We start from the raw sequence: 144,179 nt of genomic DNA on the forward strand, positions 1-144,179 counted from the left end.
CTGGCTGGGAGTTCACCTGCGCTTTACCTGGGGGACAGGTGAACTGCAGTTCCCGGGAGCTGCCACTGGGAGTGCGAGCGGTGAGCCCGCGATGACCGCTGGGTGTTGTAGTCCGGAGGTGCGGAGCGTCCCCGAGCGGAGCGAAGGTCGTCCCGCGGGATAAACTACAACTCCCGGCATGCTCCGGGGGGGCAGGCGCACCTGCGCAGTGGCAGCGGCACCCTGCGCTTAAAAGCGGCGGGAGGCGGGGACGGGGAAGCGAGTGTCTGGGGTGAAGTTTGTGTCGGTTCGGAGCAGCTCCCGCTCTCCCATGGAGACCGATCCGCTCCTCGGGAGCCGTCGCTCCGACTCCTCCGGGCTCCCCAGCACCACCACCAGCACCAGCAGCGGCGGCGGCGGCGGCAGGAACTACAGCAGCAGCAGCAGCGGCAGCAGCAGCCAGATCGGTACCGGGGGGAGGAATACTGGTTATGGGGGGAGGGGGAGACAGACAGGGGGGTGGTGGGGGTGCTGGTTATGGGGGGAGGGGGAGACAGACAGGGGGGTGGTGGGGGTGCTGGTTATGGGGGGAGGGGGAGACAGACAGGGGGGTGGTGGGGGTGCTGGTTATGGGGGAGGGAGACAGTCAGGAGGAAGGGGGTGGGGGGTGCTGGGCTCTGAGGTGGGTGGGGTAGGAAGGGGGTGGGGGTGTGTTGGGCTCTGAGGTGGGTGGGGAGGGGGGTGGTTGGGGGGTGGGGGAGGGGGGTGTGTTGGGCTCTGGGCTGGGTGGGGGAGGGGGTGAGAATGGGTTCTAGGGTGGGGTGGGGGAGCTATACTGTGGGGAGGGGGGGGGGTGGAGGTGGTGATGGAGGAACCATGGTACTGTGTTTGGGACTGACTGGGTGTGAAGAGGGGTGTGTGGAATGGAAGAGGGGCGGAGGGTGGGAATGGGTGGGGTGGTGGTACAGGAGGGGGCAGTGTGGGGCTGGGAATGGTTGGGGAGGGGATATGGGTGGGGTGTGGTACCGGAGAGTGTGGGTGTTGGTGCGAGTGAGTGGAGGAGGAACTTGGAGAAGGTGGTGTTGGGGGATGCTGGGTAGTGGGAAGGGGGTGATGAACCGCTACTTTACCTCTCACCTGAAACACTCCCCAGTGTCTGAGGGGTTGTGGACCCATTGTGTTTGTGTATGAGGGCAAAACAGTGGTTGAATGGGAATAGTTTTGTGCACTTGCAATATGTTCTGATTGTTTGAGATAACAGCAGGAAGTGTTGGATAAACTTAACACCTGTGGGGGGGCTCTGAAGAAGAGTTGTATTAGTCTTGAAATGTTAATTGTTTTTCTCTCTCCATCGGTGATCTGGGTGTGTTGAGGTTCTCCAGCACTCCTGTATTACGCTTCAGACTTTTAGCACCTGGTGTATTTTGATAATCGTAATATCAAAACAAAGCAATCAGAATAAGATGTAGACTTTGTGGCTGTTTTGTAATCCTGTACAGTTTAGATGGCTTAGTATTTTTTGGGTTAGGGTAGTTACTTTTCTTGGTGATGTGATGTAATTCATCTGACATGTTCTCCTGAGAAAAATTAATGTTCATGCAATGAAAATTTTAATTGCAGAAGTGGTAAAATAGTTTTGGTGCACACACCCTTTGTGTCAGAGTCTGGAAACCAAACTAAATTAGTCCCATTTGCACGTGTTTGGCTGACTTCCATAAGACAGGACCTGTGTTACACTGTAATGTTCTTCGCAGGTTGGTGCAACATGGAGGGCCGAAGTCAATCTGAAGCCATCTGCCCTACACTATTCCATTTTCATCGATGTGTTTATCTAATGACCACTTAAATACCCTAAAAGTTGGTGTCAACTAGGAGAAAGTGAAGACTGCAGATGCTGGAGGTCAGAGCTGAAAAATGTGTTGCTGGAAAAGCGCAGCAGGTCAGGCAGCATCCAAGGAGCAGGAGAATCGACATTACAGGCATAAGTTGGTGTGTCTACTACTGTTGCAGGCAGGGGGTGTTCTATGCCTCTCTTTAGTAAAGAAACTACCTCTGACATCTGTACTATATTTATCACCCCTGAATTTAAAGCTATGTCCCCTCGTGCTAGCCATCTCTATCTGAGGAAAAAGACTTTCACTGTCCACCCTATCTAATCCTCTGATTACCTTATGTATCAATTAAGTCTTCCCTCAACCACCTTGAATGACGAAAATAACCTCCAGTCCCTCCGCCTTTCCTCATGTGACCTTATCTCAATACCAGGCAACATCCCAGTAAATCTTTGGAAAGGGTTCAAAGCTTCCACATATTTCCTATAATGTGGTGACCAGAACTGTATGTAATACTCCAAGTGCGGTTGCACCAGAGATTTTTACAGCTGCAACATAGCCTCCTGCCTCTAAAACTCAATCCCTCTGCAATAAAAGCTAACTCATTGATAGGTTGTTAAGAAGCCATACAATCTAGGTGGCAATTTTCAGGGATCTGTGTACATGGACACACATCTCTCTGCTCATCTACACTACCAAGAACCTTGCCATTAGCCCAGAACTCTGCATTCCTGTTGCTCCTTCTAAAGTGAATCACCTTCCACTTTTCCACATGAAACTCTATTACCACCTCTCAGCCCAGCTATGCAGCTTATCTATGTCCCCCTAACCTGCAACATCCTTCCACACTATTCACAACTCTACCGACCTTGGTGTCATCTGCAAACTTACTAACCCATCCTCCTACACCCTCATCTGGGTCGTTTATAAAAATAACAAACGGCAGTGGCCCCAAAACAGATCCTTGTGGCACACCACTAGTAACTGAACTCGGGATGAACATTTCCCATCAACCATAGTCATAGAGATGTACTGCATGGAAACAGATCCTTTGGTCCAACCCATCCATGCCAACCGGATATCCCAACCCAATCTAGTCCCACTTGCCAGCACCCGGCCCATATCCCTGTAAACCCTTCCTATTCATATACCCATCCAGATGCCTCTTAAATGTTGCAATTGTACCAGCCTCCACCACTTCCTCTTGCAGTTCATTTCATACACGTACCTCTGTGAGAAAAAGTTGCCCCTTAGGCTTCTCTTATTATCCTTCTCCCCCCCCCCCCCCCCCCCCCCAACCACCACCTTAAACCTATACCTTCTAGTTCTGGACTCCCCAATCCCAGGGAAAAGACTTTGTCTATTTATCCTATCCATGCCCTCAAAGCCTGAACCACCCTCTGTCTTCTACCTTTGAGCTAGTTCTGTATCTAAATGGCTAGTTTTTCCTGTATTCTGAGATCTAACCTTGCTAATCAGTCTCCTGTGGGGATCCTTGTCGAACACCTTACTGAAGTCCATATAGATCACATCTACTGCTCTGTCCTCATCAGTCCTCTGTTACTTCCTCAAAAAACTCAATCAAGGTTGTGAGACATGATTTCCCAAGCACAAAGCCATGTTGACTATCCCTAATCAGTCCTTGCCTTTCCAAATACATGTATGTTCTGTCCCCCAGGATTCCATCCAACAACTTGCCTGCCGTCAATGTCCAGCTCACTGGTCTATAGTTCCCTGGCTCGTCCTTACCACCTTTCTTAAACAGTGGTTCCACATTAGCCAACCTCCAGTCTTCCGGCACATCACTTGTGACTATCAATGATACAAATATCTCAGCAAGAGGCTCAGCAATCGCTTCCCTAGCTTCCCACAGAGTTCTCAGGTACACCTGATCAGGTCCTGAGGATTTATCCACCTTTATGCGTTTCAAGACATCCAGCACTTCCTCCTCTGTAACATGGACATTTTGCAACCACCACCCCCTTCACTGTTGTCTTTCAGACTTTCAGACATGAGTAGAAATTAGGCCAGTAAAAAGTGAGGTCTGCAGATGCTGGAGATCAGAGCTGAAAATGTGTTGCTGGTTAAAGCACAGCAGGTTAGGCAGCATCCAAGGAACAGGAAATTCGACGTTTTGGGCCAGAAGGGCTCTGGCCCGAAGTGTCGAATTTCCTGTTCCTTAGAACTTAGGCCATTCAGCCCATTGAGTCTGCTCTGCTCTTCAATCATGGCTAAGTTTCTCAACCTCATTCTCCTGTTTTTTCCCAGTAACCCTTGATCACCTTTATAAACCAGAACCTATCTCTCAGTCTTAAATATACTCGATGACCTGGCCGACATATAGCCTTTTGTGGTAACAAATTCCATAGACTAACCACTCTCTTAGCTGAAGTCATTTCTCTTTTATCACTATTCAAGAAGGTCTTTCCTTTACTCTAATACTGTGCCCACGGATTCTAGTCTGTCCTACCAGTGGAAACGTCTTCCCAATGTCTGCTCTGTCCAGGCTGTTCAGTATACTGTGTTTCAATTAGATCCCCCTCATCCTTCTAAACTGTGTGCATATATCCAGAGTCCTTAAACGTTCCTTATATGTTAAGCTTTTAATTCCTGGGGCCATTCTTGTGAACCTCCTCTGTTCATCCTGCAAGGACAGTACATCCTCCTTGAGATCTGGAGCCCAAAACTCTGCACAATACTCCAAATCCGTCTATTTTTCCTATTCATGTATCTGTCTTTTAAATGTTGTAACTGTACCTGCCTCTGGCAGTTCATTCCATATGCAAAATTTTCTATGAAGAAAATTGTTTCTCTGGTTCCTCTTTTTAAATCTTTCCCCTCACCTTAAAATTGTGCCCTCTAGGTTTGGACTAGCTATCCTAGGAAAAAGACTTTGGCTATTCACCTTATCTCATCACCACATGAATTTCTAAACCTCCAAGGTGACCCCTCAACCTCTGACATTCCAGGTGTTAAAAAGGTTTTTTGACTAGATTAGATTCTCTACAGTACAGAAACAGGCCCTTTTGGCCCAACAAGTCCCCACAGACCTTCTGAAAAACAGCCCACCCAGACCCATTTCCCCTTTGACAAATGCACCTCACATTATGGGCAATTTAGCATGACCTGCACATCTTTGGACTGTGGGAGGAAACCGGAGCACCTGGAGAAAACCCACATAGACACAGGGAGAATGTGCAAACTCTAAACAGACAGTTGCCTGAGGCTGGAATTGAATCTGGGACCTTGGTGCTGTGAGGCAGCTGTGCTAACCAGTGAGCCACCGTGCCGCCCTATCTAGTTACAACCTATTTAGCCTCTCCTTTAAAACTGAAACCCTCCAATCCCAGTAGCATCTCTTTTCTGCACCCTTTCCAGTTTAATAACATACTTCCTCTAGCAGGGTGACCCAAAAATGTAAGCAGTACTGCAAAAATGGTCTCAATGTCCTGTAGAGTCACAGCATGACTTGGAAACTCCTGTACTCTGCTCTGATCAAAGAAAGTGATTAGATGTGAGAAAATCTTAGCTCCCAGATGCAACTGTCAGGCTTTGGAAGTCTATGGGAGCAGTTCCTGGCTACTGGGTTATGGAATAGGCTGGATGAGGGTCTGAAGCAGCAGCTTTGAGTTCTAGGGAGCTTTCCTTGCGGAATGCTTTGATGCATTGGCCTATCCTTTCTGTAGCTGAAAATGTGTTGCTGGAAAAGCGCAGCAGGTCAGGCAGCATCCAAGGAACAGGAAGTTCAACGTTTCGGGCATAAGCCCTTCATCAGGAATCTGTACCATTTCTTTGACATTTTCAAAGTTAGTTTCACAACTTTTTTTACAGAGCCCTGGAATTTAGGTTTTTTGTAACAATAGTAACTGCTTTTTTTGTTTGACTTGTTAAATTGCTTAGGTAGTAGTAAGTACTTTGGGGAAAGAACTACTTTGAAGTAATATTGATTTAACATTTTTTCCTAAATTTGTTAACATATATTTTTGCAGCTGAATGCAGATTATCTTTCATTTTTTAAACAAAGTCTAGTGTTTATTGTAGCACATGTATTTGAGGACTATTTGTTGGATTATAGCCTAGTGTTGTGATTTTTAACTTTGTACACCCAGGTTCAACACCGGCAGCTCCATTTGAGGACTAACATCCATTAGTAAAATGAAGTACTTGTTAGGTTCTGATCTGGTAACTGAGTTGATTTGCTTTTCATAGGCTGAAAGACAGCACTTTTTTTTTAAATCGACAGATGACCTGTACATACAGCAAGCTGCTGTGTTTATTGAAGATGCAATACAGGTCTGTTCTTACCATTACTTTAAAAATAGTTTTTCATTTTTCACTAATGTTCTGTTGATTTATGAAAATTTTAGTACCTGTTTATATTTAGGATATGATAGATTTGTTTATATCAGGCAAGCACGTGACTGACTTGAATGTCTTCAGTTAACTGAAGACGGTTATCTTTCTGCAATGTTTTGGAGGTGTTTGGGTGGAACCTAAGTGATTATTCAGTTTAAATAAATACCACATTTCACTCATTAATCACACCAGTGTTCACTGGAGAGATTATCATTATTATTGCCTTAATTTTAAAACTTAATCTTTTTACTGCACCATGAGAGAATTGTCATGTTGATTGGTGTTGGTTATTAATTCAGAAGCAGTGAACTTTTAAAAGAAGTAAGTTTTAAAACTTAATGTTGACACCTTTTGCCAAAACCAGTAATCACTGTCTTGCAGTAGGGATAACAATTTAATTTAGTGGTTTTGCTGATAACAAATGTTTGCTCAAATATTACTTGTTGATTCAAAGATTATCTTTATCTTTAAACTATGGTGGCAGTAAATTTTCAGATCTGCACATTACACTGTAACTGGTTTTGCAGGAACTGATGCATGAAATTTGTAACGCAGCATAATACAAGATAACAGGAGTGGGAGGAAGTAGTACAAATGATGATTTATTGAAGCATGAGAAAGCACGCGCACTCTCCTTTGTACAGTGCCTGCCATTTTCCTGTGTCCCATGAGCTATCCTACCAATGGATTAATATTCAAATTGTCCTGATGCCATTAATTTTGAGACTAATTATTTACCCACCTTAACTTTCCCTAACCTTTTTCTTTTTTACTTTGATCACAAACTGCTGAAATATTTTGAACTAACCTTAAATATGCAGCTAGGTGTGAATTTGTTTTCTAATCTGGCTGTTTTAACTTTGCTTGCAGTATCGTACCATCAATCATAGAGTAGATTCCCAGTCCCTACGGCTTTATCGGTGGTACTACTCTGAGGCTTGTCAGTGGTAAGACCTGGGGTGTTTTAAAAACACTCTCTCTTTCCATTAATCATAGAAGTATTGTGGTACAGAAGGAGACCATTTGACCCATTCATATCTGCGCTGGACCAATCTCAATAAATGGATGCCTCTTATGCCTGTTTAATGTCCTTACTGTGCATTTACAATTGCAACAGCCTATTGAAGGTTGAAGTAGTTAGTGTTTATAAACACAACTGTTATTTTTGTCTATCTAAGGCAGCATATATAGATATTCAGAAGGTACTTTCTAAGTTCTCTGCATCATGAAAAACTTGTTAGAAAATTGTAGGAATATGGGTATAAAATTAAATAGAACAATGTGGATAAAGAAAATATTTGGACATGAAATACAGTTGGTGGGGGGGAGGGGGAAATGTTTGTGAGTAACGTGCAATGTAGATGTGTTTGGGGGGAAATAGAGTCTATTTCTATCCTGTGCATTTGGGTAATTTTGTTCTTCCTGTGTCCGTTTCAAGCTTCATAGGCCTGTAAGTTAAACATAGTTTAGCAAGTCTCTAAGACTTTAAAGACACAGGGTTCATTTAAACAGCCTGACATCACAGAGAATGTCAGTTTTTACCCTTGCATTTCGCTCGCATATTAGCAGGAGGCTAGTTGCAGCTCTGTCTCTCCAGTTTCTTTTTACACCATTCTTGTCTTTCATTCTCAGGGTTTTGAGCACTGCTATCTTTGTGGTTTTGGTCTTGGCCTTTTTTGAGAAACCTTCATCTTTGAGTGTAACATCTGATCTCCGACTCCGCCATGTACTTTGGGAGCCTCCTTGTGGACTTACGGAAGGCATTGAAGTATTTTGTCTTGTCTTGTTCATTATTGATGTAGTGATAAAAGTAAGTGATTTTTTTTTCTTACCCCTCCAATCTCCATTTCCTTTTTGAAAGGCCAGGAGTCATTTTTGATCAGTCTTAGATTTGAGTGTGCTTGCAAGATTTTTAAATTGAGTATTTAGCTAAAATATAGTTAGACTGGAGCTTAAGCTAGGATTTATCTTGTTCATAGAATGGTGCCATTGGATCCAACAAAATCTTGGTGCTTCTGACAAAAATCCAAAAATTTTCTGCCAAACTAGTGAAAGCTGAACAGTGGATTAGTGCTTGAAGTTTAAATTTGTCTCATTTTTATTGTCAAGGGCAGGCATGGGGTTAGATGTTCTGGAGAGACCTGAAACCAATCGTCCCCTTGACAAAAAATCGCCAATTGGGACTCTTGTTGATAGGCCCATAGAGAACCTGGTGTGTGTGCACATTACTGTTGTCCAGTACATCGTGACTTTCACCCTGATTTCATTTGGAGTTATTTCTAGCAGGTATATACCCTTTTCACTGTCAAAGCACTCCATTACCCCACATCCCAGTTCAGCACTTATGTAGACCTGAAATTGGGGCTGGAAAGAGAGATGGGTAGGGTTAACTGGGTGAGCAGTCTTTTGTTGAGAATAGGGAAACCTAAAACTAAAAATGGTAATAACTTTTCAGCTTGATCACTGAACTGATTGCATCACTCAAAGGTCATGTCTTTAGTTTGTTTGAAGCTGCTTTTGTAAATTTGTAAAGCTGCTGTTTAGATTTGGAGAACACTGTGCTTCTACTGTGCTACTGGCTGAAAGATTTGAGCTGTAACCTCAATGTGCCCCCACAATTGGCAAAAGATGCCTCCTAGTTGGGTTTTCTGAAGCTATTGGAGCGCAAGTTGTCTACTATTGGATCTGATACTCTTCCTTTTAGCACCAATTAGTGGTTTTCTGCTTCACCTAAAGCACTCCAATAGCAAATGTGGTGTGAAAATTCTTAACTTGATTCACAGGATTACAAAAAACTGTTTCTTCCTATCCAGTGTCCATGTGTTTGCAGGGCACGTCTGTGTCCGCTTATTTACTAGCACTCTTCGCCTCCCGGAGCTGATCTCTCTATTGATTCTTTCAAAATGACATTTTTTATACAGAGCTATTTAATTGGATGGAAAGAATTCCAGAAGTCAAAATGGCTGATTGCCTATGCTCTTGTACTTGCTGCTTCCATTGTGGACTGGACTGTGACTCTTTGTTTATTTTGTGAGGAGGTAAGATAAGTTCTTGATAGTTCCTGATGTATTATTTTCTTCATACCTTAATAGGCTTTGTAAAACCAGTGCATGAAAGTGAAAATAAACAAAAACAAATGTAAGAGTCTCAGAAGGTTCCCTGGACCTGAAATATTAACTGATTTCTCTCCTCAGATGCTGCCAGACCTGCTGAGATTTTCTGGCAATTTGTTTTGTTTCACACTTCCAGCATCTGCAGTTGTCTCCACGTTTTTTTAAAAATGGGAATATGACTTCAGCTATATAATCTTAAGCCTTGTGTTATACATCAGTATATTTCGATAGTTTAGTGAAGTCATGTTACATGGTACAGAATTTTGTCTGAATGACATGGCCATTGGAGGAAAGGTTAGGAAAATGTAACAAGACGGACTTTCAGCATTGAGGGAAAAAAGGTTTGAATAGCTAAATGGGAATCATGCTCGTAAGTGGTGAGGGCCCTATCTGCATATTATGGACCAGACCAAATTCCCTTCAAATAGATGGAGATACACTGTTCTTTTAAACAAGAAGAGTTATAAGATGCTGTGTTCCAGATGTAATTTGTTACAGTGCTTGGCTTTAAGAGAAGGATGTTTTATTTTTAGTCTACTGTTTAAATTATAAGCCAAAGAAAGGAGAATCTATCAACTTTAACTCGATTGGGAAAATGTAACAGGATAATAGATTTAACTACTAAACAGCAATTATTCCAAAACAGTAACATCCCATAATCACACTCTTGGCAAAGGCAAATTCAGTGTATTGATTGTTGGACACATGATTCTGGCAGCAAGAGAGAATCCAAGCATTTTAGCTGTAGCAGAGGGATGAATAACCGCTTTTGGAGCTAACATCAAAACCCCAACAACTACTGAAAACTAAATTCTGCCTCTCCCTCTGGTTCTGTGGGACCCTGACTCCACCCATTCGTGCAGCTTGCATTGTTCAATTGTGAAAAAGCAAGCCCTAAGGCCACACAAACCGCTTGCCTTACTGGCTTGGAATGGACCACTCGACAACTATGGCTCAAATCTTGGGGTTGGGAGGGGGGGAAGAAACCAGGACCAAATACACCTCTTAAAGCAATTGTATTGTCACAATTTACTAAGATTTTTATAAAAATGTGGCAAGAATAGCTAATGAACCCCACTAAAGGGGTGCAACAGATGTGCAGAGAGATTTGAGGAAGTATAAAGCTGCTAATTTCTGAACAGCCTTCATGTAGCATCCCTGCAGAAAGTCCTTTCAGGATGGAGAGGTTATTCCAGAGGCCAAAAATTTACAGACCTCAACTGTTTGCTCCAGATAAGTGAAATTGTCGCTTGGTGACAGCATTACAATGCTCTGGGACACTGTTGCAGACTTGTGATCTGAACGAATGGGTGTCCATCCCATTGCAGTGGCCACCAAGCTGACTAACACTTCGAGCCACTGGGGACCTCTGAATTCTCTCAATTGCCCATCCAAAATGCTTCCAAACTGTTACTGATGTCATGTGTGCCAGCTGATGCTGTCTTACTCCTTTATTTGTGAGGAGGTCAGTGTTGCATCCCAGTCAGTCAGCTTTGCCAACTTAACTGGCTTCCTCCAAGTGCAGAGCACGAGGGATTTCTGCTCCAGATGAGATTTCGATGCTTCGTTTGTTCTGGTGTTGGGGAGAGGGGGCTAGGAAGAGGCCTTGCATTGCACTCCAGTGTGCGTGTACTCCTAATATACCGTGCTGTACACCATTGGAACAGAACCTGTTGGGCCAGATTTTGACTTTTGTTCTTGTCTATTTATTTGAGTATTTGTGATGGTAAGAAGGTTAGTACACTCAATGCAGTTATCATTGTTAAGAAAATCACTGATATCACTCTTATCCAGTTACAAACTCTCACTTGCTGTTTTCACAAGGGCAGCTTTCCTGTACTGCCTCACTATCTAAAACATGTAGTCAGCATTCTTTTCTGCCATGTTTTAAATAAATGAGTAGCTAAACTCTTTTTGACAGTACTTTCAGCTGGATTTGTCAGCTTAAGATTTTACTTTTGTAGCTTTTGATGCCATCTTTGCAGAGCAGGCGACAGTGAGGACTGCAGATGCTGGGGATCCGAGTTAAATGTGGTATAGGAAAAGTATAACTAGTCAGGCAGCATCAGGAGCAGGAGAATTGATGTTTCAGGCGTTACCCCTTTGTCGGAAGCTCCTGAAACATCATATCTCCTGCTCCTCGGATGCTGCCTGACTGGCTGTGCTTTTCCTGCACCACATTCTTTGACTCTTTGCAGAACAAGTTGGAAAGCTGCATTTACTACGTTGTCTATGATCAAAGTATTTGAATTGCACTAAGCTTTGGATGATTTCTGTATTTTACTTTTTTTATTGAAGAGAGTAAGGATTAGAAGACTTTTGCGGCCATTTTTCCTTCTCCAAAACTCCTCACTCATGAAAAAGGCTTTTAAATGCCTACAACAAACAATACCACAAATCACAAGGTAAAAACATGAGGTACTTAAAAGCTGCTTTTACTCTTTCTTTATTTTTAATGTAAGAAGGATGTTCTAAGCAATGCTCCTAAGAGGGACTAGGTTATCATGAGAGGTGTGGGTAGGATAAATAGACCAGATCCTTTGCTGTGGTTGGCAGGGGGATGTGGATGGGGAAGAGGGAAAGAAGAATCCAGAACTAGAGGGTGTAGGTTTAATGTGAGGTGGGAAAGATATAAAAGGGATACAGAGGGTGGTGGATGTATGGAACGAGCTGCCAGAGGAAATGTTAGAGGCTGGTACAACTACAAAAGATGTTTGGATGGGTATATGAATAGGAAGTGTGTGGAGGGATATGGGCCAAATGCTGCCAAATGGGATGAGATTAATTTATGATATCTGGTTGGCATGGATGACTGATGGGTCTGCTTCCATGCTGTACATATCAATGACTTTATCTTGGGGTAAGAAGTTTTGCTGTATTAATCATCTTGTGCTTAATAAAAAGTTTCATTGTTAAAACCACATCTGCAACATTGTGTGCTTCTATTTCAGTGAGAGTCCAACCATCAAATCTGGTTTTTGGTTTTACCAAACCATAATTCAGTCTGGGATCTGACCTGACCAGTACTGATGTCAGCTGGAATCAAAATGCTGTCAGTTCCTTAACTTGCAAAAATAATTCACCACTGGACTCTTGGGGTTTTGCAGGATAAAGCCCTGGATGTGCATTTTTGGGCAACAACTTGACAAATGTTTTTACTTTAATATGAGGATTTTTGCAAGATGCAAAATAGCAGTTAGTACAAACTACAGGGTTTTTAGAAAAGAGATTCTTTGGAATATAAATGACCCACTTTCATACTATTTTAGCTCAATCCAAGTTTTTTTGATTCGCAATGAACCAACTTTTAATTCCTCAATAGGATCCAGTGAGCATCCCAAGTTTTTATTACAACAAAGTTGCAAGATTCCACTGTTCTGAACAAGAAGTAATGAACATTGCGTTACTGTTGTAACTTTAATGTAATATACAATAGTATCATGAGACTTTAATAGGCAGGATTAGCCTGAGGTAACTAAAAAGGATGCTAGGGGACACCCTATAAAGCACATTAAATCTTAACTTTTCATCAAGACAGGTCCCACAAATTTATTGTTAGTGATCCTGGGATATCAAAGCGTGCCAACTTTACAAGGGTTTCCAATTGTTCTCTTATCAAAAGACCTAATGTAAAAAGCCCCTCAAATAACACTCAATTACAGGCTGCCTCAATACAGAGGAACTAGGTAAAAACGAGGACTGCAGATGCTGGAAACCAGAGTCTAGATCAGAGTGGTGCTGGAAAAGCACCGCAGGTCAGGCAGCACCTGAGGAGCAGGAAAATCAACGTTTCAAGAATGGAGGCAGGGTGCCTGCAGAGTGGAGAGAGAAATGAGGGGGGTGTGGAGAAAGTAGCATAGAGTACAATAGGTGAATGGGGGTGGGGATGGAGGTGATAGTTGGAAAGGAAGATAGGCAGGTGAGACAGGTCATGGATGGTGCTGAGCTGGAAGGTTGGAGATGGGAAAGGGAAATGAGGAAACTGTTGAAGTCCACATTGATGCCCTGGAGTTGAACTGTTCCGAGGTGGAAGATGAGGCGTTCTTCCTCCAGGCGTCAGGTGGTGAGGGAGTGGCGGTGGAGGCGGCCCAGGACCTGCACGCCCTCGGCAGAGTGGGTGAGTGAGTTGTAATGTTGGGCCACAGGGTGGTGGGGTGTCCCGGAGATGTTCCCTAAAGCGCTCTGGTAGGAGGCGTCTAGTCTCCAGTGTAGAGGAGACCGCATTGGGAGCAACGGATACAAAAGTGATATTGGTGGATGTGCAGGTAAACTTTGGCTGTGGAAGCCTCCTTTTGGGCCTTGGATGGAGGCAAGGGAGGAGGTGTGGGTGCAGGTTTTGCAATTCCTGCGGAGGAAAGGAGGGTGGGTTGTTGGGGGGTGTGCACCTGACCAGGTAGTCGCAGAGGGAACCGTCTTTGTGGAAAGTGGAAATGGCTGGGGAGGGAATCCCTGGTGGTGGGGTCTGTTTGGAGGTGGCGGAAATGTCATTGGATGATGTGGTTTATGCGAAGTTTGGTAGGATGGAAGGTGAACCTCAATTATCCCAATGACATGGGTGGGGAATATCTTGTTTTGGATAATTGAATGCAGGATAACAGTTTAGCCAAGCATCGGGCCCTTGCGATCTTGTCTGGGTAATCAAAGTTCCTCTGTAAATGATTGCTGAAGTTCTAAATTGTCGCCTTTTCGTAGACCCCGAGATAACCACCAAACTGGTACTGAGCCTGTTAACATCTCTCAACTACAAATATAGGCTTGTAGCATGTTTCACCTTATTTTCTGTAGTATTGATGTGTTAATTGCATACTAGCTGCTTTATTACCCTTTGTGGCTCCCAGGATTTTTTTCCCCTGAGGCTTAACTGTACAGAACTATCAAACACATCCTGAGATTTCTTCCTGAGCCCCAGAACTATGTTCTCCTAGCACGACCAAGACAACTTCCTGTTCAGAGGCTGTTGAACTGTTTCGCAAGACCTATTAAAACATTTTTTAGAACAAATCCTGCCCTGAGTAAGCTGAATCAAGTGTAGTAACCAGAGCTCAAAGGTGGCTAATATTGAAATAGTAAGTGCCCTGAATGTTGCATTATTGAAAAAAAATAATGGTGGGGTGGGGGTGGATTGAAGCTGTTAAAACCATATTGTTTCTGCATTGATTTTTTTTTTACTATTACTTTTAAACAGTGTTATGTTGCTGTTAGCCTTGCACCTGTTACTGTTTACTATGATCGCCATGCTGTTGTTCACTCGAGTCCAGGTAAAGCAACTTTCATAATCAAGTTACATGTCATTAAAATATGTACACAGGATGATTAAGGGAAAAGACCAAATATGTTTGCAAATTGTTTATTCAGTTCTTATTTCAAGAACAAAGCTTAATAGATTGGGGTTACTGAGTTTTGAGAAGACTTATGGCTCCGGTTGAGGTTCTGGATGTAGGTTTGTTTGCTGAGTTAGAAGGTTTTCAGACGTTTCATCACCATACTAGTAACATCTCCAGTGAGCCTCTGGATGAAGTGCAGGTGGCATAGCCTGCTTTCTAATTATGTTTAGGTTTTCTTGGGTTGGTGTCACTTCCTGTTCTTTTTCTCAGAGGTTGTAATGGGATCCAAGTCAATGTGTTTGTTGATAGCATTCTGGTTGGAATGCCATGCTTTTAGGAATTCTTGTGCATGTCTCTGTTTGGCTTGTCCTAGGATGGATGTGTTGTCCCAGTCAGTGGTGTCCTTCATTTGTATGTAAGGATACTAGTGAGAGAGGGTCACATCGTTTCGTGGCTAGTTGGTGTTCATGTATCCTGGTGGCTAGTTTTCTGCCTGTTTGTCCAACAGTGTTTGTGACAGTCCTTGTATGGTTTTTTTGTAAATGACATTAGTTTTGCTCGTCTGTATAGAGTCTTTCAAGGTTGGGGTTTTCTAGCTTTTTAAAAACTAAACCAGTGCACATGACTGATTTTAGTTATTGTTGTAATGTTACTGAATGTTCCCTGCTGAACTATTTAAAAATCTGTAGAGGAAATTTATCAGGCACCTACTGTACTTGTTTTCTACCTTTTTTTCTGTATGTTTTCACTCTTGAATTTTTTTGAGCTCTGTCAGCTGGTTAATTTAAAACCTAGTATGATGCATGTTTAAACCTCTGCTGCACTCACAATTGGAGTGGGGACCAGCCTGAATAATGGTAAGGTGCCTTCAGGAAGGAGAGTTTTGTATATTTAGATTGGAGTCTTGTTGTGTCACTTGCCTCTATTTAATTCTTAATGCCAGGCAATCACTTGTGTGACTCTCCATTGGATTTAATAATTTCTGTTCTCCTGAAAGACTAGAACACTTTTGGTTGAGGGAATGGGGGGAGAAGAAGTTAAAGAGGAAGATCTTTTAAACAAAAATGGGATGTTTGTGACAATTGTGTTGGAAAATTCTTACAGACAGTGATATTTCAGTCAGAAGTTGACTCCCAAACCACCTGATTGTAAGAGAATTACTGAGGCAAAAACAGAACTAGACTTTTTACCTTTGAATATGACCACCTCTTGTGTATTTTGCACAAATTCCCCTACAATTGGCAACATGGTGGCACAGTGGTTAGCACTGCCTCAGTGCCAGAGACCTGGGTTCAAATCCTGCCTCAGGCAACTGTGTGGAGTTTGCACATTCTCTCCCCATGTCTGCATGGGTTTACTTCACTTTCCTCCCACAGTCAAAAGATGTGCAGGTCAGGTGACTTGGCCATGCTAACTTCACCGTAGTAAGGTGAAGGGGTAAATGTAGGGGAATGGGTCTGGGTGGGCTGCTCTTCGGAGAGTTGGTGTGGACTTGTTGGGCCGAAGGGCCTGTTTCCACACTAAGTAATCTAATCTTAGTGTATTCAGTGCAAATCGCTTTGACAATATTTCCTTTCCTCTTGAAATATCCTGCAGACAGCTGAAGATGATCAAGAGTGGAAGACTTATTTCCGAAATTTGCCAGAATCTTTGACCTCATTATTAGTACTGCTGACGACTGCTAATAACCCTGATGGTAAGGGTTTTTGTTTTCAATGTTAATCTTCCTGCTCACTAACTTTTGGAATTGCCACCTGGCATGTAGATAGTTCATAAACTGGTTTCCCTTCAATTGCTTTCTAATATCTAATCTGAATGAAATGCAGGTAATGAAATAACAGATTAATCTTTCAAATGTAGCATTTTGTCCTATAAAATGCTACACAACTTATTTTACAAATAAATCACTTCCTATTTTTATCAGTTCTAACTCATTCTTTCCTCCTCCTAAACTTATTGAGGAAGCACTAGGCTATTCAGCCCCTGAACCTGTTCTACAGTTGAATTAAATAGTCAGCAGGTGTTCAGATACTTTAATATCTTGATACCTTTTTTTTAGTTTCATAACTTTAAATGAACAGAGAGGTAAACTTGACCTAGCATCAATGTTTGTATGTGGAAGTGTTCAAAACTACTTTGCCTACCAAGGTTATCTTGTTTGTTGCATGTACGTTCTCTTTTACCCCATGCCTTGCAAACGCCATTACTATGAATCCCTCCGTTGTCAACATTTACTGGGTTTCGGTTTCAGTAACCGCTAAGGTCAGTGACTGTTCTTCGAACCTTGGTCACCGAGTATGAGTGAAGTGAGAGCAGGAGGGCACTATATTTTTCCTTGGTGTTGCACTGAATGGCTAATCACTGGGATGTGATGACAGAATCTACTACCTGAAATGACCTTTCGAAAGGTACCCTCATCCCAGACTTTAGTTGACAACAACTGAGCTGACATGATTCACAACTCCTCAAAAACCTGGCCTCACTCCCTGAAAATGGGTGGAGTCGTACATATTACCGCTGCAATGGAGCCTGACAGTTTGGAAGTGCTGGGTGCAATGCTGTGCCCTCTGTCAGTAATGTCTTTAGACACTCCTGAAAATCAAATGGTCCAGGAATAGTGTTGGGCATGTTGCAGTTGTGACTCACCCACTACCCTTTAAAGGGCTCCTATGTCATTCCTGACTTGGCAAAAGTCCAGGCCTTTATCTTTAAGGTTCTTGTACCTGGACTAAAGGGGCAAGGTTGTGTGCACTTTCAAACTGAGAAAGAAATGCTTTCCTGCAGTTGGTGTGAGAATGTAACAATAATGGTGGTTTTTTTTCCCCTTTAGATGTATCTTCATTCTAAAGACTAAGTAGCATGAGAGTTTTGTAATGTTTGACCAAAAATAGCTTTGAATCTGCAACACTTGGTCTGGATGGTGTTTAATAATGTGACCTGGTTGCAGTCATTCTTGGATAATTGAATTATTCTGGTTATCTGACACTTGAAATGAAAAGGTACAGCATTGCTTTCTGGCTTGCCTGCTCGCTCGCTCACATTTTCTCTCTTTCTCCTGATAGTGATGATCCCAGCCTATTCACTCAATCGAGCCTATTCATTGTTCTTCATTACCTTCAGTCTTATTGGTAAGGCTTTGTTTTTAATTTATGTACAGACATGGCTTGCACATTTTTGTTCAGGCTAAAAGCCTTAAAACAACATTGAACAGGTAATGCACAGACTGTGTATCCTCCAGTTTTGATTGTGGACTGAATTGGAAAAAGGACTATGTTATGACAAAAAGATTGAGGAAGGAATTTGCTGTACTTCCTAAAAAGCAAGTTGCTGAAACTTATTGTGGGTAGCATTTGCACTATTACTTTGTTCAAACAACAGGGGAAGATTTTTTGGTTAGATTACTTAGGCTGAAGGGCCTGTTTCCACACTAACAAGTCCACACCGACCCGCCGAAGCGCAACCCACCCATTCCCCTACATTTACCCCTTACCTAACACTACAGGCAATTTAGCATGGCCAATTCACCTGACCCGCACATCTTTGGACTGTGGGAGGAAACCGGAGCACCCAGAGGAAACCCACGCAGACACAGGGAGAATGTGCAAACTCCACACAGTCAGTCGCCGGAGTCAGGAATTGAACCTGGGTGTCTGGCACTGAGGCAGCAGTGCTAACCACTGTGCCACCGTGCCACCCTAATTTGTACACTGCCCTGATGGTTTGGGGGTGATGGTGACAGGCTGCACAAAGTGAGATGTGCTGGCAGTAGGTGGATGTTAAGTTGGAGTTTTGGACACTGCCTTACAAATTATCTTGCTCCTGGGTAGCTGAACAGTGCTGATGGTGTACCTCCAGTGAAATACCAAAAATCTGGTGAAAGCCAGTTGCTGTAGGTTGTTGCTTTTTACCGAATAAATCCGACATCATTTGTGAGCCGATTGCTCTGTGCCTTCCATCAGGAGCAAATCATTGTGAGCAAACCTGAAGGACCAGATCACAGCAGAAAGATGTGGAAAAACAAAAAAAATCGTAAGATGTGACATTAGAAACTTGTATCAGTTAACCTAAAGACCTAACAGAATGAGAGAGCACACCTTTTTTTTGTTTTGGCCCTCAAGTACTTGCCTTTGTTTCCCTTCCCCCTTATTCCATTGTTGGCTCATCACCCGAGCCTTGAGTGCCTCTTGGCTGCTGTTCTTTTTTTTTTTTCAAGCATTGCATATTTCTCACCAGTCCTTAGAAAACCAAGCATTTTTAGCAAAGATTATTTTCTTCCCCTCTTCCCCCCCCCCCCCCCTCTTTCTCCCCCCCCCCCCCCCCCCCCCCCCCCCCCCCCCAGACACTGTAGGTTATGTAAAAAGATGCTGCATAAAACAGGTTGTTTAATTTGAGTATGTGCATCCACCTTTTTCCAAATGGTAAGTGAATATAATAGAATATTCTGTATCTGAGTGAGTTTTAGCCATTTTAACTTCAGTATTTTATCTTTGGTTACCACTGCATGTTGTTTAGGGCTTGGAACTGCTTGCCTAATGATGACCTTGTAAGCATTAATGATTCGTTGTAATTTGTTGGGGCGGCATGGTGGTTCAGTGGTTAGCACTGCTGCCTCAGAGTGCCAGGGACCCAGGTTTGATTTCAACCTTGGGTGACTGTGTCTCTGTGTGGAGTTTGCACATTCTCTGTCTGCATGTGTTTCCTCCGGATGCTCCGGTTTCCCCTCTCAATCCAAAAGATGTGCAGGTGAGGTGAATTGGCCATGCTACATTATCCATAGTGTTAGATGCATTAGTCAGAGGGAAATGGGTCTGGGTGTGTTACTGTTCAGAGGGTCAGTGTAGACTTGTTGGGCTGAAGGGCCTATTTCCACACTGTAGGGAATTTAATCTAACTCTAATCTAAACTGATCTGGGTCCATTCATGTCCCTTTTATCTTTGGACCAATGTTTCTTCCCTTACCTGGTCAAGTCGACATGCGGCTCTAGACCCATAGCAGTGCGTTGACTCTAACTGCTATTGGGCATTTGGGTTTGGGCGATAAATGCTGGCCTAGCCAAAATTCTAAATGTGGAATGATCCTTTCACACAAAAAAGAAAAAAGCTATTTGCTCTTTTTTTAAAAAAAAACACAGCCAGAATATTGGAACAGGAGTAGGCCATTTGATCCTGAGTCTGATATCCAGTGTGGTCATGGCTGATTGTCCAACTTTGGTCCCCTGTGCCTGCCCTCTGCCCACATCTTTTGAATGCTTTAGCCCAAAGAACTATATTTAACTATGACTTGATAAGTCAATGTTCTGACCTTAACCATTTTCTGAAGCAGCAAATTCTGCCGTGCTCCGCGTGAAGAAATGTCTTGGTCCTAAATGGCCTACCTTGTATCCTTTTATGCTGACCCCTGGTACTGGAGTCAATAGTCACCTATCCTGCCTAGTCCTGTTTTGAGTCTTCATAGGCTTCTGTAAGATCCTCTCATTCTTTTAAACCCCAAGTGAATATACACCTAAATAATCCAGACTCTCTCTCTGCTCTTGTTAATCCTGTCGTCATCCCAAGAATCAGTCTGGTAATGTAACTGGTAATGGCAGATTCTACATTTAAAAGTTAGCAGCTTCTAAAAGCCTTTTAAAATTTATTCTTTCATGTAACTGAACATGCTTAATTTCTGTATCTTTCAGGGACATACTTGTTAATGAATTTATTGACTGCGATAATATACAACCAATTTCGTGGCTATTTACTGGTAAGTAATCTGTTCTAGGCATTTTTAAAATGGCAGTTGTCTTCAGATGAATTTTCACAGCAATGTCAACATGCTTAATTTATTGCATGTCTGTAATGAGGCAGCCAATTGTGTAGTTTGGCTATTTTCACTTTCAGAATTCTGAATCCAGAAATGAGGAAACACACTGGGTATATAGTAAGTGATTCCTCTTCTTTTTGAAGGTTGGAGAAAATTTGATTTCAATGTGGTTTTTTTTGTTAAATTTTCATCCTCAACTTTTTGGATGACTGTTCTGAACTGTTATTTAAGGCAGTAAATTGGCTTCATCTTCTTGTTTATAGTTCCTTTGACTCTTCCAGTGTATAGTCCATGTATTCCCCTGATTAGTTCTTCACACAATGTGCACCAGTAGAGTCTGCCCTTTTTATAATTGAGAGTGACTCGTCTCTCTGCTTGTAAGTGTTCATATTACTGGATTGTAAACCAAACATGAATGCATGTCTTGGTCTACCCATTTGTAATTGGGATTGGTGAAATTTGTGATGCATATGTTTGTATCTGGTTGAAGAGAAATTTAGTGTCTGCTTACAAGACTTAGTTCACTTCAAACTTAAGGTGAAGGATGGCATTTTTACATAGATGCTTAGCATTTTGAGATTTTTGTAACTTTACAGTAAAAGATGTAATATTGAAATAGTGTGAGGTAACTATTTGAAGGCATTGTATCTTTCGTAGCTTTTAAAGGCACTAACAAAAGAATGCATGTCCGTCTGGTAACTGATTTTGAATACTGGATTATTTTAGTTATGTTGCCATCTTTAAGTGTTAGGAGCATCTTGTTTTCAGCAAAATTTGAGGACATCTTTTCTTTTAAAGAGAAACTTATTTCTTATCATTCAACTTGTTGCCAACATTTCAAATTGCAAACCAAATTCTGCTCTGAACTTTTAGAAGTTTTACCACAGCCTCCATTTAAATGCTCTCCTGGTTATATTGAACTGTACAGCTTGAGGTGGTAGTGCCTGAGATTCTCTAGCTGAGGACCAACCTTTTCAGTCTCAACAGGTTTCCTGGTACTTGAGAATTTTGCGTAACTGCTTTGAGTATGATAAGAAACTCTAACTTTTATATTCAATTGAATCTCTATGAAATGTTTTTCTTAAATCTAACAATAACTCCAACAGTAATTGTGGAAAAGTTGGCTAAGGCAGAATTTTTATTTCAGGTTGTTGAATTTCAAAATCCAAGACCTTTTTAAATTAAAGAGTAAGTTTAGTTCCAAGTCAATCAAGGATCATTTTGGATTTTTGAAATTTTTTGGCAATACATGTATCTCTTCGGTTTTGCTTTCAGAAGATCTCTAATTTTGGCTGTTTATAAACATCACAAATATTAGTGGTACACCTTCTTTTTCTTTGCTTTTAGTTCAAACCTTAAGTTGAAGGGCACTTTCTCACCCCCTTTTTTCCCCCCCCCCCCTCCCAAATAAAATGGATTAGTCATTATGTGCTATTCCTACTTTTTTAAGATAAGGGCTTGCATGAAATTGGGATTGCCAGCTCATGCTAAAAATTAGCAGCATGAAAACTTTTGATCATTCAGCTGAACTGTAATTTTACAGGTCCAGGATCACATCTGTTTTCTATTTCACTGCACAGCACTCTCTCTATTCATCCTGAAGTGTGGTTAAGCATGATGACTTCACATAGAACATTACAGTGCATATATGCCCTCTAGTTCGACAGGTTGGCACAACAATCTGAAGCCCATCTGTCCTACACTATAAATTACAATTTTTCATCCATATGTTTATCAAATGACCATTTAAATATCCTTGAAGTTGGCAAGTCTATACTGTTGCAGGCAGTGCATTTCCACCCCCCCCCCCCCCCCCCCCCCCCCCCCACCCCCCTTACTACTGGGTAAAAGAACTACCTCTGACGTCTGTCCCCACTCAATTTGAAGCTACTTCCCCTCATGCTAGTCATTACCATCTGAGGAAAAAGGCTCTCTGTCCACCCTATCTCATCCTCTGATCAGCTTGTATGTCTCAATTAAGTCACATCTCCACCTTCTCTCCAATGACAACATTCTCAAGTCCCTCAGCCTTTCCTCCATAAGACCTTCCTTCCATACCAGGCAACATCCCAGTAAATCTCCTTTGAACCCTTTCCAAAGCTTCCACATCCTTCCTATAACGTGTTGACCAGAACTGTATGCAATAGCCCAGGTGTGGCCGCACCAGAGTTTTGTACAGATCCAGCATGACCTCCTGGTTCCGAAACACTCTTCCTCTACCAATAAAGCTAACATACTGTATGCCTTAACAGCCCTATCAACCTCGGTGACAACTTTCAGGGATTTATGTACATGGACACCTGAGATCTTCCTGCTTATCTACATTACCAAGAACCTGACCATTAGCCCAGGACTCTGCATTTCCCTTTGCTCCTTCTAAAGTGAATCACCTCCCACTCTTCCACATGAAACTCCATTTACCACCTCAGTCCAGCTGTTCAGCTTATCTATGTCCTTCTGTAACCTGACACTATTCACAACTCCACCAATCTTGTGCAAATTTACTAATCCTGCTATGCCATCAACCAGGTCATTTATAAAAATGACAAGCAGCAGTGGCCCCAAAACAAATCCTTGTGGTACATCACTAGTAATTGAACAGGATGAACATTACCCATCAACCACCATTCTGTCTTTCTGACTTTTGATCCAAACTGCTAAATCATCCTCAATCCCATGCCTCTGTATTTTGCACAATAGCCTACTGTGGGAAACCTTTATCAAATGCTATTTTCACCACATCAGCCACTTTACCCTCATCCACCTGTTTGGTTGCCATCTCTAAGAACTCAAAGTTTGTGAGGCATGACCTACCCTTCACAAAACCATGTTGACTATCCCTAATCAACTTCATCCTCAAGATGATAACCTTTTCCAACACTTTACCCACAACTGAAGTAAGGCTCACTGGTCTATAATTACCAGGTTGTCTCTACTCCCCTCCTTGAACAAGGGGACAGCATTTGCCACCTTCCAGTCTTCTGGCACTCATCTTATAGACAATGATGACATAAAAATCAATACCAAAGTTTGTGCAGTCTCCTTCCTGGCTTCCCAGAGAACCCTAGGAGAAATTCGGCCCAAGGAATTAATCTATTTTCACACTTGAGCCATTCTGCAATGTCACCTCCTTGAACCTCAATCCCACCTAGTCTAATAGTCTGTATCTCCGTATTCTCCTCAACAAATATTAGTCTTTTTCCAGTGTAAATAATGACAAAATTCATTTAGTGCCTCCCCATCTTCTGACTCCACACACAGCTCTCACTGCTATCCTTGATTGGCCTTGATCTTTGTCTATTTATCCTTTTATTCCTGATCTACACATAGGATCAAGGAAAACCCTCAAGCTTTATCTGGCAATGACTTCTCATGACCCCCCCTGGTTTTCAGTGCACTCAAGTCTTTCCTGGTTAACTTAACTCGTGTCCTAACTGCACCTTCACATAAGCAGTCTTCTTGACAGAAGATTTAACTTTAACCACAGTTCTTGCGCTCGACCACATGCTCCCTGCCTGATAGGTACATGCTTATCAAGGACATGCAGTAGGTGTTCCTTGAATAAGCTGCACGCTTCAGTTGTGCCCATCCCCTGCAGTTTCCTTTCCCATTCTATGCATCCTAAATCTTGCCTAATTACATCATAACCTTGCCCACAACAATAACATTTGCTCTGCAGCATATATACCGATCTCTTTCCATTGCTAAAGTAAACACCAATGAGTTGTAATCACTATCACCAGTGTTTATTTACCTCCAAATCTAACACCTGGCCAGGCTTATTAGCCAGTACAAAATCCAGTGAGGCCTCTCCCCTTGATGGTGTGCCTACACATAGTGTAAGGAAACCATCCTGCACACATTGGACAAAAACTGACCCATCTAAATACTCAAACAACAGTATTCAGTCAATATTTAGAAAGTTAGAGTCACCCATAACAACTATCCTGTTACACTCACTTATATCCAGAATGATTTTTGCTGTCTTTTCTACATCTCTGGGACTATTCAGAGGCCTATAGAAGACACTCAACAGGGTGACCTTTTTTCTTTCCTGTTTCTAATCTCGGCCCACACTACCATAAGCCATGAGCATATTTTCTATGTTTTGTTGTTGCAAAAAGTTTCCACCCTAGCTGCCTGAATTTCTGCCTTAAATCCTCATCCCTTTTCCTACCTATATTGTTGGTGTCTGTGGACCATAAATTGGAGTTGAGCAACTAGAGAGTAAAGCTAAGAAATCGTGTACAGGACAGCCCTTGGTCCCTCTGTTGTGCAAACCTTTTATCCTAATCTTGAGATCAAACTAACCTATGCATCCTTTATTTTATTACCTTCATGTGCCTTTTAAGTGTCACTTAAATGTCCATAATGTATTTGACTTCATTCTATGCACCCATCACTCTGAAGAATCAACCTCTGACAACTCCCCTATATCTTCCTCCAATCACTTTTTCTAATTGTGCCCTGTTGTGATGACCATTTCTGCCCGAGGAAAACATCTCTATCCATTTTATCTATGCCTCTCATCAACTTGTACACCTCTATCCAGTCACCTTCATCCTTTTTCTCCAATGAGAAAAGTGCTAGCTCTTTCAGCCTTAAGATGTGCCTTCGAGTCCAGGCAGCATCCTGGTAAATCTCTTTAGCCTCTCTAAAGCCTCCACATCCTTCCTACAATGAGGTGACCAGAACTGAACACAAATATTCCAAGTGTGGTCTAACCATGGCTCTGTAGAGCTACAGCATAACCTTGTGGCTCTTTAACAGGGGGATTGAGTTTATGAAAGCCAGCACACCATATGCCTTTAACAACCCTGTCAACTTGGGTGGCAATTTTGAGGGATCTAGGGACATAGACCCCATGATCCCTTTGTTCTGCTACACTGGCAAGAATCCTGCCTTTAACCCTGTTTTGAGACAAAAACTGTAGATGCTGGAATCCAAAAGTAGATGAGCAGGAGGCTGAAAGAATGTAGCAAATCAGGCAGCATCAGGTGGGGAAATCAACATATTGGGTGTAACATTACTTCAGATCTGGGGTTAGGTGTAAGGGAAGTTGCAGATAAAAGGGTTAGGTTGGCAGGGCGATGAAGTAGGGATAGAGGAACACAGGGTGTGACCTGGTTGGTTGATGGGAGAAATGATCCCTGTTGGTCGCTGGAGGGGAGGGGCTGGGAAGGGAGACGAGTGGTGGAAAGGCAATTTGGAGGAACAACATCTCCTCTTCTGTCTGGGCAGCCTACGACAGGACTCCATTTGAGTCCTCATTTTCAAATAACCTCCCTTCCCATCATCAAACTCCCTTCTAGCCCCTACTCCCTCTTTCCATTCCTCTCATTGACCTGACTTGTCCTGACCAACCAGGTTGTACCCTCTACCCATGTTCACCTATCCATACTTCACCATCCTGTTTTTGTGTGCCCCCCCCTTCATCTGCAGCTCCCCTTACATCAACCCTGAAACCTTGAAACTCAACACTTTCTCTGCATGGATGCTGCCTGACTTGGAGAACTGCAGTATATACTGTTTTCAGTACAGATTCCAGCATTTGTAGTAGTTTGCTCCTATCTAGAATGAAGGTTAATTTGGCTGGATATCACTTAGTGCACCTTAAATTGAGTGAAGGAACCAAATGGGGAAAATAAATTACTGTATCACAGGATTTTCTACTCTTGAAATTTTGAATTACTACGAAGTAGTTATTGCTGTTTTTTTTTCTTCAGAGTTCAATTCAGACATCGTTAATTCGGAGATGTTTGGGAATTCGAGGAGCATTCGAGGTGCTTTGCTGTGAGAGTCCAAGCAAAACTGGAAGAAGAGGTTCTATGTAAGATTAGTGAATACTTTTTAAGAGACTTGTGCATTTGTTTCAAGAGCTCAAAGGCAACATGCTTAATGTATCCCATTGTTGAATCATTTAAATTTGCACCATATTTTTATGACTTGATCGTTGATTGAAGGTAGCTACAATATTGCAATCTTTGACAGGTTGAAAGGAAAAATCATCTGACTTTATACTGATTTGAAATGAGATGTTTTGGAGAGTGAAAAATGGGCTAGATGTCAAAAGTGCATTGCTCTGACTGAATCTGGAGTTAATGCAAGATGTGAATGAGTGGTGATTTGGCACTAAAGTTTGAGACATTGCAAAAATGTTCACTTTGCTGATTGAATGGGGATGGAAACTCCACTTTTGTGCCAAGATCGAAAGTAGAATGCTTGATGCCTACAATTAAATGGTTTTAAAATGGCCCTTTTTTTTCAAATCAGTAGAATGACTGTGAGCACCAACACAGTGCTGCAAATCCTGCAGAAAGTGAAAATGTCTTCAGCGCACAAGCAAGAAATGATCAAGGTAAATGTTTTTTGTCGAGCTGAGATATAAGGGATGATCTGGTGGTTCTTTGCCACAAATATGATGGCAATGCTGACTGCCTCCCCTTTTTTGTTATTGTAGTCATATGAGCCAAAATTCTCCTTAAAGAAATACTCATGAAGCCCTTATCATCTTTGGTCCCTACCTAAAGCTATACCCTAGCCATTGACCTCATCCCTCTTGCTGTTGGTCTAGGGCTGAACTAATTGTTTGCCAGAACTGACAGCCAGACTACTGTGACCCCTAGGACTCATAACGGCACACAAACCAACAGCCACGCTCAGACAACAACTTACTAGAACAAAGGAGCCAATACCCAACATGAGCAAAACTAATGTAGTTTATAAAATACCATGCAAGGACTGCACAAAACACTATATAGGACAAACAGGAAGACAGCTAACAATCCGCATACATGAACACCAACTAGCCACGAAACAACACGACCAGCTATCCCTAGTAGCCACACACTCAGACAACAAGCAACATGAATTCGACTGGGAAAACACTACTATCATTGGGCAAGCCAGACAGAGAACAGCCAGGGAATTCCTAGAGGCATGACATTCATCCACAAATTCCATCAACCGACACATCGACCTGGACCCAATATACCAATCACTACAGCGGACAGCTGAAACTGACAACCGGAAGCGGCAAGGACAGACCACTATAAATGCCGGAAGAAACATCAAAGAAGCGCTTCGCAGGAGGCTGCACAGCACTGATGATGTTTCCTAGCCAGGGGACGAAACGTTTGCAACAAAAACTTCCAGCTTGGCGAACAGAACCACTACAACAAGCACCCGAGCTACAAATCTTCGCACAAACTTTGAACATGTAGGAAAATTAAGTGAACTCAGTTGGCAACCCTGGTATTTCTGTTTTGACTGGATCTGACTCCATGTTCTGTTCTGTCAACTGATTTAGGGAAAGCTTTAAGGTGCAAGACTTAACCTTTTGACTTTTATTTTGGAGATGATTATCTCTTGCTCAGTCGAGTAATGGAAATATAATTCTTGGATGGCAAGTTTCTTCATGGTCTGGAGGGAGGTGCTTTCAACCACAACCTGAGTGACTCTGAAAAAGTTTGAAATAATTCTCCTTTTAAAAATTTTCTGCAACATATCTACAATTAATTAATTGAAAACAAATCCTCACCACAGCTTAGTATTACAAGATCTCTCTGGTGGATGTACTACCACAGTCCTTGCATCGAAGGGTCTGCTTGTTCAGCATGATGGTCTAGTTAGAAGAGGCTCTTGCCTTTAAACAATAAATTAATCTTGAGAGTAACTTGTACCAAGTTACATTGGCATGAGGGACAACTTTAGAGACTGAAGGAGGTCTCCATGTTAGGTTTTATTCCATCGAGGTTCAGGCTTGTGCCAAATGAAATTAAAACGGTCACTGCTTAGTGCACTTCCTTGTGTTAACCCTTTCAGTTGCTTATGCCCTTGTGCTATGTTTGTTCATTTAAAAACTTTTTTTTTTTGCTTTTTGCAGCAAGTAAACGCATTCACTCATAACTGTGTTACAGCAGAACAGTTTCGTGCTCTCTTTGATGAATTGCACAAAGAGACGATGAGAGAGGTATGACAATAAATGCAATTTAGTTTGATTTTGAATGTATATTTAATTTTTAAAACTAGTATCAGTCCCTGGGCTTGAAGTGCCAACCTAATTCTGTGGAGGATACCTGGCATTTAATGTCATTGGTCTTTCATCAGAAATACCTGGGGATTGAGTACACTGCAGTTGCTTTTTCCATTAAAGTGCTTAAATTTTATTACATTAAGATTTTTAATAATTCAGGCTATAAATTTAAAAGCAAACTTGTTGCACATTTCTACCGGTTCAAAAAATGTTTTTTTTTCCTTCAGTATCCGCCAAAACCAGTGTATCGATCTGTTTTCTTGCAAAAACTCCAGACTCTGTTCAGCCACCGGTTTGTGGATTACTTTGGAAACCTAATGGTTGCGGTGCATCTGATTTGCATTTTTGTGAGTTAACTTTACTTGCCATGATACCCAATATAGCTTTTAGATTTGTATCTGAAAGGGTAGTTGTGGTGCAAAGATAGTATCCTGATCACTGGTCTCTAGCTCACCCTGCTCCAGAGGTGTCATAATGTGTCTGAATGGATTGATTTTTGAGGGGGAGGAAAAAGTAAGGTTAACAGTGGTGCAACAAAATTTTGCTGGTAACCTGAACTCCACTTGGTACCGTACCTTGTGAAAGTGAATTGCATAAGCAGAAGTTGTTCAAGTTATTTCATAATTTGGCGATGCTGGTGTTGGACTGCGGTGTACAAAGTTTAAAAATCACACAACACCAGGTTACAGTCCAACAGGTTTAATTGGAAGCACTAGATTTCGGAGTGCTGCTCCTTCAGGTGGTTGTGGAGGACACAATTGTAAGACATGGCATTTAAAGTAAAAGTTTACAGTGTGATGTAACTGAAGTTATACATTGCAAAATACCTTGATTGTCTGTCCGTGTTTCACTTCTTTCATGTGTAAACCACAAAACCCTTTTTAAAAAGTTGCATTCTCTCAGGTTAGCTGTAACTGAGTCTTAGCAAGACAATATGTCACACAATAAGTTAATCATGCTTGAGTGACCCCCCCCCCCACCCCAATTCTAAATAAACCAAACATTGCAAAGACGGGATCAAGCTGGCAGCTCTTGTTCCCAACTCAAACTTCTTGTTTGATCTTGAATGTTTTGTGAGAAATAAAGGCTGAAATGTCACTATGCCACTGAAGATCAGTGGGTCAGAGAGTGTCTGTTGCAAAGGCAAACCAATGTTTTTGAGTCTGACCCTTCAGCTCAGGACAGTTAAGGACTGTATAAAGAGAAGTATGACATAGCAAAGATGAGTGGGAAGCCAGAGGACTGGGAAACTTTGAAAGAGCAGCAGAGGATAACTAAAAAGGCAACATGTGGAGAAAAAATAGGAGGATAGTAAAAGCTTTTTAGTTAAGACTAAAATTGGGCTCTTGAAGACAAATAGTTGATTTTTTTAATGGGGAAATGGTAGAAGATTTGAATAGGTACTTTGAGTGTGTTCCCAGTGAACACCGATACTATCTCCCAGATGTAATAGTGGCTGAAGGACCAAGGGTAATATATGAACTGAAGGTGTTGGGTAGACTGTTAGGTCTGGAGGCTGATAAGTCCCCAGACCTAATGGTCTGCATCTCAGGGTACTTGAGGAGAAGGCTCTAGAAATCATGGACGCATTTGTAATCATTTTACAATGTTGATTCAGGATCAGTTCCTGCGGATTGGAGGGTGGCTAATGTTGCCTCACCTTTCAAAAAGGGAGGGAGAAGGAAAGCCGGGACTTTATAGACTGGTTAGCCTGATGTCAGTGGTGGGAAAGATGCTGGAGTCTATTATAAAAGATGATGTAATAGGTCAGAGTCCGCATTGATTTATGAAGGGGAAATCGTGCTTGACTAATCTTCTGGAATTTGAGGTTGTAACTCTGAAGATAGACAAAGGAGAGCCAGTGGATGTAGTGCACCTGAACTTTCAGAAAGCTTTTGATAAGGTCGCACATAGATTAGTGAGCAACATTAAGGTGCACGGTATTGGGGGCAAAGTACTGACTTGGATTGAAAAATTGGCTGGCTGACGGGAAACAAAGAGTAGTGATAAACGGGTCCCATTTGGAATGTCAGTGACCAGTGAGGCACCACGTGGTTTGGTACTGGGACCACATCAATGATATAGATGAAGGCATTAAAAGTAATAGCAAATTTGCTGATGACAAAGCTGGGTGGCAGGGTGACGTGAGGAGGATATGAGCATGTAGGGTGACTTGGACAGGCTAGGTGAGTGGACGGATACATGGCAGATGCAGTTTAATGTGGATAAATGTTGGTTATCCACTTTGGTGGCAAGAACAGGACAGCGGGTTACTCTAAATGGAGTCAAGTTAGGTAAAGGGGCAGTACAATGTGATCTAGGCGTTCTTGTACACCAATGAAAGCAAGCATGCAGGTACAGCAGGCATGAAAAAAGCTAATGGCATGCTGTCCTAACAAGAGGAATTGAGTCTAGGAGCAAAGAGGTTCTTCTGCAGCTGTACAGGGCCCTGGTGAGACCGCACCTGGAGTATTGTGTGCAGTTTTGGTCTCCAAATTTTGAGGAAGGACATTTCAGATTATTGAGGGAATGTAGCGTAGGTTTGCAAGGTCAATTCCCAGAATGGTGGGACTATCATATGTTTAAAGATTGGAGCGACTGGGCTTGTACACACTGGAGTTTAGAAAGATGAGAGGTTATCTGATTAGACGTATAAAATTATTAAAGGATTGGACAGTCTGGAGGCAGGAAGCATTTTTCTGCTGATGAGTGACTCCAGAACCAGAGAACACCTTTTTAAAAATAAGGGGTAGGCCATTTAGAACAGATGAGAAACTACTTCACCCAGAGTGTTGGGTGTGTGAAATGGTCTGCCCCAGAGGGCAGTGGAGGCCAAGTCTCTGGATGCTTTCAAGAAAGATGGATAGAGCTCTTAATGATCGTGGAATCAAGGGTTATGGGGATAAGCAGGAACTGGATACTGATTGTTGATCATCATAATGAATGGTGATGCAGGCTCAAAGGGCCGAATGGTCTACTCCTGCACCTATTGTCTCTTATTTAGGCAAGAAACATTAGCTTGCTGTCTCCATGGATGCTCTGATCTGCTGTGGTTTTCAGCAGTTTTTATTTTTGTTTTTCGAGTACATATTCGAGCACCTGCAGTAACTTGCTCCTATCATTTGAGCCATTGACCTTTTGTTTAGAACTAAACAGAAGGTTTGGAAGCCTCTGCTCACACATGGGTTTAGGAGGATTGTAGAATGGAATGTGGTGTTATAAAGGTGTAATGAGTACTGTACCTTTTAAGAATGAAAAGCTAGTAGAACTACATTAACCAGCACCAAATGTTCTGAACAAGGTAACAATATAACATTTGGTTGAACAGCTAGAGTAGCTAGGTTGCCTGGAGATAAAAACAAATTCAAATTCGGCCAATTAATTTAAACTATGCACAAAATATCAAACTCAAGTCTGAATTTTAGTATTTTGGCAATATTAACACCAATGACATATCAGATACTTCGGGGGTATAAGACTGGTGGAAAAAAACTGAACAATTGGAGAGAACTGATACTCAGACCCTTCTGGTCTGTTTCCATGCTGTACATCTGACTCTGACTCTATATTAGTGAGCACTGAGAGGTAACTGTCTTGAGGAGTTTGCGTGTCGTATCAATGGTGATGGGAAGAATGAGAGTATTTCAAGATTTTCATGCGAGTGTTTTTAACAGGTTACTTTGGTGCATGATGCAGAAACACCGATCTCTGAACGCGATGGATTCTTTTCTGGAGTAAGTAGCTTTTGCTGCAAACGTATTTTTTTATCAAGTAATTTTCATTTCTATTTGGCAACGTTGTTGAGTACGTAATTGTTGTCTTGCTGGGTTTTGTAGGTTGTGAATGGATCCTTTTTCCTGTACTATCTTTTGGAAATGGCAGTGAAAATCTTTGCTTTGGGCATTAAAGGTTATTGCTCATACAAAAGCAACCTATTTGATGGGCTTCTGACTATAATACTACTGGTAGGTGTAATGATTTTTTTAATACAACTGTGTCTATAGTAGTCACAATTTATGCCTTAGTCAGTTTGACTTTCACACGTAGTTCCTTTCTTGTGTAATCCCATGTTACAAGCAAATTGCATAATAACAGCACCATTTGAATGAATGGAGCCAGAATTGTTTTAAAACCAATAAACAGCTTTAAAAGTTGGTGCTATAGAAAGTGGTCCCCAATTTGTCAATAGTGCTATAGTGAATTTACATTAATAAAAGACTCATTATAGCAGAATGATCTGTATTTCTCCAACCAAAAGAGGGAATGCTGGAAAATCTCAGCAGGTCTGGCAGCATCTGTAAGGAGAGAAGAGCTTGATCTGTTTCTTTTGGCTGTCAATGGATATTGAATCTGAGTTTTTTTTTAACAAATTAAGTTGAAGGAAGGCAACTAAAGTTTGAGCAGAGGTTTGTAGAAAAGTCAGAATTCATCTTGACTATCCTTGGTGAATAAGTGAAGTAAATGAAGTTTTAATACACACAAATCTCTTTGCTAATGTCAATGACACATTCCTACATGTTCGATATGCTGCTTTGCATTACTAAATGTAATTTTGTTGATGGCCGCTGATCTCTTCAAAAGACATTAACAGAAGTCAGTTATTCAACCCATTGAAGCTGCCCAAACGTTCGGTGAGATCCTAGCTAGTTTGGTCTAAAACTACATTTTTCCTACCACTATCTCAAGCCTTGGTGTTCTTTTGTCTTTAGTCTTCCCATTCTCTCTTTTATGCTGCCTTCAATAGAGAGGATGGATTGCACTACAAAATTGAAGTTTGCTATTCAGAACTGAGATTATAATAACGCTCGTTGCCAGTTGCATCATGGGTCAGATGTCAGTCTCTTCCTCAAGTGAGGAGAGAGGGATAGTTGGCTATCAAATACAGCTGAGGTTTTGCCTATGTACAGATGTGTACTGTAAAATGCCTAAATATTTAGGAGATGGAGCAGTCCTTTGAAATAAGGAATCAGAAGCCGTAGCAACCGTCTGTCTTTCTGTTCTCAGCCAGAAAAACACTAGACCAGATCTCCATGTGCAAGTGGCAGCTTTGATTTCATCCAAATGTGCCAGATGGGACTTCACAAATTGGGGCTTTTGGTCCTCCTTAGAAGAAAATGTTACTTTGGATGGCTATCATTTGAGTTTTGTAAAAGGAAACTTTATGGTTTTGATTTGGTTTTTTTAGATTCTGCAGCTGTCCTCTCTCGTGCAGTATGGTTGGCCTCGTCCAGGGTGGTATGTTGTTTCTTTAACTTTCACCTTGTCACAAATTTATGACCTCCTTTCTTGAATTTGAAGAAAAATTTAAGTGATTTTTTTGTATTCCTGAAAGCGCACAGCCTGCAATTTCCCCTTTTGAATAATTTCCTGGCTACAAAGTGACCTTGTAAAAGGATGGATTCTGCAGGAGATGAAGAATAAAAATTAGCCCAGTATGAAAAATCTTTTCATGACATTTGTGCATTAAATTTGTCTCATTCTTGCTTTTAAGTAGCAGAATATTTTGAAGTTTGATTTAAAATTCTTTTGCTTTCTAAAAGCATTTAAAAAGTCTTGGAGTTGTATCACTCCTGAAGTTTTCTTATCAAATTACTACTCAACTTTTGCCAGTAACTAAAATTTTTTTCTGGAGTGTTAGAATGAGCTCCAAAAAAAAACCAAATTGAAACTTGGGTGACGTTTTCAGTTTGGGCATCATCGATGCAAGAGGTTTTCTGCTATGATTGAAATGAGATGCTTTCAGTCACTTCAACTGGTCTTTAAACTTGTCCAGTCAAGTGAACATTGAGTTGGGGAGATAAACCCAATTTTTGGACTCTGTGTTGGAGGCTTAGTTTTGAAATGTATTTTTTGATACAATATTTCCACTTTAAGGGAAATTTGCCAAAGTTAAGGTACTGTTTTTATTTTTTTTATTACCTATTGACATTGATTTACAGCAGCAATGTAGTTTCCTTTTTTAAATCTCAGACTGGAGAGTAGGGTGGCTGCAAATCTTCTAATTGTTTTGCCTTATAGGTGGATTTTTGGGTTTTCAATGAAAAAGGCCTCTTGAATGAGGTGGCATTTTGGGTAGCTAGTACTTCTCTTGATTCCCAAGAATCCTTTATGCAAATATGCTAATAGCATGTCTTATCAAAGTTTCCTTGTTTTGTCAGAAGTAACTTCAATCCACTTCTGGAATTCTTTCCTCATATACCTGACCTTTTTCTTTTCTACAGGAATCCAGCGCTACACGGATTGCTGTCTCTTTGGGAAACAGTTCGGCTGGCAAATATGCTCGTTGTTTTCAGATTTCTCCGGTTAATTTCCAGTATCAAGGTGATTTGGATCAAAATATCTTGTGAGAAATTTCTGGCTAGTGCAAATATGGTGAAGCCAATAACTTTTTAAGTTGCTTTAGATTAAATAAATGCACATTTGATTCTTAGTGCATGCTTCAATGAAACATTTGCTTTTAGTACTCTTAACTGATGTTTCTCATGGTGGGAAGGTAATTTGCAACCACAGTTTTCTGAAATAAAAGTTTGAAAAGATGTATACACTACTGTTAGACTTTGAAGTCAAAGCTCAACTTGAGCTTCCAGTTTTGGAGCACCCCAGTTTGTCAGCTGTGTAATCTAGTTTTACTTCCAGCAAGCTGTTTTTTTAATCTGATTCAGCAATGCTCCTGTTAGCTAAGGTGACACTAGAAATTGGGTATGGCTATCATGGTTTTGTAGAATCCAGCCAATGTTATTGCATCTAACTCTTGAACATACATTGGGCGGCATGATGGCTCAGTGGTTAGTGCTGCGGCCTCACAGTGCCAGAGACCTGGGTTCGAATCCATTCTTGGTGATTTTATAAGCACCATGCAGACAGTCTCCGTGTTTACTCTGGGTAGTTCTGACTCCTCCAATCGTCATTCCTGATGAAGGGCTTATGCTCGAAACGTCGAATTCCCTATTCCTGAGATGCTGCCTGGCCTGCTGTGCTTTGACCAGCAACACGTTTTCAGCTGTGATCTCCAGCATCTGCAGACCTCATTTTTTCCTCCAATCGTCCAGAAATGTGAATGTTAAGTGGGTTGGCCATGTTAAACAGTCCATAATGTCCAGGGATATGCAAGCTCAGTGGACTATCATGGGAATTGCAGAGGGTGTCTGGGTGGGATGCTGTTTGGAGAGTTGCTGTGAGCTCGATGGGCTGAATAGCCAGCTTCCACACTAGAGATTCTATGACAAACATTCAGTTAGAATTGGGCGGCACAATTCCAGGAGCATCTCGTGCTTCAGGTGATTACCCAGTGAGTAGGGAGTATGAAACCCTGAAGGACTAATGAGCATATCATTTAAAAGTAAAATGACTGACGCAATGCAACACAAACTAAGACCTTGCAGCAAGCAGTTTGCACATGACCTGCAGGGTTTCTTGATTCCAAAGAAAAGCCTTGCATTCTCCAAGGTGTAAGTGATTTCCTTTTTTTTCGCAGTGGAATAACTCCTGTCCTCCTTACTGATACTGTCTGTTTCAGTAAGGACAAATTCTAGTGACTTGGATTTCCTCCAATGATCATGTGCCAGGATGAGCATTGCTGTCTGCTGTAACTAGTGGCAAAGTTCACAATTAGAATTAACTTGCAATGCCTACAAGTATTTAAGTTCAGAATGTTTTGTTGTTTTGCAATATGAAACCTTTATGGCAAATGCCACTGTCTAGAGTTGTAGCCCGTGTTCAACTAGGTGTTGTAGTTGTCATGCTGCAGTTTGCATGTACTGAAAAATGATCAGTTCTACTGTCAGAATTCGCAGGAACGAATTGCTGAGGTTGGTTCCTGATGACTGTTTTTGTTTTTCAGGATGTGAAATCGGAGGAGCTTGTTTAAAGCTGACTATAGCCTTTTGTATCTGTACTGCAACTAATACTTCCTGTTTGCATTTTTCAGTTAATGGCCTTGGTTGCTAATAGTCTGTTTGATCTGATCAAGAATTTACGAGCTTTTGCTGGAATTCTTGTGGTAAGTAGAACAATTCTGTTTGTGGGGGGGTGGTGGGGAACACATTAAATGTTGCCATTAATTGTTGAGCCTAATGTCTGAGAAAATCCAATGTGAACAAATAATCAGATTGAGGAACTTTATTTCAACCTGTGCCTCTTTCACTTGAGCTCTTTTTGTGGCATAAATTAAGTTTGCTGTCAAGATGCAGGATAACTTCTGGCACCAGATAGGAGTTAGTCCTTACAGGTTCAAAATAAAGGAGTTTTCTTTGAACATCTTCCAAGACGTTTAAAGTCCCCCTTTCCTTATTTTAAAAAAACTTGGTTCATTCATATGTCTTGTTTTAATTTAAGTAACTCTGGGCCTGTCTTTGACCTCTACTCCTGATTTAGTCTCTGGGTTGGTCATTATTCCGACACCTCGAATTGACTGGTTGATGCACTTTTCCCCAAACCCTGGAGTTTAAATGATGTTGTTCTGTTATTTGACCTGATGCAAAGGTAAAGCTGTAGCAACAGGAGTCTGCTCCTGCAATTCAGTGATAGAGATCATGCCTGACTCTTTGATTCCACTTTCCTGACTGTCCGCATAAATACTGATGGTTTTTAAATCTGGGGAAAAAAAATTGTCTATCTTCATCTTGAATGTACTTAATGACCAGCCTCACTAGTCCTCATCACTAAAGAATTCCACTGATTCATGATCATCATGAAATTCCTCCTCTGTCTTAAATAATTGCCCCTTACTTTAAGATTATGCTCTTTTATCTTCCCTTGTGGCAGACTAAAACTTTCCCTACATCTATCCTGTCATGTTTCCTAAATATCTTTGTGTTACAATAAAATTGCCTTTTTATTTTTCTAAATTCCCATGGGCCCAACTAACTGTATATTTGGGATTAACCTAATGAATCATCTCTGGACTGACTGCAATGTCAGTATGCCTTTCCCTAGATAAGAGACTGAAAACTGTTCAGTATTCCAGGTGTGGCCTAACTGGTACTTTGTATAATTTTCACTAGACCTCCATGTTTTTACTTTTCATTCCCTTCTGAAGTAAGGGCTAGCATGCCACTTACCTTCCCTATTGCCTACTAAATTTAGGTGCTCACCTCTTTAGTTTCTACGTGAGGAATTCAAATCTTCCTCTGTTGGAGGATTCCTGCAGTCATTTTCTCCAGTAATATTCAGCTCCAATGTTCTTCTTGCCAAAGTACATAACCCCATGTTTTTCCCTTTAGCATCCATCTGCTAAATGTTTGACCACTTGACATGTTTACATCCCTCAGACTGTCATCTTTGCAGTTTGCCTTCTCATCTGTTTGTTTGTCATCCATAGACTTGGTGATTTTAATGAATTTCCTTATCCAGTGTATTTTGTAAAGAAGTGTGGTGCTAGCAGAGATCCCTGCAAAACACTACTAGTTACAGGTTGACATCTTGAAAATGTCCTGCCTATCACAACTCTTGTTCAATTCTCTCTTCTTGCTAGTGTACTACTTCCAAAGGCATGGACTCGTGGCTTTAGGAGCTTTACCTTGCACTTGCAGTACCTTTTTTATTTTGTTTTGTTCTTGCATGCTCTTTGTAAATCCAGACTATATCCACAGGTTCATCTTTATTCTATTGTTACTCCTGCAGTGAATTAGTATTGCCACTGCACTTGATTTTAAAGGTTATGTCATGTTTTCAGACTCCAAAGAAAATTCTGAAATTCTCCTATTTTGCATTTTGGAGTATGTCATGTCTTGGACAGGAGTGGACTTTTATACAGATTGACCATGAATGCCTTGTATAACTCATTGTCACAAGTTGTGCTGTCTTAACAAAACACCTCTAATAAATATTTGATAATGGAAAATCATTTAGCAAAATGACCAGTGGAATTAGACTAGTTGAATGCTAACTTTGTTTTCTGTCTTCTGTTCCAGGTGGCATATTATATTTTTGCAATTGCTGGTGTTGCATTTTTTAAAGACAAAATCCCAGCTCCCTGGAATTCAACAAATGCAAGGCAAGTTGCAATCTGGATGTTGTCATCTTTTCTGTGGGAAGAGAGCATTGATAATCATGCTTCACTTGCCGCAAGGCATCAGAAAATTTAAAATCTCCAATAAACCCAGCGAGGCGACCCACTTGTCTGCTCATATTCAAAATGAATGGTGTGGTGGCTCAGTGGTTAGCACCGCTGCCTCTCAGCGCCAGGGACCTGTGTTTGATTCCAGCCTCTGGCGATTGTATGGAGCTTGCATGTTCTGTCTGCATGGGTTTCTTCCCACAGGCCAAAGATGTGCAAATTAGGTGAATTGGCCACACTAAATTTGCCCACCAGCTCTGGGGTGTGTAGTTTAGGTGCATTAGTCAGGGGGAATGTAGAGTAATAGGGTAGTGGAATGAGATTGGGTGGGTTACTCTTCAGGAGATCGGTGTGGACTTACTGGGCAAAATGGCCTGTTTCCACACTAGGAATTCTGAGAACAAAAGCCATTTACACTAAGTTTTGTCACTAACAGAAAATCACCGTTACTGTAACATGCTTAAATTTTGTGCAAAAACCAGAAAAGATTTCTAATCAACTGTCCAATTTAAACTAAATTTCTTCAAAAGTCTGTCTTCTGATTTGTGGTTAGGACACAGACAAGCTGTTTGTGGTGAAAATGCATAATTGATAGGGTAGACAATTCTGAAGATGGAGCCCATGTTTCAAGCATAATTTGAATTGTCTCACCTCTAATTTTAAGACTGACCCACTGTTGTCAGTCAAGTGGATTTTCTTCAATTCAGGAGTTCAAGTGGATCTGGATTTTGTTTAATTTCTTTTTTTAAGCTGTCTCCGTTTCTGTGTCCTTGAGCCCCTTGGAAGGGGGAAAAGACCTATTCCACGTGTAGGCTATGGAAGTCTCTGTCTGACCTTGTACTAGCAGTTCTGGTTAAACTGCCATTAATTATTGTCAGCGGGCCGTGATCAGGCAGCCTTGTCTTAACTCAGACACTAAGTGCCACTCCATCTCAAAGCAAAATTGTTTTGCACAGCTGAAAATGTGAAGCACTTTTAGAATAAACTCTTAGAATTTAACATGATTGAATATTAGCTTCCATTTGTTTATTTTCTCAAAGCATATGGTTTCTTACCAAGCCAATGTGACAGTGCTGGAAAAACTCTGGTCTAGCAGCTTTTTTGGAGAGATTTGAGACCAATTGTTCTGACCTTTTTTGCTTAAATTGCTGGGGTGGATGGAGTTTACTGCTTGAAAAATGGGCTAAGCTTTTTTTTTGTTTCAAATGAAAATGTTTAGCTTTGACACTGAATGCAGCCTGATATCTCATCTCATGTGTGGCCATTTGTTGCCTATGTGCAGTGACCATTTAGGTGGCAGTTTGATCACTGGGTACTTCACTGCTGAACTTCAACCCTGGTTTCATTGACTGGTTGTTCACACATGCTTACACCTGACATCAGTGAACAAGAGTGGAGACCCTTTCTAATTATTGCATAATTCTGCAGAATTCGGAGGCTTATTGTAATGTCCTTGCTGTTGCAGACAGTCTAACATGGACCAAGAAAACCCTCATCTGGGTTTTCCCTGGCTTATTAGATGTACTATGGTATCGTTAAGCCTTGGAGCCCTCTGCTTACCTTTTTTTTTTGGTTTTGTGGTTTTTTTTTCTTTGTCAATATCCTCTCCTGCATTGAGGGGAAAAACAATTCAGGATACACTTAGCTTTTTAATTTTTGATTTCTGAAATATCAGACAGTGGAGAAATTAAGTAGAACCCGAGAAAACAAGTTTAACTTGTGTAGATGTGCACCTCCTTTACAATTTTTTTAATAAATAAAATTGTAAAATACTGTGAACCCTGGATATCTGAAACAAACAAATGGTAAGGAGGTGTGGCAGTATCTTTGGAGAAAACCAGTTAATATTTTGAGTACAGTATAACTCCCTTTTGGCACTCAGTTGTACAGTTGGAACACTTTTTTTCTCCCTAAAATTGTCACCTGCATTAGTGACTCCTTTTTATCTCTATCTTACATTTTGTTGTTAAAGGCACAATTTCCCAGGATGTTGCTGGGAATGGAAGGGTTGTTATAAAAATGGGCTGGGACTCTTTTCTTTTTCCACAGGTGACCATGTGGAGATTTATAAAATCATGAGGTGCATAGATAAGGCAAATAGGGAAGCTTTAGAGGGAAATGGACCAAGTGCAGGCAAGTGGGGCAATTTAATTTGAGAACATGGTCAGTTTGGACTGATTGACCAAAGGGTCAGTTTTCATGCTGAGTAACAGCTATCCAGTATACAGTTTCTGGTTATCCTGGATTTAGACATTGCTGAAAAGGAACACTGAGTCAACTTTTGGTCCTGCATTCATCAGGGCTGAACACGTCATTTTTTTAAAAATACAGTATTCAAGGGTACAGATGGCATGTCAAACTCCAAGCACTAGCAGGAACTGTTGACTATCTTGGTGTGATGGTTAAATTCCAACCAGGTAAATTGGATAGCATCTTAGCATGAGATTTTAGAGAATATAAAAGCTGCAAGGACAATCAATGAGGAAAGGGTGCAATTTCTAGACCATTTGTTTTGTCTGCACACAACAGGGTGCTATGTAAGAATAAATGAATCTGTGTGAGCTCAACTGAGTCCATAAATTGGTTTTACAGAATTGTTATTCTTAGAAAATTAGATCTGCTCTGCCTTTCAATAGGATCATAGATAATCATTTAACTCAGTCTTTTGTTCCTGCTTTCTCTCCTTAATTTTTGACTTAGCCCTAAAACTATATCCGCCTAAACCCTGAAAACACACAGGGCACAGTCAGGGTTACTGAGTAAATGCTGGGCAATAGCAGCGTCACGTTCAAGGTTAGACACTGCATTGAATTTTGCATGCATGGTTGGCCACAGGATAGTCAAGCAGACAAGTACAGTAGTTTGATACAGTCCCAGTTTCTTATGGTATGCAAATGTGTTGCTGGTCAAAGCACAGCAGGTTAGGCAGCATCTCAGGAATAGAGAATTCGACGTTTCGAGCATAAGCCCTTTATTCCTGATGAAGGGCTTATGCTCAAAACGTCGAATTCTCTATTCCTGAGATGCTGCCTAACCTGCTGTGCTTTGACCAGCAACACATTTGCAGCTGTGATCTCCAGCATCTGCGGACCTCATTTTTTACTCTTATGGTATGCAGCCTACATATCTGTCATTGAACCAGCACCGAAACCCATACTTTGTACAGAAATTGAAGCTGTTGGTATCTGTGCTTTTTGCCTTTACAGTCTGAATGCAAGCATTTCACCTGAGAATATGACACAACAGTGTGGTACCTATGAACAGCTGGGTTATTGGCCCAACAACTTTAATGACTTTGCTGTAAGTTGCTGAATTCTATACTGGAAATTGATCCAGAAATAACTACAACATGCTTGCAGCGTATAATTTGCATGCCAGCCTCGAGGCTGAGTGAAAAGAATAAAGTCCAGCCAAAGTGATTATTTTCCTCTTTGATACGTGCAAATCTCCTCCTTCTCGTAACATGAAAACTTGGAGATTTAACAACTGTATTTCTTTATGGTAGGCTGCTTTGGTCACTCTGTGGGATCTAATGGTGGTGAACAACTGGCAGGTTTTTCTGGATGTTTTCTCAAGATATGCAAGTCCGTGAGTAAACCTTAATTGATTTTGGGATGGAAAATTTTGTTTTTATCAAAAATAGTGTTACACATTGCATTTTTTTGTTGTTGTTTTTTTTTTTGCTGAGCCACAGTTGGTTTTGAAGAAATGGAAAACTTGTTAGCCCTATTAACTTCCTGAAGAAGGGCTTATGCCCGAAATGTCGAATCTCCTGTTCCTTGGATGGTGCCTGACCTGTGCTTTTCCAGCAACACATTTTCAGCCCTATTAACTTCACAACACTGATTTTTATTTTTCTGCCTTCACAGAAAAGCACCAAGACAGTAAAACATAGGAGCAAGAGAAGGATATTCATCCCCTCCACCTGCCCCACCACTCTATTGAGTTGTGGCTGATCTGACTTTCCTCTCCTCCATTTTCCTGCCCTTTACCCATAACCCTCTATTTCCCCAACAGAACTTTTTGATCAATAATTGCCTTAAATGTACTTGAGGACTCTGCCCCTACGTGGAGTTCCAAAGACCTCTACTCTGAAAAGCAATACCTCATTTTAGTGTTTAAATTGGTGCTCCTTCATTCTTAGACTATATCGTCTTTTCTGAGACTCTTCCATGAGGGGGGAAACATCCCCTCAGCATTTACCCTGTCAAACCTCTTTGAAAAATATGGGAATTCCGATGAGTTTGCACCTCATTCTTGTAAACTCCAGTGGGTAGAGTCCCAATCTACTTGTCTTTGATCATAAGACCATCCCTCCATACTAATAAATCTTCTCTGAACTGTCTCCTTGAAACACCACCACCAACCCAACCTCCACTCCCGGCACCTTCCCCTGCAACTGCAAGAAATGGAAAACTTGCGCCCATCTCTTTTTTTTCCTGCCTCTCCTCGCTCTTCGCCCCCCCACCACCACCACCAAGGCCCCAAGGGATCCTTCCATATCCGCCACAAATTCACCTGCACCTCCACACACACCATCTATTGCATCTGCTGCACCCGATGTGGCCTCCTCTCTATTGGGGAGACAGGCAGCCTACTTGCAGAACGTTTCAGAGAACACCTCTGGGACACCCGGACCAACCAACCCAACCACCCCATGGCTCAACACTTCAACTCCCCCTCCCACTCCACCAAGGACATGCAGGTCCTTGGACGACTCAAGCACCAGACCATAGCTCTGGAGGAAGATCACCTCATCTTCCGCCTAGGAACCCTCCAACCACAAGGGATGAACTCAGATTTCTCCAGTTTCCTCATTTTCCCCCCCCCCCCCCCCCCCCCCCCCCCCCCCCCCCCCCCCAACCTTGTCTCAGTCAAATCCCTTGAACTCAGCACCGCCTTCCTAATCTGCAATCTTCTTCCTGACCTGACCTCTTCCCTCCCCCACCTATCACCCTCACCTTGACCTCCTTCCAATCGCCTTTCCAATGCCCCTCCCCCAAGTCCCTCCTCTCTACCTTTTATCTTGGCCTGCTGGACACCCTTTCCTCATTCCTGAAGGGCTCGTGCCCGAAACATCGATTCACCTGTTCCTTGGATGCTGCCTGACCTGCGTTTTTCCAGCAACACTTTTTCAGCTCTGATCTCCAGCATCTGCAGTCCTCACTTTCTCCTCCTTGAAACAAAGGGCAACATTTCATGAGCCTTCCTGATTACTTACTTGCACCCATGCTAGCTTTCTGTCTTATGCCCAAGTTTCTTATTTTGTGTTGTAGCTTTTTGCAGCTTCTGGCCTTTTTAAATGTTTGTTTTTTTTTTCCTCTCCTTTCCAAATGTGCAACTTTGCCCCTCATTATGCCCCATTTGCTGGTGTGCTCCATGCAGGTACTCATGTTATTACCTATCTCCACGTTCCCTTTACCCATCTTGCACCATGCACCTTATTGTTGCCAACAAAGCTAACAGTTTTGGACTTTGATTTACATATCTCCTGTTCAGAAGGAAACATTCTCAATTTTTGACTTTTTGGTGAGTGTTTTCATTTACTGCCCCCTACTGAACACTTGTATAAAAAGTCCCCTTTTTATTCTCTATTTCCCCATGAGAAGAAATAGTCTCGAATATGATGTCTTTTTTTTTAAATGGCTGATGAAAAACATCATTTTGTTGGAGACTTTTACCTTGGACTTTTTCATAATAGTTCATAAGAACACCACAAACGTGAAAGGGAGCACCATTTTATACTGAAGGGCGCGCTGATTCAGTTTAAATTTAAATGAACAAGTTAACTCTGGTCAGTTAACTTTCAGTCATCACCTAACTGCCTTTTCCATGGCAATTTCTCTACACCTGCCAAATGTTGTTCTGCCTTGCATCCTGCACATGTTTTAGGTGATGGTAACATTGAGCAAGTCTGATCCAAGAATGGATCCTGGTTTGATAAATTGGTTTGACTTTTTAACTATTAGTCAGACACTATATACGTTCATGAGGCTCCACCAATATTGTGGTTTTGTGTTCAATGAGGTGATAATGACATCAACCAGTATTTACCTGGAAATTGAGTTTAGCATTTTGGCATCTGAAACAAAGGGACAGCACCAACATGGAGTTGGTATGTTTCTTTTCACCGTCTGCCATTAGTGTTCCAATATGTATAGCTTAACAAATCTTTGCTTTTAGTGCGTTGTTATTGCAACTTTTCTCATTATCTGCACTGCTTATATTTTGCTCCTGAGGGGCTCTTAAGCAATGAGTCATTAGAAATGTACAGCATGGAAACAGACCCTTTGGTCCAACCTGCTCATGCCGACCAGATATCCCAACCCAATCTAGTCCCACCTGCCAGCACCCGGCCCATATCCCTCCAAACCCTTCCTATTCATTATACCCATCCAAATGCCTCTTAAATGTTGCAATTGTACTAGTCTCCACCACTTCCTCTGGCAGCTCATTCCATACGCTTACCACCCTTGGTGTGAAAAAGTTGCCCCTTAGGTCTCTGTTATCTTTCCCTCCTCACCCTAAACCCATGCCCTCTAGTTCAGGACTTTCCTTTATAGACTTTGCCTATTTACCCTATCCACACCCCAGATGATTTTGTAAACCTCTATAAGGTCACCCCTTAGCCTCCGACGCTACAGGGAAAACAGCCCCAGCCTGGTCAGCCTCTCCCTGTAGCTCAGATCCTCCAACCCTGGCAACATCCTTGTAAATCTTTTCTGAACCTTTTCAAGTTTCACAACATCTTTCCGATAGGAAGGAGACCAGAATTGCACGCAATTTTTTCAACAGTGGCCTAACCAATGTCCTGTACAGCCGCAACATGACCTCCCAACTTCTGTACTCAATACTCTGACTAAACACCACCTTTACTAGCCTATCTACCTGCGACTCTACTTTCTATTGATCTTGTTTCTCTTTTTTTCCCTCTTGTCTTCCCCCTCTGGGCCATCTAGAATTTACTTAATCAAGAAGCACCATCTAGTGTACAATCTAAGCATTAGCAAACATCCATGACTAATTTGTGCAAGGAAACTGAACTTCACTGTAGATTGAGATTACTCAATGTGGCAGTGGGATATAAAAGCACCGTTGTGGTATGAGACTTTGTAAAGCTCTGGTTAGACCCCATTTGGAGTACTGTGTCCAGTTTTGGTCCCGACACCTCAGGAAGGACATACTGGCACTGGAGTGTGTCCAGCAGAGATTCACACGGATGATCCCTGGAATGCTTGGTCTAACATATGAGGATCCTGGGATTGTATTCATTGATTCTTAGAAGATTAAGGGAAGACTTAATAGAAACTTACCAGATAATACATGGCTTGGAAAGGGTGGATGCTAGGAAATTTTGTTAGGCGAGGAGACTAGGACCTGTGGACACAGCCTTAGAATTAGAGGGGGTGCATTCAGAACAGAAATGCGGAGACATTTCTTCAGTCAGAGTGGTGGGCCTGTGGAATTCATTGCCGCAGTGTGCAGTGGAGTCTGGGATGCTAAATGTCTTCAAGGCAGAGATTGATAAATTCTTGATGTCACAAGGAATTAAGGGCTACGGGGAGAGTGCAGGTAAGTGGAGTTGAAATGCCCATCAGCCATGATTGAATGGCGGAGTGGACTCGATGGGCTGAATGGCCTTGCTTCCACTCCTATGTCTTATGGCAGTTGACTAATTCCACCAAGTTTATTTGGAATCAAACTGACATCCTGTACGATGCATACATCTTTTTTCCACAGGCCAGACTAGTAATTATTGGCCACCTATGATTTTCCCTGAGCTAAGTGGTTTACTTGTGGATACTTGGGGGGTAAATTGCTGTGAGCCTGGAGTTGCATTTAAGCTGGACTAGATATGGGCATGAATGAACAAAAATGTATTCTTAAAGCAATGGACCAATGGTTTTGTTGTCACCATTACTGAGGCTAGTTCTGTTTGAGATTTAGAAACCTAAAAATTAGGAGCAGACCTAGCATCTTTTGAAATTGTTTTGCAACTTAATCTGATAAACGATCCTTTTGTCATTTTCCATATGTTCACTTTGTCACGGCATTCCTTAATGCCTTTAATATACAGTCCTTGAATATACTCTGACCTAGCTGATTCAACCTTCTTGGTAGTGAGTTCAAAAGGTAGACCACACTGAGTGAAGAAATGGTTCCTCACCTTGGTCTAAATCCTGAGACCATGACCCCTGATGGGAGACTCCAGTCAGTGGAAATGTGTTCTCCTTTTTGTTTTTCTAAACTCTGGTGATTATGGGTCCAGTTAAACCAGACTCTGCTCAAGACAATCATGCCATTCCCAGTATCGATCTAATGAACCTCTGCTGCACTCCCTCTACATCCTTTCTTAGGCCGGGAGACCAAATTGCATGCGGTACACCTAGGTGTGGTCTCACTCACGCCCTGTATAATTGCAATAAAATATCCCTACTTCTGAGCTCAAATCTTGCAATGAAGGCCAGTGTACATTTTACCTTCCTAGTTGCTTGCAACATCTGCCTGTTTATTTTTCATTGGCTAGAGTACGTGAGTACATGTTTCCTAACATATTGCCATTTTATGTAATGTCTTTCTGAAATTCACGTGTACGATTTTGCATTTTATCCATGTACAACATCTGCCATGTATTTATTCAGGCTCCTAACTCCTTGCATCCTCTTAATCTTACCCAGTTTTGTGTGGTCACAAAACTTATATATTTGCCATCTATCAACCAATTTTCCTTTCATGCTAGAATGTTAGCTCCAATCCTGTTTGCTTTAATTTTGTCGACTAGCCTCACTTAAAAAATGTGATGCCTTCTCAATCCAAATACACCATATCTACTAGTTGTGCCTTATCTACAGTACTAGTTAAACACTTCCAATTCCTATACCCATTTGGATGCCTTTTAAATGTTGTCTAGAACCAACCTCCCTTCCTCTGACAGATCGCTCCATACCTGCCCCACCCACTGCATGAAAAACGTTGCTGTTTGGCTCCCTTTTTTTTTTTGAAAATCTTCCCTCTCCACACTTTAAACCTAAGCCCTCTAGTTTTGAAATCCCTTATTCTGAGAAAGATCTTGGCTATTCACCCATCAGTGCCTGTCGTGATTTTATAAATCTCTATAATGTCACCCCTCAGCCTCTGACCTTCCTGGGCAAATATTCCCGACCAATTCAGCCCCTCCTTACAGCTCAAACCCTCCAATCCTGGCAACATCCTTTTGTAAATTTTTATTTGTATCCTTAATTGTTTCTATAGTGGGGACACCAGAATGAAGCACAGTATTCCCAAAGTGGTCTAACCAACTTTCTGTACAACTGCTGTATGATCTCCAACTCTATACTCTATGCACTGACCAATAAAGGCAAGCATGCTAAATGCCACCTTCACTAGTTCTGTCTACCTACGCTTCAACCAGTTAGGCTTTGTAATTCTGGGAAAAGCTCAACAGATCTGACAGCATCTGAAGAGAAATCAGTTCAAGTTTTGGAACCAGTGACTTTCGTCAGAACTAGACACCAGCCAGTCACTAGTCCTGAAACATTAACTCTCTTCACAGATGTTGCCAGATCTGCTGAGCTTTTTCCAGCAATTTGTTTGATTTACAGTACCCAGTCAGTTTTATTTTTATTTGGTCTGTAAGTCTTTATTTAACAAGAGAAAACAATGGGGTCATGTTTGTCACCCTCCAATTTGTGCGAACTTGTCTGAAGTCCTTGGAAATTTGGAAGATGACTGGCGGTATGTCTACTATTTCCAGATTTGGAGATGCTGGTGTTGGACTGGGGTGTACTAAATTTTAAAAATCACACCACACCAGGTTACAGTCCAACAGGTTTAATTGGAAGCACTAGCTTTCAGAGCGCCACTCCTTCATCCACAACCACCTGATGAAGGAACAGCGCTCCGAAAGCTAGTGCTTCTAATTAAACCTGTTGGACTATAACCCGGTGTTGATTTTTAACTTCAGTACTATTTCCAGGGCTGTTTTCTTGGTACTCTTGGGTTTTAGATTATCAGACTGTCAGCCTAACTTTTCTAGTTTATCTTTAACTAATACTAATTTTATTCAATTCCTCACGCTCCCTAGACCCTTCGTTTCCTTAAGTTGAGGAAATGACTGTCTTCACAAGAGGACAAATGTGTTCAATTCTGCCATCTTTATTTCCCTCACTATTGCCTCCATTTATGATTGACAGCCTATTTTGTATTTGCTTATCTTTTCTCTCTCCTATTTACAGAAGCTTTGTTTGTTCCTTATATGTTTACACTCTGAACAATTAATTGAATGCTGAATGGAGTTTAAATTCTGCCAGTTGCTCTGGTGAGATTTAAATCAGTGTCCCAAGAACATGACTACTGAATTATTAGCCCAGTGACCTTACCACAATCTGCCCGAACATGGTTCTGCTTTCTGTTGTGAGGTGCATAATTTAACTTTTAGATTTTTGCACTCATTAATTCTGTAACAGTAGTCTGTGTACTTTGCCATGATTTAGTGAACCACAACTGGGAGGTTGGGAATTTTATATTGAAATAGTAGGGCAAGGGGCCACATTTGGGAAAGATGCAGTAAATCTCTCCGGTGGCTCAGTGGTTAGCACTGCTGCCTCACAGTACCAGGGTCCCAAGTTCAATTCCAGCCTCTGGAGTTTACACATTCTCCTCGTCTGTGTGGGTTTCCTCTGGGTGCTGCAGCTTCCTCCCACACTCCCAAGTTGTGCAGGTCAGGTGAATTGGCCATGCTAAATTGCCCGTAGTATTAGGTGCATTAGTCCGAGGGAAATGGTTCTGGATGGGCTGCTCTTCGGAGGGTTGGTGTGGACTTGTTTGGCCAAAGGGTCTGTTTCCACACTTGGGAATCTAATCTAAAATCAGTACAGATGAGGCAAGAAATGTGTTAATGTGGGAAATGATAAACAGACCATGACAAATCTAAATCTCAAATTTGAGAAGGCTTTGTTTATCAGGATGTGCTAGTGTTTGAAACAAAACTGAAGCGATGGTTCAAGTAGAAGTGAATGAGTATCACTCTTTGCTTGTTTTGCAGATCACTTTCACCCTCTGTGCCCTCTCTCCTTGCTCCTTTTTCAGAAGGATTTTGGAAACCTCTATCCGATCTGTCTTAGCTGCCTTCTCTCTAAGGAGAACAGTCCCAACTTCTGTCAGTCCTTATAACTGAGTTTCCCATCTCTTCTGCGTTCTTGTAATACCCTTTCCATGCTTTGAATTTGTGGTGTATTGAACTAACTTTTGCATCAAATATGATTCTTCAGAATTGCTTTGCTTTATCACCTGTACAAATTATTGCCAGTGGTTTTCTTGCAAGTTATTGTAATTTTTACTTTTGGAGGTTCAATAGCAATGTCCTGCGTAAATTTAATCAGTTGAACTTCAGGCTTGTCCAACATAAGTAGATGTGATCTAGAAGTATTTCTATTCATGTGCTGGATGATGTTACACTTTCAACAAGTGACTATTACCAAGTTGTTAGTGATGTTTTAACAGGATTTGTACTTAAAAGCTTTATGGAGATGCATAACGTTTAAAAGTTGGGGGGGAAAGAATGTAGAGAAATTGGAATCTTCAGTGGGAAGCTAGCATGAGGATGAGTCACATGGCCTTGGTCAGTAACTTGTGGAATTGCACATAGTTCCTTTTGTCTCCAGTCAGCACCAAGAGCCAATTGCTGTGAAGCAATCGAATTTACCAATTAGTCTCAACTTTTTTAATGTGAACATTTTCTTTGTTTATGTACTAATTGCTGTCTTTAAGACTCTATTTTGTAAGCCATGTTTAATTATAGATGGCGTTGTTTAATTTCTAAAACCAGTCTTTTTTTGATCTTGCAGGTGGTCCAAACTTTATTTTGTAGCTTGGTGGCTGGTGTCCTCTGTCATTTGGGTGAACCTCTTTGTGGCTCTGATTCTGGAGGTATGTCTGCAGAGGCTTTAGCAATTCCCAAGTAAATACAAAAAAGCTGGTGACTGCATAATCTCTTGTTCACGAAGTGCTTGTTGTAGCAGTTTGGTTTTTTTATATTTTAAAGTTTTCAATTAAAAAGGAATGCACTCCTTGAGTGGAAATGAATACCAGTTTTTGAATAAAAAGACTTTTTGAATAAATTGTTGTTGTAGCTCAGGATTTTTAATGGCACATAAGTTTGCCTCTGTGTACTCTTCAGCCTTTTAAGTATGTATTATCATTGACATTTTTGCATTTGTTTTCTTCTTGTCGTCTTTCTCACTTTCTCTCTCCTCTGTGTTCCATGAATACCGGAAAGGAGTTCCAGGCATTTGGTTGTTTTAAGTCTTTTTTACCACCTCCTGCAGTGACCTGAAGGAAGAGATATGGGATTATCCCAATGTGGGCCTCATTGTTCCCATGTACTACTAAATGTGGCATGAGACCTGGAAACTGATACAGGTTTTTGATTTTGTTTTTGCTTCAAATAATTGCAGAACTTTATCCATAAATGGGATCGGACTTATCACCCATCCTTCTCTGATCAGGAGTCAGAATACCAGATGAGTGTGCAGGATATGTTCAGGTGAGTTTCCCTACTGACTTGTATGGTTGGGTGTTGTCACTGGAGTGAATTATTAAAAACTCGAGATATCACTTGCTCTTTCACTTTGTTTTTTTTTAAAAAGGCCCAATTCTTTGATTTAGTCCCAAGTTAGAAGACACATGACACCAGGTTATAATCCAACAGGTTTATTTAAAATCACAAGCTTTCAGAGTGCTGCTGCTGCTTCAGGTGAAGACACTTATTGGACTGTAACCTGCTGTTGTGACTTCTTCTGACTTTGTCTGCCTCACTCCAACCAGCATCTGCACATCTAAATCCACTATGGAGTAATGAATGATTGATTAAAGCAGTCACCATACCCATGTATGTTTAACATGGTTACTTTGCTTGTTTTGCTAATTGCAGGGAACTACTGACCTTGGTACACTTTCACCAGAAAGACCCTTTGGGTTCCTTGACCTATTGACAATGACATTGGCCTATATAACAACTCCAATGATTAGCAACATTGGCCATTTGTATCTGATTAACACTACAAAGACATGGCCAATGGCAATTGTTGCTGAGATGACTTAAATAAGGCTGGGACTGTGGAGAAGGATGGAGAGTCCTATCCAGTTGTGATAGAGCATTGCTAATCTTGACCAATCCATCTAAGAATCCCTACGGCAAGATTTTGTCTCAGACCAAATAATACTTTTGATTAAAACTAAAGCAAAATGCTTAATTACTGATTTTGGCTTCAACGGTCAAAAGCTAAATGCTTTAAATAGGTCGTGTGATTGAGGATAATGTGGAGGGGGTATGTGTCTGAATCATCATACAACATTATCCTGATTTAAAAAACACCTGCGGGAGGATAGGTCTGGCAGTGAGCTAGATTAACTGTCAATGTCATTTTAAGGAATGCATTAAAGCAAAAAATTGATAAGAAATCTAAAGTAGAATCCCCCATGTATGCACTGACGTCCTTATTTGGCTAAATTGTCAACAATCCTGTAGACTTTACAAATGTTGATCCTTTATGAACTGGAACGGTGTTGAAGCTGTTATATTGCTCATAAATGCCAGCAAATTTCAAAGAAATTTATACACCTATTGTTTGAATTAAGGAGCTGCACAAGGTTCATGTTTTAAACATCTTGCTGTAACAAAGTTTAAAAGCATTAAATATTAAGGCAATTTAACAAAAAGACCATCCTATAACCATTCAAAGCAACTGCAAATCTCCTCTGAATAAAACAAAGGACTGTCTATGTCTGTGTTGGAGATCTGAAACAAACCAAAACATGTCAGAGAAACTCTACATCTGGCAAGCTTTCTGTCCACAGATGCTGCCAGATCTAAGTTTTTTTTAAGCAATTCGATTATTTTGGCTTTGCAAATCTCCCATGGTTCTACCATCCCTTTTAAGTTGACATTGTTCTCTTGGAACCTGTCCAAAGTGACTCTTGCCAAAGAATTTGTCTTCCCCCCCTCAACCATGTATCTCCCCACTTCAGTATTGTTTAAATCCGAACCGGAGCTCCCTCTGTTGCACAGAAAATCAGGGAGTTCTTTGCTCGTCAATCAGCTTGAGAGCTCATCAATCTGGGTGGGCAGAAACTGCTGACCAATCAGAGGTGAGCAGCCCCTGGGTCCTAAAGTCCAGGGCTATATCTTTGGGATTAGTGGCAAGGCTGGTGATTGAAACCCCTGCTCCCACCCCAAAAGTAAACAGGTCTGTTCCCAGATTGACCCAAGCACCATGATATTCTCATCAGGAAACCGGGCACTTTTCTCGTATTTAGGTGGTGAGCTGAAGCTGTTGCATAGCTATTAATGAACATTTAAGGACTTTAATTGGGAGGGTGATCACAGAAGTTACCTATGGATCTTCTCTCCCATAAGGCTAGTGTAGCCAATTATTTCCCCATCCCACCTCCAGCGAGGAGAAAATAGTACCTTTTTGTCTTTAGCTCTGTGGTTCTGTCTACATGGATTTTCTTCACACAAGCTTTGCATCCTTGGCATTAGTTATCCTTGAAGCTCCTCATCTCATTCTGTTCTGAAACTAAATCAGTTTAAAACAGCACTTTTTTTTTTAGGAAATGTGGCACTCCCAGCACCACCACCCTGGGATTTCTGGGAGAAGAGCAGTTTACTCTGAGCAAAGATGCTTTGGTTGTTCACCAGTGCAGTTCCCAGGATGCATTTCTACCCATTGACATCTTTTAAAGGTTTTCAAAATTAGGTGTATGGCTCAATGAGTAGCATCTCTGCTGTCTGAGATATTGTTCTGGGTTCAAAGTCTGCTCTGGGACTTGTGCACAAAAATGAAGGTTAATGCTCCAGTGTAGTACTGAAGGAGTGTTGGACTGTCAGGGGTGTTGACATTTGAAAAATGTTCAACTGCCTTCAATGGGATAGATCCCACTGAACTATTTCAAAGAAAAGCAACAGGACAATGTATCACTAGTTTGTGGTCAATATTTATGCCTTTCATACACGTCTCGCTGGCTATTCATTACATTGCTGTCACTTGGAGCTTGCTGCACCCACTAGTGTTTCCTGCTTTACAGCAGTGACTTGTACTATTTAAGCCATCATTGGTAATATATAGCCTATTGAACAGCCTGTGATCTCGAAAATAGCAATATAGGTTAGTGTTTTTTTTTTAAAAAGCATTCTGTTAGGTTACCAAGACATGCAATTCCAATGTCAGACCATTATTACCTAACCTGGGTCAGGGTTAAGTGCTTTTTCCCAAAATTCTGAATTCTTAGCGGAAGTTTTCACTTTGATTACATCACAACCCTACAACCACGATGGAATTTTGAACAATGTAGTTTTTCATGAACAGATGTAGCTGAGTTGGTCAACCAGGGGTCCTTTTCTTGGGCTTACATTTTTGATGTTTAAGCTAAATTATTTGTTTCATGTGTTTCCTTCAAAATGAGAGGGAAGAGAAATGAGGCTACTGCTTTACCAGACTTTGCAATTTTGTTTGTATTTTAGTGGAAGCTCCCATGTGTGCACGTGCAGTTGTTAATGCGTTTGAAAGGGTTAATACTGAATGCTATAAGCACGACTACTAAAATCACAAAAATGGGAGGATTCACACTGCAGACCTAGTCCTCCTGACACCATTTGATACAATGTGGTTTACATTGTATATACCTGTGCACATGGAATAAACTATATACTTTACCACCAGTGACCCTTTCAGTTAAACCAGACGATGGCTATCCTCATGGTCACTAGACCACATGGGTCCTGGAAACCTATACCTGGAAGGTTCTGGTATTCAACTTCTTAACTCAGCACTAGCAAATTTTAATTTAAATTGACGGGTGTTATGAGTAAAATAAATGTACTGTGTAATTAAAAAGATACAGATTAATTTTGCTTTGTCACCCTGATTCTTCAACTGTCTTTTCCTAACTACCCTTTTGTTTTGCACAGAAAAGATCCATTCACATCCATTGAGAATTTCTACATTTGAGATGCTTGTGTTCTTTAGCCATAATATCTTCAGACTGTCTGTCTCTGTTCTTTTTAATTTTAGAGATGATCTTGAGGAACCAACTGAAGAGGATTTGTTGGAGAGACTGCGACAACATCCACATCTTCATCTACCAAGAGGGCCCATTTAGTCATGTCAGGATTGTATCCAAATGCTTGACCGACAAGTTGACTGCTCATCCAGGTTTTGCTGTAAATGAGCCTGAAAATGGACTTGACCATTCCTCTCAAATGGACCAATTCTGACTCTGCAATTTTCCTCAGTGCACAAAAACAGGAAATAACTTTTGAAGATGTCAGCAGCACTTAATGGACCAGAAGTGTCTTGTAAAATACCACATGCTTTGTATATAAACACTGTGTATATTCAACTGGGATTTCATTTTTAAAATTTAATTCTTCACCTTGATTTTTAATACTGACTTCTTTTTCCAGATGTTTGCTGCAAGATTGGTGAAAATTGTGGTACAGTAAATATTTATAAACCTATATATACACCTAGAAAATTGAATTAAAACTGTCCACATTTTTTATTGTGTAATTCACTTTTTTACAGATCTAGATTTTCTGGTGCTCACCTTTTTTAATTTAAAAAAAAACTTGCATCTTAAACACTCTAACTGGTTTGTTACTCGCAGATGGTCAGTCAATATATTCTGCACTATCCCAGAACCTGTCTGTTAGCTTCTACCTGAAAGATACTTTATTAAAGTTTTGTCAGTCAATTGTTTATGAAGCTTGGCCTGTGGCAGAATGAGTTTTTAAATGTAAAATAAAGAGCTATTTTGTCTAAATGTGACTGTAAAGTGTTTGATTTATCAAATGGCTTTGGTGCAGTGACTGTGGATTACTGGGAAAGGTATTTGTCCCACCCTTCCACGTAATGGTATCTGCTTAAATCGCTGGGCAAATGGGTGTGAAATGAAACAGGTAAGTATTTTTAGATGGTGATGAGACTAAATTCCTTCACCGGCCAGCTCTGGCTTCATGGAAGCTCCCAGTAAATGCAAACCCATTTAACATGGTCAAGGACTGATGCAGAATGGGGGGAGGGTAGAACTGGTGGCAAATAGAGTTACCTTTTTACCATGCTGTAATTTAGTGGGACATAATGGTGTTGTGGTAATATCACAGAACTAATAGTCAGAACACCTAGCCAGTACCCTGACTTGGGTTTGAATACCAGTGCTGCAGATGGTTAAATTTGCATTGAGTATATATCTAGGCAGGAGCATTGGCCTAATGATAGGTGTTCCCTGGTTACTGCCACCAACAGCAGTTAGCTTAGCATAATCAAAAGTCAAGTCTGGTTCAATTAACCCACTCCCTTTGGTTCAGGTAAAACAGACAGACTTTTCACTAGGAGAAAGTGAGGACTGCAGATGCTGGAGTACCAGAGTTGAAAAATGTGCTGGAAAAATGCAGCATCAGAGGAGCAGGAGCATCGACATTTTGGGCATAAGCCCTTCAGGAATTTCTGAAGGTTGGTGTCTGGAGGAGTTGCTGATGGCACACTGAAATTCTTTTGATTCTTATCCGTCTCTTCCCAAACTGTGTGGTGTTCTGTTTCTATTGGTTCTCAGCTCTTCTGAGCACTGGTATCTCCCCACTATAGCCTCCCTCCAAGGACACCTTTTTTAGGCTTACCTCCTTCCTGTACCCTGTCATCCTCAACTGATCTGGTTCAAGCCACGGTCTGGGCCTTGGCTGATTTTTGGTTCATCAGTTTGTTGTTTCAATGCGTGAACAGACCCTAGCCAATATGGTGTAACCACTGATTAGTGAACCAGATGAATTTTGTGACACTTATGTTCTTTTCTAAGGGAGGAAACTGCTGTTCTTATCTACTCTGGATATGGACTCACTAGTAAGCCAAGGTTATGTGGTTAACTCTTTATTGCCCATCCTTAATTGCCTCGCTATAGCAGTTTAGTGCTGGCCTAATCAATGATGTCCACATCCTCCAAACAAACTTCGAAGAAAAAGACGGCAGCAGCAATTTGGGGTCAGATGTTAGGTCTTGACTGATTTCTGTCCCTTAAGCTTAAGGAGTTCCTACCCTTTTTTGTGGGTGGTCAGGGAATGTATAAAGAGTTTAATAGTAAAATGACATAGATTCTAAAATTGTGAAAAGTTGCAGAATGGATTTTAGGGGTCCTTTTGTATAAACCACAAACAACTATCCTATGCATCTTTTTATTAGCCAGTAAGATGTCAATTTGCCTCTTTAAAGCCAATGGACAATGAAGGTAGGAAGGTTTGCTTAAACTAGATCTGGTGCAAATCGGACAACAGCTAGAATACTGTGAACAGTTCTGGTTTCCCCATACAGGAGTCTCAATTTTCCAGCATTTGATTAACAGTAGTAGATTCTCCAACTTTAAGCACATTTTAAGTCGTCATTGGACGTACGTGGGCTAGTGTAGGTTAGATGGGCTTCAGATTGGTATGATGGTCGGTGCAGCATTGAGGGCCGAAGGGTCTGTACTGCGCTGTAATGTTCCATGATTATCTGAAAATCAGATTATCCAGCAAGGTCCCAATCTTGGCTAAACGGTTATCTGGCCTTCGATTAACTGAACAAAATACTCCCCACTGTGTCCTTCAGATCATTGAGGTTCCTCTGTATAAGGGGAGGTTTACTGCCATTGGAGGCACTCCAGACAAGGTTCATTTGGCTGATGTCAGGACTCTTATGAGTAAAGGTGGAGTAGATTGGGCTTTTACTTGAGGTTAGAATGAGTGCTGACCTTCATGAAACATAGATAATTCATGAGGGCCGAGGAGAAGGAAAGGGAGGGGGTGTTTGTCAGGATAAATACTGAAACATTTTCTCCTTTTTATGGGGTAGTCTAAGGCCAGAAGATCTAATCAAAGTAAGGAGTCATTCAATTTAAGACAGATGAATTTCTTCAGAGGAGTGAATCTGAAATTTTTTACCAGAGCGTGCCATATTTGGTTATTGCCTGTTTCGGATTCTGTGGTGATTTCCCAGGGCTGAGGCACACCAAGTGTAGAAGGTTGTCTCTGCTTTCCTTGGATTGGTGAAGGTTTAAGGAAGATTTGGCGCAGACACCTTCAAAATGGAGAAGGTATAGAGTAGATGAGGAATAGTTTTCTATGGTAGAAAGCCCCATAACTGGAAGGCACATCTTAAAGATGAAAGACCAATACAGTTGTGGGTTTATAAAACTGATGGGAAAGGAAGGTATATATTTAAATGCTTTGTATTTCAAGGCCTGTTGCAAGTTGGTCAAATGGCCAATCTCCACTAATCTCTCTTCTGTTTTAAATAGCTTTCAAATACTTTCCCTAATCTGAGTTATGTGAAGTATTCTGTGATAGGGTAATAAATTGATTTGATAGTAACATTCAAAAGGGCAGGATAAATACTTGATGTATAATCTATACAAGTAAAAACAATGACTGCAGATGCTGGAAACCAGATTCTGGGTTAAAGTGGTGCTGGAAAAGCACAGCAGGTCAGGCAGCATCCGAGGAGCAGGAAAATTGTTTTGGGCAAAATCCCTTCATCAGGAATAGAGGCAGGGTGGAGAGATTATACAGTCTGCAGATAGAGCAGCAAATCCAAAAATCCAAGTTCAAATCTCACTCTCATTGCTCTGTAATTTAAACGCAATTGAATTTTAAATATGATGTTAATGGTTATCATGAAACAATCGTGGGTTCCTTTTTCTTAAAAGAAGGTAGCAGGTCCCTAGAGGAGAAAATCTGTTGTCCTTGATCTCCAGAGTCGGGTTTCTCTGACGCTAAGATCCACAAATGCAAATTGCTTCTGCACTGCCCTTTGGTAAACATAGGAGGGATAAACATAGGAGGGGTGACTAATGATTTGGTAAGTGTACTAAGCTGTTACTCAATTGAAGGGGAAAACATTTATTGGGGTGATGTATAGGGTGGGTCTGGGGTTAGATTATTTGGCAAGCTTGACCAAAAGGCTACCAAATGAATGTCAGACTGAGTTGACTCACTTCCTTTTTTTTGTGATGTTAACGTCTGAGCTTTGGATGGACATTTGAGGGAATTCAAGGCATTCTTTAAGTTGCTGGATTTTAAAACTAATTTACAGGAAAATTTGTCCGATTTTAGGCCAAGGTAGCTTTTAGTACACTACAGCACCTCGACTCTGAAAACTATTATTTAGGACCACCAGACATCAGGAGTGTTTTTTAAAATGGAACCTCTGTCCTGGTTATAATTCTACTCCAGCACTTTACATGTACAAATTGGAAGTGCAGTATTTTGCTCTTCATTTGAAGATACTGTTTTTTTTTAGATTAGATTGATGCAGTATAGAAACAGGTCCTTTGGCCCAACGACTCCGCACCGACCCTCCGAAGAGAAACCCACCCCTCCTATGTTTACCCCGACTAATCCACCCAACACTACGGGCAATTTAGCAAGCCAATTCACCTGACCTGCACAGCTTTGGACTGTGGGAGGAAACCCACACAGACACACGGAGAATGTGCAAACTCCACACAGGCAGTTGCCTGAGGCGGGAATTGAACCCTGGCGCTGTGAGGCAGCAATTCTAACCATTGAGCCATCATGCTGCCCCAATGCATGAATAAATTTATTCCTGCTTTAATGTTTTACCACATCTTTGGGAAAATATATCTGCAATATTCCAGTTCACAGTTGTTGTACTTTCTAACATTGATCCATAATCCAAGAAATTGCAGAATCTACAATGATGTATAACCAGATCCCTGGGTGAGGTTTCTCAGGTTCTCATGGTTCTAGATGGGGTACTCCAAACTGTCAATGATGTGGTTGAGGAGGGATGAAGTGACTCCCATTTATATCTACTCTGGCATTGTGGCCTCTTGCCCCATTCCCCAGCTGGTTATGTAAAGTTAATTTAAGGTGGCTTTGCCTTCCTTCTGGATACCTTTCTGCCAGACCCAATATACTTTACATTTTAAAATGTGCTGATATAACTCTGCTTTCTTGAGTTTGTTAACTAATGCAGTTTAGAGAATGAGAGGTGATCTCACTGAAACATACAGGATTCTTTAAGTGGGGGCTTGATAGGGTAAATCAACTAATCCACCTTACGCAGTTACAGCGGCACTGCTCCCTACCTTTTCCTCTGTTACATTGGTGACTGCATCTGCACCACCTCATGCTCCTGCAAGGAGGTTGAACAGTTCATCAACTTCAACAACACATTCCTCTTTGATCTTAAATTCACCTGAACCATCTCTGACACCTCTCTCCCCTTTCCTGGGCCCCTCCATCTCCATCAATGGTGACCGACTCAACACTGACATTTCTTTGCAAACCCGCCGACTCCCACATCTACCTGGATTACACCACCTTCCATCCTGCCTCTTGCAAAATTGCTTTCCCTTATTCCCAATTCCACTGCATCTGCTCCCAGCAGGACCAGTTCCACCACAGAACAGACCAGATGGCATCCTTCTTTAAAGACCGCAATTTCCTCGCCCATGTGGTGGTTGATCCCCTCCAGCGCATCGCATCCACTTCCTGTACCTCCACCGTCAAACCCAACCCTCCAACTGCAACTGGGACAGGACCCCCTCCCCACCCCTCTCCTCACCTTCCACCCCACCAGCCTCTGCATACATTGTATCATCTTCTGCCGTTTCTGCCACCTACAAACGGACCCCACCACCAGGGATATATTTCCCTCCCCAGCCCTATCCATTTTCCATAAAGACCATTCCCTCCGTGACTACCTCGTCAGGTCCACCCTCCCCCAACAACCCACCCTCCCATCCTGGCACCTTCTCCTGCCACCGCAGAAATTGCAAAACCTGTGCCCACACCTCCTCCCTCACCTCCATCGAAGGCCCCAAAGGAGCCTTCCACATCCATCAAAGTTTCACCTGCACTTCCACACGTCGTTTACTGTATCCAGTGCTCCTGATGTGGTCCCCTTTACATTGGGGAGACAGGATGCCTACTTGCAGTGCGCCTTCACAGAACATCTCCAGGACACCCACACCAATCAACCTCACCACCCCATGGTCGAACACTTCAACTCCCCTTCCCACTCTGCTGAAGACATGCAGGTCCTGGGCCTACTCTACCGCTACTCCCTTACCACTGGACGCCTGGAGGAAGAACGTCTCATCTTCTGCCTGGGAACTCTGAAACCCCAGGGCATCAATGTGGATTTCACCAGTTTCCTCATTTCCTTCTTCTCCCCCCACTCCAGTTCCAACCTTCCAGCTCAGCACTGTCCTCATGACCTACCCCATCTATCAATCATCCTTCCCACTTATCCACTCCACCCTCCTCTCTGACCTATCACCTTCACCCCCACCTCTATCCACCTCCTGCACTCTCAGCTACCTTTCCCCCACTCTCAGCCTCACTCCCCTTTCATTTATTTCTCCACCCCGAGCCTTCTAGCACCATTGCTGACGAAGGGCTTATGCCCAAAATGTTGATTCTCCTGCTCCTCGGATGCCACCTGACCTGCTGTGCTTTTCCAGCACCACACTCTTGATAGGGTCAATGCTGAGAGGATATTTCCCCTCATGGGTGAGTCTAGACCAGAAGGCATAGTCCCCGAATAAAGGGGCACCAATTTAAGACAAAATGAGGAGGATTTTTTTCTGAGTGTTGAATCTTTGGAACTCTTTGCTACAGAGAAGGCCCTTGTGTATATTTAAGGCTGAGGTAGATAGTTTTTGATTTGAGGGGGAAATTGAAGGTTAAGGGGAAAGGACAGGAAAGTGGACATGAGGAATCTTGAGCAGCCATGACCCTATTGAGTGGTGGAGCAGGCTGAAGGGGGCAGAATGGCCTCCTCCTGTTCCTGTTTCTTTTGCTCTTAAAAAACAAGAAAAAAATAATGCCATGCATATTGGAAATGGGAACTTTATCCAAATAAAAGATCTACAGATCAGACTCTCGATAATTGAACACTGATAATTGAGCATTTTTTAAAAAAAATTCATTCCTGGGATATGGATGTTTCTGCCTGGCCCATCATTTATTGCCTATCCCAAGTTGACCTTGAGCTGCTGCTATCCATTTGGTTGAGGTAGAGACACATTGTAATTTAGGGAAGAGTTCTAGGAAATTGAAGACGATGATGTTCCCATATCTCTGTTGCCCTGGCCCTTCTAGATGGCAATAGTTATGGGTTTGGCAAGTGCTGTCTGAGGATCTTTGGTGAGTTTCTGCAGGCCATCTTTGTAGATAGTAGACACTGCTGCTCCTGAGCGTCAGTAGTGGAGGGAGTGAATGCGGATCTGGTGCTGATCAAGTGGGCAGCTACGTCCTGGATACTGTTGAGCTTGAGTATCATTGGAGCTGACCCCATCCAAGACAGGTCTTTGCAGGTTAGCTGTGTAGCCGGACAGGCTGCTCAAAATGATGAGTTTATGATGGATTTGCAAAGATTGGACAATGACTAAGGCATGCTTGGAAACTAAGGCAAGCCTTGGTCAAAGTGACTGTGCTAATAAACATACTACACAGTCCAGACAGGCTGCAGCCACCAACAGCTGAAAAATGTGTTGCTGGAAAAGCGCAGCAGGTCAGGCAGCATCAAAGGAGCAGGAGAATCGATGTTTCGGGCATAAACACTTCTTCAGGAATGAGATGCCAACAGACAATCAACCCGGTAACTGCAGACCCTACAATATAGGCCGGAATTCCGGCTTGAATTGAGTCAATAGAATGTCATCCTCAGGGCGATGGGAAACATTGAGGTGGACCAGACACAGGGCTGCCTCATGCCCTTACTTAGAGGAGGCTACCTGAACCCAGCACCTCCAGGAATGGATGTTGAGGGACCACCCTACTGACAACATGCCGGTGCCTGGTTGGGTCTGATCAATCAGGGTGATCGAGCCCTGACTGATACATTGGTGAACGGTGAAGACCCTCCCAAAATGGCACAAAGACTTTCGAGAGTAAGAATCATTACCACGTCACACTCAGCACTTAGACCAACCACTGAGAGGAGAAAGCAACCCTGAGATCATTGGGAGAAGAGCAGATGACCTCACCACTTGGATCCCAGTGTGGTGGGATATGACCATCCAGATATACATTAAAACACAAGATAGATTTGTATGTAAATGGTTAGGTTACAGTGTATTTTGTTGTGATACTTTTAATTGTATCAAACAAATGCATATCATTGATTATTATTGCTGAGAGTCAACTCACCATCCTTTTGCTACATATAGGAGTTAAAACACACTGTGGTAGGTGCAGCAGATGGAATCCTTCTTGTTCTGTTTCCTTTTAGCAGTGATTATTTGATTGGCATCAGTCAGAAAGTGGAAGAACCCACTGATTGACTTGACTCACTTTCACTGGCCGGCTGGCTTCTAGCACTGAGTAAGGGACAACATTTACCCACAATGCAGGGGTGACGAGAGATGGATCTTTGACCGGTACCCTCACTGTGCACAGATGCTTAGATCCAGGCAAGTATACGTGAGTACCTTAGCTCTAGAATATTTTGTTTGACTAGTGTGCACAGACCAGACTTGCCTTGTTTTTTAATCTCTGTTCCTTTGTATTCTTGAAAAGGGAAAAACGTAAAATATGTCTCTTGCACAATCTGCTGCTTTTCTCCCAAAATGTTCACAGTCTGGAATAATTGTCAGGAGGTTACAGTTCAGGTTTTAGTCTATTTCTTCATTTTAAGTCTACCTCTTTGAAGCTTCCTTACCACCCTGTCAGGTGTGACATTCTAAGCTCTCTCTCTCCAGGTAGCCACTGACTTCATCGTCATAGACATTTGTTTGGCAGTTTTTGCACATTTAAAAAAAAACCAAGTTAAAATTAAAAGTTTGATATGCCAGTAGGTGATCTGGGTTTATGTCAATACTTACAGCTTATTCATTGTATATGATATAAAGTTGGCACCACATTATAAGATTTATTTTACTTAACTGTTCTTTTTAATTTTGCAATTTTCATTTTAACATATAATTTTGATAAATTTCTAGTTACAATTCTTGAAGTTTAGAAAGTAATTTTGTGGTAGCAATGGGATTACATTAAGAATTTCAAATGATTCCCTATGATCTGACTTGGGACAGGCATTGTACATGCACATCCACCCACTCTCACCCTTCCATTTCTGGGTTACAAGCACCTCCCTCTAAGCTGACCAAAGCAAACCTTTGTTCAATACAAAGTCCTCGTGACTTTCAGAAGCATTTTGTTTGTTCCTGTTGTATTTCCTGACTGCTGTTCTGTTGCTTGGAACTTGGTCAGTCTTTCTGTCAACCATTAAACTCCTGTAGGGCCAACTTGTGTGACCAAGTTATAGTTTACCCCGTGTTGTCTATAGATTTCTGAATGGAATATTAAATTTTGTGTCAACTTTGACTACTGTACTGAATAGATGCCATGATTGAGCAAAGCTTGCTAATTATGTACAGTTTAAATAAACATTAGAGTCTTGGGAAAACTATTGTGTAACTTGGTGACTGGCTGCTTCCAGATGTTTTCATTGTTGTTCGGTCAGCTAATAGAGCTGAATGGTATCTGTAGTTCTGAATAATCCTGATTTTAATTATGACTCAAATGGCAATTATGCCTAAACTGAAGGATTCCCTCCCTCCTTGAATCTGCACAAATGTCCCAGCCCCACCCCCTTGTTTGGATCAAATTTGCAGTTATTGACCCTAACGTGGCTTCATATCAAACTTTATAGAATCTCAGAGTGCTTTTCCTTGTTAAACTTTTATGTAATTATAAGTTTTGAATCCTGTATTGATCAGTTTGTGCTTGATTTCCTAAGCCTGTTACACTATCATCCCATCTGATGGGTCTTGTTGATATAAAATATGGATGATTAATCTTTTAATCTCATTGACCAACGTAAGAACCTTGGACTTTGCTTTGAGAGAAATACATTGAAATGAGATGGGACGCTTTGAAATAGCCGTCAGAGTCACTTGACCTGAAGGTAGCCAGGTTCCCTCAGAATTTATAGGGGGATTTCTGAATAATGTGACAAGCAGCAAGGTCTTTTCAAAGTTTACTTACCTGAGTAATTAAATTCCAGATGAATTTTATCACTCACGATAATAACTTCAAATGACCTTGAGGACAGAGGTGTAACTCCAGGCATTGTTAGAGTGAAGCATGTGACACAAAGGGGAGGATTGACCATCTCCCCCTGCCATCCTACCCATAGTAAGAAGTTAAATCTCCCAAGACAATTGGGGTTCAGGTACTTCGATCTTCAAACTGTCACAAACAAGTGCAGAAAATAATCCATAAACCTATCAGAATGCTGGCATTTATATCTCAGAGACTGGAGTACTCAGCGAGTTGTGAGTTCATGGAATGCCCTGCCAGTAGCGGTGGTGGACTCTCCCTCTTTATGGGCATTTAAACAGGCATTGGATAGGTATATGGAGGATAGTGGGCTAGTGTAGGTTAGGTGGGCTTGGATCGGCACAACATCGAGGGCCAAAGGGCCTGTACTGCGCTGTATTTTTCTATGTTCTATGTTCTATGTACAAAGCTGCAGCCGTTATACCCTGGTTAGACCCTACTTGGAGCACTATGAGCAGATCTGGGCACCACACCTTAGAAATGATACATTGACCTTGGAGGGAGTACAGAATAGGTTTCAAGAATGAGACCTCACTTGAGAAAGGATGTAATGGTACTGGACGGGGTACAGAGGAGGTTCACCAGACTCTTTCCGGGACTGAGAGGCCTGCCTAATGAGGAGAGGTTGAATAGACCAGGACTATACTCATTGAAATTTAGAAGAATGAGGGAGAATCTTATAGAAACATCTCAAATTATGGCGGGAATAGATAAGATAGAAGCAGGGAGGTAGTTTCCACTGGTGGGTGAAACTAGAACTGGGGCCATAGACTCAAAATAAGGGGGAGCAGATTTAGGACCGAGCTGAGGAGGAACTTCCTCACCCAAAGGGTTGTGAAAAAACCGTGGAGATCCCTGCCCAGTGAAGCAGTTGAGGCTAACTCATTGAATGTTTTTAAAGCAAATATAGATAATTCCTTTGACTGTTCCAATATCTAAGGGTTATGGTAAGAGGGCGGGTAAGTGGAGCTGAGACCACAAAGAGATCAGCCATGATCTTACTGAGTGGGACTGGGTTCAAAGGGCCGGATGGCCTACTCCTGCTCCTAGTTTATGTTCAGAGGTTAATATATGAGGAAAGATTATACAACTTAAGCCTGTTTACTCTAGAATCTGGAAGGTTAAGGGTGATCTGATTGAAGTCTTCCAGATACTAATAGGATGGTAAATGATAATTAACTATTTCCACTGGCTGAGATTCAAGAATTAGGGTCATAGTCTGAGAATTAGGGCCAGACCTTTCAGGAGAGATGTTAGGAAGGACTTCCACACACAAAGGTTTGGAACTCTTCCATGAATTGTAGTTGATGCTAGATCACTTGCTCATTTCAAATCTGCCAGAGATAAATCTTTGATAAGCAAACGTATGAAGGGATATTGGGCATAGGAAGGTGCTTGGAGTGAGGACATAGATCAACCAGGGAATGGTGGAACAGGTTTGATGGGTTGAATGGCCTACTCCAGATTCTATATTCCTATTAGCTGCCATTTAAACATTGGACATGCTTCAGATGAAAATAATCAAGAACTGATTTTTGATGTTGCTTTCTATCTTTCATTTCTATTCTACTTCAGATTTAGCCTCAATAATCTATAAACTCTATTTGTGTATATTACATAATGTAACGTTTGAAATTTTGTACACTTTTTACTCAACATATTCAATTAAAGCAATGAGATGCAATGTCTTAGAGTTATAGAGTCATAGAGATGTACAGCATGGAAACAGACCCTTCGGTCCAACCCATCCATGCCGACCAAATATCCCAACCCTAATCTAGTCCCATCTGCCAGCACCCGGCCCATATCCCTCCAAACCCTTCCTATTCATATACCCATCCAGATGTCTCTTGAATGTTGCAATTGTACCAGCCTTCACCACTTCCTCTGGCAGCTCATTCCATACACACACCACCCTCTGCATGAAAATGTTGCCCCTTAGGTCTCTTTTATATCTTTCCCCTCTCACCTTAAACCTATGCCCTCTACTTCTGGACTCCCCGACCCTAGAGAAAAGACTTTGTCTATTTATCCTATCCATGCCCCTCATAATTTTGTAAACCTCTATAAGGTCACCCTTCAGCCTCCGAGCTCCAAGGAAAACAGCCCTAGCCTGTTCAGCCTCTCCCTGTAGCTCAGATCCTCCAACCCTGGCAGTATCCTTGTGAATCTTTTCTGAACCATTTCAAGTTTCACAACATCTTTCCAATAGGAAGGAGACCAGAATTGCACGCAATATTCCAACAGTGGCCTAACCAATGTCCTGTACTGCCGCAACATGACCTCCCAACTCCTGTACTCAATACTCTGACCAATAAAGGAAAGCATACCAAACACCTTCTTCACTATCCTATCTACCTGCGACTCCACTTTCAAGGAGCTATGAACCTGCACTCCAAGGTCTCTTTGTTCAGCAACACTCCCTAGGACCTTACCATTAAGTGTATAAGTCACGCTAAGATTTGCTTTCCCAAAATGCAGCACCTCACATTTATCTGAATTTAACTCCATCTGCCACTTCTCAACCCACTGGCCCATCTGGTCCAGATCCTGTTGTAATCTGAGGTAACCCTCTTCGCTGTCCACTACACCTCCAATTTTGGTGTCATCTACAAACTTACTAACTATACCTCTTATGCTCACATCCAAATCATTTATGTAAATGACAAAAAGTAGAGGACCCAGCATCGATCCTTGTGGCACTCCACTGGTCACAGGCCTCCAGTCTGAAAAACAACCCTCCACAAGTCTTATCGTAGTGTTTTATGTTTGAAGACTTGTATGACACGCTTCCATGTCTCCAACTTGATGAATTGTTGGGGGTGGCTCAATGTCAAATTCTTCTTCCACAGCTTTGCCTCAGCACCTACAACTTTGGGTCGGAGTCCTCTCCCTACCCAAATACACTTTCACTTGTCTGTTACTGCCTCCTCACTGTCATTTGGCCTCTTACCTGTGCTGGGTCTCTGAGAACTGTTAGTGTGATATCGACTGCTTTTATTTCTCTGCTCCCCTGATCTGCTCTAACCTGTCTCCCTCCAAATTTGCTGCTCCTTGTTGTCTCAGATCTAACCCTGATGTTATCAATCCGGCTCTCGAGGGGAATTAGCCATGATCAAATGGTGGAGCAGATTCAATGGGCCGATTGGCCTAATCCTGCTCCTTTAGCCTCTGGTCGAATTGAATGTTGTTTATTTTGGTCGGTGGTGTGAGCTTCCTCACCCAGGGGGGCTTCATTGGATGGGGCAACCTGTAACCCAGGAAACAGGGAGTGGATGTTGGATTGAAGAATCCAACAGATGAAAATGTGTTGCTGGTTAAAGCACAGCAGGTTAGGCAGCATCCAAGGAACAGGAAATTCGACGTTTCGGGCCAGAGCCCTTCATCATTTCTGATGAAGGGCTTATGTCCGAAACGTCGAATTTCCTGTTCCTTGGATGCTGCCTAACCTGCTGTGCTTTAACCAGCAACACATTTTCAACTGTGATCTCCAGCATCTGCAGACCTCAGTTTTTACCCGAATCCAACAGATGTCCATTATGATTGAAAGATATACACAAACATTATGCTCATTAACACATCAGCATCTGGGCTAGTATTAGTCTGGCAGTTTACAATAGAACAGCATGCTTTCGATAGCATGTCATGCTTCAAGTCATTTAAAGTAAGATGGAGTATGAGTCCTTTATCCTCTTATGGTTACATGCTACAATACAGTGATAAACTCAAGTCTCTTCGTGGGACACTGACCGTGAGACATAATGCAAGAAACTTTAACATGTAAATGCTAACCATTAACTCCCCTCTGGGACTGAACATCAAGCTGCCATTTTCAGGATTGTCACTGACCTCACCTCCTCTGGAGATCTCCCCTCTACAGCCTCCATCTCGTTGTTCCAAGCTCCACACTCTGCTCCCTCCTTCCCAAAACTACAACCAGGACTCTCCCAGCAAACACATTATTTCAGGATGGTCCTAATCCACTGAACTTACTTCTTCCCATCTCTGCTCCCCTGACCGTTCTCTTCCAACGTATAGCGGTGATTGTTCAGACAGCCTGCGTCCTGTCCATTTCCCTGGCTGCCTCCTCTTCGCCATGGATGTGCGATCCCTTGACATGTCCATCAGGATGGTCTGAATGCTGTCTGCCTCTTCTCTGATAGCAGGCCTGAACCGTCCCCATCCACCACCTCCTTCACCTGCCTGAACATGTCCCACTTTCAACAATTGCACCTTTTCTCACTTCCTCCAAATAACAGAATGGTTGTGGGAACTGTTATGAATGTTCCATGCTTTATTCCTACTCAGCAATGCCCCTCCATAGCCATATGGATTGAACATGAATTCAAAGCCTCAGACCATGAATGCTGTCCTACATTTAGATAGCTCCTTCCCCTCCTACCCTCCCAGCCCCACTACCTCTGTCTGTATCTTGTTCTCATGCTTTTGCTTTCAGACTGTGTTGACCTGAACATCTGCGCTGTCCCTTCTCTGGAGCCATGATCATTTCCTTTGCCTTTTGTCTGTGAACTGGAATCTCCCTCACCCTCCATAACCTTTTCCTGACCTACTTTTCCCTTCAATTTTCTCCTCCCCATTTTCCAACAGCATAAAAACCATCACTTTTCCACCTCTCGATGATTCTGAAGATGTGCTGGAGAGGGCTTGTTCAGTTTGTTTCTTCCTCCACGTGTAATACCAGACCTGCTGAGTTTCTCCAACACTTTCTGTTTTTGATTTCACATTGCTGTTGCTATATTTTCCTTTTGTTGCGACATTTTCCTGAATTTGTGCATTCCCGACACAAGAAATCTTGCAAATTCAACATTTCAAATTTAGGAACGCAAGTTCTTGTGTGTGAACGTTGCAATGAGAGGCTTAGACATGCACCTCCACGAGATTACCACTAGATGGGAATGTTCGTGTACTTTTCTTGCCAAAGATAAAAGATGTTACAGAATTTTGCAGGGTTTGGAATATATACTTATGTCAAGAAGGCATGTTTGAAGATCTTCTGGAGAAAAACCATGCAACAATATTTATTCTTGATTCCTTGCTGCTACTTAAAGTGTGTCATTTCGATAAATATCAAATATAAATGATTACAGTGAGCAGAAAGGATGTGCTACAGTAACCAGCTGGGTTAGACACGTCCTGGTTTTGTTATTGAAGCTATAGGGACATACTTTTGTGTTTTTGAGGTTGGTTTCGATTTATGAACATCTCTAGAGTTTCTGGAAGCTTCAGCTGTAATAGTTTACTTTTCTGTTTGTACTGTTTTTATTTACACTTTCCTTAAGTTTGTCAGGGCAATAACACAGCTATACGTGTGGGAGAGGCAGAAAAACAGCAAAGAGGGAGTGCAAGGAAGTTTGTTTGTTTCTGCCTGAATTAACCCTGTTGTCTGTCATGGATTTTGATCAAGCAGAAAATCCGGTCCACTGCTTGGAATATAACCGAGCAGAAAGGTTGTTGGAGGTCTTACACATAACATCCAGGACACTGCTCAGGAGATGTTCATCCACTCAAATATATTCAGCGGCTTCATGAATCAATTTCCCTCCATTGTTAATCTCAGGGAGTACTGTATCGCATACTTCGATAAGAGAACCATCTTTGTTGCTGGTGTGTTTTACCTGATGTGGTAGTGCTTATGTCATCTTTTGTAATATAAGAATCTGGGCATGGATCTGTTGCTAGCGAAGAGTCAAACAGACATTTGTTACAATTACTGATTGAATATAATATGGAGATTATATTCCTTGGGCACATGTGTATTCGATGGTGAAGAAGAGCATGCATCCAATAGAGTGTCATGCTTTAAGTGACCCAAGGTAAAATAGAGTCCGAGATCTTTATGCCCTCGGCTCACTTGTCGTAACAATATCGTGAGGATGCCTCTCAAAGGCATATTGACGACAAGACATAATGCAACAGTGGCTACTTCACCAGAACTGTATGCAGGTTCATTGTTCCTTGAAAATACCTTGAAAAGCTTTGCCTATCGGACCAACAGATCCATGTCAGATGCCATATCACTTGCCCTTTAGTCCTCCCTAGAACATCTTGACACCAAGAACAGATACATAAGAATCCTACTCATTGACTACAGTTCAGCCTTCAACACTATTATCCCCTCGAGACTGATTACTAAACTTAGTGATCTCGGACTAAGCCCCACTCTCTGCAACTGGATCCTCAGTTTCCTGACCCACAGGCCACAATCAGTGAAGATTGGGGACAATATTTCATCCTCACTAACACTCAACACTGGAGCCCCCCAGGGGTGCGTACTCAGCCCCCTCCTGTACTCACTGTATACCCATGACCACGTCGCCAAATACCAGACTAATGCTATTTACAAGTTCGCTGATGACACCACCATAGTCGGTCGAATCTCAGATGGTGATGAAACAGACTATAGACAGGAGGTGGAAGACCTAGAGAAATGGTGCACTGAGAACAACCGAGCTCTCAATTCCGGCAAAACCAAGGAAATCATTATTGACACATTAACAGCACAGAGGGGGAATGAGCGGAGAGTGTCACGCTCCTGGGAGTGGTCACCCACAACAAGCTTTCTTGGACTCTTCATGTGGATGCACTGGTTACAAAGGCCCAACAACGTCTCTGCTTCCTCAGGCAGCTGAGGAAATTTGCCATGATGGTGAATACCCTCGCCAACTTTTATAGATGCACCATCGACAGCATTCTGTCTGGATGTACCACTACCTGGTATGGCAACTGTACCATTCAAGATCGGAGACGGTTACAGAGAGTGGTGAACTCAGCCCGGACAATCACAAAGACCAACCTCCCATCTATAGAATCCATCTCCCAGGCCCGCTGTCAAGGAAAGGCCGCCAGCATTCTCAAAGATCCATCCCATCCTGGCAATGTTTTTCTACAACCTCTACCATCGGGGGGAAGGTACAGAAGCCTGAATACACGCACCAGCCGGTTTCAAAACAGTTTCTACCCTACTGTTGTTAGAATACTGAATGGACTCACAAACTCTTGACATTCGCCTATACCTATGTTTTTGTTTTTGCTGTTGTTTACCTATTATTTACTATCTATGCTACTTAACTCTGTGATCTGCCTGTATTGCTCACAAGACAAAGCTTTTCACTGTGTCGCGGTACACGTGACAATAAATTCAATTCAACTCAATTCAATTCAAGTCGCAGGAAGATAGGATAGTGGAGAAGGGGTTTGGCATGTTTTCCTTATTTGGTCAGAGCATTGAGTATAGGAGGCGGGAGTGTGTAGTGCAGATGCTGGAGATTAGAGTCAAGATTAGAGTGGTGCTGGAAAAGCACAGCAGGTCAGGCAGCATCCCAGGAGCAGGAAAACCAATGTTTCAGACAAAAGCCCTTCATCAGGGATGAGGATAGGAATTGGGAGGTCATGTTGCAGCTGACCGTACAGAGATGTATGGATAGGGGGAATAGACAAGGTCTTTTTCCTGGTGTGGGGGAGTCCAGAACTAGAGGGCGGAGGTTTAAGTGAGAGGGGAAAGATATAAAAAAGACCTAAGGGGCAACGTTTTCACACAGAGGGTGGTTCAGGTGTGGAATCAGCTGCCAGAGGAAGTGGTGGAGAGTAATAGAATTACAGTATTTAGAAGGTATTGGATGGGTATAGGAATAGGAAGGGTTTAGAGGGATATGGGCCAAGTGCTGGCAAGTGGGACTAGATTAGGTTAGGATATCTAGATGGCAAGGACAATTTGGACTGAAGGGTCTGTTTCCATGCTGTACATCTCTGACTCAATGACTCTATGCTGATTTCATTTTATTTATTGTTGTCACATGTACAACAATACATGGATAGGAAAAGATTAGAAGGATATGGGCAAAGTGCGGGAAATGGGGTTAGCGTGGATGGATAGTTTGGTTCGAAGGGCCTGTCTCTGTGCTGTAGAACTTAAAAAGAAATGTACCGAGATGCAGTGAAAAATGTTGTTTTATATATTATACAGGCAGATCGTACAGTAGAGAATGCATCAGCGTAGCAGGACAGAGTACAGAATACAGTGTTACAGCCACAGAAAAGGTGCAGAGATAGAGAGAAAGAGAGAGAGAGATCAAGTTGACAAGTCACAAGCTGGCGAGTGTTTCACTGGTGTTGGTTTGAGAGGGACGAGGGGCAAACAGAATCTGCAATTGACAGTTCACCCTAAGGCAGTAACCATAATGAACCAGAAATGTTGTCAGGGTAAGATATCTTAAGACGAAGATTTCCGTCCCTCCAGTAAAAATCAGGAGCTGATTAATATGACAGCCCAGGCAGCAAAGAGCTGAGGGGCAGAATTGAGTTTTGTCTCCATATCCATGTGTGTAGACAATGGTAGGAACGCTCTGTTTGAACAGAAAGCCAAGAATCTGTTGATGGACAGGAGCACTCCAACAGAGCACTATTGCTGACATTACAGTTTGGCTTCCTATTACAATGACAATTTCACTTTGTTCTCTGAGTCCAGGGTTTGGATATTTCTGATCCAAACTAATTTGAGAAACTTGATTTAATTGAAACTCTTCCTTCGTTTCTTCACCTTTTTTTTTTGTTGACTTCAAATACCATCTGTGAAACTCTCTGAAATGTTCTGAGGTTGTGAAAGGTACCATAAGAATCAACTTTTTGCAAAGTCCTTGATAGGTTGATCCCAAAGAATTTTCTCACAGCCTATTGGATACTTTTAGAACATCAGAACAAAGGAACCAGGAATAGGAGTAGGCCATTCATCCCTTCAGATCCACTCTGCTATCCAATCAGATCCTGGCTGACATTTTGGTTTGATAATATTTTACTGTACTGTCCCTATATCCCATAATGTTTTTAATATATAGAAACCTATCAAACTCTGTCTTGAACATATTCAAAGACTGATTCTCCATCGTCTCTGGGGCAAATTCATCACTCTCTGAGTAACAATTCCTCTTCATCTCAGTCCTTAAGGCATGAGTCTCAGGCTGTCCCCTGGTTTGCAATTACTCTTCACAAAACACGCACACTCACACACACATTCACACACGTACATACACACACACACATACACACACACACACACACACACTCATTCTCTCTCATATACACTCACACAAGCACACACTCACTCTCAGGAACACATACACACAAACTCACACACACACTCACACACTCACTCTCACACACACAAACTCCTACACACACACTCACATTCACACACACAAACTCTCACACAAACTTTCACACAGTCGCACTCACACACAATCTCACACACGTACTCTCTCTCACACACACACACACTCACACACGTGCACACACTCACACTCACTCACACACACACACACAAACTCACACACTCTCACACGCACACACACACACAAACTCACGCACACACAAACTCACACACTCATGCACAAACTCACACATACACTCTCTCTCACATATACACACACACACACACAAACTCTCACACACACACTCACTCACTCACTCACTCACTCACACACACTCTCTCACACATACACACAGTCTCACACTACTCCAAGTGTGCTCTTAGCAATCACAGTAAGACATCTTTACTTCTATACTCAGAATCTCTTTCATAAAGACCAATTTACCATTTGCCTTCTCAACCGGTTGCTATGTCTGCATGTTAATTTTCAGTCATGCATCAAATACACCCAATCCATCTGAAGTTCAATGTTTCCCAGTCTCTCACAATTTAGCAAATACCCTACATTTCTGTTTTTCTTACCAAAATGGATAACCTCCTATTTCACACCCTGTATGGTAGCTCCCTGCTGTGAACAGCAGTCTGCCTGTCTGAGAATCACTGCAGATCCCCATAGTTAAAGACTCCTTAACATAACCCAAAATCTTCAGCTTCCAGATTTGCTGATGATAAGGAGGATCCAAAAAACAAAAGCCATAGTCATCCATCCACAGAATCTCTTGACGTATAAGTTCAACATGAATACCTATCCGAAGAAGGGTCACTGGACCTGAAACATTAACTCTATTTTCTCTCCACAGATGCTATCAGACCTGTTGAGTTTCTTCAGCAATTTTGGTTTTGTGTTGATTATGAAGTCTTACCTCTCTGACCAAACATTTTACTCAGCTGTGTTTAATGTAGTTGTGTCAATAGAACCCTCTGAGGTGACCTTGGGAAGATTCACTGCCACCAACCTTTCTTATTTGGTATTAGGCCAGGCTGACAATACATACAAACATAGACAATAGGAGCAGGAGTAGGCCATTTGGCCCTTCACGCCAGGTCCGCCATTCAATACGATCCTGGCTGATCATCCCAATCAGTTCTCTCTATACCTTATGATCGCTGTAGCCCAAAGAACAACATCTAACTCCTTCTTGAGAATATTCAATGTTTTGTCCTCAATCACTCTCTGCGGCACAGGCTCACCACTCTCTGGGTGAAGACTTTTCTCCTCATCTCGGTCCTAAATGACGTACCCCCTAGCCTTAAACTTTGACCCTGTTTCTGGACTCCGCAGTTATTGGGAACATCCTTTCTGCCTGTATCCTGTTTAGTCCTGTTAGAAATTTATACATTTCTCTGAGATCACCCCACTCATTCTTCTAAACTCCAAAGAATATAATCTGAACTGATCTAGTCTCTCTTCATATACCAGCCCTACCATCCCAGAAATCGGCGTGGTAAACCCTTTTATCACTCTCCCTCCGTTACCAGAACATCCTTCCTCAGGGAAGGTACAGGCGGTGGGGTGGGGGGGGGGGGGGAGGGGAAGGATGGCACTTTCTGTGGAGAGAAGCCTTACCTTGATAAACAGTCGAGGTTTGTTGTGTTGTACTGAATAGCACGTTCCATTAGCTCTGGGATACATGAAGTCTCTAGTCAGACTGGATTACTGAACCGTTCTCACACTGACTTGGCAGCAAATTCAGAACTGGCCACAAAAACAGAAGTTGTTGGAAAAGCTCAGCAGGTCTGGCAGCATCTGCAGAGAAATCGGAGTTAATATTTCGGGTCCAGTGACCCTCCCTCAGAAAGGGCTATCTCCTTCCTGCCCTGATGAATGGGGCTTACCTTGTGATGTCAGTTAACCCTTTCAGGTACAAACTACCTGACTCAACAACGTGCGCTGGTACTTCTTTATGTGGTTCACTGCTCAAATTTGTTTGTCATAATTTAGAGATGCCGGTGTTGGGCTGGGGTGGACAAAGTTAAAAATCACACAACACCAGGTTATAGTCCAACAGGTTTAATTGGAAGCACACTAGCTTTCAGAGCATCGCTCCTGACAATCACCTGATGAAGGAGTGACGCTCTGAAAGCTAGTGTTCCAATTAAACCTGTTAAGACTATAACCTGGTTTTGTGTGATTTTTAAATTTGTTTGATTACCTTTGAAGGTGCTTGCAAAATTGAGCTGCATTACAGCAAGTATCTATTGGGAAAGCGACTCAAGAATCCAATCTTTCTATCCCAATGTGGCGAAGATCAAGCTCAGAGATGTGTCTGATATTATGTGTGTATTTCACCTGATCGTTGGCCTGTTTGATGGTCCATTCACTGACTAATGGAATTCATGTCAATTTAATATTTTCAGTTACTGGGTGATGGGAGTTTGTTGCTTCCATGATTTTTGGTGATGGACAAGATTGACATTTTGACCTTGTTTTCTTTAAATTGGCAATAGCTTTCAGTTTCTTCGGGCAGTGGAGGGGCTGATGTCTATCATACTCTCTGCAGGCCTTCACTAACTACAGCGTTCTAGGTGAGAGCCTTTCACTTTGGAGTTAACATTTTGTTGACCCATAAAATTAATTTTTTTTGCAAAAGATAAAATGATTAACCTTTCACTATGGAGTTTAACTCGGCCATTTTCAGTGTCCATGATGGCCTCCATCTGAAGTTACCCAGCTAACTCTTCAAGGGAACTAAAGACTTGCTTGAGCGCACTGTTAATTTATAACTCAGTGAATAGTTAAGGTGAAACTAATGTGTTTTGAAACAAACTTTTTTTTTAAATGTGTGGGTTAGTGAACTCATAAAAAAACATTATATTCAGCGGTTGGAGTTACAAGAGCATTAAAGAATTTACAACTTTTATTGCAGCACGCTAAAGGTAGCCCTTTGAAGGTTTAGTGCCAGTGTAAACAAAACATTTAGTGTACTCATTTCCGAAAATAGTGAGGATAGCCTTTACTGCTGATCTTTCAGATGATCTTTCCATTTGCCATTACTCAGGGACCTGTTTGACATGGCACTGTGCATACCCCACCCTTGGGACCAGTGATTGGAAACACATGCTTCTCGGCCCATCAACCATCGCAAACAATGGAGGTCCCAGCCTCTGAACTCTCCCTTTCTCAATTTTACACAAAGACCACTTTTTCATGTCAAATACTTTTGAGATAGATTAGATTACTTACAGTGTGGAAGCAGGCCCTTCGGCCCAACAAGTCCACACCGACCCGCCGAAGCGCAACCCACCCATACCCCTACATTTACCCCTTACCTAACATTATGGGCAATTTAGCATGGCCAATTCACCTGACCCGCACATCTTTGTGACTGTGGGAGGAAACCGGAGCACCCGGAGGAAACCCACGCAGACACGGGGAGAACGTGCAAACTCCACACAGACAGTCGCCCGAGGCGGGAATTGAACCCGGGTCCCTGGTGCTGTGAGGCAGCAGTACTAACCACTGTGCCACTGTGCCGCCCCACAGATAATGTGACTCTAGCTGTTGAGGGCTTACGGTGATGTGGGGAGAGGTGCAAAGAAATCTACTGTGCTAGGTGAGGGAGGGTGAGTCTGTAAGAAGATAGGCTGAGCTGCTTCACTCATCATTTCAAGGCCATATGGACCCTGCACTTACATTCAGCCAGCCTGAGCAGCAATACAAAGGCAGGGTATGCGTCTGAAAAGGGAATGCATTCAATTCACCATGTCAACAGCATTTGGCTTCTTGTATCAGGAATAAAATGAGCATTTGGAGATGCTGTGTTATTTTGCCTGGTTAATTGGCATACTTGGATTACAGAGTTCGTATCAAAAATCATTTGGAACCACCTCCTTTCCAGTTCAGCAGAGAGAACTTCAGATCTTATTTGAGGAAAGGTGCTGATTACAAACAATGACAGTTCGATTAAAGTGACTAACAGAAGGTTGTATTTAAAAAAGAAAGGTGAATTGTCCTTGATGACGGTACTACCTTGTACAGGAAACAACCTTGCCCTACTTTAATCAAGTTTCATTTAATGAATCCTCCCTTTGTCATTCTGTTCTCCTGGTTTGTTCAGTCAGAATGCAGCTGCTCCACTGTTGGTTTGGGGCTGATCTAGATAACCACTGTTAATCCATAACTTGGCCACATGGCTTCAATGCACCTGCCGGCCAGGTGTATTTGTAGCTTCACCTGGGAGTGGAATGGGGCTGGGCTTTTTGAAGAACTCAGCATAATCATTCCCTGGAGTAAATTGTTCTTTTGGGATGTAGGTGACATTGGCAAAGACAACATTAATTGTGCATCCCTAAATGTCCTGGAAAAAATGGAGGTGATTCCCCTTGCTGCAGTCTGAGTGGTGAGGATAGGAAGGGATTTTGACCTAGTGACTGGGGAAGAGCACATTTCTACCTCAGGATACTGTGTGGTTTGGAGGCCACCTGGGACATCATGGTGTTCTCATGTCTCCGCTGCCTTTGCTGCAGACGGTGAGTGGGGAGTAGAGATTGTGGGTTTGGAAGCTGCTGTTGAAGGTTACATGGTAAGGTTTTGCAGTTCTATAGAGGATCCAGACAACTTCCAATGTACACTTACTTAATGAGGAGAGGGAGTGAATATTTAAAGTGGGGACTGATTTAAGAAGGGCCCAAGGGGCAACTTCTCCATGCAGAGAGTGGTGCGTGTAAGGAATGGGATACCAGAGAAAGCAGTTGAGGCAGGTACAATAGCAACATTTTAAAAACATTTAGCCAGGCATATGGATAAGAAGGGTTTAGAGGGGCATGGACCAAATGTGGGCAATTGGAACTAGCTGTGTGGGCACCACGGTCAGTATGGACCAGTTTGGGCTGAAGGGCCTGTTTCCATGCTGTATTAGCCTATGACTTGATCAAATGAATTTCTTTGTGTTGGATGATGTTGAGCTTCTTGAGTGTTGTTGGAGCTGCACCTATCCAGGCAAGTGGGGAGTATTCCATCCTACTCCTGACCTGTGACTCGCAGCTGGTGGACAGGCTTTGGGAGGACAGGAGGTGAGTTCTGAAGAAGGGTTTTGGCCTGAAACGTTGACCTTCCTGCTCCCTGGAAACTGTTGTCCTGAGGAATTCCTGCAATAAATTCCTGCAGAAATTCACCAAAGATCCTCAGACAGCACCTTCCAAACCCATGACCACTTCCATCTAGAAGGACAAGGGCAGCAGGTACATGGGAACACCACCAGCTGCAAGTTCCCCTCCAAGCCTCTCCCCACCCTGACTTGGAAATAAATCATTATTCCTTCAGTATCACTGGGTCAAAATCCTGGAATTCCCTCCCTAAGGGCATTGTGGGTCTACCTACAGTACATGGACTGCAGTGGTTCAAGAAGGCAGCTCACCCCCACCTTCTCAAGGGGCAACTAGGGATGGGCAATAAATGCTGGGCCCAGTCAGTGACACCCGCATCCTGTGAATGAATAAAGAATAAAATACTCTTGAAGTGTCATCATTATTGTAATGAAGGAAACATGGTGGCCAATTTAGGCACAGCAAGGTCCCGCTTATAGCAAGGTGATAATGGTGTTGTTTGAGGAATAAATACTACCTCAGGCCCTGGGAGAGTTGGCTATCTTCCTTCCTGTCTACATGTGGGTCTGTTTCACTGATAAAAAAATTAGACAAAAATAGAAGCCACTCAGTGTAAGAACAGACTTCATCAATGAGAGCTATTTTCCCAATCAGCGCCTCATTTCTCAATGTCATTAAATGTTCTATTCCACAAAGATAATTATTGGTAGGAGAAATGTGTTTAATTTTTGATCTTTGCCAACTGTGGACTGACAGAATGGTTGAATCGTGATGTCTTTGCTGAGTGTCTTGTTGAATTCGATGTGAAGACCTGGCTGTGTACCCAGTGTTGGTGTGTAAACAAGCAGAGACTCTGATCCCTGGACTCACAATGTTAATGCTGTTTCTCTCTCTGTACAGATGCTGCCAGACCTTCTGAGTTTCTCCAGCAATGACCTGATTTTGTTTCAGCCAGAATTTTCCCCTTATAACTGTAAACTTCAAGAAATAGAATGACCTTTGTAATTACCTCACGAAACGTTCATAACACAATGGGGAAACAAATTGATGCTCAGCATGTTCTTTCGAGTAGCAGGTTTTGATTTGATTTGATTTATTGTTGTAACATGTACCTCAGTCCAGTGAAATGTTTTGTTTTGAGAGCAATACAGGCAGATCGTAGCAAACAAGGACATACAGATTATAGGGTGCTTAGACAGTGTGAGGTGTACAGGGTTACATCTGTACAGGGGGCACACCAAGCAGGGTCAATGCTATTTGAAGTTGGAGAGGTCCATTCATCAGTCTAATAACAGCAGGAAGAACCTGTTCCTCAACCTGCCAGTCCGTGTGTTCAAGCTTCTGCATCTTCTGCCCGATGGAAGAGATTGGAAGATGGGATAACTGGGGTGGGAAGGGTCTTTGATGATGATGATGGCAACCTTTCCGTGGCAATGAGAAACCTGACAGAATCTGGGAATCAGAAAAGTTTTGGTTTCAGGCAAACTATTAAATGCATGGTCCCAGTAAAATATTACATACATAGTTGAAAATGTGTTGCTGGTTAAAGCACAGCAGGTTAGGCAGCATCCAAGGAATAGGAAATTCGACGTTTCGGGCATAAGCCCTTCATCAGGAATGAGGAGAGTTTGCCAAGCAGGCTAAGATAAAAGGTAGGGAGGAGGGACTTGGGGGAGGGGCGATGGAGATGTGATAGGTGGAAGAAGGTCAAGGTGAGGGTGATAGGCCGGAGTGGGGACATGGTCCCTATAACAAGCATCGACTTATAACATCCTGTCTTTCATGGCAGGAGCTATAATGTAATTGTGTTAAAACGGAATGTTCATATTAGCCGAGAACAGTGCAAGAGGAGACTTATTTCAATTTTCATATAAAGAAAACTTAAGCATTCAACTTTTAACAGTAGATTGCCAGTGAAAGATCCTTACATTGAAAAAAAAATCAAACTTTAATGTCTTAAAGGATGACATCTGGTGTCTGGCTTTATTTTTTGGTGTCTTTATATAAACTGTGCAATTTACCTTCGCGAGCAAAGATTTTTGGGAATTCTTTGAAATATTGCTTCCTGGATAGATTACTGAAATAGTTAATATTCACATCATATTGAAATAGAATCTGTCTATGAAGCAAATGCTGTGATTCCTAAACTAAAATAAAGAGCTGGAGATACTGAAGATCTAAAACAAACAGGAACAGAAATTGCTGGAGAAACTCATCAGGTCTGGCAGCACCTGTGCAGAGAAAGCAGAGAGGACATTCTGAAGAAAGGTCACTGGACCTGAAACGTTAACTCTGTTTCCTCATTCCATGGGCACTGAGGTGCTGAGGTTCTCACACACTTTGTGTTTCTGTTTATAACTGTGATTCCTGCTTGAATGACAGTTGTCTTTTTCAAAACATGCAAAAATGAATTCCATTAAAAGTTTATGAATGTGCCAGGGACCTACAGAGCAGTGAGCCTGATGCCTGTAGTGGGTAAGTAGTCGGAATCATTGAGTCCGTCAGTCCACTCTGCATTTCAGTGCAGCCGGTCTGTTCGTCTTCAGCTCCACTTTCCTGCCTTTATGGTCTCATGGTCTTCACTTCAGGAATTGTCTACCTGATGGCACTATGATGGGCACTGTCGCCACATGATTGTAGCTGCTCAAGAAGGTCAAAGGTAACTCAAGGCATGGGATAAATGTCCAGCCTTTCCAGCAAGCACTTACATACGAGAAACAGAGGAGGCTGAGGGCGGTCATTATAGAGGGGGATAGGATGATGAGGAGAATGGACACGGGGTTGGGGGGATCGGAAGCAGCTGTTTCCCTTAGTCAAATGATTAAGAACAATGGGGCATAATTTTAAAGTCAAAAATCACACGACACCAGGTTATAGTCCAACGGGTTTATTTGAAATCACAAGCTTTCAGAGCACTGCTCCTTCCTCAGCCAGCTCCTAAAGCTTCAATTAAACCTGTTGGACCATAACCTGGTGTTGTGCGATTTTTGACTTCATCCACTCCAGTCCAACATCGGCATCTCCACACTGTGGCTTAATTTTACAGCAGGAGGTTTAGAGGGGATTTGAGGAAAATCTTTTCATTTGGAGGGTGGTTGGGGTGTGCAATGCACTGACTGGCAGGGGCGTTGAGGCAGGAACCCTCATGACCTTTAAAAAGGATGTGGATGAGCACCTGAGATGCCATAACATTCAAGGCTGTGTGAGAAAGTGGGACTGGTCCAGATATGTCAACACAAACTCGATGGGCTGAAGAGCCTCTTCTGTACTGTATGAGATTGTGTCGAGTTTTTAAAATGCATCAAATTCAATGCAATGTGCCACCTAAGAGGTAAAAAAAAACCAAAATGAATTATGTAAGACAAGGGAACAGCTTTGAAATATCATCGCTAATATTTGAAATCAGTTTCCAACTCCAGGGTCTAACATGTGGATGGATCTGAAGAAAGAATATTGATGTGCTGGATTCCTGGGCACTGGATCCAAGCAATCAATCAACACCACAAATCCCCAAACTCTAGCCACACAGGTTTTAGATTGTGACCTTTGGATGGACGAGAGTTAAGATTGATAAACGTTGAGAGAGTGTTTTTTCAAGGCAGTCCTGTCATTAAAGAAAGCATTCAGGCAGTGAGGAAGGATGTTCCTTCACAGGGCGTGGAGCGTGAATGATATCATCAAGTTTCTCAGAACTGCTTCTACTCTTTAAATAAATAGAGGACAGAGCCTCCCAACCAACCTCTGTAGCTTTGTTGATGTATTTGTGCTTCATGGCAGCTAATACTGGCAAAGACATGGAATTCACCACCACAGGGTGTGGGTGAGGGAAATAGGCTAGATGAATTGGGGTGAAGCTCAGTAAATACATGAGGGTGATAGGAGCCATGGGGATCATGGAATTCCGACAGTTGGCCCATCGGGTCCACATTGTCCCTCTGAAGTGTACACCCACCCAGACCCAGCCGAACTGTGCATCCCTGTATTCCCCACCGCTCATCCACATCCCAGAACACCATGGGCAATTTAGCCTGGCCAATCCACCTAACCTGCACCGCTTTGGACTGTGGGAGTAAATCGGAGCAGCCGGAGGAAACCCACACAGACACGGGGAGAACGTGCAAACTCCACACAGACAGTCACCCGAGACTGGAATTGAACCTGGATCCCTGGTGCTGTGAGTCAGTAGTGCTAACCAGTGAGCCACCCTCCTGGGATGAAGTAGGTGGGTGGAGGGTCATGTGACTCATAAGTCCAGGTCAGAAGTACTAAGCGGCCACATTCAAACACTTTGAAATTCGGTGTAATTCTTTAATTCTCTGACCGTTTCAAACCCTCTGATCCCACAATTTCACATGATTCAAATGGCTCTTGAGACATGTCTTGGCTACACAATGAGTTTAATCACACATCTGTCCCGAGCATATCGTAATATAATTCCAGCATTCCTGATGAAGGGCTTTTGCTCGAAACATCGATTCTCCTGCTCCTCGGATGCTGCCTGACCTGCTGTGCTTTTCTAGCACCACTCTAATCTTGACACCGTAATGTAAGTCGAACTGTAGTTCCTCACTTGATTTAACGATGTGGAAGTGCTGGAGCTGGACTGGGATGGTCAAGATGAAAATCACGCTACACCAGGTTATAGTCCAACAGGTATATTTGAAAACACAAGCTTTTGGAGCGCTGCTATAGCTATCTGACAAAGGAGCCCTGAAAGCTTGTGTTTTTACATAAACCTGTTGGACTATAACCTGTGATTTTCATCTGAATTTAAGTCATAATTCCTTTCAATACTTTTTTCTAAAACATTTGCTCCTTCATTATCTTGTCTGCCAGTCCTTCTGTGGTTTATCGGCTGCATTGTATCTGAGTACTTGAAGCTAAATGCACTCTGCTGCTGAGGCTCTGTCACTTTCTGTCCTCAACTGGTACTTCAGTTTGAATTAGTTGTTCTGTCCATTCTCTCCTTGGCAATGGTACTGAGGATTCAGCATGCCCAGGGAGGTATTGCTCCAGATGGTTTGGAATATGTGTCCTCGTGGGTGCTTTTTGAGCCGGAGCACAATCTTCCACAGAGTAAACTTCCTGCTGCAGGAAAAGATTCCCATCGTAAAACCCAGCTCAAAGACCTCAAGTGAAAATGTACCCAGAGCAAGTACATTAAGTATCTTGCTGCTGGAGGGATGATAAGGTGCTGCAATTGTTTTAGTGGAAAGTGAGGACTGCAGATGCTGGAGATTAGAGTTGAAGAGTGTGGTGCTGGTAAAGCACAGCCAGATAGGTCCAGGAGAGTCGATGTTTCGGGCATAAGCTCTTTATCAGGAATGAAGGGGTGGCCCAAGAGATAAATGGGAGGAGGGGGTTGGAGTTGGGGATGGGAGGAATGCGATAAGTAGATGAAGGTGGGGGAAGAGGTGATAGGCCCGAGAGGAGGGTGGAGCAGATAGGTGGGAAGGAAGATGGACAGGTAGGATAGTTCCAGAGGGCAGTGCTGAGATGGAGGGTTCGATCTGGGATAAGGTGGTGGATGGGGAGATGAGGAAACTGGTGAAATCCACATTGATCCCGTGTGGTTGGAGGGTCCCAAGGCGGAAGAGGGGGCATTCTTCCTCCAGGCATCGGGTGGCTAGAGTTTGGTGATGGAGGAAACCAATATGTTGCATGTCCTGGTGGAGTGGGAGGGGGGAGTTAAAGAGAAGTGTGCAGCACTTCCATCTGCCACTGGGTGGCAGCAGAAACATGCCACAAGATGTTGGAGAAGACAACCCTGGGATCGTATCTAACATTTTCATTCATTGTATAACAACACAATCCAGCAATTTTGCAAATGAAAGTAAGTACAAACCTGACAGAGTGTGAATGGCAATGAGCTGCTGTATTCCTTATCCTGAGCTTTATGCGAATCTCAATTGAAATGTATGAGAGGTATGTGGGTCCTGTCAAAATTTTATTGCACTAATCTGAGGGAGAGCTCATGTTTCTCAATGGGCAGGGGCAAGCTGAGGCCATTTCTGAGGAGCAGAGGGTAAAACAGCACTCAGTTACTCAGCGAGATTACATTACAGTTTACCTGGATCAGTAACCAGCCACCTCACCCCTGTCATACAAACCCACATTCTGAACATCTCCCCCCCTCCACATTCTGAACATCCCCCCCTCCCCCCCCCACATTCTGAACATCGCCCCCCCACATTCTGAACATTGTCCCCCCCTCAATCTGAACATTTTCCCCCCACCCCACATTCTGCACATTGCCCCCCCCACATTCTGAACATTGCCCCCCCACATTTTGAACATCAACCCCCCCCACATTCTGAACGTCGTCACTCCCCACATTCTGAAAATTGTCCCCCCACATTCTGAACATCGTCCCCCCACCCTCACATTCTGCACTTGCCCCCCCCCCACATTCTGAACACCGTCCACCCCCACATTCTGAACATCATCACCCCCACATTCTGAGCATTGACCCCCCCATTCTGAATATTGTCCCCTCCACATTCTGAACATCACCCCCCATTCTGAACATCATCACCCCCCACATTCTGAGCATTGACCCCCCCATTCCGAATATTGTCCCCTCCACATGCTGAACATTTTCCCCCCACCCTCACATTCTGCAGATAGCCCCCCCCACATTCTGAACATCACCCCCCCACATTCTATACATTGTGCCCCCCACATTCTATACATTATGAACATTGTCTCTCCCCACATTCTGAACATCCTCCTCCACATTCTATACATTGTGCCCCCCACATTCTGAACATTGTCTTCCCCCACATTCTGAACATCACCCCCTCCACATTCTATACATTGTGCCCCCCACATTCTATACATTATGAACATTGTCTGTCCCCACATTCTGAACATCCCCCCCACATTCTATACATTGTGTCCCCCACATTCTGAACATCGCTCCCTCCACATTCTATACATTGTGTCCCCCACATTCTGAGCATTGACCCCCCCATTCCGAATATTGTCACCCCCCACATTCTGAACATCACCCCCCCACATTCCGAACATCACCCCCCCAATTCTGAACATCATCACCCCCCACATTCTATACATTGTGCCCCCCACATTCTGAGCATTGACCCCCCCATTCCGAATATTGTCACCCCCCACATTCTGAACATCACCCCCCCACATTCTGAACATCGCCCCCCCCCACATTCTGAGCATTGTCACCCCCTCAATCTGAACGTTTTCCCCTCCACCCCCACATTCTGCACATAGCCCCCCCAATTCTGAACATCAACCCATCCACATTCTGAGCATTGAACCCCCCCACATTCCGAATATTGTCCCCTCCATATTCTGAAAATCGTCCCCCCGACATTCTGAACGTCGTCACCTCCCACATTCTATACATTGTGCCCCCCACATTTTGAACATCGCACCCCCCACATTCTGAACGTCACCCCCCATGTTCTGAACATCGTCACCCCCCACATTCTATACATTGTCCCCACACAGTCTGAACATCGCCCCCCCCCATATTTTGAACATCACCCCCCTACATTCTGAACATTGCCCCCCATTCTGAAAATCTCCCCCGACACGTTCTGAACATTGCCCCCCCACATTCTGAACATTGTCCCCCTCCCCCACATTCTGAAAATCTCCCCCCCACATTCTGAACATTGTGCCCCCCACATTCTATACATTGTCCCCCCCACATTCTGAACATCACCCCCCCACATTCTAAATATTGTCCACCCCACATTCTGAACATTGTCTCCCCACCATATTGTGTATATCCCCCCCTCCCACTACCACCACATTCTCTGGGGAGGGTGGAGTGGATAGGTGGGAAGGGAGATAGGCAGGTAGGACAGGCCATGAGGGAGGTGCTGAGCTGGAAGTTTGGAACTAGGGTGAGGTGGGGGAAGGGGAAATGAGGAAACTGGTGATGTTCACATTGATGCCCTGGGGTTGAAGTATTCTGAGGCGGAAGATGAGGCGTTCTTCCTCCAGGCATCGGGTGGTGAGGGAGCATTGGTGAAGGAGGCCCAGGACCTGCATATCCTCGGCAGAGTGGGAGGGGGAGTTGAAATGTTGGGCCACAGGGCGGTGCGGTTGATTGGTGCGGGTGTCCAAGAGATTTTCCATAAAGCGCTCTGCTAGGAGGCGTCCAGTCTCCCCAATGTAAAGGAGACGCACCGGGAGCAACGGATACAATAAATGATATTGGTGGATGTGCAGGTAAAACTTTGATGGATGTGGAAGGCTCCTTTGGGGCCTTGGATAGAGGTGAGGGAGGAGGAGTGGGCGCAGGTTTTACAGTTCCTGCGGTGGCAGGGGAAGGTGACAGAATGGGAGGGTGGGTTGAAGGGGGAGCGTGGACCTGACCAGGTAGTCACGGAGGGAACGGTCTTTGTGGAAGGCGGAAAGGGGTGGGGAGGGAAATATATCCCTGGTGGTGGCATATTTTTGGAGGTGGCGGAAATGTCGGCAGATGATTTGGTTTATGTGAAGGTTTGTAGGGTGGAAGGTGAGCACCAGGGGCGTTCTGTCCTTGTTACGGTTGGAGAGGTGGGTTCTGAGCGCGGAGGTGCAGGATGTGGATGAGATGCATTGGAGGGCATCTTTAACCATGTGGGAAGGGAAATTGTGATCTCTAAAGAAGGAGGCCATCTGGTGTGTTCTATGGTGAAACTGGTCCTCCTGGGAGCAGATACGGCGGAGGCAGAGGAATTGGGAATATGGGATGGCATTTTTGCAGGAGGTAGGGTGGGAAGAGATGTAATCTAGGTAGCCGTGGGAGTCGGTGGGTTTGTAAAAAATGTCGGTGTCAAGTCAGTCATCATTAATGGAGCTGGAGGGGTCCAGGAAGAGAAGGGAGGTGTCAGAGATGGTCCAGGTGAATTTAAAGTTGGAGTGGAATGTGTTGGTGAAGTTGATGAATTGCTCAACCTCCTCGCGGGAGCACGAGGTGGTGCTGGTGCAACCGTCAATGTAGCGGAGGAAGAGGTGGGGGGAGGTGCCGGTGTAACTGTGGAAGATGGACTGTTCTACGTAGCCAACAAAGAGACAGGCATAGCTGGGGCCCATACGTGTGCCCATGGCTACCCCTTTGGTCTGGAGGAAGTGGGAGGATTCGAAGGAGAAATTGTTAAGGGTGAGGAGCAGTTCAGCCAAACGAATGAGAGTGTCGGTGGAAGGGTACTATTGGGGATGTCCGGAGACAAAGAAATGGAGGGCTTGGAGGCCCTGGTCATGGTGGATAGAGGTGTAGAGGGACTGGATATCCATGGTGAAGATGAGGCATTGGGGGCCAGGGAGGTGGAGGGCGTGGGTGGTGTCCCGAACATATATGGGGAGTTCCTGGACTAGGGGGGATAGGACAGTGTCGAGGTAGGTAGAGATGAGTTCAGTGGGGCAGGAGTATGCTGAGACAATGGGTCGGCCAGGGTGGTCAGGCTTGTGGATCTTGGGAAGGAGGTAGAACCGGGCAGTGCGGGGTTCCCAGACTATGAGGTTGGAAGCTGTGGGTGGGAGATCTCCTGAGGTGATGAGGTTCTGTATGGTCTGAAAGATGATGGTTTGGTGATGGGGGGGTGGGGTTGGGGGCAAGAATTATAAGTATTCTTTACGTTTCTATCCTGTTGTTGCTGGGGACAGATAGGCAGAGATTGCCTTTCTGTTTCTTCCTCACTTGATGTTGCTTTGATCACAGGAAAGGAGGCATAGCTATTTCATGCCCCTAACCATGTGGTTCAGGAGGTTGTCTGTGCTGTGAGTCCCTGCAGTAAGATGCTTCACCTCAGTACGTTAGCCTGTCTGTGTGCTGTGAATGGGTGAGGCACGTTCTTTGTCTTGGTAACTCCTGGATTTGTTATTAACATCCTGCATCGCAAAATCATCCACCACCGAATGAGGCCATTCACGCCATCATGGCTGTGATGGTTTTTTGACTGTAGTATCCAATTCGTCGAATGCTCCTGTACCCAGTTTTGGTGCAAACATCTCCTTTTCAAATCAACCTTTGACAATTCATAAGAACCTAATAAGTAGGAGTAGCATGAGCCTTTTCAGCTTGTTGAATCCCATTCAGTAAGATAATGAAATCTGATAGTGGCTTAACCTTTCTGCCTGTCCCCATCAGCATTGATCCCTTTGTCAATTACGAGTCATAGAGTCATAGAGGTGGACAGCACGGAAACAGACCCTTCAGTCCAACTTGTCCATGCCAACCAGATATCCCAACCCAATCTAGTCCCACCTGCCAGCACTCGGCCCATATCCCTCCAAATCCTTCCTAATCATATACACATCCAGAGGCCTTTTAAATGTTGCAATTGTACCAGCCTCCACCACTTCCTCTAGCAGCTCATTCCACACAGGCACCACCCTCTGAGTGAAAAAGTTGCCCCTCAAGTTTCTCTTATATCTTTCACCTCTCACCCTAAACCTATGCCCTCTAGTTCTGGACTTCCCAGCCCCAGGGAAAAGACTTTGCCTATTTATCCTATCCATGCCCCTCATAATTTTGTAAACACTATAAGGTCACCCCTCAGCCTCTGACGCTCCAGGGAAAACAGCCCCAGCCTGTTCAGCCTCTTCCTGTAGCTCAAATCCTCCAACCCTGGCAACATCCTTGTAAATCTTTTCTGAACCTTTCAAGTTTCACAACATCTTTCTGATAGGAAGGAGACCAGAATTGCACACAATATTCCAACAGTGGCCACACCAATGTCCTGTACAGCTGCAACATGACCTCCCAACTCCTGTACGCAATACTCTGACCAATAAAGGAAAGCATACCTTCTTCACTATCCTATCTACCTGCAACTCCACTTTCAAGGAGCTATGAACCTGCACTCCAAGGTTTCTTTGTTCAGCAACACTCCCTAGGACCTTACCATTAAGTGTATAAGTCCTGCTAAGATTTGCTTTCCCAAAATGCAGCACCTCGTATTTATCTGAATTAAGCTCCATCTGAATTAAACTTCTCAGCCCATTGGCCCATCTGGTCCTGATCCTGTTGTAATCTGAGGTAACCTTCTTCGCTGTCCACTACACCTTCAATTTTGGTGTCATCTGCAAACTTACTAACTGCACTTCTTATGCTCACATCCAAATCATTTATATCAATGATGAAAAGTATTGGACCCAGCACCAATCCTTGTGGCACTCCACTGGTCACAGGCCTCCATTCTGAAAAACAACCCTCCACCACCATCCTCTGTCTTTTACCTTTGGTCCAGTTCTGTATCCAGATGGCTCGTTCTCCCTGTATTCCGTAAGATCTAACCTTGCTAACCAGTCTCTCATAGGGAACCTTGTCGAACGCTGAATTGAAGTCTATATACATCACAGCTACTGCTTTGTCCTCATCAATCCTCTTTGTTACTTCTTCAAAAAACTCAATCAAGTTTGTGAGACATGATTTCCCACGCTCAAAGCCATGTTGACTATCCCTAATCAGTCCTTGCCTTTCCAAATACATGTACATCCTGTCCCTCAGGATTCCCTCCAACAACTTGCCCACCACCGAGGTCAGGCTCACGGGTTTCCTGGCTTGTCCTTACCGCCCTTCTTCAACAGTGGCTCCACATTAGCCAACCGCTAGTCTTCCGGCACCTCACCTGTGACTATCGATGACACAAATCTCTCAGCAAGAGGCCCTGCAATCACTTCTCTAGCTTTCCACAGAGTTCTATATTACCCTGATCAGGTTCTGAGGTTTCAAGACATTCAGCACTTTCTCCTCTTTAATATAGACATTTTTCAAGATGTCACCATCTATTTCCCTACAGTCTATGTCTTCCATATCCTTTTCTGCAGTAAATACCAATGCAAAATACTCATTTAGTATCTCCCCCATCTCCTGCGGCTCCACCCAAAGGCCGCCTTGCTGATCTTTGAAGGGCCCTATTCTCTCCATAGTTACCCTTTTGTCCTTAATATATTTGTAAAAACCCTTTGGATTCTCCTTAATTCTGTTTGCCAAAGCTAGCTCATCTCCCCTTTTTCCCTCCTGATTTCTCTCTTAAGTATACTCCTACTTTCTTTATACTCTTATATAAGGATTCACTCGATCTATCCTGTCTGTACCTGACATATGCTTCCTTCTTTTTCTTTACCAAACCCTCAATTTCTTTAGTCATCCAGCATTCCCTATACCTACCAGCCTTCCCTTTCACCCTGACAGGAATATACTTTCTCTGAAGGCTTCTCATTTTCCAGCTGTCCCTTTACCTGTGAACATCTGCCCCCAGTCAGCTTTTGAAAGTTCTTGCCTAGTACCATCAAATTTGGCCTTTCTCCAATTTAGAACTACAATCACTATTTAAAACCTAATAGAATTATGGTCACTGGCCCCAAAGTGCTCCCCCACTGACATCTCAGTCACCTGCCCTGCCTTATTTCCCAAGAGTAGGTCAAGTTTTGCACCTTCTCTAGTAGGTACATCCACCTACGAGTCAGTCTAACTTGGTCTTGATGGCATCCGATAGACCACTCTCCTCTGTTCTCTGGGGAAGTGATCTCCAAAGACCAATCACCTTTTGAGAGAGGAAATTTCTCCCAATCTTTATCTTAAATGGGTCATCCCTGTTTTTCTCCCTGACCCATTATTTTTATGTTCCCCCACAACTGATGCCATCAAACAATGCACTCCACTTAACACTTTAGAAATATTCCTCCATATTTCTCCTCTGGAGCCCTTCAATTATTCTGAAATTTTTGCTCTCTGGTTACTGACATCCTGCCAGTGAAAATAGTCTCTCCTATCCTAAAAAAGCACCCAGAATAAGACTACTTTGTTAAAGCAAATTAATTCATTGCTGGTGACAATTGAATTGTTGGCCAATACAGTGGGGGTTTTGTTTTAATGTGGTGCTCCGAGTCATTGTAAACAATGACAATGATTAGGAATCTAGGACATGAGAGCTTTTGAGCAGTACTTTACTCAGCGATAAGACATACTCATTGTTTTGAAGAGGTTAAACACAGACTGTGCGCATTCTAATTAGTGGCCAAGTTCTGCTTTCGACAGTGTGAATTATTTCGTGCTATATGATGTTGTGTCTGACCACCTTTGGCTCAATTCCATCCCTGCTTAGCACAGACAGCTTATTGTTTGAGAGGAGTGGGACACTTTGCTAATTACACGATTATCATTTGGGTCATACTATTTGTTGCTGCCTGTGTTGCTCTGACCCCAGTATATTTACTGCTTTAGTTTCACTTTCTATATTTACATCCGTGACTGAGCTACAAAGTGAGAAATGTCTGATTATTTGCTCGTTCTGAGCTACTTCTTAATGATTTCTCCGTCATTCTCTCCATCTCTAACCCTATCACAAGGAAGCTCAACCTGTCTAAATCGCAGGTAAAAACAGAGAGAACACACTCTCAAAATGTTGCTGAATCAACAAATCTGGAAGGTTCTAAGTTTTCTCAACTTTTTTGAGTAGCTTTTTAATCTGGTTAATAATTGAAATGTTCACCTCCCGACTGCAAGCGTAGCCAATAACCTGGCTGCAGGATTTGGCAGTTGGGACATTTTTCTGGGAATGTCAACAAAGAAAGGTTTAATAGTTTCTTCCTGTCCAGAAAAATAAAGGTTAGCCATAGGAAGAATGATTTGTGACAACTTGGATGCTACATCCTGCTGGGTAATGTTCCTTGTTACAAACTATATTCGCATTCTTCCGTTCCAATGATGTCATCCAGTATATTTTCTGAAATGGCAATTTGAGTTTTTCAGTCAGTGTGTTACAAGCGACAACACATCACTATTAGAAAGAGAAATTACAAACAATCTGCTCATTTGAAACAGCAATAACAAGAAATCAATGCAAGAAAGTGGCACAAACAATTCATTGACTCAGACATATGACTTCATTGAAGAACTTCCCCAAACTTTTTTTCAAAACCTTTCTGTTTTACGTAACAACAGTTTGAAATATGCTTTTCCAGCTGAGACTTCAGCATCTGGAGAAAGTCCAATGTTGGACATATTAAAGTAATAGTAACACTGCTCCACAACTAGTCATGCCCCCAATCACATTGTTCACAGAGTCACAGAAGAATACACCTAATTATTTTAATTCCACTCTCCAGCACCTGGCTATAACCTTGTCTGCCTTGACATTGCAAGTGCACATCGAAATACTTCTTCAATCTTGTGAAGGTTTCTGCCTCTACCATTCTTACAGACAGTGAGTTCCAAACTCACGTCATCAGCTCTAACACTGACACCCATATTGCAATGCTAGAAGTTGTCCAGAGAGAATGGGTTCAGAAAAGATTCACAAAGATGTTACCAGAGTTGGAGGGTTTGAGCTATAGAGAGAGGCTGAAAAGGCTGGGGCTGTTTTCCCTGGAGCATCGGAGGATGAGGGGTGACCTCATAGAGGTTTGTAAAATCGTGCGGGAAATGGATAGGGTGAATAGCCAAGGTCTTTTCCCCAGGGTAGGAGAGTCCAAAACTGGAGGGCATAGGTTTAAGGTGAGAGGGGAAAAGTTTAAAAGAGACCTAATGGGCAACATTTTCATGCAGAGGGTGGTACGTGTACGGAATGAGCTGTCAGAGGAAGTCGTAGAGGCTGGTATAATTGTAACATTAAAAAGGCATTCTGGATACATGAAAAGAAAAGGTTTCAAAGGATATGGGCCAAGGGTCTAGATTCATTTAGGATAGCTGGTTGGCATGGACGGGTTAGATTGAAGGATGTGTTTCCATGCTGTACATCTCTATGTCTCTATGTCCTGCCAACAAACCCACCTCAGCCAATTACTGTTTGACAGGTTCCTCTCAATTATCGTAAGTACCTACATAGTAACCATCTTCTCAGACGTGCTTAGTCTGGACTTCTTCACTCTAAACCTCACATGTTAAAATGATTAATTCCAGAGAAGATGATAGATTCCTTCATATGATAGACCGAGGAGGCATGAATTTGTGCGTTTTTTGAAAAAAAAGTCACTAAAGGGATTCTTTGGACACTTTTTTGTAAAATAAAGGATACTTACTGGAAGTCATATGTCTGAGTCTATGGCTGTCAAGAGTTGTAGCTACTGATATACTTTGGAGTTCATTTGGTGTGGAGCCTTCTGAGAAAAGTTTCCAATACATCCTCTTCTACCTGTTTTGAAATATATTCTTAGAATGTAGCGTCAGAGATTTTGAGAGGGAGGATATTGGCATGGGGCAGAAAACTGTAGGCTGTGTGGAACAAAGTGACAGGGAGCTGATGAAGAGTAGGAGACACATATAATAATGCAGAGCTGAACACTGTACCCACAGTGTCTGCCTTAAAAAATTTATAACACTTGAAAATGTTTAGAAAAGATTTACAAGAATACTGCCAGGGTTGGAGGATTTGAGCTATAGGGAAAGGCTGAACAGGCTGGGGCTGTTTTCCCTGGACCATCGGAGGCTGAGAGGTGACCTTATAGAGGTTTACAAAATTATGAGGGGCATGGATAGGATAAATAGGCAAAGTCTTTTCTGGACTTGGGGAGTCCAGAACTAGAGGGCATAGGTTTAGGGTGAGAAGAGAAAGATATAAAAGAGACTTAAGGGGCAACTTTTTCACGCAGAGGGTGCTACGTGTATGGAATGAGCTGCCAGAGGAAGTGGTGGAGGCTGGTACAATTGCAACATTTAAGAGGCATTTGGTTGGGTATATGAATAGGAAGGGTTTGGAGGGATATGGGCCGAGTGCTGGCAAGTGGGACTAGATTGGGTTGGGATATCTGATTGGCATGGACGGGTTGGACCGAAGGGTCTGTTTCTATGCTGTACATCTCTATGACTCTAATTCCAGTTCCCATTGCAACCTCGTCAATGGAGTGTGATTGTTTCGATTGAAGTGCAGAATCAGGGGTAACTTTCTTTCCCAATCTTTCACATGAAAATTGCAATCATCAGTTCTGGTTGAAATGAGTCACACGGCCAAGGAGATATTAGGAGAAATTTTCTGCTTTGGTGTGTCTAGAACTGAACTATGCCACCTCGGTGTAATGTTTGGAAATTCCTGATCTATGACATTCCATTTAGCATTGATAATAATTTATTCTTAATCATCCATCACTTTTGAATTTTTACCCGAGGAAGTAACCCAAACCATGATTTATTTTCTGTTTCTCATTTGCTTTTCGATTTGATGTCATATTTTTAATTACACCACTTTATTCCCACAAGAAATCCCTCTTTATATTTTGGGATGATCTATCAAATGATCTCAATGAGTGTGCCAAACTATGAGACAACTGAGGGGAGGGCTACCACACTGCTGCATTCCAGAGTATCCACATGTTCAGCCTCTACCTCTTGAGATGCTGCATTTTAAAAGAAAAATAATGTCGGCTTTTTGGGTGATCATCACTTGAACAAGAAAAGGCATGTTTTAAAAAAAAGATCACTGTGTGTTGAAATGATATTGTTGCTGGCAGCTGCAACACTTTTCTTATCCAAAGTGAAAGCCCGGTGTACCCAGACAAAAGTGAGGACTGCAGATGCTGGAAATCAGAGTCTAGATTAGAGTGGTGCTGGAAAAGCACAGCAGGTCAGGCAGCATCCGAGGAGCAAGAAAATTGACATTTCGGGCAAAAGCCCTTCATCAGGAATATGATGGCTTATGCCCAAAACATCCACTCTCCTGCTCCTCATTTGCTGCCTGACCCACTGTGCTTTTCCAGCACCACTCTAATCTAGGCCCAGTGTACCCAGCCCATATTGTGGTACAGACCGGGGTTCTTTGGTCTCTGTGTTACAAGGCTATGGGTTCAAGACCCATGGTGGAGGTTTGAGCTACAACCTTTCGGTTGGGTGATCCCATAGTGCGGTTTCACAGGGAGGCAGGTGTGTCTTCCTTGAGTACCTGGCAAATATTTAGCCCAGTGCCAACACCAGGTAGCAATCAATTACAATATCAAGCTGTTGCCCATGTCGAAGTGGGCCAACAAACACCAAATTATACAAATCTCATTTACCTGCACTTGGTTCTTAGCCTACTGTGGAGTTATAGAGAGTTTATTGATCTTTGTTACTGCAGCAAAACGTCTCCTCAACTGATAGGAATTGACAAAAGGAAAGGGACATGACGGATGTTGAGATTAGCGATAGATATTTGATTACTCTCGGTCAAGTCAGTATAAGGAGGGAGGAAGTGTTGGACAAGTCCCCTTGGGATCTTTCCCAAGGTACTGAGGGAAGTGAGAGAGGAAATAGCTGGGGCATCCTTGAACATGGTGAGGTCCTGGAGGACTGGAGAATTGCTCATGTTGTCCTCTTGTTTAAGAAGGGTAGCAGGGATAATCCAGGGAATTATAGACCGGTGAGCCTGACGTCAGTGGTAGGGATGCTGCTGGAGAAGATACTGAGGGATAGGATCTAGTCCCATTCGGAAGAAAATGGACTTATCAGTGACAGACCACATGGTTTTGTGCAGGGAAGTCTTACCAATTTAATAGAATTCTTTGAGGAAGTGACAAAGTTGATTGATGCGGGGATGGCTGTCGATGGACTTCAGTAAAGTGTTTGATAAGGTTCCCCAATGGTAGGCTGATAGAGAAAGTGAAGTCACATGGGGTCCAGGGTGTGTTAGCTATGTGGATAGAGAACTGGCTGGGCAGCAGGACACAGAGAGTAGTAGTGGAAGGGAGTTTCTCAAAATAGAGAACTGCGCCCAGTGGTGATCCAAAGGGATCCATGCTGGGACCACTGTTGTTTGTGATATATGATCTGGAGGAAAGTATAGGTGGTCTGATTAGCAAGTTTGCAGATGACATTAAGATTGGTGGAATAGCAGATAGTGAAGGGGACTGTCAGAGAATACAGCAGAATATAGATAGATTGGAGAGTTGGACAGAGAAATGGCAGATAGAGTTCAATCCAGGCAAATGCGAGTGATGCATTTTAGAAGATCCAATTCAAGAGTGAACTATATGGTAAATGGAAAAGCCCTGGGGAAAACTGAGGTACAGCCAGTTCAAGTCCATTGTTCCCTGAAGGTGGCAACACAGATCGATAGAGTGATCAAGGAGGCATATGGCATGCTTTCCTTCATCAGATGGGGGATTGAGTACAAGAGTTGGCAGGTCATGTTACAGTTGTACAGGATTTTGGTTCGGCCACATTTGGAATACTGTGTACAGTTCGGGTCACTGCAGTACCAAAAGGATGTGGATGTTTTGGAGAGGGTGCAGAGGAGGTTCACCAGGATGTTGCCTGGTATGGAGAGTGCTAGCTACGAAGAGAGGTTGAGTAGATTAGGATTATTTTTATTAGAAAGACGGAGGGAGAGGGGGTCCTGATTGAGGTCTATACAATCATGAGAGGTATAGACGGGATGGATAGCAGGGAGCTTTTTCCCAGAGTGGGCAATTCAATTACTAGGGGTCACGAGTTCAAGGTGAGAAGGGGAAAGTTGAAGGAAGATACGCGTGGAAAGTTCTTTACACAGAGAGTGGTAGGTGCCTGGAATGTGTTGCCAGCAGGGGTGGTAGAGGCAGGCACGAAAGAATCATTGAAGATGTATCTAGACAGATACACAAATGAGCAGGGAGCAGAAGGATACAGATCCTTTGAAAATAGGTGATAGATTTGGATAGAGAATCTGGATCGGCACAGACTTGGAGGGCCGAAGGGCCTGTTCCTGTGCTGTAAAGTTCTTCGTTCCTTGTTCTATGAGGTGCCAAAGCTGTTGTCAAATAATTGAATTGAATTGAGTTTATTGTCACGTATACCAAGGCACAGTGAAAAGCTTTGTCGTGCAAGCAATACAGGCAGATCACAGAGTTAACTAGCATAGATAATAAATAATAGGTAAACAGCAAAGAAAACAAAAACACAGACGAATGTTAAGAGTTTGTGAGCCCATTCAGTATTCTAACAACAGTAGGGTAGAAACTGTTTTGAAACCGGCTGGTGCGTGTGTTCAGGCTTCTGTACCTTCTCCCTGATGGTAGAGGTTGTAGAAAAACATTGCCAGGGTGGGATGGATCTTTGAGAATGCTGGCGGCCTTTCCTTGACAGTGGGCCTGGTAGATGGATTCTGGAGATGGGAGGTTGGCCTTTGTGATTGTCTGGGCCGAGTTCCCCACTCTCTGCAACCGTCTCCGATCTTGAATGGTACAGTTGCCATACCAGGTAGTGATACATCCAGACAGAATGCTCTCGATGGTGCATCTATAAAAGTTGGCAAGGGTATTCACCGTCATGGCAAATTTCCTCAGCTGCCTGAGGAAGAAGAGACATTGTTAGGCCTTTGTAAACAATGCGCCCACATGAAGAGTCCAAGAAAGCTTGTTGTGGATGACCACTCCCAGGAGCTTGACACTGTCCACTTGCTCCACCTCTGTGCTGTTAATTTGTGGGGCATGGGTAACATCCCACTGGAAGTCAACAATGAGATTCGGCAGGATGTTACTTATGCCCCCCTACACATTAACATCAGCATTAAGAGTTGGGTTTGAAGGAGAGTTCTGAAGACAGGGTGGCCGTTAGTGAAGTGAAGCTGGTTAGTGATGTGTTCCAATGTCTGGGGGAGTGGAGGGGAGGGTTCCAAAGGGAAGATGGTGAAGGCTTTGACTGAACAGGGAGTCTCTGGGATAAATCAACCCCCATTGTAGTGGGGTCTTTTGGAAGGAGCTGGACCAGTCTTCCACTGCAATGGGAGTGATGCTGGTAAGGTCCACATTTCTCTCTTGCCCCTAATTTCCCTTACCCCATAGGCCATCAGAAATAGGACCAGGAGGAGGCCATTCAGCCCCACGAGCCTGCTCTGTCTTTCAATAGGATCATGGCTGATCGGATATTCCTTACAAGAACCTTCATGTCCTTTCCCCTGGATTCTCCGGCTGATAAAGAATCAATGTCAGCCTTAAGTATACACTAGGACTCTGGTCCCATAGCTCTCTGTGGCCAGGAGTTCCAAACCTTCAGAGAGAAAACTTCCTTCCTGTCTCAGTCTTAGATTGGTGCCCCTTCATTCTGAGACTTCCCAGTCCAACTTGATCTGATTTGATTTGGTTTTTGTCACATGTATCGAGATACAGTGAAAAGTATTGTTTTGCATGTTACCCAGACAAATCATACCGTACATACCGTTCAATCCTCTATGAAAACAAAATCCTGCGGATGCTGGAAACCTTAACAAGAAACCTGGAATACTGGAAAGGTTCAGTATGTCTGGAAGGTTTGTGGAAAAGTTCACTCTTGTCTGTTTGGAACAATGCTTTTGTCCACAATTCTCAGCAACCTGAAATTCTAATCGGATACATTTAGCTAGTTCTTCCTCTTATTATTCCAAACAGCAAGACAATAGATCATCAAATGTATCTGCAGAAACTCAAAAAAAAACTCCTTACAGAGATTGATGGAGGGAATTGAATGATCTCAATGAACATACAGGCATCAGTTTTAAGAAATACATGTTCTGACATGGGTCCTTAATTTCACTGCAGTCACAAGTTCTTTGAGCAATTTGCAAAGTAATGTAGACCTACAGAGTTGTGGTGGGGCGGAGTGGGAAAACCATACATTTTTATGTAAAGCAGTCAGTTTCAGGTTGATTTGATCTGGTGAATAATACAATGAAGCCTTCCAGCTGTCTTAGCTTTGAACCTCAATGTGTACCTCTGGTTAAACCCATCACATTTCCAACCATTTACCTGTAATGCTTCCTTTCTTTTGTATCTAGGAGCTTAGAAATTAATCCCTGATAATAGTGAACGCTATCAGCAGTACCCATTCAGACAAAATCCTTGTCATCCATTGTTCTGACAGGTGTGCTTTTATTTTCGAGTTTGATCTTGTGGATGAGAAGTTACTTTTCCAGCCACTGTCCTCGAGTACAGAGTGATTTTAATGTTTTCATTTCAAAATAATAGTTGTGGATTTTTGTCTCAAACTCTAAACCTCAGCAGGTACCTTACAAAAGTGTAAACACACCTGCCAGTGGTGTGGAATGAATGATGGGAGTTCAGGTATTTATACTGCAACACCAATAGAAGGACGGAGAAAGTGAAATCTGCAGCTGCCGGAGATCAGAGTCGAGAGTGTGGTGCTGGAAAAGCACAGCAGGTCAGGCAGCATCCGAGGAGCAGGAGAATCGATGTTTCGGGTCAGAGCCCTTCAGCAGGAATGACCAGTAGAAGGACAGGGCTGTGCAATATTGTGAATATTAATAATCTTGTTTCAAATAATTTTCCACATGATATGTCTCAATCAGATCCCCTCTCAGCCTTCTAAACTCAAGGGTATACAAGCCCAGTCGCTCCAGTCTTTCAGCGTAAGGTAGTCCCGCCATTCCAGGAATTGACCTCGTGAACCTATGCTGCACTCCCTCAATAGCCAGAATGTCTTTCCTCAAATTTGGAGACCAGAACTGCACACAATACTCCAGGTGTGGTCTCACCAGGGCCTGTACAGCTGCAGAAGAACCTCTTTGCCTCTATACTCAATCCCTCTTGTTATGAAGGCCAGCATGCTTTTAGCCTTCTTCACTACCTGCTGTCCCTGCATGCTGACCTTCATTGACTGGTGTACAAGAACTCTCTGTACCGCCCCTTTACCTAAATTGATTCCATTTAGGTAGTAATCTGCCTTCCTGTTCTTGCTACCAAAGTGGATAACCATACATTTATTCACATTAAACTGGATCTGCCATGCATCTGACCACTCACCTAACCTGTCCAGGTCACTCTGTAATCTCCTAACATTCCCCTCACATTTCACCCTGCCACCCAGCTTAGTATCATCAGCAAATTTGCTAATGTCATTACTAATACCATCTTCTATATCACTAATATATATTGTAATAAGCTGCGGTCCCAGCACTGATCCCTGCGGTACCCCACTGGTCACTGCCTGCCATTCCAAAGTGGAGCCGTTTATCACTACTCTTTGTTCCCTATCAGCCAACCAACATAGAATCCAAGTTAGTACTTTGCCCCCAATACCATGCGCCCTAATTTTGCTCAATAACCTCCTATGTGGGACTTTATCAAAAGCTTTCTGAAAGTCCAGGTAGGCTACATCTACTGGATCTCCCTAGTCCATCTTCAGAGTTACAGCCTCAAAAAATTCCAGAAGATTAGTCAAGCATGATTTCCCCTTCATAAATCCATGCTGACTCTGACCTATCCTGTTACTACTATCCAGATGTGTCGCAATTTCATCCTTTATAATAGACTGCAGCATCTTTCCCACCACTGAGGTCAGACTAACTGGTCTATAATTTCCTGCTTTCTCTCTCCCACCTTTCTTAAAAAGTGGCACAACAATAGCCGCCCTCCAATCTGCAGGAACTGATCTCGAATCTATCAAACTCTGGAAAAAATCACTCACGCATCCACGATATCTCGAGCCACCTTCTTCAGTACCCTGAGATGTAGACCATCAGGCCCTGGAGACTTATCAACCTTCAGACCTAACAGTCTCTCCAACACCAATTCCTGGCAAATATCAATTCTCTTCAGTTCAGGTCCTTCAGCCACTGTTACCTCAGGGAGATTGCTTGTGTCTTACCCAGTGAACGCAGATCTGAAGTACCAATTCAATTCTTCTGCCATTTCTTTGTTCCCCGTAATATATTCCCCTGTTTCTGTCTTCAAGGGCCCAATTTTAGTCTTAACCATTTTTTTGCCTTTCACATACCTAAAAAAGCTTTTACTGACCTCCTTTATATTTTTGGCCAGTTTACCCTCGTACCTCATTTTTTTTCTGTGTATTTCCTTCTTAGTAATCCTCTGTTGTTCTTTAAAAGCTTCCCAGTCCTCCGTTTTCCCACTTATCTTTGCTATGTTATACTTTTTCTCTTTTAACTTTATATTTTTCTTAACTTCCCTCATCAGCCACGGCCACCCATGCCTCCTCCTAGGATCTTTCTTCCTTTTTGGAATGAACTGATCCTGCATCTTCTGCATTATACACAGAAATATCCGCCATTGTTCCTCTACTGCCATCCCTGCTAAGGTATTGCACCATTGAACTTTGGCCAGCTCCTCCCTCATAGCTCCATAGTTCCCTTTATTCAACAGAAATATTGTCACTTCTGATTGTAACCTCTCCTTCTCAAATTGCAGATTGAAGCTTATTGTATTATGGTCACTACTTCCCAATGGCTCCTTCACTTCGAGGTCCCTGATCAACTCTGGTTCATTGCACAATGCCAGATCCAGAATTGCCTTCTCCCTGGTAGGCTCCAGCACCAGCTGTTCTAAGAATCCATCTAGGAGGCACTCCACAAAGTCGCTTTCTTGAGATCCAATACTATCCTGATTCTCCCAGTCTACCTGCATGTTGAAATCCCCCATAACAACTGTAGTAACATCTTTGCGATAGGCCAATTTCAGCTCCTGATTCAACTTACATCCGACATCCAGACTACTGTTTGGGGGCTTGTAGATAACTCCCAAGAGGGTCTTTTTACCCTTAGAATTTCTCAGCTCCATCCATACTGACTCTACATCCCCTGATTCTAGGTCCCCCCGCGCAAGGGACTGAATATCATCCCTTACCTAAATGGCTACCCCACCCCCTCTGCCTGTTAGTCTGTCCTTATGATAGCACGTGTAGCTGAGAAATTCTTCCTCTCTAGCATTTCCTGGGTAACTATTCTGGGAGGTAGATAGGAGCTGTCTGAAACCTCTATCACAGATTTGCAGACTTATATTTTCTCTGGGAATTGTCAGCCCATCTGTTCTGCCATGGAGTCCTGATGTACACCTCCATTTGTGTCACGTGTTGGTTTTACTATCACGATGCTGTGTGTGGGACATTACAGCACACAGATCTGTTAGCTGCATTTCCTACATTACAAAAATAGCTATGCTTAATAAGAATGTACCAAATTGTTTGCTAGGTCTTTTTGGACTTCCTAAGTTTGTGGAAGGTACTATGAAAATGCTGACCTCGTGACTCCACTGACAGAACTTTAAGAAGAACTCAGTTGGATCACGTATTGATTTTTATTTGAGCCAGTTTTCTTTTGTCTTCCCCCATATTTGTGAAGACACTGATCCCGATGGATTATACAATTCAATACATCAGCAAAAAGCTATTGCAAATTGCTACCAGCTTCTTGGAATATTCACAGCCTTCAGGTCGAGTACAAATCCTGCAATTGTAAGCACTCAGATTAACAATGGAGTCATTCAATCATTCAGAGAGGAGGTAATTGCCTTGTGGAAGTATTGCTGGACTGAGAATCCTCAGAGATCCAGGTAATGTCTTGGGGACCTGGGCTCGAATTCTGCCACTCCAGATTTGAAATCAATTTTAAAAATCTGGATTGTCAGGAAAAACCCATCTGATTCACTAATGTCCTTTAGGAAAGAAAACTGCCATCCTTACCTGGTCAGGTCTACATATAACTCCAGGCCCACAACGATGTGATTGACTCTTACCTGCCCTCTGGGCAATTGGGGATGGGCAATAAATGTTGGCCTAGCCTCATCCTGTCACTGAATAAAGAACAAAAATACCAGGAGTAGGAATATGAGATTTTCTTCTCTTCCTTAACCACAAGATGTAGAAACAGAAGTAAGTCAGTCAGCTTATTGAATCCATTCCACCAATCAAAGAGCTCCTGGAATCACACAGCACAGGAAAGGCCCTTTGGCTGATCGAGTCTGTCCTATCAAATAACACACAACGACCGATACCAGTTCCACTTCCCTGCTTTAAGCCCATTTTCTTAAATTACATTGTAAGTGCTCATCCAAGTATTTTTAAAGGTTGTGACATTTCCCTCCTCAACTCCCCTCCCAGTCTGTGATTCCAGACACCCCACCACCCTCCAGATGAAGACATTTTCCTTCAAATTCCCTTGAAACCTCCTGCCTTTCATGTCTTCTTGACCCATGACAAAGGGGAACAGCTGTTCTCTATTCCCCCTGTCCTTTCCTCTCAGAGGTAATCTTGTACATCTCAGAGGTACGGACACTACCACAAGAGCCCTGTTGGTCTGTAGCCAACTATCAGATTGAATCCCATTATTTAAGGAGGGGCCTTCTGCTGAGTAATAGTACAGGTTCCACTCCCGCCAATTTGCATGTGCGCCTGAATTAAAGCTACAAGATATTTAAATATTGTGCAAGCATGTTGCTGTGAATTGCCTTGTGAGAAACCCAATTACGTGTGTGCCAAGTTTGTCAGGTCTAATCTTGAAGAGAAATCTTTAGTTTTTAAAAGCAAAGTTTTTGTGCTTGACTGTTCATGAATGCACTAACCTTGAGTGAAATAGCAACTTAGAAATGGCTGTTTGTTGTGATTTCTAAACAGGTTCTCTTCAAAATGCGACATCAAAATAATGATTTACATCAGTGATGTAATTGCAATGTGAACTTGGCTCTTAGCTGAGTAGGATGTACACAGATTGGCTCCTAAGCAACTTATCGCAGTGAGGTATCAGGGTCAGCATTTGGAAGACAAAAGGCATCCGACCTCAGATGAACAGATTTGTACACAGTAAACGGGAGTGAGGGAGATAAAGTTGTCACAAATTACCAACAGTAGCAACACTGAAACTAGAACATATTTTGACGCATTGACTGACCTCTACCATTGATAAAGTAAACAGGTTCAAAATCATTGACCATACAATCATACATTATAGAAGAGACTCTTTAGCCAGTAAAGTTTGCTGCCCCGAATATGCTGCTCTCTACACTAGTCCCACAGCCCAGCATGCTGCCACAGCCATGAATGCAATGATAATTCATCCAAGTACTTTTTAAAAGTTGTGAGGTTTCCTTCCTCAGCTTCCCTCCCAGGCAGTGATTCCAGACCACACACTGGGTGAAAACATTTGTCATCATATCCCCTCGAAACCTCCCGCCCTTCCCTTTAAAATTATACCCCTTAGTTATTAACTAAATCTAATGCAATAAATCTAACCTGCATTCATATGCAGCCTTACATTGCAGAAGGTTTCTTGAGCCTTTTCAAAAGGCATCGAGCATCAGTGATCACTCGGGGAGACAGTGGGGACGTTGACAAACAGACGGGGCATGTAGAGGCTTTTGCAGGTAGTAACAGAAAAAACAAATTCGAGAGTTTGGCTATTGGGTCAGAGATTACTTCAGCATAGGGATTGGAGGAGGGGGTTTGTACAGAGCAGAAAACAAAGTCAGGGATTTAATTAACAGTTTGCCAATCTTTAAAAAAGTATTGTTGATCAAACACAGCGTGCATCATCGTGATTAAAATTCTCCTAACCAATCCACTCTGATTCCTGGAAGGGCCGGGTTTCTGTGTTATTTGACATAAGATTGGAGCGCCAGAACACGCCCATTTCTCTGGAGGATGTGTCAGGATTTTATCTTTTGCCTTGTCACAATTCAATGAGGTTTCAAAACCCGGTTGATGTACAGGAAATGGCCTTGCTTGTTTTGATGGGCAGTACAGCCAGAGAATACGGTCGAAGCTTTGTCAGGACAGGTATCTGTGAAGGAGGTGAATGCATTCAGATAAAGTGTTGGCAGTTTGTGATTTCTTTATAAAAATGCCTGTGCTATCTTTGCTTTCAGTTTGGAGTAGATATTGAATTGTTTTACTTTTATCCCGGACATTCTTTTTTAAAAAAATAACTATTCCTCACTGAAAGATTAATGAAATGTTGGTGCCTGCCTGGATGGGTGCAGCTCCAACAACACTCAAGAAGTTTAACACCATCCAGGGCAAAGCAGCCCGCTTAATTGGCACCACATCCATTCCTCCACCACCAATGCTCAGTTATAGCAGTGTGTACCATCTACAAATACGCAGCAGGAATTCACCAAAAATCCTCTGACAGCATCTTCCAAACCCAAACTGAACACTCAATGGGGAACATCAAACCTGCATCACATGGATCAAATATTTAACTACAGAAGCAATCATCCCAACACCCACCAATGAAGCTGCATTAGGGCGTTATTTCAGCGAGCCATAACACATTGCAGCAGCAAGGAACTACGAACAGCAGGAAAAAAATACCTATACAGAGTTTTCAAAAACCGCGGTTACCCAATGAACACAGTCTGCCAATTCCTCGGCAAAAGCTGACACGACGCACCAAGAAACTCGAGCCACATTAGCATACATCAAAGACATCTCTGAAATGACTAACCTACTACTCAGACCACTTAGCATCATGATAGCCTACAAACCCACCAACACACTTCAACAGCGGCGACTGAACTTAAAGAACCTAATACAAATAACAAGCAAAATGAATGTCATTTACAAAATACTTTGCAAGGACTGGAACAAACACTACATCGAACAAACAGAAAACTAATCACCAGGATACATGAACATCAACTAGCTACAAAAAGACATGACCCTCTCTCACTAGTATCCTTACATACAGATGAAGAAGGACATCACTTTGACTGGGACAACACATCCACCTGAGGACAAGCCAAACAGAAACATGCATGGGAATTCCTAGAAACATGATATTCCAACTGGAACTCCATCAAGAAATGCATTGATTTAGACACCATCTACCACCCTCTGAGGAAAAGAACTGAAAATGTCATCGCCCACCCAAAGAAACCTAAACACATAAAAAGCAGAACATACCACCAGCGCTTCACTAGAGGCTCGCTGATAATGTTACCTAATTTGGCGACAAAATGTCTGAAAACAAATCTTCCAGCTCAGCAAACAAACTTACAACCAATGGGATTGCATTAGTACTCTTCACTTTTGCCACAACGGGAGGTGTAAAGTACACACACAATTGCAGTCAAGGTGCCAGAAAGTCTGATTGAAAATATTCTCCAATATATAACCATCAGGCAGGTTATAACCAATCCCCACAAACCTTTGTAACCTTGTTGATCTTGGTTCCCACTGTTCTCTACAGCTGGTAGCTGCTGGCTGCTCTTTGATATAGTTTGGCCAATTTTATGATTTCTCTGGCTGTGGTCAATTTAGAATGTCCAGTTTTAGGCTTGTGGTCACTTGACCACAGCATTAACAGAAGGAAGTACAGGCCCACCATCCCAACCCCCAGCTTCTCCAGGTCTCCAGCTGGACTCTGCCATTCATTAAGGTGGGGGCCACAGGGAGTGTGGGGTAATTCCCACTTATTGTGTTTTGATGTAGTGTCAGGGCCAGTAGGTCCCCAGCAGTGATAAACTGCTCCGTCTCTCCAGCTGTGCTTCTCTGAGGAGGACCAGAGAACCCGGCAGCAACATCAAGGAGGTGAGGAGTGGGAGAGCCTCCAAATCACCAACCATCTTTGACCATTCAATGTCCCCACCAGTATCCAAATCCAAGGATCATCAGCTGCCATTTTCACACCTCCAGTGGGACGCCATCACCAGATAGATATTCCCGCTCCCCTTCCCTGTCAGCCTTCCACAGGAAGTCTTTTCTCCGGGATACCCTGGTCCCTCCTCCTTCACTCAACACATCCCCATGCTTCCCCCACGGCACCTGCCCCTGCAACCACAGAAGGTGTAACTCCTGTCCATTTACCTCCTCCCTCCTCACTATCTAATGGTCCAAACACACCTTCCAGGTGAAGCAGCACTTTACCTGCACACACTCAATCTACATTATTGTATTTGCTGCTCACAATTGGACTCCTCTACACTGAGGAAACAAAGCATCGACTGGGCTACTGCTTCCCAGAACATCTACATTATGTCTGCAATTAAGGCCCTGAGACTCCAGATACCTGCCACTTCAATACATCACCCTGTTCCCTGACTAACATCTCTGTCTCAGGCTTGCTGCAGTATTCCAGTGAAGCTCAGCACAAACTCAAAGAACAACATCTCATTATCTGCTTGGGGACCCTGCAGCCTCTAGGACTCAGCATCGAGTTTGATAGCTTTAGAGAACCTGATTCTATCCTTTCATGTCCTTCACCTACTGCTACACCTCAGGCCCTGCCATGATTGGGCTGTTTTCAGCACAGCCAGCCATTCAAATACCATCCAGTGTTGTAAAAAGTCCATTTGGTTATCATTAATGTCCTTTAGAGAGGGAAATCTGCTGTCCTCACCTGGTCTGGCCTACACGTGACTCCAGGCCCACAGCCATGGGGTGACCCCTCACCCTGAAATGACCCAATCAGCCACTCAGTTCCACGGGCAACCCAAAAACATGTGGCTTCCAAATAATAGAATTACAGGAATTTGCTTTTATTTCAGAAGGAGTGAGATGATTGATGGCAATCATTGTTATCAATGCTACAACCCTTCCATGAGAACTTCAGAGTGCTTTCGTTCTCCTCGCTTTGAACATTGCTCAATGTCTTGTGGCTGAAGAAATCTATCCAGAAACACAGAGTGGCTTTGGACCCTTCTGGAGAAATCTTTGAACTTTTCTGCTGCTGGTCAGGAGGAATATAAATACTGAGAACACTGAGGTCTCTGAGTTCCAAAGAGATCATACCAGACTAGATATGGAGGTGCCGGTGTTGGACTGGGGTGAACAAAGTTATAAATCACACAACACCAGGTTAAAGTCCAACAGGTTTAATTGGAAGCACTAGCTTTCGGAGTGCTGCTCCTTCATCAGGATGGAAAAAGGTTGTGAGGACTGCTATAAAGTTTAGATGTCTTAGAAACGTTAGCATAAACGTTAGTTCATGTAACTGTCAACTGAGTGAGATTGTGAGATGATGACAGGGCCGGGTGTTAGGGATGAAGCTACTGTCCTCTTCAAAGGTTTCAAGCCCTCGTGCTTTCATGGCATCAGCAAGTGCCACTTCAACAAAGACCAAGGTCTTTGTGCCACTGGTGATGTGCAGTGGCACGGTGGTTCACAGCACCAGGGATCTGGGTTCGATTCCAGCCTCAGGCACCTGTCTGTGTGGAGTTTGCCCAGAGAAAAGTATTGTTTTGTGTGCTAACCAGATCTTATTTAAGTACATCAGGAAAATAGAATAGGATCTCAATTGGATCTTAGTTGCAGAATCATACAGTACTGAACAGGCTCTTTGGGCTGAGTCTGAACCATGAACACCATACTACATTGGCATCAATACTAGATACCCACACTTGGAACCAGCCTGGAATATTCTGACATTTCAGTTGCTCATCCAACACTTTTTCAAAGTTGAGAGGTTTCTCGTTTTAATTCCCTCCCAGGCAGAGCATTCCAGACTCCCCTCCGCCCTTTAAATGAAATTTATGTTCCCCAAATCCTCTCTAAAGCCCTTGCCTTTCAATTTAAAATTATGTCCCCTTGTTCTCGACCCTATCCACCCTGTCCGTGCCCCTCGTAAATTTATACACCTCTCTCAGGGTCTCAGGCTCCCCCTCAATCTTCTCTGCTCTAAAGAAAACAACCTGAGCACATCCATCACTGAAATTCTCCAATCCAGGGAACATCCTGGTGAAGCTCCTCTCCAGTACAATCACATCCTTCCTATAGAGTACTCCAGTTGTGGCCAAACCGAAGTTCTGTGCAGCTTGGTTAAGAGACTGTTAGAAGTAGTAACTGTGCTAGAGCTGCACATTTTGCTGCTTTTATCTAATTAGTGAAACAAGAGTTTTGGACCCAGATTTTGTAGTTATTTCACTTTATGACATTAGCTGGGGTTTAACAGCCACTAGTACATTTTTTTCAGCTCTGTTTCAGAGAGAGTTCAGAAAGAGCAATGGCCTTGCTTAGCGACAGATGCCTGTGGTTAGAGTGTTTTGTTACAGTCCCTGTCTCATCAACCCTCTCTGCACAATCTGCTCCAGTCAAGAGTCATGTACACAACCATGGATGGAGATTTCACTGCTGATTCTGATTGAGGGTCTACAGTTACCCCAAGGAAAATGGGATCGATATGCATTTGCGACAGGTCTCAGAGAGGGGAAGCTATTTAATGCTGGAGTAAAATTGACTGAAAATCTGAATGGACAATATTCCAAACATCTCAACAGTGATCAACATTACATTGTGCTCAATGATAGCTCTTGTAAAGGTTTTAAAGACTAAAGTAGAGCTGTTTCCAAGCCAATGACCTGTTTATATAGTGGTTATGTTGCTTGGCTCATTAATCCAGCAGTTGCAAATTCAAAATCTTCCATAGGCAATTTATGAATTTGCATTATGCTGAAGCAGAAAGTCTTTTAGCTTCCAACTGTGTGAATAATACAGTGTAAGGCATTGAAGCAGTAGTAGCTCATTCGGCCCCTGAGTCTGATCCACAATGAGATCAGGACAATCCTCAACTCCATTCTCCTGCCTTTACCCCATAACTCCGACTTCCCTTACTGATGAAATGTCTTCTATCTCAGCCTTGAATATACTGAATGACCTGGCCTCTGCAGTACACAGTTCCACAGATTCCGTACACTCTGAGAAGTAATTCCTCCTTATCTCTGTATTATATCAGCGACCACTTATTCTGAGATTCTTTGGTTTCGACTGTCCCACAAGTGGAAGTAACCTCTCTGTATTTACCCTGTCAGGTCCCTAAAGAATCTTGCTTGCTTAAATAAGATCACCGCTCATTTGCCTGACATTCAATAAGTACATGACCAACCTACTCAATTCCTCCGAACAAAGTCTCTCCAAATCCAGGACTAACCGAGTGAACCTTCTCTGGACTGCCCCCAGTGCCAGTGTATCTTTCTTTAGTTAAACAGACTAAAACTTTTCATTCCATTTGTGGTCTGACTAGTGCTTTGTATAGTTTTAGCAAGAGCTTCCTGTTTTATCTGCTATTCCCTTGAAATAAAGGACAATATTCCATTTGCCTTCCCTATTGGCAATTGAACATGGATGTTAACATTCTGTGATTGCTTCATGAGGATTCCCATACCTCTATGCTCTGTGGCTTTCCACAGTCTTCTTCCATTCAAATAACGCTCAGCACACTACAGTATTCATTTTGCCAAAGTGCACAGACTCGCAATTTCCCACATTGTACTTGTGATCACGCACCACGGGCTCAATACTGAACATTCTAAATTGACCCGCAGCTGGAGAAATTGGGCCTGACAGAAAAATTGGCCAGACTAAATTAAACAGCAGCCATCAGCTATCAGGCAGACAGAACTAGGGTCAAAGAGGTTACAAAGGTTCAAGGGGAACCAATTACCCCCAACCTGATGGTTGTGAATTAGACAGGTATCAATCAGACTTTCTGGCACCTTGACTGCCCAAGTATGTGCATTTTACACTTCTGGCATGGCAACAGTGAAGGGTGTTGGCATGATCCCATTGGATGTTTTGAAGTCAGCTCATGACCCTGTTGGCCAAAGGTCACAGCATATAAGGTCTACACTGTTGGGGAAATACACACACACATCTAGGAGTGCAGAATCGCAGGGAAGTCTCGTAGCAAGACTAGTAGCAGAAGACTCAGGAGAAGATCGGCCGTGATCTGTGAGACCCATCTTCCTGGAAGGCAGCCAATCCTACATTGGAGAGGAAGGAGGTTCCAATGGCCCAGCTCCAACAAAGGATCTTGTGGTTAATATCCTTTTTCAGATGGGTAAAACTAGATCGAGAGTAAATATTGTAGGAATTTGGGAAATGTTCGCATTATACTTTGTTATAAAATAGAGTTGAACCAAAAACAGATTTCAGTGTCCCTTTGCCCACCTCACCAATAACAGTGCTTGGGTAAAGTGTTTTTATTACATAAATGGATCAAAGTGCCCAAAACATGGAAAATGCATTCTATTCACTAAGTTTTTGCCTACTCTCATAACCTGTCCATATCCCTTGCAAACTCTTTGTCTCATCTTCCCATTTCCAGTTTTGTTTGTTTTTGTGTCATCTGAAACTTGGCTACAGCATATTCACTTCCAGCATCGAGGTCATTAGTATATATTGTAAATAATTATCACTCTGGATGTAGGTTTGCTCATTGAGCTGGAAGGTTTGTTTTCAGACATTTCATCACCATACTAGGTAACATCTTTCGGGAGCCTCCAGATGAAGCACTGACGATATAGTCCACTTTCTATTTATGTGGTTGGGCTTTCTTGGGTTGGTGATGTCATTTCCTGCGGTGATGTCATTTCCTGTTTTTTTCTCAGGAGGTGGTAAATGGGATCCAAATCAATGTGTTTGTTGATAGACTTCTGGTTGGAATGCCATGCTTCTAGGAATTTTTGAGCATGTCTCTGCTTGGCTTGTCTTAGGATGGATGTTTTGGGCATAAGCCCTCCTTCAGGAATGCCCAAAGCATCCTGCTCCTTGTCTATCTTGAGGATAGACAAGTCCCCCGGGCCTGACGGGATATATCCTAGGATTATGTGGGAAGCAAGAGAGGAAATTGCAGTACCGTTGGCAATGATCTTTTCGTCTTCACTGTCAACGGGGGTGGTACCAGGGGACTGGAGAGTAGCGAATGTTGTGCCCCTGTTCAAAAAAGGGAATAGGGATAACCCCGGGAATTACAGGCCAGTTAGTCTTACTTCTGTGGTAGGCAAAGTAATGGAAAGGGTACTGAGGGATAAGATTTATGAGTATCTGGAAAGACACTGCTTGATTAGGGACAGCCAGCACGGATTTGTGAAGGGTAGGTCTTGCCTTACAAGACTTATTGAATTCTTTGAGGAGGTGACCAAGCATGTGGATGAGGGTAGAGCAGTGGATGTAGTGTACATGGATTTTAGTAAGGCATTTGATAAGGTTCCTCATGGTAGGCTTATGCGGAAAGTCAGGAGGCATGGGATAGAGGGAAATTTGGCCAATTGGATAGAAAACTGGCTAACCGGTCGAAGTCAGAGAGTGGTGGTAGATGGTAAATATTCAGCCTGGAGCCCAGTTACAAGTGGAGTTCCGCAGGGATCAGTTCTGGGTCCTTTGTAATTTTTATTAATGACTTGGATGAGGGAGTCGAAGGGTGGGTCAGTAAATTTGCAGATGATACGAAGATTGGTGGAGTTGTGGACAGTGAGGAAGGCTGTTGTCGGCTGCAAAGGGACTTAGATATGATGCAGAGCAGGGCTGAGGTGTGGCAGATGGAGTTCAACCCTGCCAAGTGTGAGGTTGTCCATTTTGGAAGAACAAATAAGAATGCGGAATACAGGGTTAACGGTAGGGTTCTTAGTCAGGTGGAGGAACAGAGGGATCTTGGGGTCTATGTACATAGATCTTTGAAAGTTGCCACTCAGGTGGATAGAGCTTGTAAGAAGGCCTATGGTGTATTAGCGTTCATTAGCAGAGGGATTGAATTCAAGAGTCGTGAAGTGATGTTGCAGCTGTACAGGACTTTGGTTAGGCCACATTTGGAGTACTGTGTGCAGTTCTGGTCGCCTCACTTTAGGAAAGATGTGGAAGGTTTGGAGAGGGTGCAGAGAAGATTTACCAGGATGTTGCCTGGAATGGAGAATAGGTCGTACGAGGATAGGTTGAGAGTTCTCGGCCTTTTCTCGTTGGAACGGCGAAGGATGAGGGGTGACTTGATAGAGATTTATAAGATGATCAGAGGAATAGATAGAGTAGACAGTCAGAAACTTTTTCCCCGGGTACAACAGAGTGTTACAAGGGGACATAAATTTAAGGTGAAGGGTGGAAGGTATAGGGGAGATGTCAGGGGTGGGTTCTTTACCCAGAGAGTGGTGGGGGCATGGAATGCGCTGCCTGTGGGAGTGGTAGAGTCAGAATCATTGGCGACCTTTAAGCGGCATAGGTACATGGATGGGTGCTTAATCTAGGATAGATGTTCGGCACAACATCGTGGGCCGAAGGGCCTGTTCTGTGCTGTATTGTTCTATGTTCTATGTTCTATGCTGCCTGGCCTGCTGTGTTTTTCCAGCACCACGTTTTTCAACTCTGGTCTCCAGCATATGCAGTCCTCACTTTCTCCTAGGATGGATGTGTTGTCCCAGTTGAAGTGATGTCCTTCCTCATCCATATGTGATGAAACTAGTGAGAGAGGGTCATGTCTTTTTGTGGCTAGTTGATGTTCATTATTCTGGTGGCTAGTTTTCTGCCTGTTTGTCCAATGTAGTGTTTATTACAATCCGTGCACAGTATTTTGTAAATAACGTTAGTTTTGCTTGTTGTCTGTATCGGGTCTTTCAAGTTCATTAGCTGCTGTTTTAGTGTGTTGGTGGGTTTGTGGGCTACCATGATGTCAAGGAGTCTGAGTAGTCTGGCAGTCATTTCTGAGATGTCTTTGATGTAGCTCTCTCTAACTCCACCCTATATCTAATTCCATCTCTTGTCATGCATTCGCTAAACCCTCTAACCCTCCACTGTCTGTGCTCAGCAAAGGACTTTGTTTTATCACTCCATGCCCCTACCTCCATGAATTTCAGCAGGAAATGATGCTGAACTCTTCCTCCATCGTTTTCCTTGGGGCAGCCACCTTTTTGTCAGGCTCCTCTCCTAGCTCCAAGGGCAATTCCTCTCTGTGCTCCAGTACTTATCCACCGTTCAGACCCTTTCCGCTGGCCTTTCACTTGCAGTTGGTATCTACATTGAGAACTGTCAACATGATGTTGGCTTCTTTCATTTCTCTGCTCCCTCACCCACTCTAACCTGTCTCCCTCTGAACTTGCCGGTCTGCCAGCTCTAACCCTAACTTTGATATTAAACCTGCTGATGAGGGTGAAGCTATTGTTATCTGGTGTGCTAGCCTTTATCAGAGCCAACTGTTAGACATTTCCAACTATTCCTTCCAGGACCATCGCCCCACCACTGAACACCAGGCTGCAGTTTCCAGGACTGTCATTGACCTGACCTCCTCTGGAGATCTCGCCTCCACAACTTCCCACCCCATTCTCTTCCACACCTGCACAGATCAGTCCTACCTTCTCCACAAAGACCTGAGACAGGACTGCTCTGGCAGACCCGTTGTTTCAGTGTGTTCCTGCTCCACTGAAATCAGTGAGTTCAGAAGAAGAGCTGAATGGGACTTGAAATGTTAAAGAGTTTTCTCTTCACACATGTTGCTGGCTTTCTCCAGCATTTTGTATTTTTAGCTCAGATTTCCAGCATCTGCAGTATTTTGCTTTTATTTTTAGCAATTATTTTTGACAGCTCAGGAGTTCGGACATTAGTCTTTGTCGGAAATTCTAGAGTAAGGCCAGGTTTCGTTAACATTGACTGTAAGACCATAGCTGTATGATGTGGGAGCTGGCTGATCCCATTGTGAACGGCAGTGACCACATCTGCAGCAAGTGTTGGTTGCTGGAAGAACTCCGGATCAGAATTGATGATCTGGAATCTGAGCTGCAAGCACTGCGGCACATCTGGGAGGGGGAGAATTACCTGGACACTTTGTTTCAGGAGGCAGTCACACTCGATAGATTAAGTAATTCAAACTCAGTTAGTGATCAGGGACAACAGGGTGTGAGTGTAAGTGAGGCAGGTAGGGGGAACCTGAGTTCAGGAGTGGAGGGCCCTCAGCCCTTGATCTTGTCCAACAGGTATGAGATTCTTGCTCCCTGTATGGGTGAGGGGAAGGGCTGCGGGGAGAATGAGCCATCTGACCACAGCACCATGGTACAGAAGGTTATTGAAGAGGGGGGAGCAAAAAGACAAGTAGTTGTTATCGGGGATTCTATAATTGGGGGACCGATAGTAACCTATCTGAGCCGGATCGGGAGTTCCTCATGGTGTGTTGCCTTCCCAGTACCAGGGTGCAGGACATCTCCAACCGGCTTGAAAAGATATTGGAGCAGGAGGGAAAGGATCCAGTTGTTGTGGTCCACATTGGGACTAACAACATAGGCCAGGCTAGGAAGGTGGACTTGTTTGGGGATTATCAAGCACTAGGAACAAAATTAAGGAACAGATCCTAAAGGGTCATAATCTGTGGATTACTGTCTGAGCTACGTGCAATTTGGCTTAGGGATAAGAAAATGAGGGAAGTAAACATGTGGCTAAGGGAATGGTGTGGGAAAGAGGGATTCCATTTCCTGGGGCATTGGCATCAGTTGTGGAACCAGGGGGATCTGTACCAATGGGACCATCTCCATCTGAACCGATCTGGAACCAGCGTTCTAGCGAAAAGGATAAATAAGGTGGTCAATAAGATTGTAAACATGTGAGTCGGGAGGTAAGGGGGGAAGGAAAAGGAAAGCAACAGGAAGTATGGCGACAAATGAAATGGTAAGCAGCAGGTTAGCATGTGAATTCAGGAGGGTTTAGTTCAAGGCAGACTATGAAAGAATGCAAGGGAAGTTTTGGGTGAAAATTAGGAATTCCAAGTAGAAAAAGTGACTGACAGGCCGAGTCTATTATTTGGTGGCCTATAGACTCGGCCTGTCAGTCACTTTTTCTACTTGGAATTCCTAATTTTCACCCAAATGGATTCAACCTCATTGCTCCATAGAACATATATTATCTCTCAGCACCATCCTGATGTCATCTTTGAATATCAAAGCTCCACCAATTCCCTTGCATTCTTATCTGTCCTTCCAAATAGTCAGGTACCCCTGGATATTTCATTCCCAGTCATGACCATTCTGTCCCATGATGGCTATCAAATCATATTCGTTCAAGATGATTTGTGCCGTTAACTCAACACCTTATTCCAAAGGCTACAAGCATTTGGGTAAAGTGCCCTTTATGCTAGCTTTCTGACCATCATGATTCACAACATCCCCAATATTTCCTGAGATCCTTCCGTTTTGCTTCCTGGCTAAAGTAGACTGGACACAGACTTTAGGGTGTGGCAGTTGATTAGCAGTGGAGGACCTTCAAGGAAATTTTTCAAAGTGCTCAGCACAAGTATATTCCAGTGAGAAGGAAGGACTGTAAGAGGAGGGGTACTCTGCTGTGGGTGTCTAAGGAAATGAGGCAGACTATCAAAGTGAAAGAGAAGGCATACAAAGTGACCAAAGACAGCAGGAATCTAGAAGATTGGGAAAACTTTAAACATCAACACAAAGCCTCAAAAAGAGCTGTAAAGAAAAGTAAGATAGAGTATGAGAAAAAACTAGCACAGAATATAAAGACAGATAGCAAAAGATTCTATAAATATATACAATGAAGAAGAGTGGCTAAAGTAAATGTTGGTCCTTTAGAGGATGAGCAGGGACGGTTAGTTATGGGATATGATGAAATGGCTGAGGCATTGAACAGGTCCTTTGCACTGGTCTTCACAGTGGAGGGTACTAATAACACACCAGTAAGTGACAGAGAGACGGACGTAGGTGAGGACCTGGAAACTCACAAAAGAGGTAGTATTGGGTAAGCTAATGGAGCTAAGGATAGACAAGTTTCCTGGACTAGATGAAATGCATCCCAGGTACTAAAAGAGGTGGTGGGAGAAATAGCAGGTGGATTGGCAGTAATTTTTCAAAATTTGCTTGACATTTTGGGGCAGTCCAAGCAGGTTGGAAAATAGCAAATATGACACCACTGAATAAAAAGGGAAAAAGACAAAAGATGGGGAATTATAGACCAGTTAGCTGAACCCCTGTGGTGGGGAGGATGCTTGAGTCTATTATCAAGGAAGAAATAGCAGGACATCTTGAAAGAAATTGTCCCATTGTACAGATGCAGCACGGGTTCATGAAGGGCAGGTCATGCTTCACAAATCTTTTGGAATTCTATGAAGACATTTCATGCAAGGTGGACAACAGGGACCCAGTGGAGGTGGTGTACCGAGATTTCCAAAAGGCCTTTGACAAGGTGCCGCACATGAGGCTGCTGCATAAGATAAGGATGCATAGTGTTAGGGGTAGAGTGTTAGTGTAGATAGAGGATTGGTTGACTGACAGAAAGCAAAGAGTGGGGATAAATGAGTGCTATTCTGGCTGACAATCAGTGACTAGTGGTGTGCCTCAGGGTCCGGTGTTGGGACCACAATTATTTACAATTTATATCGATAATTTGGAGTTGGGGACCACATATACAGTGTCAAAATTTGCTGATGACACTAAGATGAGTGGCAGAGCAAAGTGTGCAGAGGACTGAGAAACCTTGCAGAGGAACACTGAGTGAGTGGGCAAAGGTCTGGCAGATTGAATACAATGTTAGTAAATGCGAAGTTATACATTTTGGTAGGAGTACCAGCAAAATAGATTATTACTTGAATGATAAAAAGTTGCAGCTTGCTGCTATGCAGAGGGACCTGGGTGTCCTTGTGCACGAATCACAGAAGGTTGGTCTGCAGTTACAACAGGTAATTAGGAAGGCAGATGGAATTTTGTTCTTCATTGCGAAAGGGATAGAGTTTAAAAGCTGGGAGGTTATGGTACATCTGTACAAGGTGTTAGTGAGGCCATACCTGGAGGACTGTGTGCAGATTTGGTCTCCTTACTTAAGAAAGGATGTACTGGCCCTGGATGGGGTACAGAGGATGTTCACCAGGTTGATTCCGGAGTTGAGGGGGTTGTTTTATGAGGAGAGGCTGAGTAGACTGGGATTATATTCATTGGAATTCAGAAGAATGAAGGGGGATCTTACAGAAACATATAAAATTATGGAGGGAATTGATAAAATAGAAATACAGAGGATGATTCCACAGGTGGCTGAGACCAGGACAAGAGGGCATGGCCTCAGGATTAGAGGAAGCAGGTTTCGAACTGAACTGAGAAGATACTTCTTCACCCAGAGGGTTGTTAATCTGTGGAATTCCTTGCCCAGGGAAGTAGTTGACCCCACTTCAGTGATCGCTTTTAAACAAAGGTAGATAATTTTTTGAAAAATAAAGATATTAAGGGATATGGTTAAAAACCCAGGTAGGTGGATCTGAATCCATGAAAAGATTAGCCATGATCTTATTGAATGGTGGAGCAGGCTGGAAGGGCCGGGCAGCCTACTCCTGCTCCTTGTTCTGATGTTCTTAAGTTTATAAGATATAGGAACAGAAATAAGTCATTAAGCCCCTTAAGTCTGTTCCACCATTCAGTGGGATCTTGGCTGATCTGATCATCTTCAACCCCATGTTCCTGCCCTTTCTCCATAACCCTTGATTCCCTTTCTGATTAAAAATCCATCTATCTCACATTGCCTGTTATAGATCTTTGATTGCATGCTCACATTGCATCTTATATAAGAATTTCCTTGTATGTTTGGGTGCTATTGTGAAACAAAAGGTTTTATTCAGGACAGAAAGCAACACACCTGTCTCTAAAAAACAATTGACTCATCCCTCCTCACCATCGTCTTTGACAGGAAACTTGTATCAACGTGTCTATCGGATAATGTTCTTTTATCAGACTGGAAATATTCCAACTGTCACTCACTGCTTGGCTGATTCCAATTTTCATTTTCAATGGAACAAGATGGTCTGAGAACATAAGGGTGGGGTAGACAGAGACCTTGAGGTAACAATTGGTCAACACAGTTTCTATTTTGTTTGTTACATCGTTCCTCCGACTGGAGGTGGCACGATTGTGCCAGGGGTCGGTACGAAACCAATGCCTTCAAGCCAAGTGACTATGACATATGGGCCCGACGCTCCTGTTTTAGCTAATTGTACAGAACAAAAATTGTACAGAGTCAAAAGTGGCAATCAGACTGTCAGCTTAATGGATTTTCTTACCACTGTCATCTGCAGGGAAGGTTTCCTGCAGATTCCCTTTGCACAGGCCAACATTTCATTAAAATTAGTCAGGACTGGCTAATTCAGCTGCTCTCTGAAACCATCTCATAAATGTAAGGTCTTCAGTGTTCTGGCTGGGTAGCATTAATTCTTGGTTTCATGTCAAATATTAATGTACCATATGTTCCTACCCAGTCAATGCCCCTTTTATTGCCCTGTGTTTACTTTTGTCATTCTGCTTGCCATTGCAGGGGGCAGGTATATCATTATCTCTCACAGATGAATTGGGGGAAGCCATTAAGTTTGATGCCAAGGAAGTTAAAATAGGTGGGGGCAGAGAGGAAGAGTGTGTGTGTGAGTTTGTATGTGTGCGTGTAGGGGGAGGAGGGAGGGGTGTTGGTGGTCGGGATGGGATAGTGGTTGCTTGGGCTCCCCCTTTTGTGAGTGACCATCAGTCCTACCGACCCTAGTCCTGCTTTTGGCATGATCCTTGCCAGCACAGCAGGAGGTTAGCATCTGTATTCGCAGAGAATGATAGACAAGTTCTTTTGGCACTGGACTGGGTCTGAGCCATTGTTCACTGCACACAGCCCCTGAAGGCAAGCAAGCAGACTGATAGCTTGCAGCTGGACTGTCCTGCTGAGTATCAATGCCTCCTGCATATCAGAACCACTTGCTGCTCCTCGTCCACACTTATCCTACCCTGAGCACTGCAGTCCCTCAAAGCTTTCTCTATTCTATCACCTCTTTTAACGCAAATAAGTAATGATATAATTGAACCCAACAGGTCAAGTAGTTGTGTGTCATATGTTTTTCTCTCTGAGCAAACCCCTTTGTGTTTCTCTCAGTGCTGTGCCAGTGATGATTTGCCCTGACCAGCCATTAGTTTGTAATATTTTACATGCATTGCTGTCATATTGCATTATAGATGTACTCCTGACAGCTACCCTCTATGTTGACAGAATGACATTGATTGTGAAAAAAGGAACAGTTTCTCAGGGTAAAACAAGACCTTTGACCACCTCAAGCAGCTATTATCTACCATAACCTTGTCTCTGGCTGAATGGAGCCAGTGTTTGTTTATCATGTGGAAATTCTTATAAAGACTGCTCTTCCTAACAAATAAAATTGTTCCCACCTCTATGATTTGTATTAATATATAACATATATTTATTACTATTTAATCTCCTTGTTTCTGCTTTGGAAACTTCTAATGAGAAAGAAAATCAAATGCTTCCCTGTTTGATACGAGGTTCTGCAGATCACTTTTTAAAAGTAAAATGCCCCTTTAAATGAATATAGCATTCTAACACCTTCTTGAAACTATTCACATTGTCCTTTGCAGAGTGAGGGAGAATACTTCCATGACTTTTGTATATTAGAGACTGGAATGAGCAACATTCTGTAATTTCATTCTATAATATTTTGAGTAACACATAGAATAAACAGTATTACTGCTACAAGCTTCCAGTGGTTATTAATTATTGATTTTTCTATATTAAAAGAAACCCACTTTTCAAAATGGACTTTGCAGAGAGTGAGTTAGGCAAATTTATAAACAATAACTTCAAAGAAGACCATTGAGGGATATCGTCGTTCAGAAAGAAAATAGTGGTGTCTGTCCACACCGATATTCCTTTATGTGTAGATATCCTATTTTCAGTTGTTCCTGTGTGAGAAAAGCTTCATTCATAACCCATCTCCATGCTAAACGGCCCCATTCCCTCTCACCCCCACCACCACCAACCCCCACCCCCCCCACATTCAAAACCTCACACAGTTTCCATTGCTAACAACAACCTGTCAACCATTTTTTCTGCACTGTGTTATGTGGCCTTTGTTTTCCCACCCAGCAAGCCTTGCAGCTGTCGTGAGACTGAAGAATAACCACTGCACTAACAGCCTGTGATCACTCAGTTGGAAAATTCACACCGAAGAACTTTGTATTCACAGCTATATCCTCCTCTCTTGCAGTAAATCTTTATCAGCTGTGGTCTACTCATCAACCAGTGGCTCCAACTCTTTGGGTCACATTGAATCTTTGCTTCATTTCCCATACTCATACATGTTCTACATTATAAAAGCTGGTTTTGTTAAGGGTTTAGTGTAGAAAGGGGTTCATTAACTCTTTTTTTGAGAGAGAGAGAGAGAGAGAGAGAGATGGGGGTGGTGGTGGTAGGATAGGGGTGGGTGATGGTGCTAATTTGGAAAATTACAGCCAGAATGCAATTAATCACTCACTACAACACATACAGCTGGCCTTTAATATTATGTCAGATAAGACACATGCCCCACAGTCGCAGAGTGACTCAATGACACATGCCTGGCACAAATCGAGTCAGAGTGTACCTGCCAATATTCGAAATACACAAAAGGAGCAAAAGAGCGAGGCTTCGGTCACAATGTGGAGTATCTCAGGGGCGATGTCAGGAAAGCAAAACGACAGGCTCCCTCTATCTCCCTGACAGGCTCCCTCTATCTCCCTGACAGGCTCCCTCTATTTGTGGGCGGCATGGTGGCACAGTGGTTAGCACTGCTGCCTCACAGCGCCTGAAGACCCGGGTTCAATTCCCGACTCAGGCGACTGACTGTGTGGAGTTTGCACGTTCTCCCCGTGTCTGCGTGGGTTTCCTCCGGGTGCTCCGGTTTCCTCCCACAGTCCAAAGATGTGCGGGTCAGGTGAATTGGCCATGCTAAATTGCCCGTAGTGTTAGGTAAGGGGTAAATGTAGGGGTATGGGTGGGTTTCGCTTCGGCGGGTCGGTGTGGACTTGTTGGGCCGAAGGGCCTGTTTCCACACTGTAAGTCTAATCTAATCTAATCTCCCTGACAAGCTGCCTCGTGTCTCTGTTCACTTCTTTGCAATCATCCATCTTCCCTTCCAATCAGGAAATCCCCTCTATCCAAGAGCAAACTCTGTTACTTCCCCAACCCACTACTTCATTGCAAAGCAACACCTTGTTCTGCATTGTCAATACTGACCGGCCAATCATTTCATTTGAATCTTTAAAACAAAATAATTTTGAAGGATCCTTTACTTGTGAAACACTTCATTTCTCAGGTGCAATCTCACTTCTCCTGAGGCTCAGTTTATGTGGAAGCAATAACCAACAAGATGTGAGGAGACAAGTAGAAAAAAACTTTGACTAAATAACCTAATGTTTGGTGTGTTGAAAGATTGTACGGGAAATGTTACTTTAATCAAATGTGTAGTTTTTGGAGAACTATCCATGTTAATAGCCAGTTTTTTTATTCAGATGTCACAACATAAAATGGTTTGAATAGTTGTTTACCTCAAGCCTATAAAGTGTAAAGTAGTGATGTGGTCTCTCTTTTAAAATCTGATATTCTGGCCTGCAATTCTAAAGTGGAGCAATGTTGGAATTATCTGCTTTACACCATTAGGTGGTGCATTGCCCTCAAGTCTATCACTTCAGCTCACTCTTGGATTCTTCACCTCCTGTACGGTTCTATTCGTAGATCAGGACTACCACAGGCACCACCTCCTGTTTTAATACTGACTTCATGTACTGTTGCTCCGCTGAAAAATTCCTCATTCAGTTTTGCATTGTCTCGTATTTTTAATTCTCATTCTGAATTGACTCAAGCTTTCAGCCGACTGTTGAATTTATGTTTTGCTCTGGGAGATTGCTTCCTTTATTTATCTTCTCCTTTCACTGGCACAAATGTCCTTAACTTATTCTAAGTACAGCCTCTCAGCCTCTCTTACTTCAAAGAGCAACTGGGATATAACTGCTCCCTTGTACAGATACAGCTTGATTTTGAATTTGACATCTGTCCTTGCCTATTGCTTACAACATGTGGAATTCCACTGCTGGCCTTTTCTCATGTTTTCCTCAATTACTTCATTCCATACAGTCAAGGGGAGAAAAACACAAAACCAAAAGCTCTGTTTCAAAATTAAAACAGAATTCTGGAGTTATGGTGGCAGTGGCGCCTGGATCCTTTGTGACTTCAATGAGTAATAATCTCTGGGACTTTTCTCCCTGATAGGTTAAACACACAACTGTAATCAGAAACGGGGCTCAATGGAAAACATTTCGAATCAAAGCTGACCCGATACATGCTTATAGTCAACACCCAAATTTACACGGAATCTGCTCAGACATTTTCAGGACAGGACATGAAGTATTGTTTTTGATGTGTAATCGTTACTGTGGCTCATTATGCAGTTTATTAGCACCATCGACCTTAATGCTGCTTATTCAAGAATGGTCATTCAGATAGTTCTTCCATAACGTGATGGCTGTGTTCTTGTGCAACCCCGTGTTATAGAAAAATCACGCTTTGGAAACAGTGCTTAAATGTTAGTGATATAATTGAGTTACAGACAACACACATTTTAAATGTTCACAGAAACAGCATCCCCAGTTCATCAATGGTGTTACTGTAATTAGATTAGATTACTTACAGTGTGGAAACATGCCCTTCGGCCCAACAAGTCCACACCGACCCGCCGAAGCGCAACCCACCCATACCCCTACATTTACCCCTTACCTAACACTACGGGCAATTTGGCATGGCCAATTCACCTGCACATCTTTGGACTGTGGGAGGAAACCAGAGCACCCAGAGGAAACCCACACAGACACGGGGAGAACGTACAAACTCCACACAGTCAGTCGCCTGAGTCGGGAATTGAACCCGGGTCTCAGACGCTGTGAGACAGCAGTGCTAACCACTGTGCCACCGTGCCGCCCACAGCGGATTCGTGTTGATGAAATGCATGTTATAACAGAATGACCTGTAATGGGACTGAGTTCTCCTTCCCCAATCATTTTTGGTCTTTTGTTTACAGAGGTTGGATCACCAACCCCATTTGCAAATGAATATACGAGTTATGTAGAGTCATAGAGATGTACAGCATGGATACAGACCCTTCGGTCCAACAAGTCCATGCCAACCAGATATCCCAACGAATCTAATCCCACCTGCCAGCACTTAGCCCATATCCCTCCAAACCCTTCCTATTCATATACCCATCCAGATGCCTTTTAAATGTTGTAATTGTACCAGCCTCCACCACTTCGTCTGGCAGCTCATTCCATACACGTACCACCCTCTGCATGAAGAAGTTGCCCCTTAGGTCTCTTTTATATCTTTCCCCTCTCACCTTAAACCTATGCCCTCTAGTTCTGGACTCACCAGCCCCAGGGAAAAGACCTTGTCTATTTATCCTATCCATGCCCCTCATTATTTTATAAACCTCTATAAGGTCACCCCTCAACCTTCGACGCCCCAGGGAAAACAGCCCCAGCTCAAACCCTCCAACCTTGGCAACATCCTTGTAAAACATTTCTGACCCCTTTCAAGTTGCAGCCATTCGGCCCCTCAAGCTGCCCTACCATTTAATAATGGCTGATCTAATTTCTCCATGTTACCATTTATCCACATTAACTGTTCACTTGCTCATCAAGTAATAATCCACTTCAGGTTCAGAATACTCAGGGACTTTGATTCCAGTGCCATTTAAGGTAGAGAGGCTCAAGGTTTTTGTGAAAGAGAAAAAAAACTCTCTTTCCCTTTCATCATGGAATCCCTATAGTATGGAAGCAGGCCATTCAGCCCATCAGATCTACACCACTTCTCCAAAGAGCATCCCATCCAGACCCACCCCTGTAACCCTGCATTTCCCATGGCTAACGCACCTAACCTGCACATCCCTGAACATTACGGGCAGTTTAACATGGCCAATCCATCTAACCTGCACATCCCTGAACATTACGGGCAGTTTAACATGGCCAATCCACCGAACCTGCACATCCCTGAACATTACGGGCAGTTTAGCATGGCCAATCCACCTAACCTGCACATCCTTGAACATTACGGGCAGTTTAGCATGGCCAATCCACCTAACCTGCACACCTTTGGACTGTGGGAAGCAGCTGGAGCACTTGGAGGAAACCCATGGAAGCACAGGGAGTATGTGCAAACTCTACCCAGACAGTCGCTCAAGGCTGGAATCAAACCCAGGTCTCTCATGCTGTGAGGCAACAGTGTTAACCTCTGAGCTACCCTGCCACTTATAAATGGGTGACTCCTTATTTTAAAATAATGACTCTTGGTTCTAGATTCTCCCACCTAAAGAAATGTCCTTTCCACATCCATCCATTCCAAGATCCCTCAGAATGTTGTTTCATTTAACTCATAATAAATCACACAGCCACAAAAACAGACCCTTCAGCCCAACTCGACAGGTTCACCAGGCTGTAGTTCCCTGGCTTTTCCTCGCTGCCTTTCTTTTCACCTTGCAGTCTCTGTATCACCTCACCTACAACTGTTGATGATACAAACATCTCTGCTAGGGACCCTGTAATTTCTTCCCTGGCTTCCCACAATGTCCTGGCTTGCATTTGATCAAGTCCCGAGGATTTATCTACCTTTATGCATTTTAAGACCATCAGCATCTCTTCTTTTGTAATGTGAATTCTTGTCAAGTCATCACTATTTATTTTCCCGAGTTCCTTAACGTCCATGTCTTTATCCACAGTAAATACTGACCCAAAATATTTGTTCAGGATTGTACCGATACTCCGTGGTTTCACAATAGTCAGCCTCACTTGAGCGTGAAGGGACCCTATTCTCTCCCTGGTTACTCTTTTGCCGTTAATCTCTTCGGAGTCTCCTTACCCTTATCTGCCAAAACTAACTCATGTCCCCTTCTTGCCTTCCTGATTTTCCTCCCACATCTCCTATACTCCAAAGGATTCACTGATCCCAGCTGTCTATACCCTACACGTGCCTCCTTTTTCTTGACTGGAGCCTCAATATCTCAAGTCATCCAATGTTCCTACATCTACCAGCTTTGCCCTTCACACTAACATGAACATACTATCCCTGAACTCTTGCTATCTCCCTTTTGAAAGCCTCCCTCTTGCCAGACATCCCTTTACCTGCAAACAGCCTCCCCAATCAATTTTTGAAAGTTTCTGTCTAATAGCATCAACATTGGCCCTGCTCCAGTTTAGAACTTTAACTTGTGGACCAGGTCTACCTTTTTCCATAACTATTTTAATAGAATTATAGTCACTGGTCCCAAAGTGTTCCCCCACTAATACCTCAGTCATTTGCCCTGCCTTACTTCCCAAGAGGAGATTGTGTTTTGCTCCTGCATTAGTCAGGGGTAAATCTAGAGTAATAGAGTAGAGGAATGGGTCTGAGTGGGTTACTCTTCAGAGAGTTGGTGTGGACTTGTTGGACTGTGTATGCGCTGTAGGGATTCCATGATTCTCTAATAGGTCTTTCAACATACTGATTTCCTGAACACACTTAACAAATTCCTCCCCATCCAAGCCCTTAACAGTATGGATGCCCCAGTCTATGTTTGCAAAGTTAAAATCCCCCACTGATATAACCCTATTATTCTGACCGGTATCTGTAATCTCTCTATATATTTGTTTCTCAATTTTCCACTGACTACTGGGGGGAGGGGGGGCCTATAAAACAATTCCATCAAAGTGATCATCCCCTTCTTATTTCTCAGTTCCACCCATATAGCTTCACTCGACAATCCCCCAGGAACATCCCCTCGAAGTGCTGCCATGATGTTTTCCCAATCAAAATGCCGCTCCCCCCTCCCCTCTTACCTCCCCTTTTATCCTTCCTATAGCATTTATAATCAGAACATTAAGCTCTAGTCCTGTTCACCTCTGGGCCACGTTTCTGGAATACCTATGATATCTCAATCCCATATTGCCATCCCTGCCCTGAGTTCATCTGCCTTACCTGTCAGACTTCTTACATTGAAGTAAAAGCCATTTCATTCATCAGTCTTCTCTCGTTGCCTGCCGTGTTCTTGCCTACTTTGTCTAGTTAACTCGCTCTCTTCAATTTCTGCACTGGCCTCAGGCTTCTCTCTTGTCTAGGATTTAGGGCAGAGCGCAGGTGTTTGGCCAAGTGGTCGCCCAGTCTACACTTGGTTTCCCTAATGTAGAGGAGACCACATTGTGAGCAGCGAGTGCAGTTGACTTGATTGAGTGAAGTGCAGGTAAAGTGTTGTTTGGACTGGAAGGTGTGTTTGGACTGTTGGATACTTGGGGGGGTGGGGAGGGTGAGGGTGAGGGTGGGGAGGAATGTAAACAGTTCTACGTTTGCAGGGGAAGGTGCTGTGGGGCTTTGGGGGGGGAGGGTGTTTTGGGAGTGAAGGTGGAGTGAACAAGAGTGAAGACAAAGGGAAGGTGAGTGGATGAGCAGTGGCAGTGGTATTTAAGCAAGGAAAGGTATTGGATTCTCATTAAAGTCCAAACCTGCCTCATTTCTCTGCCACTTCCAGCTCTCCTCTCCTTCCCTGAGAAGCAAGACAGTACAGATTCCTGATGAAGGGCGTTTGCCTGAAGCGTCGATTCTCCTGCTCCTCGGATGCTGCCTGACCTGCTGTGCTTTTCCAGCACCACACTCTCGACTCTGAGCTCCAGCATCTGCAGTCCTCACTTTCTCCTCGTTGAGATTCCTGACATGTAAATCAGAATGGGCGACCTGACACCAATTATCCTAACCACCATCCAACTGTGTCCTCAGAACAATGGCCTCCTACTCTCCGAGGATACCATCCTCCTCAAACTTTGCTGACAGTGGAGCAGCAAAGAAACCCCTAGTTTGGCCTCATCACCCCTACCTGCTCCGTGCCCACCCATACACACATCACCAATCAGGAGCTCACTTCAGAGTTCAAGGGGCACCTATAAGGTGCGTGCTTCTGCCAGCTCGCTCTGCTCTGGGAGAGACACACATCTCATGTGCCTATACAGGATTCTTTTGCATTGACATGGACACACCGTGGGCGGCACGGTGGCACAGTGGTTAGCACTGCTGCCTCACAGCGTCTGAGACCCGGGTTCAAATTCCCGACTCAGGTGACAGACTGTGTGGAGTTTGCATGTTCTCCCCGTGTCTGCGTGGGTTTCCTCCGGGTGCTCCGGTTTCCTCCCACAGTCACAAAGATGTGCGGGTCAGGTGAATTGGCCATGCTAAATTGCCTGTAGTGTTAGGTAAGGGGTAAATCTAAGGGCACGGGTGGGTTGCGCTTCGGCGGGTCGGTGTGGACTTGTTGGGCCGAAGGGCCTGTTTCCACACTGTAAGTAATCTAATCTAATCTAAAACATGCATTTTATGGCCCTTGGCTTTCTTAGCTCACTCTGTGTTTACCTGGAGGCTGCCAGTCTCTATCTACTTCATGTTGCTGTACTTAGAGAGGATAGTTCTGTGTGATCTTCCAGTGAGGTACATGAGAGAGACTCAGAAATAAGAAGGTCATGATCCCTTTGGGATTGTACTGTAGGCTCCTCCCCCCAATAGTTAGAGGGAATTTGAGGACCAAATATACTGAGACATTGAAGATATATATAAAATAATAATAGGATTGTAATATAAGGAGAATTTAGCTTTCCAAACATAGACTGGGACTTTCACAGTGTTAAGGACTTACAGGGGAAGAAATGTGTTAAATGTATTCAAGAAAAGTTTCTTTATTAACTTTTAAATATATACCCACTGGAGAAGGGGCAAAACGTGACCAATATTATGATAGTGACAAAGCAGTGACAAACTGACTTTGGGAACTCCCACGGTGAAGTAAGAGGCTAAATAAATGCAAGTGTTTTCTTTTCCAAATGCTGCAGCTATTTAAATGACATCCTTTATCTAAAAATAGAGCATTGTGATGGTCAATTGCAGATATCATTTGTAGCTTTTCAATTCTTTAAATCCAAGAAATATCAATATATCAATTCATGTACAATGTTTATGGGTTTTTAAACATCTCTTTTATGCTTTTGTAGGGTGACGGAGTTCCTGACAACACCAGGGTTTGAGGACCCAGATTGTCTTTGAACTTAATGGCTTGCTAAACCATTTCAGATGCAGGGCATTGAGATTTATAAAAATTAATGCCTGTTTCATGGTCACCATCAATGAAACTAGCTTTCAATTCCAGATTCAATAAATTGAATTTAAATCCCACAGCTGCTGTGGTGGGATTTAACCCCTTACCCTCAGGGGATTAGATGGATCTCTCAATTACCGGTCCAGGCAATACACCATTCAACCGCCTTCTCTCTGGTGAACATTGATAGCCAGGACAGGTGAACTGCATTCTGAGAGCTAAAGGGAGCGAAGGGAATGGGGAGAAAGTGGAAACAGTGCACTGAGTTAGACAATCAGCCGTGGTCATATTGAATGGTGGTGCAGGCTCGAAGGACTGGGTGACCTACACCATCTCTGTCAGCCGACTCAGGGGCAGAGAGCAGGGCTGTCAGGGGCTGTTACCTAACAAGGGTTAGAGCAATATAAACAAAGACCAAAGCACAACACAGCACAGGAACAGGCCCTTCGGCCCTCCAAGCCTGCACTGCCACAGTTTGCCTTTCCATACTAAAACTGTCTTCACTTACAGGATTCGTATCCCTCTATTCCCTTCCTCTTCACATATTCCTCTGGGTGTTCCTTGAATGCTGCTTTTATGTCTCTTCCACCACCTCCTCTAGCAGCGTGTTCCAGGCACTCACCACCCTTTACGTTAAAAACCTCCCTCGTCCATCTCTTTAAAGACTCCCCCTCGCACCTTAAACCTGAATCCTCTAGTAACTGACTCTTCCGCCCTGGGAAAAAGCCTCATACTTTCCATCCTATCCATGCCATTCACAAAATTATTCACTTCTATCAGGTGACCCCTCAACCTCCTGCATTCCAGTGAAAACAAACCCAGTCTATCCAACCTTTCTTCATAGCTAAAATCCCCCAGACCAGGTAACATTCTCTCCAAAGCATCCATATCCTTCTGGTAGCGTGGTGACCAGAACTGTACTCAACATTCCAAGTGTGGCCTTACTAAAGTTCTATAAGGCTGCAGCATAACTTGTTTATCCTTATACTCAATGCCCATTCCAATGAAGGCAAATATGCCATAGGTCTTTTTTACTACCTTATCTACCTGTGCTGCCACCTTCAGTGAGCTGTGGACCTGCACACCCAGATCCCTCTGCACGTCAATACTCCCAAGGGTTTTGCCATTCATGTATAATTTCCATCTGTACTTGACCTTCCAAAATACATCACCTGTCTGGAGTAAACTCTATCTGCTATTTTTCTGCCCTTGCCTCCAAATGATCTATATCCTGCTGTCTCCTCTGACAATCCTCCTCATTATCTACAACTCCACCAATCTTTGTATGATCTGCAAACCTACTAATTAGACCAGCTATATTTTCCTCCAAGTCATTTACATCAACCATGAACAGCAGAGGTCTCAGCACTGACCCTTGTGGAACACCACTAGTCACAAGCACTCCATTCCAAAAGCATCCTTCTCCCGCTACCCTCTGTCTGCTGTGACTAAGCCAGTCTTGTATCCATCTTGCCAGCTCACCCCAATACCATGTGACTTCACCTTTTGTACCAGTCTGCCATGAGGGACCTTGTCAAAGGCTTTACTAAAGTCCATGTTGACAATATTTACCACTCTTCCTTCATCAATCATCTTTGTCACCTTCTCAAAAAATTCAATCAAGTCAGTGAGTCACCTCCCCCAACCAAAACCATGCTGTCTATTGCTAATTCATCCATTTGCTTTGAAATGCATAAAGATCTTGTCCCTGAGAATCTTTTCCAATAATTTCCCTACCACTGACGTGAGACCCTCATGCCTGCAATTTCCTGGATTATCCCTGTTACCCTTCTTAGGCAATGGGACAACATTGGCTATCCTCCAGTTCTCTGGGACCTCACTTGTGGCCAAAGAGGATATAATGATGTCTGTTAAGGCTCCAGCAATGTGTCCTCTTGCCTCCCTCAATATTCTGGAATAGATCCCACCAGGACTTGGGGTCTTAGCTAGCTTAGTAAGATCAGGAATAGGCCACTCAGCAGCTCAAGCCTGTTCTGTCATCCGTCTTGATAACCGTGACCTTCACCTCATCTCCATGCACCTGCATTGGGCCCCCAACCCTTCCTGTTGCAGCCATCAGACTGCAGTGGTATTATCACCTTCTGCACTGCTGCTGTTTTATTTTGCAGGATATTATGCTATGAGCTCATACCATCTTCTGCCAAATACTGTAAACATCTGTGTGGCAACTCAGTGAAACACAAAATCACCCGATAGACCAATGCTGCCAGCAGACGACAGGTTCCTTTGGGAAGAAATTCCTCTCCTACTTAGAAGGAGTTTGCACATTCTTCCTGTGTCTGCGTGGGTTTCCTCCGGGTGCTCCGGTTTCCTCCCGTAGTCCAAAAATGTGCAGGTTAGGTGAGTTGGCCATGCTAAATTGCCCGTAGTGTTAGGTGAAGGGGTAAATGTAGGGGAATGGGTCTGGGTGGGTTCGCGTCAGCGGGTCGGTGTGGACTTGTTGGGCTGAAGGGCCTGTTTCCAAACTGTAAGTAATCTAATCTAATCTAAGTGCTGAGTTGGTGAAACCATGAGGAACAGGAGGAGGCCATTCAGTCCCCTGAGACTGTTCCATTGGCCCAAGGAGATGAAGGCTGACCCACATTGTAACTCTGTGTCCCAGTTTGCTTTCATGTCCTTTGGTGCTCTTGCCTTGCAGATATTGCCCAGTTTAACATGAGCCATCAGTTGCTCCGTATCTTCTTTTGGGAAAAAGAGTTCCAAATCCCATCGAAACAAAACAAAACAAAGAATTACCGATGCTGGAAATCAGAAACAAAATCTGAAAGGCCTACTCCGGCACCTATTTTCTATGTTTCACAATTCCTCAACAGCCCGGCTCTAAAGCTTATGGAAGTACTTTCTCTCTACCTAGCCAATCGAATCCATTAATTGTCTGTAACATTTCTGCGTCATGACCCTGATTATTTGTACAGTGAGACACTCTCTGGGAGGACAGAGGGAAAGGATGGAAAAGCGATGGACATTATACTCCGTTTTTAGTGTTTACAATTGCATTTTGATCACTGGGAAGCTCACAGAGAGTGAGAGATGAGTAATCAGGGTTCTGTAAGTGCAGTTTCTGCTTTTGGTTCACATCTGCAGCATCTGATGTTATTTATTTCATTTTATCGGAGCTACGTGTTGGATATGTCTAGATTCCATACAGTCTTCTCCCGATCGATGTTACGACAATCGATGGTATCTAACAGAAGCTGAAGGGCATTGCCTGAAACGTCGGTTTTCCTGCTCCTCAGATGCTGCCTGACCTGCTGTGCTTTTCCAGCACTATTCTAATCTAGACTCTAACAGAAGCAGCTAAGTTGCACCACAGTTTAGAAATTTAATGAAACTTAAATCAATTGCTACAAAACAGATCAAGTATAAGGAATAAGACCATCAGAACACGGAGTAGACCAATCAGCCCTTTGAGCCTCCTCCACCATTTCATACAATGATGACTGATCTTATCTCAGACCCAACTCCACTTTCCTGTCTGCTCCCCATAATCCTTCAACCTGTTGCTCATTTAAAGTCTCTGTCTCCTCCTTAAATCTACTTAATGTATCAGTTTCCACCACACTCTGGGGGAGAAGTGAATTCAACAGATTCATGACCCTTTGTGAGAAGTATTTTTCCTCATCACTGTTTTAAATCTGTCATCCGTTATCTTTACTCAATGCCTTTCCCAGGCACAGGATGTCTCAACCTTACAGTCAATGCAGTGTTTTCAGGTGTAGTCACCATTGGAACAGAGGATGTGCCCCTAGGAGGGCACAGTAGTTTTACATCTTATCGAAAAGACTATACCTGCAACGTTATTTCATTAATTAAAGTTGAAATCAGATCTGAACTAACAACATGATATCTTGCAAAATTGCACTCTGTGATCATAAGGTCCAGGCAGCTTGGGAATCGTCATTCGCTATCAATTTCCCGGAAACATATCCTCTGGTTTCTAAAGCCTAGGAATTCCAAACAGAAATGACATCAGGGCATGACATGTGACTTGAGAAGTTGGTGTGATGTCCTCTTTGTCTTATGTCGGTATTACTCCTCATTGTTGGAAGTAAATCATTTGACCTTTTACTGTGTTTGTGTTAATTGCTGAACGTTTCCCTGCAGCAACCCCCCACCTCCCCCCCCCATCCCAGAGTCATTTCCTCTGATCTGGCTGACTGACTTTGTCAGGTCATTGGCTCTTTCAGAAGAGCTCTTGTTCTGTTTATTTGCCCCAGACCCACGCATTTTAGCTTCCATGAATTATAGCCCAGCCCTTCCTCAGAACCCACTCAGAGAATGCCCCACATTTTCTGTGCTCAGGTTACCCAGACAAAACAATGAAACAGCCAGCTGACTCCATAGCTATTACAGCTTCGGCAAGGTGAAATCTGCCTCTATATAGCGGTATTCCTCCAGACCATTTTAAGTAGAAGAATTACATTTCTTCAAAGAACTCTGTGTCAAGTTGTAAGACAGCATCTTGCACTGAAGGCCAAGTCCAAGGCATTTAAGATTAATCACTTATACACAGGAAGTTGAGAATTTAAGAAAATTAACTTGGCAGCAAGGCGATTTGCTTTGTGATTGTCTCATCTGATGTAGACTTTGCCACTCAATCTATCTCATTTCTTAAATATTTGTGCCCCGCACTGTAAGTCTATATTCTTTGTGTATTTATTCTGTTTAATCGGATTCTGGGTTGGTACACATTTAACCCATCGTGCAATGAGGACTTATTAAACTTATTTTCACTAGCAGACCAATCACCAATTTAAACCGAAAGAACTGCGGATGCTAAAAATCAGAAACAAAACAAAAGTTACTGGAAATGTTCAGCAGGTCTGGCAGCATCTGCAGAGAGAAATCAGAGTTAATGCTTTGGGTAGTGAACTCTGATTTCTCTCCACAGATGCTGCGAGACCTGCTGAGCTTTTCAATCAACTTCTGCAATTGCTAATTGATTTGATTTTGTTTTCAGTGTGTGCAGGTAATGCTGGCCTCCAAAAAAGGTAACCTTGCATTTCTGTAGCACCTATCACCACCTCAGAATATCCCAAAATACCTCACAGCCACTTTTGGAAGAGGAATGACTGAGTAGGAGCAAGATGGAGAATGTATGTCCAAGAAGGTCACAGCAATGTGATTGTTGACAGATAATGTGTTGAGTGTTACTGGTGGAAGGATTGAGATTTGTCAAGAATTGTCTGGGTCCCCTTTATAGATGACCATACTCATATCCTTTTGACAGGACCTGGTGGAGGGGGGGAGGGATCTTCAGTTTAATGTCTCATCCACAAGACAGCAACTATTTTTTACCTTCTGAGGTCTATAGGAGGAATAGGGAGTCGACAGTCTAGTAGTATTACCACTGGACCGTTAAGCTAGAGACCCAGGAAATGTTCTGGGGATGCAGGTTCAAATCCCGCCATGGCAAATGGGGGAATTTGAATTCAATTTTAAAAATCTGGAATTAAGAATCTAATGATGACCATGAATCTATTGTTGATTATTAGAAAAAGCCCATCTGGTTCATTAATGTCCTTTAGGGAAGGAAACTGCCATCCTTACCTGGTCTGGCCGACATGTGACTCCAGACCCACAGCAAAGTGGTTAATTTTTATCTTCCCTTAGGGCAATTAGGGATTCCAAATAAATGGTGGCCTAGCCAGTGATGCCCACAACCCCTGAAACAATAAAATAAAAATAAAGTTGATCCCATGGTCAATGGGGAATGCATCATCATCTCAGATCCAAAATGGAAACCGTGCTGGTGTTAATGTTAGGTCATCTAGAAGGAAAAAAAAGCAGATGCTAAATGCCACAATTGAAAAAGATTACAGTACCACAGCAATAAAAGGATAATGTAGAGTCTTCAGCAGAAGTACAGGAAATCAGGATGAATTGGATGGCTGTTTTACATAGCTGTCAAAGACACGTGAGACTAAATCGTCTGATTCCACATCAAAACAAACTGCTGGTAAAACGCAACAGGTCTAGCAGCACCTGTGGAGTGAGAAATGGAGTTAAGGTTCGAGTCTGGTATGATCCTTCTTTGGAACTATTCCCACACTCTGACGTTTTTAGAAGGCACTCAGAGATGGGGTGAAAGGGCCAGAGGAGAATGAACGCAAAATGGGAAATATGATGAATAACAAGCTTCCTTCAAGAACTCTCAATGACCATTTATGTTTTGAAACTGTCTTTCTCACCAGAAAACGTCCCAAAGCACTTCACATTAGAATATTTAGATTAAAATTGATGCCAGATCAAAAAAAAAGGTGATTTTGGGGCAATAGGGTGGCTAAGAGCCGAGTTAAAGAGTTGGATTTAAGCTGTGTTTAAGAGGATGAAAAGAAAACGCTTAGACAAAGAACTCCAAAGCCCCATAGCTGCCAATGCTGAGTCAGCAAGGTCAGTGAATGTGTCTTTGACCGCGTCAAGGAGGTGAGGAGCTCTGGGAAAAAAACAGAATTATTGGCAGTCAGAAGTCTCTGCTGCTTGGTGTCATACCTAGCACAAAGCGAGATGCTGTGGTTGCTGGGCCTGGAAATATATCCATGTTCCTTCAGTGTTGTTGGATCAAAACCCAGGAACTCTCTCTCTAATGGCACGTATGTGGACCACAGCGGTTCAAGAAAGCAGCTCATCACCACCTTCTCAAGGGGCAACATGGGGTGGGCAATAAATGCTGGGCCCAGCCCATCCCTGAATGACTACAAACGCAAGAAGAGGCTACATGCAGCAAAAGCCAATGTTCTTGATAAGTCTCAAGTCTGAGGAATGTTAAAGTGAATGTAAATGACAAGGCCATCGATAGAGCTAACCACAATAAAGATGAATACTTAAAGGGATTTGGAGCCAATCTAGATAAGTAGATAGCTGAAAATGTGTTGCTGGTTAAAGCTGATGAAGGGCTTTTGCCCGAAACGTTGAATTTCCTGTTCCTTGGATGCTGCCTGACCTGCTGCGCTTTAACCAGCAACACATTTTCAGCTCTGATCTCCAGCATCTGCAGACCTCACTTTTTACTCTTAGATAAGTAGATACAAAGGCCTCCTATGGGAGACAATACAGACTGCAGAGATTTTGGATGAATAGAATTTTATAGAGATTGCATGGGATACAGATTAGGTCACTGTTTGATTTGATTTGATCTATTGTAGTCACATGTACATAAGCACAGTGCAAGGTTTTGTTTTGTGAACAGTAAAAGCAGATCATGACAAGCAAGAACATACAGACCATAGGGTGCTTAGACAGAGCGAGACGTACAGGGTTACAGCTGCACAAGAGGGGCACAAAGTAAGATCAACATTAGATTTGAAATCCATTCAGTGTCTAATAACAGCAGGGAAGGAGCTGTTCTTGAACTTGTTGATGTGTGTGTTTATGTTTCTGCGTCTTCTGCCCAATAGAAGAGGCCAGAAGAGAGCATAACTGGAATGGGAGGGGTCTTTGATGATGTTGGTTGCATTTCCATAACAACAAGAAATGTAGATGGAGTCATTAGATGGAGGTTGGCTTGCACGGTGGACTGAGCTGTATTCATAATTTTCTGTACTGGAGTTTCTTATGGTCCTGGGCAGAACAGTTTCTGTACCAAGCCGTGATGCACCCGGTTAGAATGCTATTGGAATTATCTAGTCTGGATGTAACACAAGTAAAGTCGAGTGTCTTGACCAAGCAGGACAGGAATGGGGTTAGGGTTAGGGTTGGGGTCGGGGTTGGGTTTGAGGTTGGGGGTTAGGGTTAGGGTTAGGGTTAGGCTTGGGGTTAGGGTTGGGGCTAGGGTTGGGGTTGGGATTGGGGTTGGGATTGGGATTGGGGTTGGGGTTGGGGTTGGGGGTTAGGGTTAGGGTTAGGTTTGGGATTAGGGTTGGGGTTGGGGTGGGGGTGGGGGTTAGGGTTAGGGTTAGGGTTAGGTTTGGGGTTAGGGTTGGGGTTGGGGTTGGGGTTGGGGATGGGGTTGGGGTTGGGGATGGGGTTGGGGGTTAGGGTTGGTGTTGGGGAGATTTTACAAGGGAAGACATCTTTATGTAAAAATAAAATATTGCAGATGCTGAAAATCTGAAACAAACACAGAGAATGCTGGAGAAACTCAGCACATCTGGCAGCATCTGTGGAGAGAGACACAGAGTTAATGTTTTGAATTCTGAAGAAGAGTCATACTGGTTGCAGAGTATTAACTCTGTTTCTCTCTCCACTCTCTAGGTTCAGACAGGGTGGGGGTGAATTTTGTTGGAAGTTCCAGCCTCATTTTGGCAAGAAGAAAACGTCAAAGAGATGACCCACACAGTAACAGGTCTGAAAAGACAAAATTGTTTTCTGACCTGTGTCCTGATTCAATAATGGCTCGGTGCAAGATCTTGCAAGTGTTTGATGAGAAAGTCTAACACAACGTATTAAGAATGCCAGTTGAAGAAGCTGAATAAACTTACTCTCTATGTAAGTCCTAATCCTTGTCACTATTGACGTCTAAGGTGTGAATTTATTTTAATGAATCTTAGTTTCACACTCCTGTCAGCTTTCCAGAGTGCAGTGTGATTGCCCACAGAATGACTACGTCCCTGCTCAACATGGTCCTTATCCTGCCTTAAAATAACTTTAACAAGTGGTTCATATTTTACACTCTGCTGTGTGTCAGTGTAATGCAGGAAATACTAAATTAATACTAATACTAAAGTAGGAAATACTAAACTAATTGCTAAATAAAAACCAAAAGAACTGCAGATGCTGGAAGTCAGAATCAAAAACAGAAGTAGCTGGAAAAGCTCAGCAGGTCTGGCAGCATCTGTGGAGAGAAATCATAGTTAACATCTCGGATCCGGAGACCTTTTCCAGCAACTTCTGTTTTTGTTTCTAAACTAACTGCAGCCTGGTATGACAGTGCCTTGATCTAAAAATTCTGATTCCTGTTTGCAAATCCTCCCATAGTCTTGCGTTTTCACCAAGTCTGTAACCATCTCCACCCCATGACCATCCTGCAGCTGTATCCTCCTCCCTGACCCATCGTTAACAGCCCTGCTCCCAATTATCAAAGTTTGGAATCCATTTCCCCAAAACCACTCCATCTCCCTCTACTCCTTTCAGATATGTTGTCACATTGACCTCCTTGACCAAGTTGTTTCTGACCTGTCCTAATACGTGTCTTTGAAATGCTTGAGCACACTTTTCCACATCAAAGGTGTGATTATAAATACATTTTCTTGTCACTTGGAGCAGACTGATGAACACCTGGGAGCTGCTGAAAGATAGCATTCTGAAAGATAGTTCATGGAGTGTCAGGCTTAAAATAGAGATAGCGAGGAATTCCTTCTCTCAAAGGGTCATAAATCTGTGGAATTCACTCCCCCACAGTGTGGCGGATGCTGGAACAATAAGTAAATTTAACAAGGAGATGGACAGATTTTTAATGAGTAAGGGGTTAAGGGGTTATGGGGAGGGGGCAGGAAAGTGGAGTTGAGACCGAGATGATGGTTGTATTCTATGGTGGAGCAGGCTCGAGGGGCTGAATGGCCTCTTCCTGCTGCTGGTTCACATTTAACTGTGAGCCGCAATTCTATGCAGACACTTGAAACGGGTTCCGTTCCTGAGTTTGTTTAGAAGTCGGAACATGATGTAGGACAGTATAACGGAGTCACTTGTAAGTGCAGGAAACGTTTAATTATCAGGTCTATAAATATCGCCCCTGTATAGGATCACATTTGTAAGTCAAAGGCTTGTAAATCAGGGACTCCTGTAGCTGGATCTGTCTGTAGTGGTTGCACTCTATAAATACATTTCTCTTCTGCAGCTACTGGCCTTAGACTGTTGCAAATTGAAGGGGACCCTGTCTAAATTTTCTGAGTTCTTAAACTCAGCCCTTAAAGTGAGCTGAAGAGGTCACAGAAACATAGAAACAGAGAAAATAGAAGCTGGAATAGACCATTTGGCCCTTCGAGCCTACCCCACAAATTAATATGATCATGGCTGATCATCCAACTCACCTCCTGTTCCTGCTTCACCCCATACCCTTTGATTACTTTGGATCCTGAAGAACTATGTGTAACTCTTTCCTGAAAACTGTCAGTGTTTTGGCCTCAACCACTTTCTGCGATAGAGAATTCCATAGACTCCCCACCATGACCCCTGTTCTGGGCTCCTTGATCATGAGGAATATCCTTCCTTCATTTATCCTGTTTGAATTTTATGGTTTCAGCGAATATAAACTCCAGTGAATATAGAAACACAGAAACGTTAGCACATAGTAGGCCATTCGACCCTTTGAACTTGCTCCACCATTCAATATGATCATGGCCGAACATGCGATCTCAATATCCCACTCCCGCTTTCTCTCCATATCCCTTGATCCCTTTAGCTGCAAGGGCCATATCTAATTAACTGGCCCCAACAGCTTTCTATGGGGAGAGAATTCCACAGGTTCACAACACTATGAGTGAAGAAATTCTTCCTCATCTCAACCCTGAATGGCTTACACCCTTATTCTGAGGGGCTGTCTGAATTGACCCACTTCCATTCTTATGTCAGTCCTACCATCCCAGGAGTCAGTCGGGTAAATCTTTGCTGCACTCCCTCCATCTCCAGAACACCCTTCCTCAGGTAAGGAGACCAAAATGCATACAATACTCACCACGGTCCTGTACAATTGCAGCAAGGCATCCCTGCTCCTGTGCTTGAATGCTGTCATGTTGAAAGCCAACATAACCCCATTTTCCTTCATCACTGCCCGCTGTCCCCGCATCTTACTTTGATTGGTGTTCAAGGACATTCAGGTCTCATTGCACCACCTCATATCCAGATCGAATTCCATCTTGCCCTTTCACAATATAGCGTAGATAGGCAGGAGGCTGGAAGGACACAGCAAGCCAGGCAGCATTAGCTGATGGAGAAGTCAACGTTTTGGGTGTAACCCTTCTTCAGGTAAAACCCTGATGAAGGTTTAATACCTGAAATATTGACTTCTCCACCTCCTGCTGCTGCCTGGAATGCTGTGTCCTTCCAGCCTCCCGATGTTTACTTTGGATTATAGCATCTGCATTTCTTTTTTGTTTCTAACTCAATCTTTCCCAATCTATCGGCATCCAATGGTTAGTTACTTTGAGCATTTTAAAAACTGGCTTGACATCATGATGCTCCAGATTAGCAGCCTGTGAGTTTAAGTTCCACTTCAGAAGCTTGTGAATAAATCCCGGCTGATGTTTTTGAAGGAATGCTGCTTTGGAGGTGCTGGCTGTGACATACAAGCAGTACGAAGCTGCCTCTGGCTGTGATTCTCCAGGGTTTGGGTTGGGAGCTGACTGTTAGGAAGCTGCATATCGTGCTGTCCATCAGCAGATAGTTGCTAATTTACAGTACTAAAGGCACAGACCAAATATGGCTCTCTGGTGGGGTTGTGCTAAATGCGTGCAGCTTAATTGGAAGTTACTTCCCTCCAAACATAACCATCAGCCAAGCTGTTCAGTGAGCCTCTCTCATATAGTTAGTGATGATTCTGAATTCTACTAATGAAAATTTTCTCTATTGATCAATAGTTTCATGGGCATTCTCAATATTCCTGATCCTTAAATTATTGCAGTTCTATCATGTTTTGGTTGACATTGTCCACTTGCTTTGTCATTGAAAGATGCTCCAAGGTAAACAATAATTAAAGATTAAGAACAAGTGGATTCTCCTTAGGAACTACTTTCAACAAAGACAAAGGAACTCACTTGACTGGCACCATATCCACAAACAATCACTCCTACCCCTGTGGATGTTCATTAGCAGCCATGTGTACCATTTAAAGATGCACTGCAGAAATTCACCGAGGCTTCTCAGACAGCACCTTCCAAACCCATGACGACTTTCATCTTGAAGGACAAGGGCAGCAGATACATGAGAACACCACCCCCAAACCCACTTCCAAACTCCAAGTTCCCCACTCACCATCCTGACTTGGAAATATATTGTTGCTCCTTCACTGTCGCTGCATCAAAATCCTGGAATTCCCTCCCTAAGGGCATTGTGCGTCTACCTACTGCAGTGGTCAAGAAGGCAGCTCACTTCTACCTCCTCAAGGGGCAACTAGAAATGGGCAATAAATGTTGGATCCAGCCATTGATGCCCAGATCTCACAAATGAATAGATAAGAAGAACATAACCAGAAGACGGAATGTAATGTTGATAAATACAATATCATGAAAGTCGGTGAAAGAGGCGAGTGGGAATTATGGTCACTGAGAAGATGGAGACATCAAGAACAGAATGAAACCTGTAGGTTTGATGGATGCCAATACCTTGCTTCTGCATTTTCAGGAGATAAACAAAGCAGGTAAAATGTTGCAATGTGCACCATCATTTGCAAGATCAGAAAGATATCGTGATGTTATTCCGGTATCTGATAACTGAAAGCGTGTGTTCAGTTGGTGGCTGCACATTTTGAGAGAGTTATTTCTCTCCATACTCAAAATAACGTGACAGGGCTTGCAAATAAACAGAGGGCAATATTTGAGCATCTAACCAGAACAACAAGGCAGAATAGCGGATTCTCTCTTTGGTGCTGCGTTGCTTCAACAGGAATTTAATTGGATGGTCAAAGTATCACTGAACGCCTCATGGAGCTACTGGGTACTGTGGTGGGTTAGCACTTTGCCATTTCACCTTTGGAGTTTAGGGTCATGTTGCTGGGATAATAGTTTCCTGTCTTTTTCTTAGCTGCGTGGAGCAACAGGAAATTAATTTGGGCAGCTTCGGCCTTTTTTTCAAGGAGTGAGACTTTCCAGAACAAAATTACCTAAAGTGTGGCGAAAAGAACCTGATGTTAAATTTCACTCTCAGAGTGACCGCTGGACTGGCTGGTAGGCAGTTAGGAAATGGTGGCTTCAGGAAGATTAGGGACTTAACATTCCACAGTCCACTCACATTAGAATTCTTTATTTGTGAAGAACGTGAATTCACTTTTATTGGAAGATCTGGTCTTTTTATTTAAACACAAAACACCTTTCGGGTAGTATTGGACTTTTCAAGTGCTGATGGCCATTGTGAATAGATTAACCCCTGATGTGATGTAACTTTATTTTTATGACACAGACACTTTCAGGCCTCAGACAGTGATGCTGTGGATTGTGGCCTATAGTGCTGCTGTTGTAGCTCTGGTTCCAGGATATCTTGTTGTAAGCTCATCTCATTCTGTCAGAAATACTGTAACATAACTGGGTGGCAACTCACTGAAACACAAACCACCCTATAGACTGATTCTGCACATCGCCAATATCTTCCAGGATCCTGACGTCTAAAACATCCATGATGGTGGAGCAATTAGGAATAAGACCATAAGACATGGGAGCAGCTGTAGGCCATTCAGCCCGTCGAGTTTGCTTTGCCATTCAATGGCCGATCTGATCATTTTCAACTCTACTCTCTTACCTTTGCTGTATAACCCATGATTCCCTCACTGACTAAAAACCTGCCTGTCTCTGCCTCAAATATACTGAATGATCCAACTTCAACAATCCCCTGGGGTAAAGAATTCCACGGATGCACTATCCTCTGAGAGCAGAAATTCCTCTCCATGAGAATCAGGGATAGGAATTTCCTGGGCCCAAGATGATGTGGGCTACAATAAGTAATTTTGGAGAATCGTGGGAAGCATTGAGTGAGGACTTTGGAGGAACCAGTCACATTTCTCACTAGTGAGTGGCAAGAGACCTGTTCATGGAAATCATTGCTCCTTATCACCCCATTGTTACTGAATCCCACCTCATCACAGAGCAAGCTCCCATTCTCCCTTCTGCCAGATAGAAACCAGATGTGGGAGTTCCTGGTGTGAAAGTCCGAGGTGAGCACCTGGTGACTCCAGCCCACTCCTTGCTCTCCCAGATCTCCATCTTGGACGTCTGGCACCAACCTCTCAAGGGACACTCCATGAGCAGCAGATACACCTGCCCAAGGTTCACTGACAGTGGCACCTGACACGTTCCAACCTCTCTGCATCATAATGGCACATCTCCGATCCACTGACACTCCATATCTACCCTACTATGCTGTCCTTTGGAGCAGATGAGTACCTTCAAATGGAGAGCTGCAGTGAGGTCACGGTGTCCACACGGACAGAGCCCCCAGCTCACAGGCTGCACCAGGTAGTATCCCTGAGTTGCTTGCTCACTCTCCTGGTGCTCACTCACATAGATATAGCCTGGATGCTCACAGTATCTTCGCTGTGCCTTGTGTTTCAGTGCTTTTCCTCCTCAGCCACTGTTCGTGGACCTGAAATGTTAACTCTGCTTTCTCTCTTTACAGATGTTGCCAGACTCGCTGAGTTTCTCCAGCCAATTCTCTTTCTATTTCAGATCTCCTTCCTCTGCAGTTCTTTGGTTTCTTAGTGGTGAAGCATGCCCCCTAGTGGGAGGTAGATGCAGTAGCAAAGAGAGTGAGAGAGAGAGGGAGTGGGGAGAGGATGGTGGCACTTACCTTTTTGTGAGTATTCTAATTAATCTGCACTCTCCTTTCCCATCCAGGAATTTATAGCTTAAAAGAGCTCTCTGTCTGATTCAGGCCAGTGACACGATCACCTACTTTAGATCCCACCTGAAAATGGCATCCAGCAAATATGAGGTATTGTGTGGCTCCCACAGATGTCCCCATTCCTGATTTTACGTGACCATCTCCCTCCTTTTTAATGAATAAGATGATTGATTGTAATCACGTTTCTTTTGTTACTCTTATGTTACCTTGGGTCCACTTTCACTGTGGAAACATATAAATCATATCGTACCAATGTTAGTCAAAAATGTCACAATGGTGGGTTAGAACGCTGAATTACTGATGAACAAGTTGAATATTTTGGACAAGGCATGTGCTTTCCTGAAATAAAGAGGACCAGCCAAACCTGGGGGACAATTTAATTTCCACACATGGGATTCTCACCTGGATGAATGATTTCCTGTGTGAGCCTCTGGAATGTCACACCTTGAGAGGTGCCAAAGAAACGTAAAGTGAGAGACTTCAAAGTGCAGAGGTGCAAGGCAATCTAAGG

At 43.1% G+C, this 144,179-nt stretch overlaps 1 protein-coding gene across 6 annotated transcripts; it reads left to right on the forward strand.

The window, feature by feature from the left end:
• Positions 1-230: 230 nt before the first annotated feature.
• tpcn2 (two pore segment channel 2) lies at positions 231-55,304 on the forward strand. Of its 6 annotated transcripts, none has more exons than XM_060839122.1 (25): positions 234-446; positions 6,055-6,104; positions 7,038-7,114; positions 7,800-7,977; positions 9,089-9,205; positions 11,579-11,685; positions 14,466-14,538; positions 16,201-16,300; positions 17,667-17,732; positions 20,283-20,347; positions 26,134-26,237; positions 26,684-26,765; positions 28,293-28,379; positions 28,670-28,789; positions 32,117-32,176; positions 32,279-32,407; positions 33,628-33,677; positions 34,664-34,763; positions 36,370-36,441; positions 38,354-38,436; positions 41,706-41,799; positions 42,005-42,087; positions 50,346-50,427; positions 50,955-51,043; positions 54,573-55,304. In XM_060839122.1, the coding sequence occupies exons 1-25, from the start codon at positions 311-313 to the stop codon at positions 54,658-54,660; spliced, it is 2,292 nt and encodes a 763-aa protein (XP_060695105.1). In that variant the 5' UTR covers positions 234-310; the 3' UTR covers positions 54,661-55,304. The 6 variants fall into 6 exon arrangements, 5 of the variants coding, with proteins under 5 accessions (XP_060695105.1, XP_060695104.1, XP_060695107.1 ...); XM_060839121.1 differs by having other exon boundaries at positions 235-446; positions 26,681-26,765; XM_060839124.1 differs by lacking the exon at positions 7,038-7,114 and having other exon boundaries at positions 364-446; positions 26,681-26,765.
• Positions 55,305-144,179: the final 88,875 nt, after the last annotated feature.

The sequence above is a fragment of the Hemiscyllium ocellatum genome, chromosome 18 (genome assembly GCF_020745735.1).
Source record: "Hemiscyllium ocellatum isolate sHemOce1 chromosome 18, sHemOce1.pat.X.cur, whole genome shotgun sequence".
Classification (NCBI taxonomy): Eukaryota; Metazoa; Chordata; class Chondrichthyes; order Orectolobiformes; family Hemiscylliidae; genus Hemiscyllium; species Hemiscyllium ocellatum.

What these genes read in the sequence shown, in the direction of transcription:
- tpcn2 (XM_060839121.1), top strand. Translation starts at nt 311, where the DNA reads ATGGAGACCGATCCGCTCCTCGGGAGCCGTCGCTCCGACTCCTCCGGG. An exon ending in TTCTGACTATAATACTACTG is followed by an intron (nt 32,408 to 33,627) that starts GTAGGTGTAATG and finishes TGGTTTTTTTAG; the next exon opens with ATTCTGCAGCTGTCCTCTCT. An exon ending in CTTTTGCTGGAATTCTTGTG is followed by an intron (nt 36,442 to 38,353) that starts GTAAGTAGAACA and finishes CTTCTGTTCCAG; the next exon opens with GTGGCATATTATATTTTTGC.